The following is a 144179-nucleotide window of genomic DNA, read 5'->3' on the forward strand; positions in this document are numbered from 1 at the left end:
AGTGCTCACTCATCAAACCACACATTCTTCCTTGACTCCAGTCTCTTTGAGTGCTCACTCATCAACCCACACAGCATTCCGTGACTCCAGTCTGTCTCTCTGAGTACTCAATCATCCACCCACACTGCCTCCCTTGCCTCCACTATCTCACTCATCAACCTACACAGCCTTCTTTGACTTCACTCACTCTTAGTACTCACTCATCAACACATACAGCCTTCCTTGACTCCAGTCTCTCACTCATCAACCCACACAGCATTTCCTGACTCCACTCTCTCACTCATCAACCCACACTGCCTTCCTTGACTCAACTCTCTCTAAGTACTCACTCATCAACCCACACAGCCTTCCTTGATTCCACTGTCACCGATTACTCATTCATCAACCCACACAGCCTTCCTTGACTGCAGTCTCTCACTCATAAACCCACACAGCCTTCCTTGACTCCATTCTCTCTGAGTATTCACTCATCAATCCACACAACCTTCTTTGACTATGGTCTCTCTGAGTACTCACTCATCAACCCACACAGCTTTCCATGATTCCAGTCTCTCTGATTACTCACTCAACAACCCACACAGCCTTCCATGATTCCGGTCTCTCACTCATCAACCCACACAGCCTTCCTTGACTCCAATTTCTCTGAGTACTCACTCATCAACCCACACAGGCTTCCTTGATTTCACTTACTCTGAGTACTTACTCATCAGCCCACACAGCCTTCCTTCACTCCAGTCTCTCTGAGTACTCACTCATCAACCCACACAGCCTTCTGTGACTTCAGTCTGTCTCTCTGAGTGCTCACTCATCAACCCACACTGCCTTCTTTGACTCTGGTCTCTCTGAGTACTCACTCATCAACCCACACAGGCTTCCTTGATTCCACTTTCTCTGAGTGCTCACTCATCAACCCACTCATCCTTCTTTGACTCCAGTCTCACTGCGTACTCACTCATCAACCCAAACAGCCTGCCTTGACTCCAGTCTCTCACTCATCAACCAACACTGCCTTCCTTGACTCCACTCTCTCACTCATCAACCCACAGAGCCTTCCTTGACACCACTTTCTCTGAGTACTCTCTCATCAACCCATACAGCCTTCCTTGACTTCAGTCTCTCACTAATCAACCAACACAGCCTTCCTTGACTCCAGTCGCTCACTCATCAACCCACACTGCCTTCCTTGCCTCCACTCTCTCACTCATCAACCCACATAGCCTTCCTTGACTTCACTCACTCTTAGTACTCACTCATCAAAGCACACAGCCTTCCTTGACTCCAGTCTTTTTGAGTGCTCACTCATCAACCCACACAGCATTCCGTGACTCCAGTCTGTCTCTCTCAGTACTCACTCATCAACCCACACTGCCTTCTTTGACTCTGGTCTCTCTGAGTACTCACTCATCAACCCATACAGGCTTCCTTGATTCCACTTTCTCTGAGTGCTCATTCATCAACCCACACAGCCTTCCTTGATTCCAGTCTCCCTGAGTACTCCCTCATCAACCTACACAGCCTTCCTTGACTCCACTCCCTCAATCATCAACCCACACAGTCCTCCTTGACTTTTTTTCACTCTTAGTACTCACTCATCAAAGCACACAGCCTTCCTTGACTCCAGTCTCTTTGAGTGCTCACTCATCAACCCACACAGCCTTCCGTGACTCCAGTCTGTCTCTCTGAGTACTCACTCATCAACCCACACAGGCTTCCTTGATTCCACTTTCTCTGAGTGCTCACTCATCAACCCACACAGCCTTCCTTGATTCCAGTCTCACTGAGTACACACTCATCAACCCACACAGGCTTCCTTGATTCCACTTTCTCTGAGTGCTCACTCATCAACCTACACAATTGTCCTTGACTCCACTCCCTCACTCATCAACCCACACAGCCTTCCTTGACTTCACTCACTCTTAGTACTCACTCATCAACACATACAGCCTTCCTTGACTCCAGTCTCTTTGAGTGCTCACTCATCAACCCACACAGCCTTCCTTGACTCCAGTCTGTCACTCATCAACCCACACAGCCTTCCTTGACTCAACTCTCTCTAAGTACTCACTCATCAACCCACACAGCCTTCCTTGACTTCACTCACTCTTAGTACTCACTCATCAAACAACACTGCCTTCCTTGACTTCACTCACACTTAGTACTCACTCATCAGCCAACACAGGCTTCATTGACTCCAGTCTCTCACTCATCAACCCATACAGCCTTCCTTGACGTAACTCTCTCTAAGTACTCACTCATCAACCCACACAGCCTTCCTTGACTCCATGTCATGATCTCTGCTTCCAAAAGATCAGGACTTGCCCGACTCCCTTGGAAGCAGACCCATAACCCCGGTTCCGAGTGCCAGCCAGTCCCAATTGGGACCTTTTGGACCCTGTCCTGGCGCCAGTGGCACCAGGCTCATAAAGATGCCCGGTCCCAGCGCTGGAAGCGCCGGGCTCATAATGCTTGGGTGGACTTACCTGCAGCAGACCATGCTGCTTACTTACCTGGCAGTTGAACCCCTGATCCTCTTCTGTTTGGGACTACTTTTCCTGTTGGGTGGGGCAGGAGCCACTCCCTAGGTTCAGAACATTGGAACTCTTCCGGAAAGCAGGAACTCTTTTCTTACCTAGGCGTGGCTGTGGAAGGAGACACTTAAGCACTACAGGAGGCTATTTAAACCACACCCGATGGATGAATCTTGCTTTGCGTTATTCTGCATTCTCTGCAGCAGAACGCTCATCGTGTCTTCTGCTTCTGATCCTGGGCCTAAGGGAACAAAGGCTTACCATCCTGGAATCCAGTCTTCAGCAGCACCTGTAAAGACAAAGAAAGAACAGGTTAGCACTACGGTCTTCAGTGGCAGCGCATCTCTTACCTGGTCCATCGGCTGTCACCAACGCCTCGCGCTGCATTCCGGCATCTGAAAGACAAAGGCTTACCTACTCTTCGCATGCTCCGGAGGTCTTCGCACTGCATTCCGGCATCTGAAAGACAAAAGCTTACCAGCTCTTCGCACGCTCCGGAGGCCGTCGGCACTGCATCCCGCATCTGAAAGACAAAAGAAGGTGCGTTTAAAGACATTGGGCAACTTTATTACTCACGTGCCATTACTCCTTCCCACGCCGAATCCAGTGGGTATTCCAGCACCCTTCAGCTTCTCTAAAGCTCCGAACTTGTACCTGCAAGATAAAAGGGACAGTTAGTGCGCATCGTGAAGCAGGCTACAAGCGCTTACTTACGTGCTTCCAGGCGCTTCTATTCCTCACGCGGGTTCGATCCTCAACTCTCATCAGCCCGCCATCCGCCATCGCCGGAACCCTGCAAAACAAGAGATATCATTACAAAAGACTTTTAAGACATTTGAAGTGCCCAGAACTTACCGTTCGTGCAGTTAACGACGGACAGCAGTCCTCAGAGGTCAAGAGGCCTGCACCCTTATCCAGTGAAGAAACTGGTTACGGCACCCTGCCCCGAGGCAGATGGAGAGCTCGGCGTTCACTTACCTAAGGTGAGGGTGTTAACCTTTGGGGTTCTACAGGAGAAAAGAAAGGGAAGAGGAGAGAGGCACCCAATAACCCCAGTTCATTAATCCCATATTTTCTATCTGCAGACATCTTACTCTTCGAGTCAGACATACAGTGCACAGAGGTCCAGCCCAAAGAGCCAACCGTGTGTTACACATCACCTTTGAAGATACGGCATTCACCCAGTCAAGACCGGCGCCTCTGCGGGAATCAGGTGAGCGTTACAGAACGCAAAGCCTACCGCAAAACTCCCACCCAGGCGCTATGGAAACCTCGGATACCGACCAGCTAGCCCAGTTACTTGGGGAACTAAGAGCAGAAGTGCATGCAGCCCGTCAGGAAACGAATGCTCTAAGAAGGGAACTGATTATTTCCAAGGAGCGAACAGACGATCTCGCTAGACAATTGCTACAGTCACAAGCCGGACAAACTCAGTTACCCGCATAAGGGGCAAATCTTCCTTCAACATCCTCTACGAACCCAGTGCAGATCAACCTACCTGGGAATGTACCTCTGGCTCCGCCCGAACCATTTTCTGGTGACCCAAAGAGGTTTGCAGTATTTATTAATCAGTGCCGGTTGCACTTCTTATGCCGGCCAGCAGCCTTTCCAACTGATCAAGCTAAGGTAGCTTTCGTGCTTTCGTACCTTAGTGGCAATGCGGCAGACTGGTCGATCCCTCTAGTTAATCAAGATGATCCGGTTATCCATGATTTTCAAGCTTTTCAGCTCAGTATGGAAAAACTGTTTGCAAGACATTCACAGGGGCAGGCCTTGGACAATGAGCTCCTTTCATTGCGACAGGGTAATCAAGACCTTTTGGCTTATATTGCGTCTTTCAACAGACTGATAGTGGAAACTCGATGGCCTGAGGACAAAAGGATTACGCTGTTTTATAGAGGTCTACGTGGAGAGCTCAAAGATGTGTTAGCCCAAGTAGTGAATCCCCCGCAAGACTGTTCGGACTATATTGACTTAGTCGTTCAAATTGACCACAGACTGCAGAACAGGAAGGCCGATCGTTCCAAGTTTGATGCTCGAGTATTTTCCAAACCACCAACTCCTACCAAAGGAGTAGACTCCGGGGAACCCATGCAAATAGGGGGCCTGAAAGGACCACTAACACAAAAGGAGCGGGAAAGGAGAAAACAGCTGCAATTATGCCTCTATTGCGGAAACTCGGGGCACTTTCTTCGAGACTGTCCGGTGAAACCAGCCAAGAAGGCAGTAGGAGCTGCAGTTACCAGGGTCACAAACTCTGAGCAGGGAAACGACCTCGCCCAACAAGAATAGAGGTCCTCTTGCCGAGCGTTAAAACCAGTTCCGTGACCTCGCATTTCGTGATACCTATGGTCCTCATTAGCCCTGAACATCCGGATCGATTACATGCGATTGAAGCTTACGTCGACAGCGGTGCCATCGGCAATTATGTGGATCATGAAATGGTTTTGAGGATGAATCTGACTCTTTGTCCAAAGGCTGTAAAGGACGTCATTACTACGGTGGATGGTACGGAGATAGCCTCCGGACCAGTAACGCATACCACCCAAGAAGTGACGCTAGTAAGTCAAGATGGACACCATGAGAAGATCGTGTTCGATGTGATCAAGGCCCCTCAGTTCCAGATTATTCTAGGAATTCCTTGGTTAGAGAAGCACAATCCTCAGATCGATTGGCGAGCAAGAACGGTTCACTTTCCAGAATGTGTCTCTACTTGTCACCCTCGACCTGGTGTTGCACTGGCAGCAATTTCCTCGGAGGCTCCCCAGTTACCTCCTGAATACCTAGAATTCCAAGATGTTTTCCGGAAGGATCAGGCTAACTCTCTACCTCCTCATAGGTCTTATGACTGCCAGATAGACCTGATACCTGGATCTACTCCTCCTTGTAGTAGAATTTATGCCCTCACCGAGCCTGAGAATCTTCACCTCCGACAATACCTGGATCAATACCTAGCGAATGGGTTTATTCGTCCTTCCAAGTCCCCTGCTTCCTCAGCTTTGTTCTTCGTTCCAAAAAAAGAAGGGGACCTTAGAACTTGTATAGATTATCGCGCCCTGAACCAGATCACCGTTAAGAATAGATATCTGTTACCCTTGATCCCTGAACTCCTGGACCAAGTCAGAAAAGCATGCATATATACAAAGCTGGATCTTAGAGGAGCCTACCACTTGGTACGAGTAAAAGAGGGCGATGAATGGAAGACAGCCTTCCGCACCAAGTATGGGCTATTTGAATATCAGGTCATGCCCTTCGGACTTTGCAATGCCCTGGCCGCCTTTCAATATTTTATGAACGATGTCCTCAGAGAGCTCATAGATGTGTGTGTTGTTGTTTACATTGACGACATCCTCGTTTATTCTTCATCGGAAACTGAACATCGGAAACACGTGAAAATGGTCCTCGAGAGATTGCGTCAACACAAACTTTTCGCTAAGTTGGAAAAATGTGTTTTCAACGTGACTGAAGTTGAATTCTTGGGATTCATATTATCACCTAGCGGAGTGCGTATGGATTCAAAGAAGGTCGATGCAATTCTCAAATGGCAATCGCCATCCTCCGTAAAAGGTGTTCAAAGCATGTTAGGCTTCGCTAACTTTTACCGCAGGTTTATCCCCGAATTCTCTCGGATAGTCCAGCCCATCACCGCCTTGTTAAAGAAAAACAAACGTTTTGAATGGTCTACCGAGGCGGAACAAGCTTTCCAGAATTTGAAGACTAGATTTATCTCTGCACCGATCTTAAAACATCCTCGCCCAGAACTCCCCTACATCGTTGAAACTGATGCTTCGAGCCTTGCCATGGGGGCAGTTCTATCACAAAAGGACCCAGTAACCAATCAGTTGCATCCTGTGGCATTTTGGTCCCGCAAATTCTCGCCTCCTGAAATCAATTACACTATTACTGATAAGGAACTTCTAGCTATCAAGTCCGCCTTTAAGGCTTGGCGGCATTATCTTCTGGGGGCCCGACACACCGTTACTGTGATTACAGATCACCGAAACCTGCAATATTTGAAAACCGCAAAAGCTCAATCCTCTAGGCAACTCCGTTGGGCACTATTCTTTGCCGAGTTTGACTTCATAATTACCTATCGACCTGGTACGAAAAACGGTAAAGCTGATGCCCTTTCTCGGATGGGAGTGGAAGAACATTTGATCAATCCTAAACCTGTACCTATCATTCCCGAACAAAGAATTCTAGGTGTAATCGCCACACAATCCATAGAGGAAGTTAAGGATAAAGCCAGGCTACTGGTAACTCCAGCAGACATACAGAATTGGCTATTGCAAGGAAAGGACTTTATGGTGAAGGACAACCTATTATATTTCCAAGAACGGTTATACCTGCCCAGCACAGATTTACAGAAAAAGGTAATCTCTTGTTATCACGATTCTTTAATGGAAGGACATCCCGGTATGACCAAGACCTCGGAAAAGATCAAGCGCTACTTCTGGTGGCCGTCTTGGAAAAAAGATATCAGAGACTTTATAATGTCCTGTGGAGTATGCGCCCAAAACAAGAGTCAAAAGGAAAAACCAGCCGGCCTCTTACGCCCTATTGACATCCCGCCTCGCCCTTGGCATACGCTTTCTATGGACTTCATCACCGATCTACCTCCATGCTCCGGATACAATACGATCCTAGTAATCGTGGATCTATTCTCCAAGATGGCGCATTTCATTCCACTCAAAGGCTTACCAACAGCAGCAACTCTGGCCCGAGAATTTCTCGAAAACATCGTCCGACTGCAAGGTTTTCCTTCAGTTCTAATTTCGGATCGAGGTAGTCAATTTATTTCTCATTTTTGGCGAAGTTGCTGTCGGTCGGCTCAAATTGATGTGAGACTTTCGACCAGCCACCACCCTCAAACCGACGGACAAACCGAGAGGACCAATCAAACTCTGGAACAGTATTTGCGCTGCATGCTACAACAAACTGAAAAAACTTGGAAAGATATCCTTTGGATAGCCGAATATGCCTACAATAACTCTGTCCACTCGGGAGCTGGGAAGACCCCGTTTTTTCTTTTATACGGTAGTCACCCTCGAACCTCGGAGTTGGATCCACTCCAAGATCTTGGAACACCAGCAGTAGACCACCTGCATTCTACAATCACCCAAGCCTTTAAGGAAGCCGTTTCTCACCTTCAAAGGGCCAAAGAACAATACAAGAAAGGAGCAGACCAACATCGGAAGGAAGCCCCCCAATATCAAGTAGGAGATCAAGTCTGGTTATCCACCAAATATCTACCTCTAAAAGGCCCACGCACATTCAACCCAAGATACCTTGGTCCCTATTCCATCACTACCATAGTAAATCCAGTAGCGGTCAAGTTGGACTTGCCCCCTCACATGAAGATACATCCGGTCTTCCACGTCTCTCTATTAAAACCCGTGCAACCTCAAACCCGACTAACTACATCTCCAAAACCTATTCTAGTTGATGGAGAACTCGAGTTTGAAGTCAAAAGCATCCTGGATTCCAAGATCTCCAAATCTAAACTATTTTACCTGATTGACTGGAAAGGCTACGGTCCCCAAGAAAGATCCTGGGAACCTGCAGAATATGTCCACGCGCCTCGTCTAATCAAAAGATTTCATCGAACATTTCCTAACAAGCCCAAACCCCCGGAGAAGCCCGGTTTGGGAGGGGCCTTGAGGGGGGTGCTGTCATGATCTCTGCTTCCAAAAGATCAGGACTTGCCCGACTCCCTTGGAAGCAGACCCATAACCCCGGTTCCGAGTGCCAGCCAGTCCCAATTGGGGCCTTTTGGACCCTGTCCTGGCGCCAGTGGCACCAGGCTCATAAAGATGCCCAGTCCCAGCGCTGGAAGCGCCGGGCTCATAATGCTTGGGTGGACTTACCTGCAGCAGACCATGCTGCTTACTTACCTGCCAGTTGAACCCCTGATCCTCTTCTGTTTGGGACTACTTTTCCTGTTGGGTGGGGCAGGAGCCACTCCCTAGGTTCAGAACACTGGAACTCTTCCGGAAAGCAGGAACTCTTTTCTTACCTAGGCGTGGCTGTGGAAGGAGACACCTAAGCACTACAGGAGGCTATTTAAACCACACCCGATGGATGAATCTTGCTTTGCGTTATTCTGCATTCTCTGCAGCAGAACGCTCATCGTGTCTTCTGGTTCTGATCCTGGGCCTAAGGGAACAAAGGCTTACCATCCTGGAATCCAGTCTTCAGCAGCACCTGTAAAGACAAAGAAAGAACAGGTTAGCACTACGGTCTTCAGTGGCAGCGCATCTCTTACCTGGTCCATCGGCTGTCACCAACGCCTCGCGCTGCATTCCGGCATCTGAAAGACAAAGGCTTACCTACTCTTCGCATGCTCCGGAGGTCTTCGCACTGCATTCCGGCATCTGAAAGACAAAAGCTTACCAGCTCTTCGCACGCTCCGGAGGCCTTCGGCGCTGCATCCCGCATCTGAAAGACAAAAGAAGGTGCGTTTAAAGACATTGGGCAACTTTATTACTCACGTGCCATTACTCCTTCCCACGCCGAATCCAGTGGGTATTCCAGCACCCTTCAGCTTCTCTAAAGCTCCGAACTTGTACCTGCAAGATAAAAGGGACAGTTAGTGCGCATCGTGAAGCAGGCTACAAGCGCTTACTTACGTGCTTCCAGGCGCTTCTATTCCTCACGCGGGTTCGATCCTCAACTCTCATCAGCCCGCCATCCGCCATCGCCGGAACCCTGCAAAACAAGAGATATCATTACAAAAGACTTTTAAGACATTTGAAGTGCCCAGAACTTACCGTTCGTGCAGTTAACGACGGACAGCAGTCCTCAGAGGTCAAGAGGCCTGCACCCTTATCCAGTGAAGAAACTGGTTATGGCACCCTGCCCCGAGGCAGATGGAGAGCTCGGCGTTCACTTACCTAAGGTGAGGGTGTTAACCTTTGGGGTTCTACAGGAGAAGAGAAAGGGAAGAGGAGAGAGGCACCCAATAACCCCAGTTCATTAATCCCATATTTTCTATCTGCAGACATCTTACTCTTCGAGTCAGACATACAGTGCACAGAGGTCCAGCCCAAAGAGCCAACCGTGTGTTACACATCACCTTTGAAGATACGGCATTCACCCAGTCAAGACCGGCGCCTCTGCGGGAATCAGGTGAGCGTTACACCTACAAAGTCTTCCTTGACTCCACTCACTCTTAGTACTCACTCATCAACCCACACAGCCTTCCTTGACTCCAGTCTCTCACTCATCAAACACAGACAGACTTCGTGGACTCAAATCTAAGTGCTCACTCATCAACCTACACAGTCTTCCTTGACTCCACTCACTCTTAGTACTCACTCATCAACCCACATAGCCTTCCTTGACTCCAGTCTCTCACTCTTCAAACCCACACAGATTTCCTTGACTCCACTCACTCTTAGTACTTACTCATCAACCCACATAGCCTTTCTTGACTCCAGTCACTCTTAGTACTCACTCATTAACACACACAGCCTTCCTTGACACCACTCTCTCACTCATCAACCCACACTGCCTTCCTTGACTCAACTCTCTCTAAGTACTCAATCATCAACCCACACAGCCTTCCTTGACTTCACTCACTCTTAGTACTCACTCATCAGCCCACACAGGCTTCCTTGATTCCACTTTCTCTGAGTGCTCACTCATCAACCCACACAGCCTCCTGGACTCCACTCACTCTTAGTACTCACTCGTCAACACACACAGCCTTCCTTGACTCCAGTCTGTTTGCGTACTCACTCACCAACCCACAAAGGCTTCCTTGATTCTACTTTCTCTGAGTGCTCACTCATCAACACACACAGCCTTGCTTGACTCAGTCTCTCTGAGCACTCACTCATCAACCTACACAGCCTTCCTTGACTCCACTCACTCTTAGTACTCACTCATCAACCCACACAGCCTTCCGTGACTCAACTCTTTCTAAGTACTCACTCATCAAACCCACACAGCCTTCCTTGACTTCACTCACTCTTAGTACTCACTCGTCAACACACACAGCCTTCGGTGACTCCAGTCTCTTTGAGTGCTCACTCATCAACCCACACAGCCTTCCATGACTCCACTCACTCTTAGTACTCACTCATCAACACACACAGCTTTCCTTGACTCGAATCTCTCACTCATCAAAACCAGACAGACTTCCTGGACTCAAATCTAAGTGCTAACTCATCAACCTACACAGTCTTCCTTGACTCCACTCACTCTTAGTACTCACTCATCAACCCACACAGCCTTCCTTGACTCCAGTCTCTCACTCATCAAACCCACACAGCCTTCCTTCACTGAAGTCTCTCACTCAACAACCCACACAGCCTTCCTTCACTCCAGTCTCTCTGAGTACTCACACATCAACCCACACAGCCTTCCTTGACTCCACGCTCTCACTCATCAACCCACACTGCCTTCCTTGACTCAACTCTCTCTAATTACTCACTCATCACCCCACACAGCCTTTCCTGACTCCACTCTCTCACTCATCAACCCACACAGCCTTACTTGACTCAACTCTCTCTAAGTACTCACTAATCAACCCACACAGCCTTCCTTGACTCCAGTCTCTCTGAGTACTCACTCATCAACCCACAAAGCCTTCCTTAACTCCACGCTCTCAATCATCAACCCACACTGCCTTCCTTGACTCAACTCTCTCTAAGTACTCACCCATCAACCCACACAGCCTTTCCTGACTCCACTCTCTCACTCATCAACCCACACTGCCTTCCTTGACTCCAGTCTCTCTGAGTATTCACTCATCAACCCAGACATCCTTCTTTGACTACGGTCTCTCTGAGTACTCACTCGTCAACCCACACAGCCTTCCATGACTCCAGTCTCTCTGATTACTCACTCAACAACCCACACAGCCTTCCATGATTCCAGTCTCTCACTCATCAACCCACACAACCTTCCTTGACTCCAATTTCTCTGAGTACTCACTCATCAACCCACACAGGCTTCCTTGATTCCACTTTCTCTGAGTACTTACTCATCAGCCCACACAGCCTTCCTTCACTCCAGTCTCTCTGAGTACTCACTCATCAACCCACACAGCCTTCCTTGACTCCAATTTCTCTGAGTACTCACTCATCAACCCACACAGGCTTCCTTGATTCCACTTTCTCTGAGTACTTACTCATCAGCCCACACAGCCTTCCTTCACTCCAGTCTCTCTGAGTACTCACTCATCAACCCACACAGCCTTCCGTGACTTCAGTCTGTCTCTCTGAGTGCTCACTCATCAACCCACACTGCCTTCTTTGACTCCGGTCTCTCTGAGTACTCACTCATCAACCCACACAGGCTTCCTTGATTCCACTTTCTCTGAGTGCTCACTCATCAACCCACTCATCCTTCTTTGACTCCAGTCTCACTGAGTACTCACTCATCAACCCAAACAGCCTGCCTTGACTCCAGTCTCTCACTCATCAACTAACACTGCCTTCCTTGACTGCAGTCTCTCACTCATAAACCCACACAGCCTTCCTTGACTCCATTCTCTCTGAGTATTCACTCATCAACCCACACAACCTTCTTTGACTACGGTCTCTCTGAGTACTCACTCGTCAACCCACACAGCCTTCCATGACTCCAGTCTCTCTGATTACTCACTCAACAACCCACACAGCCTTCCATGATTCCAGTCTCTCACTCATCAACCCACACAGCCTTCCTTGACTCCAATTTCTCTGAGTACTCACTCATCAACCCACACAGGCTTCCTTGATTCCACTTTCTCTGAGTACTTACTCATCAGCCCACACAGCCTTCCTTCACTCCAGTCTCTCTGAGTACTCACTCATCAACCCACACAGCCTTCCGTGACTTCAGTCTGTCTCTCTGAGTGCTCACTCATCAACCCACACTGCCTTCTTTGACACCGGTCTCTCTGAGTACTCACTCATCAAGGAATCAAGGAAGGCTGTGTGGGTTGATGAGTTAGTACTAAGAGTGAGTGGAGTCAAGGAAGACTGTGTAGGTTGATGAGTTAGCACTTAGATTTGAGTCCAGGAAGTCTGTCTGGGTTTGATGAGTGAGAGATTCGAGTCAAGGAAAGCTGTGTGTGTTGATGAGTGAGTACTAAGAGTGAGTGGAGTCAAGGAAGGCTCTGTGGGTTGATGAGTGAACACTCAAACAGACTGGAGTCAAGGAAGGCTGTGTGTATTGATGAGTGAGTACTCAGAGAGACCGGAGTCAAAGAAGGCAGTGTGGGTTGATGAGTGAGCACTCAGAGAGACAGACTGAAGTCACGGAAGGCTGTGTGGGTTGATGAGTGAGTACTCAGAGAGACTGGAGTCAAAGAAGGCAGTGTGGGTTGATGAGTGAGCACTCAGAGAGACAGACTGAAGTCACGGAAGGCTGTGTGGGCTGATGAGTAAGTACTCAGAGAGAGTGGAATCAAGGAAGCCTGTGTGGGTTGAAGAGTGAGTACTCTGAGAAATTGGAGTCAAGGAAGCCTGTGTGGGGTGATGAGTGAGTACTCAGAGAGACTGGAGTGAAGGAAGGCTGTGTGGGCTGATGAGTAAGTACTCAGAGAAAGTGGAATCAAGGAAGCCTGTGTGGGTTGATGAGTGAGTACTCAGAGAAATTGGAGTCAAGGAAGGCTGTGCGGGTTGATGAGTGAGAGACTGGAATCATGGAAGGCTGTGTGGGTTGTTGAGTGAGTAATCAGAGAGACTGGAGTCATGGAAGGCTGTGTGGGTTGACGAGTGAGTACTCAGAGAGACTGTAGTCAAAGAAGGTTGTGTGGGGTGATGAGTGAATACTCAGAGAGACTGGAGTCAAGGAAGGCAGTGTGGGTTGATGAGTGAGAGAGTGGAGTCAGGAAAGGCTGTGTGGGTTGATGGGTGAGTACTTAGAGAGAGTTGAGACAAGGAAGGCAGTGTGGGTTGATGATTGAGAGCGTGGAGTCAAGGAAGGCTTTGTGGGTTGATGAGTGAGTACTCAGAGAGACTGGAGTCAAGGAAGGCTGTGTGGGTTGATTAGTGAGTACTTAGAGAGAGTTGAGTCAAGTAAGGCTGTGTGGGTTGATGAGTGAGAGAGTGGAGTCAGGAAAGGCTGTGTGGGTGTGATGAGTGAGTAATTAGGGAGAGTTGAGTCAAGGAAGGCAGTGTGGGTTGATGAGTGAGAGCGTGGAGTCGAGGAAGGCTGTGTGGGTTGATGTGTGAGTACTCAGAGAGACTGGAGTGAAGGAAGGCTGTGTGGGTTGTTGAGTGAGAGACTGGAGTGAAGGAAGGCTGTGTGGGTTTGATGAGTGAGAGACTGGAGTCAAGGAAGGCTGTGTGGGTTGATGAGTGAGTACTAAGAGTGAGTGGAGTCAAGGAAGACTGTGTAGGTTGATGAGTTAGCACTTAGATTTGAGTCCAGGAAGTCTGTCTGGGTTTGATGAGTGAGAGATTCGAGTCAAGGAAAGCTGTGTGTGTTGATGAGTGAGTACTAAGAGTGAGTGGAGTCAAGGAAGGCTCTGTGGGTTGATGAGTGAATACTCAAACAGACTGGAGTCAAGGAAGGCTGTGTGTATTGATGAGTGAGTACTAAGAGTGAGTGGAGTCATGGAAGGCTGTGTGGGTTGATGAGTGAGCACTCAAAGAGACTGGAGTCACCAAAGGCTGTGTGTGTTGACGAGTGAGTACTAAGAGTGAGTGAAGTCAAGGAAGGCTGTGTGGGTTTGATGAGTGAGTACTTAGAAAGAGTTGAGTCACGGAAGGCTGTGTGGGTTGATGAGTGAGAGACTGAAGTCAAGGAAGGCTGTGTGGGTTGATGAGTGAGTACTAAGAGTGAGTGGAGTCATGGAAGGCTGTGTGGGTTGATGAGTGAGTGCTCAGAGAGACTGAGTCAAGCAAGGCTGTGTGTGTTGATGAGTGAGCACTCAGAGAAAGTGGAATCAAGGAAGCCTCTGTGGGTTGGTGAGTGAATACGCAAACAGACTGGCGTCAAGGAAGGCTGTGTGTGTTGATGAGTGAGTACTAAGAGTGAGTGGAGTCCAGGAGGCTGTGTGGGTTGATGAGTGAGCACTCAGAGAAAGTGGAATCAAGGAAGCCTGTGTGGGTTGATGAGTGAGTACTAAGAGTGAGTGAAGTCAAGGAAGGCTGTGTGGGTTGATGATTGAGTACTTAGAGAGAGTTGAGTCAAGGAAGGCAGTGTGGGTTGATGAGTGAGAGAGTGGAGTCAAGGAAGGCTGTGTGTTAATGAGTGAGTACTAAGAGTGACTGGAGTCAAGGAACGCTGTGTGGGTTGATGAGTGAGTACTAAGAGTGAGTGGAGTCAAGGAAATCTGTGTGGGTTTGAAGAGTGAGAGACTGGAGTCAAGGGAGGCTATGTGGGTTGATGAGTGAGTACTAAGAGTGAGTGGAGTCAAGGAAGACTGTGTAGGTTGATGAGTGAGCACTTAGATTTGAGTCCAGGAAGTCTGTCTGGGTTTGATGAGTGAGAGATTCGAGTCAAGGAAAGCTGTGTGTGTTGATGAGTGAGTACTAAGAGTGAGTGGAGTAAAGGAAGGCTCTGTGGGTTGATGAGTGAGTACTCAAACAGACTGGAGTCAAGGACGGCTGTGTGTGTTGATGAGTGAGTACTAAGAGTGAGTGGAGTCATGGAAGGCTGTGTGGGTTGATGAGTGAGCAATCAAAGAGACTGGAGTCACGGAAGGCTGTGTGTGTTGACGAGTGTGTACTAAGAGTGATTGAAGTCAAGGAAGGCTGTGTGGGTTTGATGAGTGAGTACTAAGAGTGGGTGGAGTCAAGGAAGGCTGTGTGGGTTGATGAGTGAGTACTCAGAGAGACTGAGTCAAGCAAGGCTGTGTGAGTTGATGAGTGAGCACTCATGGAAAGTAGAATCAAGGAAGCCTCTGTGGGTAGGTGAGTGAGTACGCAAACAGACTGGAGTCAAGGAAGGCTGTATGTGTTGATGAGTGAGTACTAAGAGTGAGTGGAGTCAAGGAAGGCTGTGTGGGTTTGATGAGTGAGCACTCAAAGAGACTGGAGTCACGGAAGGCTGTATGTGTAGATGAGTGAGTACTAAGAGTGAGTGGAGTCAAGGAAGGCTGTGTGGGTTTGATGAGTGAGAGACTGGAGTGAAGGAAGGCTGTGTGTGTTGATGGGTGAGTACTAAGAGTGAGTGGAGTCAAGGAAGGCTGTGTGGATTTGATGAGTGAGCACTCAAAGAGACTGGAGTCACGGAAGGCTGTATGTGTACATGAGTGAGTACTAAGAGTGAGTGGAGTCAAGGAAGGCTGTGTGGGTTTGATGAGTGAGAGACTGGAGTGAAGGAAGGCTGTGTGTGTTGATGAGTGAGTAGTAAGAGTGAGTGAAGTCAAGGAAGGCTGTGTGGGTTGATGAGTGAGTACTTAGATTTGAGCCAAGGAATTGTGTGTGGGTTGATGAGTGAGTACTTAGAGAGAGTTACGTCAAGGAAGGCTGTGAGGGTTGATGAGTGAGAGAGTGGAGTCAAGGAAGGCTGTGTGGGGTGATGAGTGAGTACTTAGAGAGAGTTACGTCAAGGAAGGCTGTATGGGTTGATGAGTGAGAGACTGGAGTCAAGGAAGCCTGTGTTGGCTGATGAGTGAGTACTAAGAGTGAGTGAAGTCAAGGAAGGCTGTGTGGTTTGATGAGTGAGTACTAAGAGTGAGTGAAGTCAAGGAAGGCTGTGTGGGTTGATGAGTGAGTACTTAGAGAGAGTTGAGTCAAGGAAGGCTGTGTGGGTTGATGAGTGAGAGACAGGGGTCAAGGAAGGTTGCGTGGGTTGATGAGTGAGCACTCAAAGAGACTGGAGTCAAGGAAGGCTGTATGTGTTGATGAGTGAGTACTAAGAGTGAGTGAAGTCAAGGAAGGCTGTGTGGGTTGATGAGTGAGGGAGTGGAGTCAAGGACAATTGTGTAGGTTGATGAGTGAGCACTCAGAGAAAGTGGAATCAAGGAAGCCTGTGTGGGTTGATGAGTGAGTACTCAGTGAGACTGGAATCAAGGAAGGCTGTGTGGGTTGATGAGTGAGCACTCAGAGAAAGTGGAATCAAGGAAGCCTGTGTGGGTTGATGAGTGAGCACTCAAAGAGACTGGAGTCAAGGAAGGCTGTGTGCTTTGATGAGTGAGTACTAAGAGTGAGTGAAGTCAAGGAAGGCTGTGTGGGTTGATGAGTGAGGGAGTGGAGTCAAGGACAATTGTGTAGGTTGATGAGTGAGCACTCAGAGAAAGTGGAATCAAGGAAGCCTGTGTGGGTTGATGAGTGAGTACTCAGAGAGACCAGAGTCAAAGAAGGCAGTGTGGGTTGATGAGTGAGTACTGAGAGAGACAGACTGGAGTCACGAAATGCTGTGTCGGTTGATGAGTGAGCACTCAAAAAGACTGGAGTCAAGGAAGGCTGTGTGCTTTGATGAGTGAGTACTAAGAGTGAGTGAAGTCAAGGAAGGCTATGTGGGTTGATGAGTGAGTACTCAGAGAGACTGAGTCAAGCAAGGCTGTGTGAGTTGATGAGTGAGCACTCATGGAAAGTAGAATCAAGGAAGCCTCTGTGGGTAGGTGAGTGAGTACGCAAACAGACTGGAGTCAAGGAAGGCTGTATGTGTTGATGAGTGAGTACTAAGAGTGAGTGGAGTCAAGGAAGGCTGTGTGGGTTTGATGAGTGAGCACTCAAAGAGACTGGAGTCACGGAAGGCTGTATGTGTAGATGAGTGAGTACTAAGAGTGAGTGGAGTCAAGGAAGGCTGTGTGGGTTTGATGAGTGAGAGACTGGAGTGAAGGAAGGCTGTGTGTGTTGATGGGTGAGTACTAAGAGTGAGTGGAGTCAAGGAAGGCTGTGTGGATTTGATGAGTGAGCACTCAAAGAGACTGGAGTCACGGAAGGCTGTATGTGTACATGAGTGAGTACTAAGAGTGAGTGGAGTCAAGGAAGGCTGTGTGGGTTTGATGAGTGAGAGACTGGAGTGAAGGAAGGCTGTGTGTGTTGATGAGTGAGTAGTAAGAGTGAGTGAAGTCAAGGAAGGCTGTGTGGGTTGATGAGTGAGTACTTAGATTTGAGCCAAGGAATTGTGTGTGGGTTGATGAGTGAGTACTTAGAGAGAGTTACGTCAAGGAAGGCTGTGAGGGTTGATGAGTGAGAGAGTGGAGTCAAGGAAGGCTGTGTGGGGTGATGAGTGAGTACTTAGAGAGAGTTACGTCAAGGAAGGCTGTATGGGTTGATGAGTGAGAGACTGGAGTCAAGGAAGCCTGTGTTGGCTGATGAGTGAGTACTAAGAGTGAGTGAAGTCAAGGAAGGCTGTGTGGTTTGATGAGTGAGTACTAAGAGTGAGTGAAGTCAAGGAAGGCTGTGTGGGTTGATGAGTGAGTACTTAGAGAGAGTTGAGTCAAGGAAGGCTGTGTGGGTTGATGAGTGAGAGACAGGAGTCAAGGAAGGTTGCGTGGGTTGATGAGTGAGCACTCAAAGAGACTGGAGTCAAGGAAGGCTGTATGTGTTGATGAGTGAGTACTAAGAGTGAGTGAAGTCAAGGAAGGCTGTGTGGGTTGATGAGTGAGGGAGTGGAGTCAAGGACAATTGTGTAGGTTGATGAGTGAGCACTCAGAGAAAGTGGAATCAAGGAAGCCTGTGTGGGTTGATGAGTGAGTACTCAGTGAGACTGGAATCAAGGAAGGCTGTGTGGGTTGATGAGTGAGCACTCAGAGAAAGTGGAATCAAGGAAGCCTGTGTGGGTTGATGAGTGAGTACTCAGAGAGACAGACTGGAGTCACGGAAGGCTGTGTGGGTTGATGAGTGAGCACTCAAAGAGACTGGAGTCAAGGAAGGCTGTGTGCTTTGATGAGTGAGTACTAAGAGTGAGTGAAGTCAAGGAAGGCTGTGTGGGTTGATGAGTGAGGGAGTGGAGTCAAGGACAATTGTGTAGGTTGATGAGTGAGCACTCAGAGAAAGTGGAATCAAGGAAGCCTGTGTGGGTTGATGAGTGAGTACTCAGAGAGACCAGAGTCAAAGAAGGCAGTGTGGGTTGATGAGTGAGTACTGAGAGAGACAGACTGGAGTCACGAAATGCTGTGTCGGTTGATGAGTGAGCACTCAAAAAGACTGGAGTCAAGGAAGGCTGTGTGCTTTGATGAGTGAGTACTAAGAGTGAGTGAAGTCAAGGAAGGCTATGTGGGTTGATGAGTGAGAGAGTGGAGGCAAGGAAGGCAGTGTGGGTTGATGAGTGAGCGACTGGAGTCAAGGAAGGCTGTGTTGGTTGATTAGTGAGAGACTGAAGTCAAGGAAGGCTGTATGGGTTGATGAGTGAGCACTCAAAGAGACTGGAGTCACGGAAGGCTGTGTGTGTTGACGAGTGTGTACTAAGAGTGAGTGAAGTCAAGGAAGGCTGTGTGGGATTGATGAGTGAGTACTAAGAGTGGGTGGAGTCAAGGAAGGCTGTGTGGGTTGATGAGTGAGTACTCAGAGAGACTGAGTCAAGCAAGGCTGTGTGAGTTGATGAGTGAGCACTCATGGAAAGTAGAATCAAGGAAGCCTCTGTGGGTAGGTGAGTGAGTACGCAAACAGACTGGAGTCAAGGAAGGCTGTATGTGTTGATGAGTGAGTACTAAGAGTGAGTGGAGTCAAGGAAGGCTGTGTGGGTTTGATGAGTGAGCACTCAAAGAGACTGGAGTCACGGAAGGCTGTATGTGTAGATGAGTGAGTACTAAGAGTGAGTGGAGTCAAGGAAGGCTGTGTGGGTTTGATGAGTGAGAGACTGGAGTGAAGGAAGGCTGTGTGTGTTGATGGGTGAGTACTAAGAGTGAGTGGAGTCAAGGAAGGCTGTGTGGATTTGATGAGTGAGCACTCAAAGAGACTGGAGTCACGGAAGGCTGTATGTGTACATGAGTGAGTACTAAGAGTGAGTGGAGTCAAGGAAGGCTGTGTGGGTTTGATGAGTGAGAGACTGGAGTGAAGGAAGGCTGTGTGTGTTGATGAGTGAGTAGTAAGAGTGAGTGAAGTCAAGAAAGGCTGTGTGGGTTGATGAGTGAGTACTTAGATTTGAGCCAAGGAATTGTGTGTGGGTTGATGAGTGAGTACTTAGAGAGAGTTACGTCAAGGAAGGCTGTGAGGGTTGATGAGTGAGAGAGTGAGTCAAGGAAGGCTGTGTGGGGTGATGAGAGAGTACTTAGAGAGAGTTACGTCAAGGAAGGCTGTATGGGTTGATGAGTGAGAGACTGGAGTCAAGGAAGCCTGTGTTGGCTGATGAGTGAGTACTAAGAGTGAGTGAAGTCAAGGAAGGCTGTGTGGTTTGATGAGTGAGTACTAAGAGTGAGTGAAGTCAAGGAAGGCTGTGTGGGTTGATGAGTGAGTACTTAGAGAGAGTTGAGTCAAGGAAGGCTGTGTGGGTTGATGAGTGAGAGACAGGAGTCAAGGAAGGCTGCGTGGGTTGATGAGTGTGCACTCAAAGAGACTGGAGTCAAGGAAGGCTGTATGTGTTGATGACTGAGTACTAAGAGTGAGTGAAGTCAAGGAAGGCTGTGTGGGTTGATGAGTGAGGGAGTGGAGTCAAGGACAATTGTGTAGGTTGATGAGTGAGCACTCAGAGAAAGTGGAATCAAGGAAGCCTGTGTGGGTTGATGAGTGAGTACTCAGTGAGACTGAAATCAAGGAAGGCTGTGTGGGTTGATGAGTGAGGACTCAGAGAAAGTGGAATCAAGGAAGCCTGTGTGGGTTGATGAGTGAGTACTCAGAGAGACAGACTGGAGTCACGGAAGGCTGTGTGGGTTGATGAGTGAGCACTCAAAGAGACTGGAGTCAAGGGAGGCTGTGTGCTTTGATGAGTGAGTACTAAGAGTGAAAAAAAGTCAAGGAAGGCTGTGTGGGTTGATGATTGAGGGAGTGGAGTCAAGGAAGGCTGTGTAGGTTGATGAGTGAGTATTCAGGGAGACTGGAATGAAGGAAGGCTGTGTGGGTTGATGAGTGAGCACTCAGAGAAAGTGGAATCAAGGAAGCCTGTGTGGGTTGATGAGTGAGTACTCAGAAAGACCAGAGTCAAAGAAGGCTGTGTCGGTTGATGAGTGAGCACTCAAAAAGACTGGAGTCAAGGAAGGCTGTGTGCTTTGATGAGTGAGTACTAAGAGTGAGTGAAGTCAAGGAAGGCTATGTGGGTTGATGAGTGAGAGAGTGGAGGCAAGGAAGGCAGTGTGGGTTGATGAGTGAGCGACTGGAGTCAAGGAAGGCTGTGTTGGTTGATTAGTGAGAGACTGAAGTCAAGGAAGGCTGTATGGGTTGATGAGAGAGTACTCAGAGAGACTGGAGTGAGGGAAGGCTGTGTGGGTTGATGAGTGAGTACTCAGGGAAAGTGGAATCAAGGAAGCCTGTGTGGGTTGATGAGTGAGTACTCAGAGAAAGTGGTATCAAGGAAGGCTGTGTGGGTTGATGAGTGAGAGAGTGGAGTCAAGGAAGGCAGTGTTGGTTGATGAGTGAGAGACTGGAGTCAAGGCAGGCTGTTTGGGTTGATGAGTGAGCACTCAGAGATAGTGGAATATAGAAAGCCTGTGTGGGTTGATGAGTGAGTACTCAGAGAGACCCACACAGCCTTCCTTCACTCCAGTCTCTCACTCAACAACCCACACAGCCTTCCTTCACTCCAGTCTCTCTGAGTACTCACACATCAACCCACACAGCCTTCCTTGGCTCCACGCTCTCACTCATCAACCCACACTGCCTTCCTTGACTCAACTCTCTCTAATTACTCGCTCATCACCCCACACAGCCTTCCTTGACTCCAGTCTCTCACTCATCAACCCACACAGCCTTCCTTGACTTTATTCACTCTTAGTACTCACTCATCAAAGCACACAGCCTTCCTTGACTCCAGTCTCTTTGAGTGCTCACTCATCAACCCACACAGCCCTCCGTGACTCCAGTCTGTCTCTCTGAGTGCTCACTCATCAACCCACACTACCTTCTTTGACTCTGGTCTCTCTGAGTACTCACTCATCAACCCACACAGGCTTCCTTGATTCCACATTCTCTGAGTGCTCACTCATCAATCCACACAGCCTTCCGTGACTCCAGTCTGTCTCTCTGAGTGCTCACTCATCAACCCACACAGCCTTCCGTGACTCCAGTCTGTCTCTTTGAGTACTCACTCATCAACCCACACAGGCTTCCTTGATTCCACTTTCTCTGAGTGCTCACTCATCAATCCACACAGCCTTCCTTGATTCCAGTCTCACTGAGTACTCACTCATCAACCCACACAGGCTTCACTGATTCCACTTTCTCTGAGTGCTCACTCATCAACCTACACAATTGTCCTTGACTCCACTCCCTCACTCATCAACCCACACAGGCTTCCTTGACTTCACTCACTCTTAGTACTCACTCATCAACACATACAGCCTTCCTTGACTCCAGTCTCTTTGAGTGCTCACTCATCAACCCACACAGCCTTCCTTGACTCCAGTCTCTCACTCATCAACCCACACAGCCTTCCTTGACTCAACTCTCTCTAAGTACTCACTCATCAACCCACACAGCCTTCCTTGACTTCACTCACTCTTAGTACTCACTCATCAGCCAACACAGGCTTCCTTGACTCCAGTCTCTCTTACTACTCACTCATCAACACACACAGCCTTCCTTCACTCCAGCCTCTCACTCATCAAACCCACACAGCCTTCCTTGACTCCACTCACTCTTAGTACTCACTCATCTACACATACAGCCTTACGTGACTCCAGTCTCTTTGAGTGCTCACTCATCAAATCCACAGAGCCTTCCTTGACTCCACTAACTCTTAGTACTCACCCATCAACACACACAGCCTTCCTTAACTCCAGTCTCTCACTCATCAAACCCACACAGCCTTCCTTCACTCCACTCACTCTTAGTACTCACTCATCTACACATACAGCCTTCCGTGACTCCAGTCTCTTTGAGTGCTCACTCATCAAACCCACACAGCCTTCCTTGACTCCACTCACTCTTAGTACTCACTCATCAACACATACAGCCTTCCTTGAGTCCAGTCTGTTTGCGTACTCACTCACCTACCCACAGAGGCTTCCTTGATTCCACTTTCCATGAATGCTCACTCATCAACTCACACAGCCTTGCTTGACTCAGTCTCTCTGAGTACTCACTCATCAACCCACACAGCCTTCCTTGACTCCACTCACTCTTAGTACTCACTCATCAAACCCACACAGCCTTCCTTGACTTCACTCACTCTTAGTACACACTCGTCAACACACACAGCCTTCCGTGACTCCAGTCTCTTTGAGTGCTCACTCATCAACCCACACAGCCTTCCATGACTCCACTCACTCTTAATACTCACTCATCAACACACACAGCCGTCCTTGACTCCAGTCTGTTTGAGTACTCACTCATCAACCCACAGAGCCTTCCTTGACTGCACTCAATCTTAGTACTCACTCATCAACACACACAGCTTTCCTTGACTCGAATCTTTCACTCATCAACCCACGCACATTTCCTTGACTCGAATCTAAGTACTCACTCATCAACCTACAAAGTCTTTCTTGACTCCACTCACTCTTAGTACTCACTCATCAACCCACACAGCCTTCCTTGACTCCAGTCTCTCACTCATCAAACCCAGACAGACTTCCTGGACTCAAATCTAAGTGCTCACTCATCAACCTACACAGTCTTCCTTGACTCCACTCACTCTTAGTACTCACTCATCAACCCACATAGCTTTCCTTGACTCCAGTCTCTCACTCTTCAAACCCACACAGATTTCCTTGACTCCACTCACTCTTAGTACTCACTCATCAACCCACACAGGCTTCCTTGATTCCACTTTCTCTGAGTGCTCACTCATCAACCCACACAGCCTTCCTTCATTCCAGTCTCCCTGAGTACTCACTCATCAACCTACATAGCCTTCCTTGACTCCACTCCCTCAATCATCAACCCACACAGCCTTCCTTGACTTTTTTCACTCTTAGTACTCACTCATCAAAGCACACAGCCTTCCTTGACTCCAGTCTCTTTGAGTGCTCACTCATCAACCCACACAGCCTTCCGTGACTCCAGTCGGTCTCTCTGAGTACTCACTCATCAACCCACACAGGCTTCCTTGATTCCACTTTCTCTGAGTGCTCACTCATCAACCCACACAGCCTTCCTTGATTCCAGTCTCACTGAGTACTCACTCATCAACCCACACAGGCTTTCCTTGATTCCACTTTCTCTGAGTGCTCACTCATCCACCTACACAATTGTCCTTGACTCCACTCACTCACTCATCAACCCACACAGCCTTCCTTGACTTCACTCACTCTTAGTACTCACTCATCAACACATACAGCCTTCCTTGACTCCAGTCTCTTTGAGTGCTCACTCATCAACCCACACAGCCTTCCTTGACTCCAGTCTCTCACTCATCAACCCACACAGCCTTCCTTGACTCAACTCTCTCTAAGTACTCACTCATCAACCCACACAGCCTTCCTTGACTTCACTCACTCTTAGTACTCACTCATCAAACCACACAGCCTTCCTTGACTTCACTCACTCTTAGTACTCACTCATCAGCCAACACAGGCTTCCTTGACTCCAGTCTCTCACTCATCAACCCATACAGCCTTCCTTGACGTAACTCTCTCTAAGTACTCACTCATCAACCCACACAGCCCTCCTTGACTCCACTCTCTCACTCATCAACCCTCACAGCCTTCCTTGACGTAACTCTCTCTAAGTACTCACTCATCAACCCACACACAATTCCTTGGCTCAAATCTAAGTACTCACTCATCAACCCACACAGCCTTCCTTGACTTCACTCACTCTTACTACTCACTCATCAACACACACAGCCTTCCTTCACTCCAGTCTCTCACTCATCAAACCCACACAGCCTTCCTTGACTCCACTCACTCTTAGTACTCACTCATCTACACATACAGCCTTCCGTGACTCCAGGCTCTTTGAGTGCTCACTCATCAAATCCACACAGCCTTCCATGACTCCACTCACTCTTAGTACTCACTCATCAACACACACAGCCGTCCTTGACTCCAGTCTGTTTGAGTACTCACTCATCAACCCACAGAGCCTTCCTTTATTCCACTCACTCTTAGTACTCACTCATCAACACACACAGCTTTCCTTGACTCGAATCTCTCACTCATCAACCCACGCACATTTCCTTGACTCAAATCTAAGTACTCACTCATCAACCTACAAAGTCTTCCTTGACTCCACTCACTCTTAGTACTCACTCATCAACCCACAGAGCCTTCCCTGACTCCAGTCTCTCACTCATCAAACCCAGACAGACTTCCTGGACTCAAATCTAAGTGCTCACTCATCAACCTACACAGTCTTCCTTGACTCCACTCACTCTTAGTACTCACTCATCAACCCACATAGCCTCCCTTGACTCCAGTCTCTCACTCTTCAAACCCACACAGATTTCCTTGACTCCACTCACTCTTAGTACTCACTCATCAACCCACACAGCCTTCCTTGACTCCAGTCACTCTTAGTACTCACTCATTAACACACAGCCTTCCTTGACTCCACTCTCTCACTCATCAACCCACACTGCCTTCCTTGACTCAACTCTCTCTAAGTACTCAATCATCAACCCACACAGCCTTCCTTGACTTCACTCACTCTTAGTACTCACTCATCAACCCACACAGGCTTCCTTGATTCCACTTTCTCTGAGTGCTCACTCATCAACCCACACAGCCTCCTGGACTCCACTCACTCTTAGTACTCACTCATCAACACACACAGCCTTCCTTGACGCCAGTCTGTTTGCGTATTCACTCACCAACCCACAGAGGCTTCCTTGATTCCACTTTCTCTGAGTGCTCACTCATCAACACACACAGCCTTGCTTGACTCAGTCTCTCTGAGCACTCACTCATCAACCCACACAGCCTTCCATGACTCCACTCACTCTTAGTACTCACTCATCAACCCACACAGCCTTCCTTGACTTCAGTCTCTCACTCATCAACCCACACAGCCTTCCGTGACTCAACTCTTTCTAAGTACTCACTCATCAAACCCACACAGCCTTCCTTGACTTCACTCACTCTTAGTACTCACTCGTCAACACACACAGCCTTCGGTGACTCCAGTCTCTTTGAGTGCTCACTCATCAACCCACACAGCCTTCCATGACTCCACTCACTCTTAGTACTCACTCATCAATACACACAGCCTTCCTTGACTCCAGTCTGTTTGAGTATTCACTCATCAACCCACAGAGCCTTCCTTGACTCCACTCACTCTTAGTACTCACTCATCAACACACACAGCTTTCCTTGACTCGAATCTCTCACTCATCAAACCCAGACAGACTTCCTGGACTCAAATCTAAGTGCTAACTCATCAACCTACACAGTCTTCCTTGACTCCACTCACTCTTAGTACTCACTCATCAACCCACACAGCCTTCCTTGACTCCAGTCTCTCACTCATCAAACCCACACAGCCTTCCATCACTCCAGTCTCTCACTCAACAACCCACACGGCCTTCCTTCACTCCAGTCTCTCTGAGTACTCACACATCAACCCACACAGCCTTCCTTGATTCCATGCTCTCACTCATCAACCCACACTGCCTTCCTTGACTCAACTCTCTCTAATTACTCGCTCATCACCCCACACAGCCTTCCTTGACTCCAGTCTCTGACTCATCAACCCACACAGCCTTCCTTGACTTTATTCACTCTTAGTACTCACTCATCAAAGCACACAGCCTTCCTTGACTCCAGTCTCTTTGAGTGCTCACTCATCAACCCACACAGCCTTCCGTGACTCCAGTCTGTCTCTCTGAGTGCTCACTCATCAACCCACACTACCTTCTTTGACTCTGGTCTCTCTGAGTACTCACTCATCAACCCACACAGGCTTCCTTGTTTCCACTTTCTCTGAGTGCTCACTCATCAACCCACACAGCCTTCCTTGACTCTAGTCTCTCACTCATCAACCTACACAGCCTTCCTTGACTCCACTCCCTCACTCATCAACCCACACAGGCTTCCTTGATTCCACTTTCTCTGAGTGCTCACTCATCAACCTACACAACCTTCCTTGACTCCACTCCCTCACTCATCAAACCACACAGCCTTCCTTGACTTTATTCACTCTTCGTACTCACTCATCAAAGCACACAGCCTTCCTTGACTCCAGTCTCTTTGAGTGCTCACTCATCGACCCACACAGCATTCCGTGACTCCAGTCTGTCTTTCCGAGTACTCACTCATCAACCCACACTGCCTTCTGTGACTCTGGTCTCTCTGAGTACTCACTCATCAACCCACACAGACTTCCTTGATTCCACATTCTCTGAGTGCTCACTCATCAACCCACACAGCCTTCCTTGATTCCAGTCTAACTGAGTACTCACTCATCAACCCACACAGCCTTCCTGGACTCCACTCCCTCAATCATCAACCCACACAGCCTTCCTTGACTGTATTCACTCTTAGTACTCACTCATCAAAGCACACAGCCTTCCTTGACTCCAGTCTCTTTGACTGCTCACTCATCAACCCACACAGCCTTCCGTGACTCCAGTCTGTCTCTCTGAGTACTCACTCATCAACCCACACAGGCTTCCTTGATTCCACTTTCTCTGAGTGCTCACTCATCAACCCACACAGCCTTCCTTGATTCCAGTCTCACTGAGTACTCACTCAGCAACCCACACAGGCGTCCTTGATTCCACTTTCTCAGAGTGCTCACTCATCAACCTACACAGCCTTCCTTGACTCCAGTCTCTTTGAGTTCTCACTCATCAACCCACACAGCATTCCGTGACTCCAGTCTGTCTCTCTGAGTACTCACTCATCCACCCACACTGCCTCCCTTGCCTCCACTATCTCACTCATCAACCTACACAGCCTTCCTTCACTCCAGTCTCTCTGAGTACTCACTCATCAACCCACACAGCATTTCCTGACTCCACTCTCTCACTCATCAACCCACACTGCCTTCCTTGACTCAACTCTCTCTAAGTACTCACTCATCAACCCACACAGCCTTCCTTGATTCCACTGTCTCCGAGTACTCACTCATCAACCCACACAGCCTTCCTTGACTGCAGTCTCTCACTCATAAACCCACACAGCCTTCCTAGACTCCATTCTCTCTGAGTATTCACTCATCAACCCACACAACCTTCTTTGACTACGGTCTCTCTGAGTACTCACTCGTCAACCCACACAGCCTTCCATGACTCCAGTCTCTCTGATTACTCACTCAACAACCCACACAGCCTTCCATGATTCCAGTCTCTCACTCATCAACCCACACAGCCTCCCTTGACTCCAATTTCTCTGAGTACTCACTCATCAACCCACACAGGCTTCCTTCACTCCAGTCTCTCTGAGTACTCACTCATCAACCCACACAGCCTTCTGTGACTTCAGTCTGTCTCTCTGAGTGCTCACTCATCAACCCACACTGCCTTCTTTGACTCTGGTCTCTCTGAGTACTCACTCATCAACCCACACAGGCTTCCTTGATTCCACTTTCTCTGAGTGCTCACTCATCAACCCACTCATCCTTCTTTGACTCCAGTCTCACTGAGTACTCACTCATCAACCCAAACAGCCTGCCTTGACTCCAGTCTCTCACTCATCAACCAACACTGCCTTCCTTGACTCCACTCTCTCACTCATCAACCCACACAGCCTTCCTTGACACCACTTTCTCTGAGTACTCACTCATCAACCCACACAGGCTTCCTTGATTCCACTTTCCCTGAGTACTCACTCATCAACCCACACAGCCTTCCTTCACTCCAGTCTCTCTGAGTACTCTCTCATCAACCCATACAGCCTTCCTTGACTTCAGTCTCTAACTAATCAACCAACACAGCCTTCCTTGACTCCAGTCGCTCACTCATCAACCCACACTGCCTTCTTTGCCTCCACTCTCTCACTCATCAACCCACATAGCCTTCCTTGACTTCACTCACCCTTAGTACTCACTCATCAAAGCACACAGCCTTCCTTGACTCCAGTCTTTTTGAGTGCTCACTCATCATCCCACACAGCATTCCGTGACTCCAGTCTGTCTCTCTCAGTACTCACTCATCAACCCACACTGCCTTCTTTGACTCTGGTCTCTCTGAGTACTCACTCATCAACCCACACAGGCTTCCTTGATTCCACTTTCTCTGAGTGCTCACTCATCAACTCACACAGCCTTCCTTGATTCCAGTCTCCCTGAGTACTCACTCATCAACCTACACAGCCTTCCTTGACTCCACTCCCTCAATCATCAACCCACACAGCCTTCCTTGACTTTTTTTCACTCTTAGTACTCACTCATCAAAGCACACAGCCTTCCTTGACTCCAGTCTCTTTGAGTGCTCACTCATCAACCCACACAGCCTTCCGTGACTCCAGTCTGTCTCTTTGAGTACTCACTCATCAACCCACACAGGCTTCCTTGATTCCACTTTCTCTGAGTGCTCACTCATCAATCCACACAGCCTTCCTTGATTCCAGTCTCACTGAGTACTCACTCATCAACCCACACAGGCTTCACTGATTCCACTTTCTCTGAGTGCTCACTCATCAACCTACACAATTGTCCTTGACTCCACTCCCTCACTCATCAACCCACACAGGCTTCCTTGACTTCACTCACTCTTAGTACTCACTCATCAACACATACAGCCTTCCTTGACTCCAGTCTCTTTGAGTGCTCACTCATCAACCCACACAGCCTTCCTTGACTCCAGTCTCTCACTCATCAACCCACACAGCCTTCCTTGGCTCAACTCTCTCTAAGTACTCACTCATCAACCCACACAGCCTTCCTTGACTTCACTCACTCTTAGTACTCACTCATCAAACCACACAGCCTTCCTTGACTTCACTCACTCTTAGTACTCACTCATCAGCCAACACAGGCTTCCTTGACTCCAGTCTCTCACTCATCAACCCATACAGCCTTCCTTGACGTAACTCTCTCTAAGTACTCACTCATCAACCCACACAGCCTTCCTTGACTCCACTCTCTCACTCATCAACCCTCACAGCCTTCCTTGACGTAACTCTCTCTAAGTACTCACTCATCAACCCATACACAATTCCTTGGCTCAAATCTAAGTACTCACTCATCAACCCACACAGCCTTCCTTGACTTCACTCACTCTTACTACTCACTCATCAACACACACAGCCTTCCTTCACTCCAGTCTCTCACTCATCAAACCCACACAGCCTTCCTTGACTCCACTCACTCTTAGTACTCACTCATCTACACATACAGCCTTACGTGACTCCAGTCTCTTTGAGTGCTCACTCATCAAATCCACAGAGCCTTCCTTGACTCCACTCACTCTTAGTACAAACCCATCAACACACACAGCCTTCCTTCACTCCAGTCTCTCACTCATCAAACCCACACAGCCTTCCTTCACTCCACTCACTCTTAGTACTCACTCATCTACAAATACAGCCTTCCGTGACTCCAGTCTCTTTGAGTGCTCACTCATCAAACCCACACAGCCTTCCTTGACTCCACTCACTCTTAGTACTCACTCATCAACACATACAGCCTTCCTTGACTCCAGTCTGTTTGCGTACTCACTCACCTACCCACAGAGGCTTCCTTGATTCCACTTTCCATGAATGCTCACTCATCAACTCACACAGCCTTGCTTGACTCAGTCTCTCTGAGTACTCACTCATCAACCCACACAGCCTTCCTTGACTCCACTCACTCTTAGTACTCACTCATCAAACCCACACAGCCTTCCTTGACTTCACTCACTCTTAGTACACACTCGTCAACACACACAGCCTTCCGTGACTCCAGTCTCTTTGAGTGCTCACTCATCAACCCACACAGCCTTCCATGACTCCACTCACTCTTAGTACTCACTCATCAACACACACAGCCGTCCTTGACTCCAGTCTGTTTGAGTACTCACTCATCAACCCACAGAGCCTTCCTTGACTGCACTCACTCTTAGTACTCACTCATCAACACACACAGCTTTCCTTGACTCGAATCTCTCACTCATCAACCCACGCACATTTCCTTGACTCGAATCTAAGTACTCACTCATCAACCTACAAAGTCTTTCTTGACTCCACTCACTCTTAGTACTCACTCATCAACCCACACAGCCTTCCTTGACTCCAGTCTCTCACTCATCAAACCCAGACAGACTTCCTGGACTCAAATCTAAGTGCTCACTCATCAACCTACACAGTCTTCCTTGACTCCACTCACTCTTAGTACTCACTCATCAACCCACATAGCTTTCCTTGACTCCAGTCTCTCACTCTTCAAACCCACACAGATTTCCTTGACTCCACTCACTCTTAGTACTCACTCATCAACCTACACAGGCTTCCTTGATTCCACTTTCTCTGAGTGCTCACTCATCAACCCACACAGCCTTCCTTGATTCCAGTCTCCCTGAGTACTCACTCATCAACCTACATAGCCTTCCTTGACTCCACTCCCTCAATCATCAACCCACACAGCCTTCCTTGACTTTTTTCACTCTTAGTACTCACTCATCAAAGCACACAGCCTTCCTTGACTCCAGTCTCTTTGAGTGCTCACTCATCAACCCACACAGCCTTCCGTGACTCCAGTCGGTCTCTCTGAGTACTCACTCATCAACCCACACAGGCTTCCTTGATTCCACTTTCTCTGAGTGCTCACTCATCAACCCACACAGCCTTCCTTGATTCCAGTCTCACTGAGTACTCACTCATCAACCCACACAGGCTTCCTTGATTCCACTTTCTCTGAGTGCTCACTCATCCACCTACACAATTGTCCTTGACTCCACTCACTCACTCATCAACCCACACAGCCTTCCTTGACTTCACTCACTCTTAGTACTCACTCATCAACACATACAGCCTTCCTTGACTCCAGTCTCTTTGAGTGCTCACTCATCAACCCACACAGCCTTCCTTGACTCCAGTCTCTCACTCATCAACCCACACAGCCTTCCTTGACTCAACTCTCTCTAAGTACTCACTCATCAACCCACACAGCCTTCCTTGACTTCACTCACTCTTAGTACTCACTCATCAAACCACACAGCCTTCCTTGACTTCACTCACTCTTAGCACTCACTCATCAGCCAACACAGGCTTCCTTGACTCCAGTCTCTCACTCATCAACCCATACAGCCTTCCTTGACGTAACTCTCTCTAAGTACTCACTCATCAACCAACACAGCCCTCCTTGACTCCACTCTCTCACTCATCAACCCTCACAGCCTTCCTTGACGTAACTCTCTCTAAGTACTCACTCATCAACCCACACACAATTCCTTGGCTCAAATCTAAGTACTCACTCTTCAACCCACACAGCCTTCCTTGACTTCACTCACTCTTACTACTCACTCATCAACACACACAGCCTTCCTTCACTCCAGTCTCTCACTCATCAAACCCACACAGCCTTCGTTGACTCCACTCACTCTTAGTACTCACTCATCTACACATACAGCCTTCCGTGACTCCAGTCTCTTTGAGTGCTCACTCATCAAATCCACACAGCCTTCCATGACTCCACTCACTCTTAGTACTCACTCATCAACACACACAGCCGTCCTTGACTCCAGTCTGTTTGAGTACTCACTCATCAACCCACAGAGCCTTCCTTTACTCCACTCACTCTTAGTACTCACTCATCAACACACACAGCTTTCCTTGACTCGAATCTCTCACTCATCAACCCACGCACATTTCCTTGACTCAAATCTAAGTACTCACTCATCAACCTACAAAGTCTTCCTTGACTCCACTCACTCTTAGTACTCACTCATCAACCCACACAGCCTTCCCTGACTCCAGTCTCTCACTCATCAAACCCAGACAGACTTCCTGGACTCAAATCTAAGTGCTCACTCATCAACCTACACAGTCTTCCTTGACTCCACTCACTCTTAGTACTCACTCCTCACTCTTAGTACTCACTCATCAACCCACATAGCCTCCCTTGACTCCAGTCTCTCACTCTTCAAACCCACACAGATTTCCTTGACTCCACTCACTCTTAGTACTCACTCATCAACCCACACAGCCTTCCTTGACTCCAGTCACTCTTAGTACTCACTCATTAACACACAGCCTTCCTTGACTCCACTCTCTCACTCATCAACCCACACTGCCTTCCTTGACTCAACTCTCTCTAAGTACTCAATCATCAACCCACACAGCGTTCCTTGACTTCACTCACTCTTAGTACTCACTCATCAACCCACACAGGCTTCCTTGATTCCACTTTCTCTGAGTGCTCACTCATCAACCCACACAGCCTCCTGGACTCCACTCACTCTTAGTACTCACTCATCAACACACACAGCCTTCCTTGACGCCAGTCTGTTTGCGTATTCACTCACCAACCCACAGAGGCTTCCTTGATTCCACTTTCTCTGAGTGCTCACTCATCAACACACACAGCCTTGCTTGACTCAGTCTCTCTGAGCACTCACTCATCAACCCACACAGCCTTCCATGACTCCACTCACTCTTAGTACTCACTCATCAACCCACACAGCCTTCCTTGACTTCAGTCTCTCACTCATCAACCCACACAGCCTTCCGTGACTCAACTCTTTCTAAGTACTCACTCATCAAACCCACACAGCCTTCCTTGACTTCACTCACTCTTAGTACTCACTCGTCAACACACACAGCCTTCGGTGACTCCAGTCTCTTTGAGTGCTCACTCATCAACCCACACAGGCTTCCATGACTCCACTCACTCTTAGTACTCACTCATCAATACACACAGCCTTCCTTGACTCCAGTCTGTTTGAGTATTCACTCATCAACCCACAGAGCCTTCCTTGACTCCACTCACTCTTAGTACTCACTCATCAACACACACAGCTTTCCTTGACTCGAATCTCTCACTCATCAAACCCAGGCAGACTTCCTGGACTCAAATCTAAGTGCTAACTCATCAACCTACACAGTCTTCCTTGACTCCACTCACTCTTAGTACTCACTCATCAACCCACACAGCCTTCCTTGACTCCAGTCTCTCACTCATCAAACCCACACAGCCTTCCTTCACTCCAGTCTCTCACTCAACAACCCACACGGCCTTCCTTCACTCCAGTCTCTCTGAGTACTCACACATCAACCCAGACAGCCTTCCTTGACTCCACGCTCTCACTCATCAACCCACACTGCCTTCCTTGACTCAACTCTCTCTAATTACTCGCTCATCACCCCACACAGCCTTCCTTGACTCCAGTCTCTGACTCATCAACCCACACAGCCTTCCTTGACTTTATTCACTCTTAGTACTCACTCATCAAAGCACACAGCCTTCCTTGACTCCAGTCTCTTTGAGTGCTCACTCATCAACCCACACAGCCTTCCGTGACTCCAGTCTGTCTCTCTGAGTGCTCACTCATCAACCCACACTACCTTCTTTGACTCTGGTCTCTCTGAGTACTCACTCATCAACCCACACAGGCTTCCTTGTTTCCACTTTCTCTGAGTGCTCACTCATCAACCCACACAGCCTTCCTTGACTCTAGTCTCTCACTCATCAACCTACACAGCCTTCCTTGACTCCACTCCCTCACTCATCAACCCACACAGGCTTCCTTGATTCCACTTTCTCTGAGTGCTCACTCATCAACCTACACAACCTTCCTTGACTCCACTCCCTCACTCATCAAACCACACAGCCTTCCTTGACTTTATTCACTCTTCGTACTCACTCATCAAAGCACACAGCCTTCCTTGACTCCAGTCTCTTTGAGTGCTCACTCATCGACCCACACAGCATTCCGTGACTCCAGTCTGTCTCTCCGAGTACTCACTCATCAACCCACACTGCCTTCTGTGACTCTGGTCTCTCTGAGTACTCACTCATCAACCCACACAGGCTTCCTTGATTCCACATTCTCTGAGTGCTCACTCATCAACCCACACAGCCTTCCTTGATTCCAGTCTAACTGAGTACTCACTCATCAACCCACACAGCCTTCCTGGACTCCACTCCCTCAATCATCAACCCACACAGCCTTCCTTGACTGTATTCACTCTTAGTACTCACTCATCAAAGCACACAGCCTTCCTTGACTCCAGTCTCTTTGACTGCTCACTCATCAACCCACACAGCCTTCCGTGACTCCAGTCTGTCTCTCTGAGTACTCACTCATCAACCCACACAGGCTTCCTTGATTCCACTTTCTCTGAGTGCTCACTCATCAACCCACACAGCCTTCCTTGATTCCAGTCTCACTGAGTACTCACTCATCAACCCACACAGGCGTCCTTGATTCCACTTTCTCAGAGTGCTCACTCATCAACCTACACAGCCTTCCTTGACTCCAGTCTCTTTGAGTTCTCACTCATCAACCCACACAGCATTCCGTGACTCCAGTCTGTCTCTCTGAGTACTCACTCATCCACCCACACTGCCTCCCTTGCCTCCACTATCTCACTCATCAACCTACACAGCCTTCCTTCACTCCAGTCTCTCTGAGTACTCACTCATCAACCCACACAGCATTTCCTGACTCCACTCTCTCACTCATCAACCCACACTGCCTTCCTTGACTCAACTCTCTCTAAGTACTCACTCATCAACCCACACAGCCTTCCTTGATTCCACTGTCTCCGAGTACTCACTCATCAACCCACACAGCCTTCCTTGACTGCAGTCTCTCACTCATAAACCCACACAGCCTTCCTAGACTCCATTCTCTCTGAGTATTCACTCATCAACCCACACAACCTTCTTTGACTACGGTCTCTCTGAGTACTCACTCGTCAACCCACACAGCCTTCCATGACTCCAGTCTCTCTGATTACTCACTCATCAACCCACACAGCCTCCCTTGACTCCAATTTCTCTGAGTACTCACTCATCAACCCACACAGGCTTCCTTCACTCCAGTCTCTCTGAGTACTCACTCATCAACCCACACAGCCTTCTGTGACTTCAGTCTGTCTCTCTGAGTGCTCACTCATCAACCCACACTGCCTTCTTTGACTCTGGTCTCTCTGAGTACTCACTCATCAACCCACACAGGCTTCCTTGATTCCACTTTCTCTGAGTGCTCACTCATCAACCCACTCATCCTTCTTTGACTCCAGTCTCACTGAGTACTCACTCATCAACCCAAACAGCCTGCCTTGACTCCAGTCTCTCACTCATCAACCAACACTGCCTTCCTTGACTCCACTCTCTCACTCATCAACCCACACAGCCTTCCTTGACACCACTTTCTCTGAGTACTCACTCATCAACCCACACAGGCTTCCTTGATTCCACTTTCCCTGAGTACTCACTCATCAACCCACACAGCCTTCCTTCACTCCAGTCTCTCTGAGTACTCTCTCATCAACCCATACAGCCTTCCTTGACTTCAGTCTCTAACTAATCAACCAACACAGCCTTCCTTGACTCCAGTCGCTCACTCATCAACCCACACTGCCTTCTTTGCCACCAGTCTCTCACTCATCAACCCACATAGCCTTCCTTGACTTCACTCACCCTTAGTACTCACTCATCAAAGCACACAGCCTTCCTTGACTCCAGTCTTTTTGAGTGCTCACTCATCATCCCACACAGCATTCCGTGACTCCAGTCTGTCTCTCTCAGTACTCACTCATCAACCCACACTGCCTTCTTTGACTCTGGTCTCTCTGAGTACTCACTCATCAACCCACACAGGCTTCCTTGATTCCACTTTCTCTGAGTGCTCACTCATCAACTCACACAGCCTTCCTTGATTCCAGTCTCCCTGAGTACTCACTCATCAACCTACACAGCCTTCCTTGACTCCACTCCCTCAATCATCAACCCACACAACCTTCCTTGACTTTTTTTCACTCTTAGTACTCACTCATCAAAGCACACAGCCTTCCTTGACTCCAGTCTCTTTGAGTGCTCACTCATCAACCCACACAGCCTTCCGTGACTCCAGTCTGTCTCTTTGAGTACTCACTCATCAACCCACACAGGCTTCCTTGATTCCACTTTCTCTGAGTGCTCACTCATCAATCCACACAGCCTTCCTTGATTCCAGTCTCACTGAGTACTCACTCATCAACCCACACAGGCTTCACTGATTCCACTTTCTCTGAGTGCTCACTCATCAACCTACACAATTGTCCTTGACTCCACTCCCTCACTCATCAACCCACACAGGCTTCCTTGACTTCACTCACTCTTAGTACTCACTCATCAACACATACAGCCTTCCTTGACTCCAGTCTCTTTGAGTGCTCACTCATCAACCCACACAGCCTTCCTTGACTCCAGTCTCTCACTCATCAACCCACACAGCCTTCCTTGACTCAACTCTCTCTAAGTACTCACTCATCAACCCACACAGCCTTCCTTGACTTCACTCACTCTTAGTACTCACTCATCAAACCACACAGCCTTCCTTGACTTCACTCACTCTTAGTACTCACTCATCAGCCAACACAGGCTTCCTTGACTCCAGTCTCTCACTCATCAACCCATACAGCCTTCCTTGACGTAACTCTCTCTAAGTACTCACTCATCAACCCACACAGCCTTCCTTGACTCCACTCTCTCACTCATCAACCCTCACAGCCTTCCTTGACGTAACTCTCTCTAAGTACTCACTCATCAACCCATACACAATTCCTTGGCTCAAATCTAAGTACTCACTCATCAACCCACACAGCCTTCCTTGACTTCACTCACTCTTACTACTCACTCATCAACACACACAGCCTTCCTTCACTCCAGTCTCTCACTCATCAAACCCACACAGCCTTCCTTGACTCCACTCACTCTTAGTACTCACTCATCTACACATACAGCCTTACGTGACTCCAGTCTCTTTGAGTGCTCACTCATCAAATCCACAGAGCCTTCCTTGACTCCACTCACTCTTAGTACAAACCCATCAACACACACAGCCTTCCTTCACTCCAGTCTCTCACTCATCAAACCCACACAGCCTTCCTTCACTCCACTCACTCTTAGTACTCACTCATCTACAAATACAGCCTTCCGTGACTCCAGTCTCTTTGAGTGCTCACTCATCAAACCCACACAGCCTTCCTTGACTCCACTCACTCTTAGTACTCACTCATCAACACATACAGCCTTCCTTGACTCCAGTCTGTTTGCGTACTCACTCACCTACCCACAGAGGCTTCCTTGATTCCACTTTCCATGAATGCTCACTCATCAACTCACACAGCCTTGCTTGACTCAGTCTCTCTGAGTACTCACTCATCAACCCACACAGCCTTCCTTGACTCCACTCACTCTTAGTACTCACTCATCAAACCCACACAGCCTTCCTTGACTTCACTCACTCTTAGTACACACTCGTCAACACACACAGCCTTCCGTGACTCCAGTCTCTTTGAGTGCTCACTCATCAACCCACACAGCCTTCCATGACTCCACTCACTCTTAGTACTCACTCATCAACACACACAGCCGTCCTTGACTCCAGTCTGTTTGAGTACTCACTCATCAACCCACAGAGCCTTCCTTGACTGCACTCACTCTTAGTACTCACTCATCAACACACACAGCTTTCCTTGACTCGAATCTCTCACTCATCAACCCACGCACATTTCCTTGACTCGAATCTAAGTACTCACTCATCAACCTACAAAGTCTTTCTTGACTCCACTCACTCTTAGTACTCACTCATCAACCCACACAGCCTTCCTTGACTCCAGTCTCTCACTCATCAAACCCAGACAGACTTCCTGGACTCAAATCTAAGTGCTCACTCATCAACCTACACAGTCTTCCTTGACTCCACTCACTCTTAGTACTCACTCATCAACCCACATAGCTTTCCTTGACTCCAGTCTCTCACTCTTCAAACCCACACAGATTTCCTTGACTCCACTCACTCTTAGTACTCACTCATCAACCCACACAGGCTTCCTTGATTCCACTTTCTCTGAGTGCTCACTCATCAACCCACACAGCCTTCCTTGATTCCAGTCTCCCTGAGTACTCACTCATCAACCTACATAGCCTTCCTTGACTCCACTCCCTCAATCATCAACCCACACAGCCTTCCTTGACTTTTTTCACTCTTAGTACTCACTCATCAAAGCACACAGCCTTCCTTGACTCCAGTCTCTTTGAGTGCTCACTCATCAACCCACACAGCCTTCCGTGACTCCAGTCGGTCTCTCTGAGTACTCACTCATCAACCCACACAGGCTTCCTTGATTCCACTTTCTCTGAGTGCTCACTCATCAACCCACACAGCCTTCCTTGATTCCAGTCTCACTGAGTACTCACTCATCAACCCACACAGGCTTCCTTGATTCCACTTTCTCTGAGTGCTCACTCATCCACCTACACAATTGTCCTTGACTCCACTCACTCACTCATCAACCCACACAGCCTTCCTTGACTTCACTCACTCTTAGTACTCACTCATCAACACATACAGCCTTCCTTGACTCCAGTCTCTTTGAGTGCTCACTCATCAACCCACACAGCCTTCCTTGACTCCAGTCTCTCACTCATCAACCCACACAGCCTTCCTTGACTCAACTCTCTCTAAGTACTCACTCATCAACCCACACAGCCTTCCTTGACTTCACTCACTCTTAGTACTCACTCATCAAACCACACAGCCTTCCTTGACTTCACTCACTCTTAGTACTCACTCATCAGCCAACACAGGCTTCCTTGACTCCAGTCTCTCACTCATCAACCCATACAGCCTTCCTTGACGTAACTCTCTCTAAGTACTCACTCATCAACCCACACAGCCTTCCTTGACTCCACTCTCTCACTCATCAACCCTCACAGCCTTCCTTGACGTAACTCTCTCTAAGTACTCACTCATCAACCCATACACAATTCCTTGGCTCAAATCTAAGTACTCACTCATCAACCCACACAGCCTTCCTTGACTTCACTCACTCTTACTACTCACTCATCAACACACACAGCCTTCCTTCACTCCAGTCTCTCACTCATCAAACCCACACAGCCTTCCTTGACTCCACTCACTCTTAGTACTCACTCATCTACACATACAGCCTTACGTGACTCCAGTCTCTTTGAGTGCTCACTCATCAAATCCACAGAGCCTTCCTTGACTCCACTCACTCTTAGTACAAACCCATCAACACACACAGCCTTCCTTCACTCCAGTCTCTCACTCATCAAACCCACACAGCCTTCCTTCACTCCACTCACTCTTAGTACTCACTCATCTACAAATACAGCCTTCCGTGACTCCAGTCTCTTTGAGTGCTCACTCATCAAACCCACACAGCCTTCCTTGACTCCACTCACTCTTAGTACTCACTCATCAACACATACAGCCTTCCTTGACTCCAGTCTGTTTGCGTACTCACTCACCTACCCACAGAGGCTTCCTTGATTCCACTTTCCATGAATGCTCACTCATCAACTCACACAGCCTTGCTTGACTCAGTCTCTCTGAGTACTCACTCATCAACCCACACAGCCTTCCTTGACTCCACTCACTCTTAGTACTCACTCATCAAACCCACACAGCCTTCCTTGACTTCACTCACTCTTAGTACACACTCGTCAACACACACAGCCTTCCGTGACTCCAGTCTCTTTGAGTGCTCACTCATCAACCCACACAGCCTTCCATGACTCCACTCACTCTTAGTACTCACTCATCAACACACACAGCCGTCCTTGACTCCAGTCTGTTTGAGTACTCACTCATCAACCCAAAGAGCCTTCCTTGACTGCACTCACTCTTAGTACTCACTCATCAACACACACAGCTTTCCTTGACTCGAATCTCTCACTCATCAACCCACGCACATTTCCTTGACTCGAATCTAAGTACTCACTCATCAACCTACAAAGTCTTTCTTGACTCCACTCACTCTTAGTACTCACTCATCAACCCACACAGCCTTCCTTGACTCCAGTCTCTCACTCATCAAACCCAGACAGACTTCCTGGACTCAAATCTAAGTGCTCACTCATCAACCTACACAGTCTTCCTTGACTCCACTCACTCTTAGTACTCACTCATCAACCCACATAGCTTTCCTTGACTCCAGTCTCTCACTCTTCAAACCCACACAGATTTCCTTGACTCCACTCACTCTTAGTACTCACTCATCAACCCACACAGGCTTCCTTGATTCCACTTTCTCTGAGTGCTCACTCATCAACCCACACAGCCTTCCTTGATTCCAGTCTCCCTGAGTACTCACTCATCAACCTACATAGCCTTCCTTGACTCCACTCCCTCAATCATCAACCCACACAGCCTTCCTTGACTTTTTTCACTCTTAGTACTCACTCATCAAAGCACACAGCCTTCCTTGACTCCAGTCTCTTTGAGTGCTCACTCATCAACCCACACAGCCTTCCGTGACTCCAGTCGGTCTCTCTGAGTACTCACTCATCAACCCACACAGGCTTCCTTGATTCCACTTTCTCTGAGTGCTCACTCATCAACCCACACAGCCTTCCTTGATTCCAGTCTCACTGAGTACTCACTCATCAACCCACACAGGCTTCCTTGATTCCACTTTCTCTGAGTGCTCACTCATCCACCTACACAATTGTCCTTGACTCCACTCACTCACTCATCAACCCACACAGCCTTCCTTGACTTCACTCACTCTTAGTACTCACTCATCAACACATACAGCCTTCCTTGACTCCAGTCTCTTTGAGTGCTCACTCATCAACCCACACAGCCTTCCTTGACTCCAGTCTCTCACTCATCAACCCACACAGCCTTCCTTGACTCAACTCTCTCTAAGTACTCACTCATCAACCCACACAGCCTTCCTTGACTTCACTCACTCTTAGTACTCACTCATCAAACCACACAGCCTTCCTTGACTTCACTCACTCTTAGCACTCACTCATCAGCCAACACAGGCTTCCTTGACTCCAGTCTCTCACTCATCAACCCATACAGCCTTCCTTGACGTAACTCTCTCTAAGTACTCACTCATCAACCAACACAGCCCTCCTTGACTCCACTCTCTCACTCATCAACCCTCACAGCCTTCCTTGACGTAACTCTCTCTAAGTACTCACTCATCAACCCACACACAATTCCTTGGCTCAAATCTAAGTACTCACTCATCAACCCACACAGCCTTCCTTGACTTCACTCACTCTTACTACTCACTCATCAACACACACAGCCTTCCTTCACTCCAGTCTCTCACTCATCAAACCCACACAGCCTTCCTTGACTCCACTCACTCTTAGTACTCACTCATCTACACATACAGCCTTCCGTGACTCCAGTCTCTTTGAGTGCTCACTCATCAAATCCACACAGCCTTCCATGACTCCACTCACTCTTAGTACTCACTCATCAACACACACAGCCGTCCTTGACTCCAGTCTGTTTGAGTACTCACTCATCAACCCACAGAGCCTTCCTTTACTCCACTCACTCTTAGTACTCACTCATCAACACACACAGCTTTCCTTGACTCGAATCTCTCACTCATCAACCCACGCACATTTCCTTGACTCAAATCTAAGTACTCACTCATCAACCTACAAAGTCTTCCTTGACTCCACTCACTCTTAGTACTCACTCATCAACCCACACAGCCTTCCCTGACTCCAGTCTCTCACTCATCAAACCCAGACAGACTTCCTGGACTCAAATCTAAGTGCTCACTCATCAACCTACACAGTCTTCCTTGACTCCACTCGCTCTTAGTACTCACTCCTCACTCTTAGTACTCACTCATCAACCCACATAGCCTCCCTTGACTCCAGTCTCTCACTCTTCAAACCCACACAGATTTCCTTGACTCCACTCACTCTTAGTACTCACTCATCAACCCACACAGCCTTCCTTGACTCCAGTCACTCTTAGTACTCACTCATTAACACACAGCCTTCCTTGACTCCACTCTCTCACTCATCAACCCACACTGCCTTCCTTGACTCAACTCTCTCTAAGTACTCAATCATCAACCCACACAGCGTTCCTTGACTTCACTCACTCTTAGTACTCACTCATCAACCCACACAGGCTTCCTTGATTCCACTTTCTCTGAGTGCTCACTCATCAACCCACACAGCCTCCTGGACTCCACTCACTCTTAGTACTCACTCATCAACACACACAGCCTTCCTTGACGCCAGTCTGTTTGCGTATTCACTCACCAACCCACAGAGGCTTCCTTGATTCCACTTTCTCTGAGTGCTCACTCATCAACACACACAGCCTTGCTTGACTCAGTCTCTCTGAGCACTCACTCATCAACCCACACAGCCTTCCATGACTCCACTCACTCTTAGTACTCACTCATCAACCCACACAGCCTTCCTTGACTTCAGTCTCTCACTCATCAACCCACACAGCCTTCCGTGACTCAACTCTTTCTAAGTACTCACTCATCAAACCCACACAGCCTTCCTTGACTTCACTCACTCTTAGTACTCACTCGTCAACACACACAGCCTTCGGTGACTCCAGTCTCTTTGAGTGCTCACTCATCAACCCACACAGGCTTCCATGACTCCACTCACTCTTAGTACTCACTCATCAATACACACAGCCTTCCTTGACTCCAGTCTGTTTGAGTATTCACTCATCAACCCACAGAGCCTTCCTTGACTCCACTCACTCTTAGTACTCACTCATCAACACACACAGCTTTCCTTGACTCGAATCTCTCACTCATCAAACCCAGACAGACTTCCTGGACTCAAATCTAAGTGCTAACTCATCAACCTACACAGTCTTCCTTGACTCCACTCACTCTTAGTACTCACTCATCAACCCACACAGCCTTCCTTGACTCCAGTCTCTCACTCATCAAACCCACACAGCCTTCCTTCACTCCAGTCCCTCACTCAACAACCCACACGGCCTTCCTTCACTCCAGTCTCTCTGAGTACTCACACATCAACCCAGACAGCCTTCCTTGACTCCACGCTCTCACTCATCAACCCACACTGCCTTCCATGACTCAACTCTCTCTAATTACTCGCTCATCACCCCACACAGCCTTCCTTGACTCCAGTCTCTGACTCATCAACCCACACAGCCTTCCTTGACTTTATTCACTCTTAGTACTCACTCATCAAAGCACACAGCCTTCCTTGACTCCAGTCTCTTTGAGTGCTCACTCATCAACCCACACAGCCTTCCGTGACTCCAGTCTGTCTCTCTGAGTGCTCACTCATCAACCCACACTACCTTCTTTGACTCTGGTCTCTCTGAGTACTCACTCATCAACCCACACAGGCTTCCTTGTTTCCACTTTCTCTGAGTGCTCACTCATCAACCCACACAGCCTTCCTTGACTCTAGTCTCTCACTCATCAACCTACACAGCCTTCCTTGACTCCACTCCCTCACTCATCAACCCACACAGGCTTCCTTGATTCCACTTTCTCTGAGTGCTCACTCATCAACCTACACAACCTTCCTTGACTCCACTCCCTCACTCATCAAACCACACAGCCTTCCTTGACTTTATTCACTCTTCGTACTCACTCATCAAAGCACACAGCCTTCCTTGACTCCAGTCTCTTTGAGTGCTCACTCATCGACCCACACAGCATTCCGTGACTCCAGTCTGTCTCTCCGAGTACTCACTCATCAACCCACACTGCCTTCTGTGACTCTGGTCTCTCTGAGTACTCACTCATCAACCCACACAGGCTTCCTTGATTCCACATTCTCTGAGTGCTCACTCATCAACCCACACAGCCTTCCTTGATTCCAGTCTAACTGAGTACTCACTCATCAACCCACACAGCCTTCCTGGACTCCACTCCCTCAATCATCAACCCACACAGCCTTCCTTGACTGTATTCACTCTTAGTACTCACTCATCAAAGCACACAGCCTTCCTTGACTCCAGTCTCTTTGACTGCTCACTCATCAACCCACACAGCCTTCCGTGACTCCAGTCTGTCTCTCTGAGTACTCACTCATCAACCCACACAGGCTTCCTTGATTCCACTTTCTCTGAGTGCTCACTCATCAACCCACACAGCCTTCCTTGATTCCAGTCTCACTGAGTACTCACTCATCAACCCACACAGGCGTCCTTGATTCCACTTTCTCTGAGTGCTCACTCATCAACCTACACAGCCTTCCTTGACTCCAGTCTCTTTGAGTTCTCACTCATCAACCCACACAGCATTCCGTGACTCCAGTCTGTCTCTCTGAGTACTCACTCATCCACCCACACTGCCTCCCTTGCCTCCACTATCTCACTCATCAACCTACACAGCCTTCCTTGACTTCACTCACTCTTAGTACTCACTCATCAACACATACAGCCTTCCTTGACTCCAGTCTCTCACTCAACAACCCACACAGCCTTCCTTCACTCCAGTCTCTCTGAGTACTCACTCATCAACCCACACAGCATTTCCTGACTCCACTCTCTCACTCATCAACCCACACTGCCTTCCTTGACTCAACTCTCTCTAAGTACTCACTCATCAACCCACACAGCCTTCCTTGATTCCACTGTCTCCGAGTACTCACTCATCAACCCACACAGCCTTCCTTGACTGCAGTCTCTCACTCATAAACCCACACAGCCTTCCTAGACTCCATTCTCTCTGAGTATTCACTCATCAACCCACACAACCTTCTTTGACTACGGTCTCTCTGAGTACTCACTCGTCAACCCATACAGCCTTCCATGACTCCAGTCTCTCTGATTACTCACTCAACAACCCACACAGCCTTCCATGATTCCAGTCTCTCACTCATCAACCCACACAGCCTTCCTTGACTCCAATTTCTCTGAGTACTCACTCATCAACCCACACAGGCTTCCTTCACTCCAGTCTCTCTGAGTACTCACTCATCAACCCACACAGCCTTCTGTGACTTCAGTCTGTCTCTCTGAGTGCTCACTCATCAACCCACACTGCCTTCTTTGACTCTGGTCTCTCTGAGTACTCACTCATCAACCCACACAGGCTTCCTTGATTCCACTTTCTCTGAGTGCTCACTCATCAACCCACTCATCCTTCTTTGACTCCAGTCTCACTGAGTACTCACTCATCAACCCAAACAGCCTGCCTTGACTCCAGTCTCTCACTCATTAACCAACACTGCCTTCCTTGACTCCACTCTCTCACTCATCAACCCACACAGCCTTCCTTGACACCACTTTCTCTGAGTACTCACTCATCAACCCACACAGGCTTCCTTGATTCCACTTTCCCTGAGTACTCACTCATCAACCCACACAGCCTTCCTTCACTCCAGTCTCTCTGAGTACTCTCTCATCAACCCATACAGCCTTCCTTGACTTCAGTCTCTAACTAATCAACCAACACAGCCTTCCTTGACTCCAGTCGCTCACTCATCAACCCACACTGCCTTCTTTGCCTCCACTCTCTCACTCATCAACCCACATAGCCTTCCTTGACTTCACTCACCCTTAGTACTCACTCATCAAAGCACACAGCCTTCCTTGACTCCAGTCTTTTTGAGTGCTCACTCATCAACCCACACAGCATTCCGTGACTCCAGTCTGTCTCTCTCAGTACTCACTCATCAACCCACACTGCCTTCTTTGACTCTGGTCTCTCTGAGTACTCACTCATCAACCCACACAGGCTTCCTTGATTCCACTTTCTCTGAGTGCTCACTCATCAACTCACACAGCCTTCCTTGATTCCAGTCTCCCTGAGTACTCACTCATCAACCTACACAGCCTTCCTTGACTCCACTCGCTCAATCATCAACCCACACAGCCTTCCTTGACTTTTTTTCACTCTTAGTACTCACTCATCAAAGCACACAGCCTTCCTTGACTCCAGTCTCTTTGAGTGCTCACTCATCAACCCACACAGCCTTCCGTGACTCCAGTCTGTCTCTTTGAGTACTCACTCATCAACCCACACAGGCTTCCTTGATTCCACTTTCTCTGTGTGCTCACTCATCAATCCACACAGCCTTCCTTGATTCCAGTCTCACTGAGTACTCACTCATCAACCCACACAGGCTTCACTGATTCCACTTTCTCTGAGTGCTCACTCATCAACCTACACAATTGTCCTTGACTCCACTCCCTCACTCATCAACCCACACAGCCTTCCTTGACTTCACTCACTCTTAGTACTCACTCATCAACACATACAGCCTTCCTTGACTCCAGTCTCTTTGAGTGCTCACTCATCAACCCACACAGCCTTCCTTGACTCCAGTCTCTCACTCATCAACCCACACAGCCTTCCTTGACTCAACTCTCTCTAAGTACTCACTCATCAACCCACACAGCCTTCCTTGACTTCACTCACTCTTAGTACTCACTCATCCAACCACACAGCCTTCCTTGACTTCACTCACTCTTAGTACTCACTCATCAGCCAACACAGGCTTCCTTGACTCCAGTCTCTCAATCATCAACCCATACAGCCTTCCTTGACGTAACTCTCTCTAAGTACTCACTCATCAACCCACACAGCCTTCCTTGACTCCACTCTCTCACTCATCAACCCTCACAGCCTTCCTTGACGTAACTCTCTCTAAGTACTCACTCATCAACCCACACACAATTCCTTGGCTCAAATCTAAGTACTCACTCATCAATCCACACAGCCTTCCTTGACTTCACTCACTCTTACTACTCACTCATCAACACACACAGCCTTCCTTCACTCCAGTCTCTCACTCATCAAACCCAGACAGCCTTCCTTGACTCCACTCACTCTTAGTACTCACTCATCTACACATACAGCCTTCCGTGACTCCAGTCTCTTTGAGTGCTCACTCATCAAATCCACAGAGCCTTCCTTGACTCCACTCACTCTTAGTACTCACCCATCAACACACACAGCCTTCCTTCACTCCAGTCTCTCACTCATCAAACCCACACAGCCTTCCTTGACTCCACTCACTCTTAGTACTCACTCATCTACACATACAGCCTTCCGTGACTCCAGTCTCTTTGAGTGCTCACTCATCAAACCCACACAGCCTTCCTTGACTCCACTCACTCTTAGTACTCACTCATCAACACATACAGCCTTCCTTGACTCCAGTCTGTTTGCGTACTCACTCACCTACCCACAGAGGCTTCCTTGATTCCACTTTCCATGAATGCTCACTCATCAACTCACACAGCCTTGCTTGACTCAGTCTCTCCGAGTACTCACTCATCAACCCACACAGCCTTCCTTGACTCCACTCACTCTTAGTACTCACTCATCAAACCCACACAGCCTTCCTTGACTTCACTCACTCTTAGTACACACTCGTCAACACACACAGCCTTCCGTGACTCCAGTCTCTTTGAGTGCTCACTCATCAACCCACACAGCCTTCCATGACTCCACTCACTCTTAGTACTCACTCATCAACACACACAGCCGTCCTTGACTCCAGTCTGTTTGAGTACTCACTCATCAACCCACAGAGTCTTCCTTGACTGCACTCACTCTTAGTACTCACTCATCAACACACACAGCTTTCCTTGACTCGAATCTCTCACTCATCAACCCACGCACATTTCCTTGACTCGAATCTAAGTACTCACTCATCAACCTACAAAGTCTTCCTTGACTCCACTCACTCTTAGTACTCACTCATCAACCCACACAGCCTTCCTTGATTCCAGTCTCTCACTCATCAAACCCAGACAGACTTCCTGGACTCAAATCTAAGTGCTCACTCATCAACCTACACAGTCTTCCTTGACTCCACTCACTCTTAGTACTCACTCATCAACCCACATGGCTTTCCTTGACTCCAGTCTCTCACTCTTCAAACCCACACAGATTTCCTTGACTCCACTCACTCTTAGTACTCACTCATCAACCCACACAGGCTTCCTTGATTCCACTTTCTCTGAGTGCTCACTCATCAACCCACACAGCCTTCCTTGATTCCAGTCTCCCTGAGTACTCACTCATCAAAGCACACAGCCTTCCTTGACTCCAGTCTCTTTGAGTGCTCACTCATCAACCCACACAGCCTTCCGTGACTCCAGTCGGTCTCTCTGAGTATTCACTCATCAACCCACACAGGCTTCCTTGATTCCACTTTCTCTGAGGGCTCACTCATCAACCCACACAGCCTTCCTTGATTCCAGTCTCACTGAGTACTCACTCATCAACCCACACAGGCTTCCTTGATTCCACTTTCTCTGAGTGCTCACTCATCCACCTACACAATTGTCCTTGACTCCACTCCCTCACTCATCAACCCACACAGCCTTCCTTGACTTCACTCACTCTTAGGACTCACTCATCAACACATACAGCCTTCCTTGACTCCAGTCTCTTTGAGTGCTCACTCATCAACCCACACAGCCTTCCTTGACTCCAGTCTCTCACTCATCAACCCACACAGCCTTCCTTGACTCAACTCTCTCTAAGTACTCACTCATCAACCCACACAGCCTTCCTTGACTTCACTCACTCTTAGTACTCACTCATCAAACCACACAGCCTTCCTTGACTTCACTCACTCTTAGTATTCACTCATCAGCCAACACAGGCTTCCTTGACTCCAGTCTCTCACTCATCAACCCATACAGCCTTCCTTGACGTAACTCTCTCTAAGTACTCACTCATCAACCCACACAGCCCTCCTTGACTCCACTCTCTCACTCATCAACCCTCACAGCCTTCCTTGACGTAACTCTCTCTAAGTACTCACTCATCAACCCACACACAATTCCTTGGCTCAAATCTAAGTACTCACTCATCAACCCACACAGCCTTCCTTGACTTCACTCACTCTTACTACTCACTCATCAACACACACAGCCTTCCTTCACTCCAGTCTCTCACTCATCAAACCCACACAGCCTTCCTTGACTCCATTCACTCTTAGTACTCACTCATCTACACATACAGCCTTCCGTGACTCCAGTCTCTTTGAGTGCTCACTCATCAAATCCACACAGCCTTCCTTGACTCCATTCACTCTTAGTACTCACTCATCAACACACACAGCCTTCCTTCACTCCAGTCTCTCACTCATCAAACCCACACAGCCTTCCTTGACTCCACTCACTCTTAGTACTCACTCATCTACACATACAGCCTTCCGTGACTCGAGTCTCTTTGAGTGCTCACTCATCAAACCCACACAGCCTTCCTTGACTCCACTCACTCTTAGTACTCACTCATCAACACATACAGCCTTCCTTGACTCCAGTCTGTTTGCGTATTCACTCACCTACCCACAGAGGCTTCCTTGATTCCACTTTCCATGAGTGCTCACTCATCAACTCACACAGCCTTGCATGACTCAGTCTCTCTGAGTACTCACTCATCAGCCCACACAGCCTTCCTTGACTCCACTCACTCTTAGTACTCACTCATCAAACCCACACAGCCTTCCTTGACTTCATTCACTCTTAGTACACACTCGTCAACACACACAGCCTTCCGTGACTCCAGTCTCTTTGAGTGCTCACTCATCAACCCACACAGCCTTCCATGACTCCACTCACTCTTAGTACTCACTCATCAACACACACAGCCGTCCTTGACTCCAGTCTGTTTGAGTACGCACTCATCAACCCACAGAGCCTTCCTTGACTCCACTAACGCTTAGTACTCAGTTATCAACACACACAGCTTTCCTTGACTCGAATCTCTCACTCATCAACCCACGCGCATTTCCTTGACTCGAATCTAAGTACTCACTCATCAACCTACAAAGTCTTCCTTGACTCCACTCACTCTTAGTACTCACTCATCAACCCACACAGCCTTCCTTGACTCCAGTCTCTCACTCATCAAACCCAGACAGACTTCCTGGACTCAAATCTAAGTGCTCACTCATCAACCTACACAGTCTTCCTTGACTCCACTCACTCTTAGTACTCACTCATCAACCCACATATCCTTCCTTGACTCCAGTCTCCCACTCTTCAAACCCACACAGATTTCCTTGACTCCACTCACTCTTAGTACTCACTCATCAACCCACACAGCCTTCCTTGACTCCAGTCACTCTTAGTACTCACTCATTAACACACACAGCCTTCCTTGACTCCACTCTCTCACTCATCAACCCACACTGCCTTCCTTGACTCAACTCTCTCTAAGTACTCAATCATCAAAGCACACAGCCTTCCTTGACTCCAGTCTCTTTGAGTGGTCACTCATCAACCCACACAGCCTTCCGTGACTCCAGTCGGTCTCTCTGAGTACTCACTCATCAACCCACACAGGCTTCCTTGATTCCACTTTCTCTGAGTGCTCACCCCTCAACCCACACAGCCTTCCTTGATTCCAGTCTCACTGAGTACTCACTCATCAACCCACACAGGCTTCCTTGATTCCACTTTCTCTGAGTGCTCACTCATCCACCTACACAATTGTCCTTGACTCCACTCCCTCACTCATCAACCCACACAGCCTTCCTTGACTTCACTCACTCTTAGTACTCACTCATCAACACATACAGCCTTCCTTGACTCCAGTCTCTTTGAGTGCTCACTCATCAACCCACACAGCCTTCCTTGACTCCAGTCTCTCACTCATCAACCCACACAGCCTTCCTTGACTCAACTCTCTCTAAGTACTCACTCATCAACCCACACAGCCTTCCTTGACTTCACTCACTCTTAGTACTCACTCATCAAACCACACAGCCTTCCTTGACTTCACTCACTCTTAGTACTCACTCATCAGCCAACACAGGCTTCCTTGACTCCAGTCTCTCACTCATCAACCCATACAGCCTTCCTTGACGTAACTCTCTCTAAGTACTCACTCATCAACCCACACAGCCCTCCTTGACTCCACTCTCTCACTCATCAACCCTCACAGCCTTCCTTGACGTAACTCTCTCTAAGTACTCACTCATCAACCCACACACAATTCCTTGGCTCAAATCTAAGTACTCACTCATCAACCCACACAGCCTTCCTTGACTTCACTCACTCTTACTACTCACTCATCAACACACACAGCCTTCCTTCACTCCAGTCTCTCACTCATCAAACCCACACAGCCTTCCTTGACTCCACTCACTCTTAGTACTCACTCATCTACACATACAGCCTTCCGTGACTCCAGTCTCTTTGAGTGCTCACTCATCAAATCCACACAGCCTTCCTTGACTCCACTCACTCTTAGTACTCACTCATCAACACACACAGCCTTCCTTCACTCCAGTCTCTCACTCATCAAACCCACAAGCCTTCCTTGACTCCACTCACTCTTAGTACTCACTCATCTACACATACAGCCTTCCGTGACTCCAGTCTCTTTGAGTGCTCACTCATCAAACCCACACAGCCTTCCTTGACTCCACTCACTCTTAGTACTCACTCATCAACACATACAGCCTTCCTTGACTCCAGTCTGTTTGCGTATTCACTCACCTACCCACAGAGGCTTCCTTGATTCCACTTTCCATGAGTGCTCACTCATCAACTCACACAGCCTTGCTTGACTCAGTCTCTCTGAGTACTCACTCATCAGCCCACACAGCCTTCCTTGACTCCACTCACTCTTAGTACTCACTCATCAAACCCACACAGCCTTCCTTGTCTTCACTCACTCTTAGTACACACTCGTCAACACACACAGCCTTCCGTGACTCCAGTCTCTTTGAGTGCTCACTCATCAACCCACACAGCCTTCCATGACTCCAATCACTCTTAGTACTCACTCATCAACACACACAGCCGTCCTTGACTCCAGTCTGTTTGAGTACTCACTCATCAACCCACAGAGCCTTCCTTGACTCCACTCACTCTTAGTACTCAGTCATCAACACACACAGCTTTCCTTGACTCGAATCTCTCACTCATCAACCCACGTGCATTTCCTTGACTCGAATCTAAGTACTCACTCATCAACCTACAAAGTCTTCCTTGACTCCACTCACTCTTAGTACTCACTCATCAACCCACACAGCCTTCCTTGACTCCAGTCTCTCACTCATCAAACCCAGACAGACTTCCTGGGCTCAAATCTAAGTGCTCACTCATCAACCTACACAGTCTTCCTTGACTCCACTCACTCTTAGTACTCACTCATCAACCCACATAGCCTTCCTTGACTCCAGTCTCCCACTCTTCAAACCCACACAGATTTCCTTGACTCCACTCACTCTTAGTACTCACTCATCAACCCACACAGCCTTCCTTGACTCCAGTCACTCTTAGTACTCACTCATTAACACACACAGCCTTCCTTGACTCCACTCTCTCACTCATCAACCCACACTGCCTTCCTTGACTCAACTCTCTCTAAGTACTCAATCATCAACCAACACAGCCTTCCTTGACTTCACTCACTCTTAGTACTCACTCATCAGCCCACACAGGCTTCCTTGATTCCACTTTCTCTGAGTTCTCACTCATCAACCCACACAGCCTCCTGGACTCCACTCACTCTTAGTACTCACTCATCAACACACACAGCCTTCCTTGACTCCAGTCTGTTTGCGTACTCACTCACCAACCCACAGAGGCTTCCTTGATTCCACTTTCTCTGAGTGCTCACTCATCAACACACACAGCCTTGCTTGACCCAGTCTCTCTGAGCACTCACTCATCAACCCACACAGCCTTCCATGACTCCACTCACTCTTAGTACTCACTCATCAACCCACACAGCCTTCCTTGACTCCAGTCTCTCACTCATCAAACCCACACAGCCTTCCTTCACTCCAGTGTCTCACTCAACAACCCACACAGCCTTCCTTCACTCCAGTCTCTCTGAGTACTCACACATCAACCCACACAGCCTTCCTTGACTCCACGCTCTCACTCATCAACCCACACTGCCTTCCTTGACTCAACTCTCTCTAATTACTCACTCATCACCCCACACAGCCTTCCTTGACTTCACTCACTCTTAGTACTCACTCGTCAACACACACAGCCTTCGGTGACTCCAGTTTCTTTGAGTGCTCACTCATCAACATGACTCCACTCACTCTTAGTACTCACTCATCAATACACACAGCCTTCCTTGACTCCAGTCTGTTTGAGTATTCACTCATCAACCCACAGAGCCTTCCTTGACTCCACTCACTCTTAGTACTCACTCATCAACACACACAGCTTTCCTTGACTCGAATCTCTCACTCATCAACCCCAGACAGACTTCCTGGACTCAAATCTAAGTGCTAACTCATCAACCTACACAGTCTTCCTTGACTCCACTCACTCTTAGTACTCACTCATCAACCCACACAGCCTTCCTTGACTCCAGTCTCTCACTCATCAAACCCACACAGCCTTCCTTCACTCCAGTGTCTCACTCAACAACCCACACAGCCTTCCTTCACTCCAGTCTCTCTGAGTACTCACACATCAACCCACACAGCCTTCCTTGACTCCACGCTCTCACTCATCAACCCACACTGCCTTCCTTGACTCAACTCTCTCTAATTACTCACTCATCACCCCACACAGCCTTTCCTGACTCCACTCTCTCACTCATCAACCCACACAGCCTTACTTGACTCAACTCTCTCTAAGTACTCAATAATCAACCCACACAACCTTCCTTGACTCCAGTCTCTCTGAGTACTCACTCATCAACCCACAAAGCCTTCCTTGACTCCACACTCTCAATCATCAACCCACACTGCCTTCCTTGACTCAACTCTCTCTAAGTACTCACCCATCAACCCACACAGCCTTTCCTGACTCCACTCTCTCACTCATCAACCCACGCTGCCTTCCTTGACTCCAGTCTCTCACTCAACAACCCACACAGCCTTCCTTCACTCCAGTCTCTCTGAGTACTCACTCATCAACACACCCAGCCTACCTTGACTCCACGCTCTCACTCATCAACCCACACTGCCTTCCTTGACTCAACTCTCTCTAAGTACTCACCCATCAACCCACACAGCCTTTCCTGACTCCACTCTCTCACTCATCAACCCACACTGCCTTCCTTGACTCAACTCTCTCTAAGTACTCACTCATCAACCTACACAGCCTTCCTTGACTCCAGTCTCTCACTCAACAACCCACACAGCCTTCCTTCACTCCATTCTCTCTGAGTGCTCACTCATCAACCCACACAGCCTTCCTTGATTCCACTCTGAGTACTCACTCATCAACCCACACAGCATTCCTTGACTGCAGTGTGTCTGAGCGATCACTTATCAACCCACACTGCCTTCCTTGACTCCATTCTCTCTGAGTATTCACTCATCAACCCACACAGCCTTCCGTGACTCTAGTCTGTCTCTCTGAGTACTCACTCATCAACCCACACTGTCTTCTTTGACTCCGGTCTCTCTGAGTACTCACTCATCAACCCACACAGCCTTCCCTGACTCCAGTCTCTCATTCATCAACCCACACAGCCTTCCTTGACTCAACTCTCCCTAAGTACTCACTCATCAACCCACACAGCCTTATGTGACTCCAGTCTCTTTGAGTGCTCACTCATCCTTGATTCCACTTCCTCTTAGTACTCACTCATCAACCCACACAGCCTTCCTTGACTCAACTCTCACTGAGTACTCACTCATCAACCCACACATCCTTCCTTCACTGCAGTGTGCCTGAGTGCTCACTCATCAACCCACACAGCCTTCCTTGACTCCATTTTCTCTGATTATTCACTCATCAACCCACACAGCCTTCCTTGACTTCACTCACTCTTAGTACTCACTCATCAACCCACACAGCCTTCCGTCACTCCAGTATCTCTTAGTACTCACTCATCAACCCACACAGCCTTCCTTGACTCCAGTCTATTTCAGTACTCACTCATCGACCCACAGAGCCTTCCTTGACTCCAGTCTCTCTGAGTACTCACTCATCAACCCAAACAGCCTGCCTTGACTCCAGTCTCTCACTCATCAACCAACACTGCCTTCCTTGACTCCACTCTCTCACTCATCAACCCACACAGCCTTCCTTGACAGCACTTTCTCTGAGTACTCACTCATCAACCCACACAGGCTTCCTTGATTCCACTTTCCCTGAGTACTCACTCATCAACCCACACAGCCTTCCTTCACTCCAGTCTCTCTGAGTACTCTCTCATCAACCCATACAGCCTTCCTTGACTTCAGTCTCTCACTAATCAACCAACACAGCCTTCCTTGACTCCAGTCGCTCACTCATCAACCCACACTGCCTTCCTTGCCTCCACTCTCTCACTCATCAACCCACATAGCCTTCCTTCACTTCACTCACTCTTAGTACTCACTCATCAAAGCACACAGCCTTCCTGGACTCCAGTCTTTTTGAGTGCTCACTCATCAACCCACACAGCATTCCGTGACTCCAGTCTGTTTCTCTCGGTACTCACTCATCAACCCACACTGCCTTCTTTGACTCTGGTCTCTCTGAGTGCTTACTCATCAACCCACACAGGCTTCCTTGATTCCACTTTCTCTGAGTGCTCACTCATCAACCCACACAGCCTTCCTTGATTCCAGTCTCCCTGAGTACTCACTCATCAACCTACACAGCCTTCCTTGACTCCACTCCCTCAATCATCAACCCACACAGCCTTCCTTGACTTTTTTTCACTCTTAGTACTCACTCATCAAAGCACACAGCCTTCCTTGACTCCAGTCTCTTTGAGTGCTCACTCATCAACCCACACAGCCTTCCGTGACTCCAGTCTGTCTCTCTGAGTACTCACTCATCAACCCACACAGGCTTCCTTGATTCCACTTTCTCTGAGTGCTCACTCATCAACCCACACAGCCTTCCTTGATTCCAGTCTCACTGAGTACTCACTCATCAACCCACACAGGCTTCCTTGATTCCACTTTCTCTGAGTGCTCACTCATCAACTTACACAATTGTCCTTGACTCCACTCCCTCACTCATCAACCCACACAGCCTTCCTTGACTTCACTCACTCTTAGTACTCACTCATCAACCCATACAGCCTTCCTTGACTTCACTCACTCTTAGTACTCACTCATCAAACCACACAGCCTTCCTTAACTTCACTCACTCTTAGTACTCACTCATCAGCCAACACAGGCTTCCTTGACTCCAGTCTCTCACTCATCAACCCATACAGCCTTCCTTGACGTAACTCTCTCTAAGTACTCACTCATCAACCCACACAGCCCTCCTTGACTCCACTCTCTCACTCATCAACCCTCACAGCCTTCCTTGACGTAACTCTCTCTAAGTACTCACTCATCAACCCACACACAATTCCTTGGCTCAAATCTAAGTACTCACTCATCAACCCACACAGCCTTCCTTGACTTCACTCACTCTTACTACTCACTCATCAACACACACAGCCTTCCTTCACTCCAGTCTCTCACTCATCAAACCCACACAGCCTTCCTTGACTCCACTCACTCTTAGTACTCACTCATCTACACATACAGCCTTCCGTGACTCCAGTCTCTTTGAGTGCTCACTCATCAAATCCACACAGCCTTCCTTGACTCCACTCACTCTTAGTACTCACTCATCAACACACACAGCCTTCCTTCACTCCAGTCTCTCACTCATCAAACCCACACAGCCTTCCTTGACTCCACTCACTCTTAGTACTCACTCATCTACACATACAGCCTTCCGTGACTCCAGTCTCTTTGAGTGCTCACTCATCAAACCCACACAGCCTTCCTTGACTCCACTCACTCTTAGTACTCACTCATCAACACATACAGCCTTCCTTGACTCCAGTCTGTTTGTGTACTCACTCACCTACCCACAGAGGCTTCCTTGATTCCACTTTCCATGAGTGCTCACTCATCAACTCACACAGCCTTGCTTGACTCAGTCTCTCTGAGTACTCACTCATCAACCCACACAGCCTTCCTTGACTCCACTCACTCTTAGTACTCACTCATCAAACCCACACAGCCTTCCTTGACTTCACTCACTCTTAGTACACACTCGTCAACACACACAGCCTTCCGTGACTCCAGTCTCTTTGAGTGCTCACTCATCAACCCACACAGCCTTCCATGACTCCACTCACTCTTAGTACTCACTCATCAACACACACAGCCGTCCTTGACTCCAGTCTGTTTGAGTACTCACTTATCAACCCACAGAGCCTTCCTTGACTCCACTCACTCTTAGTACTCACTCATCAACACACACAGCTTTCCTTGACTCGAATCTCTCACTCATCAACCCACGCACATTTCCTTGACTCGAATCTAAGTACTCACTCATCAACCTACAAAGTCTTCCTTGACTCCACTCACTCTTAGTACTCACTCATCAACCCACACAGCCTTCCTTGACTCCAGTCTCTCACTCATCAAACCCAGACAGACTTCCTGGCCTCAAATCTAAGTGCTCACTCATCAACCTACACAGTCTTCCTTGACTCCACTCACTCTTAGTACTCACTCATCAACCCACATAGCCTTCCTTGACTCCAGTCTCTCACTCTTCAAACCCACACAGATTTCCTTGAGTCCACTCACTCTTAGTACTCACTCATCAACCCACACAGCCTTCCTTGACTCCAGTCACTCTTAGTACTCACTCATTAACACACACAGCCTTCCTTGACTCCACTCTCTCACTCATCAACCCACACTGCCTTCCTTGACTCAACTCTCTCTAAGTACTCAATCATCAACCCACACAGCCTTCCTTGACTTCACTCACTCTTAGTACTCACTCATCAGCCCACACAGGCTTCCTTGATTCCACTTTCTCTGAGTGCTCACTCATCAACCCACACAGCCTCCTGGACTCCACTCACTCTTAGTACTCACTCATCAACACACACAGCCTTCCTTGACTCCAGTCTGTTTGCATACTCACTCACCAACCCACAGAGGCTTCCTTGATTCCACTTTCTCTGAGTGCTCACTCATCAACACACACAGCCTTGCTTGACTCAGTCTCTCTGAGCACTCACTCATCAACCCACACAGCCTTCCATGACTCCACTCACTCTTAGTACTCACTCATCAACCTACACAGTCTTCCTTGACTCCACTCACTCTTAGTACTCACTCATCAACCCACATAGCCTTCCTTGACTCCAGTCTCTCACTCTTCAAACCCACACAGATTTCCTTGACTCCACTCACTCTTAGTACTCACTCATCAACCCACACAGCCTTCCTTGACTCCAGTCACTCTTAGTACTCACTCATTAACACACACAGCCTTCCTTGACTCCACTCTCTCACTCATCAACCCACACAGCCTTCCTTGACTTCACTCACTCTTAGTACTCACTCATCAGCCCACACAGGCTTCCTTGATTCCACTTTCTCTGAGTGCTCACTCATCAACCCACACAGCCTCCTGGACTCCACTCACTCTTAGAACTCACTCATCAACACACACAGCCTTCCTTGACTCCAGTCTGTTTGCGTACTCACTCACCAACCCACAGAGGCTTCCTTGATTCCACTTTCTCTGAGTGCTCACTCATCAACACACACAGCCTTGCTTGACTCAGTCTCTCTGAGCACTCACTCATCAACCCACACAGCCTTCCATGACTCCACTCACTCTTAGTACTTACTCATTAACCCACACAGCCTTCCGTGACTCAACTCTTTCTAAGTACTCACTCATCAAACCCACTGTCATGATCTCTGCTTCCAAAAGATCAGGACTTGCCCGACTCCCTTGGAAGCAGACCCATAACCCCGGTTCCGAGTGCCAGCCAGTCCCAATTGGGACCTTTTGGACTCTGTCCTGGCGCCAGTGGCACCAGGCTCATAAAGATGCCCAGTCCCAGCGCTGGAAGCGCCGGGCTCATAATGCTTGGGTGGACTTACCTGCAGCAGACCATGCTGCTTACTTACCTGCCAGTTGAACCCCTGATCCTCTTCTGTTTGGGACTACTTTTCCTGTTGGGTGGGGCAGGAGCCACTCCCTAGGTTCAGAACACTGGAACTCTTCTGGAAAGCAGGAACTCTTTTCTTACCTAGGCGTGGCTGTGGAAGGAGACACCTAAGCACTACAGGAGGCTATTTAAACCACACCCCATGGATGAATCTTGCTTTGCGTTATTCTGCATTCTCTGCAGCAGAACGCTCATCGTGTCTTCTGCTTCTGATCCTGGGCCTAAGGGAACAAAGGCTTACCATCCTGGAATCCAGTCTTCAGCAGCACCTGTAAAGACAAAGAAAGAACAGGTTAGCACTACGGTCTTCAGTGGCAGCGCATCTCTTACCTGGTCCATCGGCTGTCACCAACGCCTCGCGCTGCATTCCGGCATCTGAAAGACAAAGGCTTACCTACTCTTCGCATGCTCCGGAGGTCTTCACACTGCATTCCGGCATCTGAAAGACAAAAGCTTACCAGCTCTTCGCACGCTCCGGAGGCCTTCGGCACTGCATCCCGCATCTGAAAGACAAAAGAAGGTGCGTTTAAAGACATTGGGCAACTTTATTACTCACGTGCCATTACTCCTTCCCACGCCGAATCCAGTGGGTATTCCAGCACCCTTCAGCTTCTCTAAAGCTCCGAACTTGTACCTGCAAGATAAAAGGGACAGTTAGTGCGCATCGTGAAGCAGGCTACAAGCGCTTACTTACGTGCTTCCAGGCGCTTCTAGTCCTCACGCGGGTTCGATCCTCAACTCTCATCAGCCCGCCATCCGCCATCGCCGGAACCCTGCAAAACAAGAGATATCATTACAAAAGACTTTTAAGACATTTGAAGTGCCCAGAACTTACCGTTCGTGCAGTTAACGACGGACAGCAGTCCTCTGAGGTCAAGAGGCCTGCACCCTTATCCAGTGAAGAAACTGGTTACGGCACCCTGCCCCGAGGCAGATGGAGAGCTCGGCATTCACTTACCTAAGGTGAGGGCGTTAACCTTTGGGGTTCTACAGGAGAAGAGAAAGGGAGGAGGAGAGAGGCACCCAATAACCCCAGTTCATTAATCCCATATTTTCTATCTGCAGACATCTTACTCTTCGAGTCAGACATACAGTGCACAGAGGTCCAGCCCAAAGAGCCAACCGTGTGTTACACATCACCTTTGAAGGTACGGCATTCACCCAGTCAAGACCGGCGCCTCTGCGGGAATCAGGTGAGCGTTACACCCACACAGCCTTCCTTGACTTCACTCACTCTTAGTACTCACTCGTCAACACACACAGCCTTCGGTGACTCCAGTCTCTTTGAGTGCTCACTCATCAACCCACACAGCTTTCCATGACTCCACTCACTCTTAGTACTCACTCATCAATACACACAGCCTTCCTTGACTCCAGTCTGTTTGAGTATTCGCTCATCAACCCACAGAGCCTTCCTTGACTCCACTCGCTCTTAGTACTCACTCATCAACACACACAGCTTTCCTTGACTCGAATCTCTCACTCATCAAACCCAGACAGACTTCCTGGACTCAAATATAAGTGCTAACTCATCAACCTGCACAGTCTTCCTTGACTCCACTCACTCTTAGTACTCACTCATCAACCCACACAGCCTTCCTTGATTCCAGTCTCTCACTCATCAAACCCACACAGCCTTCCTTCACTCCAGTCTCTCACTCAACAACCCACACAGCCTTCCTTCACTCCAGTCTCTCTGAGTACTCACACATCAACCCACACAGCCTTCCTTGACTCCACGCTCTCACTCATCAACCCACACTGCCTTCCTTGACTCAACTCTCTCTAATTACTCACTCATCACCCCACACAGCCTTTCCTGACTCCACTCTCTCACTCATCAACCCACACAGCCTTACTTGACTCAACTCTCTCTAAGTACTCAATAATCAACCCACACAGCCTTCCTTGACTCCAGTCTCTTTGAGTACTCACTCATCAACCCACACTGCCTTCCTTGACTCAACTCTCTCTAAGTACTCACCCATCAACCCACACAGCCTTTCCTGACTCCACTCTCTCACTCATCAACCCACACTGCCTTCCTTCACTCCAGTCTCTCACTCAACAACCAACACAGCCTTCCTTCACTCCAGTCTCTCTGAGTACTCACTCATCAACCCACCCAGCCTACCTTGACTCCACGCTCTCACTCATCAACCCACACTGCCTTCCTTGACTCAACTCTCTCTAAGTACTCACCCATCAACCCACACAGCCTTTCCTGACTCCACTCTCTCACTCATCAACCCACACTGCCTTCCTTGACTCAACTCTCTCTAAGTACTCACTCATCAACCTACACAGCCTTCCTTGACTCCAGTCTCTCACTCAACAACCCACACAGCCTTCCTTCACTCCAGTCTCTCTGAGTGCTCACTCATCAACCCACACAGCATTCGTTGATTCCACTCTGAGTACTCACTCATCAACCCACACAGCATTCCTTGACTGCAGTGTGTCTGAGTGATCACTTATCAACCCACACTGCCTTCCTTGACTCCATTCTCTCTGAGTATTCACTCGTCAACCCACACAGCCTTCCATGACTCCAGTCTCTCTGATTACTCGCTCAACAACCCACACAGCCTTCCATGATTCCAGTCTCTACTCATCAACCCATACAGCCTTCCGTGCCTCCAGTCTCCCACTCATCAACCCACGCAGCCTTCCTTGACTCCAGTCGCTCGCTCATCAACCCACGCAGCCTTCCTTGACTTCACTCACTTTTAGTACTCACTCATCAAAGCACACAGCCTTCCTTTATTCCAGTCTCTTTGAGTGCTCACTCATCAACCCACACAGCCTTCCGTGACTCTAGTCTGTCTCTCTGAGTACTCACTCATCAACCCACACTGCCTTCTTTGACTCAACTCTCTCTAAGTACTCACTCATCAACCCACACAGCCTTATGTGACTCCAGTCTCTTTGAGTGCTCACTCATCCTTGATTCCACTTCCTCTTAGTACTCACTCATCAACCCACACAGCCTTCCTTGACTCAACTCTCACTGAGTACTCACTCATCAACCCACACATCCTTCCTTCACTGCAGTGTGCCTGAGTGCTCACTCATCAACCCACACAGCCTTCCTTGACTCCATTCTCTCTGATTACTCACTCATCAACCCACACAGCCTTCCTTGACTCCACTCACTCTTAGTACTCACTCATCAACCCACACAGCCTTCCGTGACTCCAGTATCTCTTAGTACTCACTCATCAACCCACACAGCCTTCCTTGACTCCAGTCTATTTGAGTACTCACTCATCGACCCACAGAGCCTTCCTTGACTCCAGTCGCTCTGAGTACTCACTCATCAACCCACAAAGCCTTCCTTGACTCCACGCTCTCACTCATCAACCCACACTGCCTTCCTTGACTCAACTCTCTTTGAGTGCTCACTCATCAACCCACACAGCCTTCCGTGACTCTAGTCTGTCTCTCTGAGTACTCACTCATCAACCCACACTGCCTTCTTTGACTCCGGTCTCTCTGAGTACTCACTCATCAACCCACACAGCCTTCCCTGACTCCAGTCTCTCACTCATCAACCCACACAGCCTTCCTTGACTCAACTCTCCCTAAGTACTCACTCATCAACCCACACAGCCTTATGTGACTCCAGTCTCTTTGAGTGCTCACTCATCCTTGATTCCACTTCCTCTTAGTACTCACTCATCAACCCACACAGCCTTCCTTGACTCAACTCTCACTGAGTACTCACTCATCAACCCACACATCCTTCCTTCACTGCAGTGTGCCTGAGTGTTCACTCATCAACCCACACAGCCTTCCTTGACTCCATTCTCTCTGATTACTCACTCATCAACCCACACAGCCTTCCTTGACTCCACTCACTCTTAGTACTCACTCATCAACCCACACAGCCTTCCGTGACTCCAGTATCTCTTAGTACTCACTCATCAACCCACAGAGCCTTCCTTGACTCCAGTCTCTCTGAGTACTCACTCATCAACCCACAAAGCCTTCCTTGACTCCACGCTCTCACTCATCAACCCACACTGCCTTCCTTGACTCAACTCTCTCTAAGTACTCACCCATCAACCCACACAGCCTTTCCTGACTCCACTCTCTCACTCATCAACCCACACTGCCTTCCTTGACTCCAGTCTCTCACTCAACAACCCATACAGCCTACCTTCACTCCAGTCTCTCTGAGTACTCACTCATCAACCCACACAGCCTACCTTGACTCCATGCTCTCACTCATCAACCCATACTGCCTTCCTTGACTCAACTCTCTCCAAGTACTCACTCATCAACCCACACAGCCTTCCTTCACTCCAGTCTCTCTGAGTACTCACTCATCAACCCACACAGCCTTCCTTGATTCCACTCTGAGTACTTACTCATCAACCCACACAGCCTTCCTTGACTGCAGTGTGTCTGAGTGATCACTTTTCAACCCACACTGCCTTCCTTGACTCCATTCTCTCTGAGTATTCACTCGTCAACCCACACAGCCTTCCATGACTCCAGTCTCTCTGATTACTCACTCAACAACCCACACAGCCTTCCATGATTCCAGTCTCTCACTCCTCAACCCACGCAGCCTTCCTTGACTCCACTTTCTCTGAGTACTCACTCATCAATCCACACAGCCTTCCTTCACTCCAGTCTCTCTGAGTACTCTCTCATCAACCCACACAGCCTTCATTGACTCAAATCTAAGTACCCATCAACCTACACAGCCTTCCTTGACTCCAGTCTCTCACTCATCAAACCCACACAGACATCCTTGACTCAAATCTAACTACACACTCATCAACCTACACAGTCTTCCTTGACTCCACTCACTCTTAGTAATCACTCATCAACCCACACAGCCTTACTTGACTGCAGTTTCTCACTCATCAAACCCACACAGACTTCCTTGACTCCACTCACTCTTAGTACTCACTCATCAACCCACACAGCCTTCCTTGACTCCAGTCTCTCACTCATTAACCCACACAGCCTTCCTTGCTCCAGTCTCTCACTCATCAACCCACACTGCCTTCCTTGACTTTATTCACTCTTAGTACTCACTCATCAAAGCACACAGCCTTCCTTGACTCAACTCTCTCTAAGTACTCACTCATCAACCCACACAGCCTTTTGTGACTCCAGTCTCTTTGAGTGCTCACTCATCAACCCACAGAGCCTTCCTTGATTCCACTTCCTTTTAGTACTCACTCATTAACCCACACAGCCTTGCTTGACTCAACTCTCTCTAAGTACTCACTCATCAACCCACACAGCCTTCCTTGACTCCAGTCTCTCTTAGTAGTCACTAATCAGCCCACACTGTCTTGCCACCATGGCCAAGGTAGCCCCCTGGATCTTGCATTGCTCTCTTCTACTCTAGTCCCCTCTGCTCTTACTCTTGACCCTCCCTCTTGCATCACTCACTCATTCACTTCACCATATCTGTTCCCACTCCAGCTGTCTCCCTCCTCCATCTCTCAGCTACCACTAAATGTTCCATGGTCCCCTACCTTGACCAAGTGAGCACTTGCTTATGAAAGAAAAGTAACCGAAACAATGCGTGGAACAATAACCCAAAGTGTCAAATAAGCACTGCACCTCTTTGCAAGGGAAAACACAGTTTATTGCATGTAATAAATGTCTCCGACGGTCCCGTATAACTCAACTGACCCAGAGCTTTCTGAATCTTTCAAAGGGTTACAACTTTCATTGACTGACAAGCTATACTTAACAATACTAACGTAATAATGAGATACAACATAATCCCTCCACCCTCATTGGCTACCGCCTATATAACATGCTACTATCCCCCTATAGTCCATGGACCATTGGCCACTTCGAATGGAAGCCCATTCCCCTATACACACGTGAACCCCTACATCGTCACCTGCAAATTCAGGTACAGGATTGGTGGCTTCCCCTTATTGATATATTCATAAGTTAAGACCCTCACGTGATGTACACCCCTCCGTTCCTGATGCAATCAAAGTAAACTGGCAAAGCCAACTTTGCATTAATAGATAATAGGTCTTCTCATTATACCAGAAATAGTGGCACACACAAGTTGCCTGCCCAGCCCTGTACTTAATGTGTTGGCATTGCCTCTGCTTCTCCTATCCCAAATCACGGAATATTTCAGACATGGCTCCCCACTTATCTCCTTTGAACGCCAGGTGCCTGTTAATGACTTGACTAGGGCACCGCTCTTGAGTCTGGATTTCGAGGATTTATTTGCTTTGGTTGTGTGTCTACTTGTAATTCATATGGGATGAACGCTCATGTTCTCATGACTTTGCCCTTCAAAGGCTGCATCCCTAGCAACCCTCCCCGCAGCTCACATTCTGTTCCCACCCTAGTCAGGCTCAACAGCTGGATACAATTAGCTTCTATCTGTGCACTGCAGGTGCCTGTGACCTCGGCTTCTCTGCGGGGGGAACGGGAAAGGGGTTTTGTTTTGGAGCCGAGCTACACAGAGCCACAGGTCCACATTGAGGCTTAGGGTACTAGGCCTTAACCTTCAATATGGCGACACTTCTGCCATGTTAACACACTGACCTTTCTTCTACCACGGTACCATTCTGACTCCATCTTTCACCTGCTTCAACTCTTTCAATACCTCGCTGCTGTTCGTAACTTCAAATATACCAACTAAACACTGGGCCTATAATACTGCCCTGCCTATAACCTCTGCACCGCAACAGTAGTACAAGTGTTGCTCTTTCTGTGTTGCTATATGTAAGCAGCTAATATGTGTGGGAAAACAGGCGGAATACAAACTGCCTCCTACTCCTTATTTTTAACTTTAAAAAGAAGAGAAGTATCACACTGGTTAACAACCACAGAAGCCCCCTAGACAATTTACTCCCCGTCCTGATGAAGGCCCGGCATCACTAAAGGAGAAGACCACGGATGGATGCAGTCTATCTTATGCCAGTAGGGCCGAAATGCACCACGTTGACACGATTATCTAGCAGCCTCACCCACTGTCCATTAGTACCCCTGAGAGGAGAGAGGTTAAGAGAAAACCCATAAAAACACCCATTCTGAAAACTGTCAGAACTTTGAGTGATTGAGAAGCACTTTATTCAATCTATGCTGTGATACATTTTTACATTGTGTATGTATATAAGTACATGTCCTGAATTAGATGTTACATTTTATAAATGTTGTGTTCTGTGAAATGGTGCCTCGAAGAATGAGTCACGTTGGGTTTTTTTGGATGAATTGGGAACTAAATTAAGACAGGTCAATAAAAATGTATGCAACCTGTAGGTTCTTACAACTCACAGAAGTGTTTGCCTTTCTTGCATGTTAAAAAGGCTAGGACTTTTTTGGTAAAGGAAGGTGTTTTGTGAACCCGCAATTTGGTGGGAGTTTCCTGACATGGTTTCTAATGACTGAATAATGGGTGTCTTGTTGCACACACGGCAGGAGTAGGAGGCAGTTTGTGTTCCCCCTGTTTTCCCATAGTTACATTAACCCAATTGCAACACACACCCCTTCTGAAACACAAAGTTTGGGATCACCTGTTGTATAAACAGCAGCTAATATGTGTCAAACCTAACTAAAAGCAATACACATGCCTTCTGCTGTGTCATCCTCGGTCTATTCCCACAATGTGTCCCGCAAACACGTTTTTCTCAATCTGAACTTTTTTGCCTGGCTGGGACACTGTACGTGCATCCCAACACTTACTCCATTGAGCTCACATTTAACCAATTGACCTCTGTGCTCCCTTCCCCCTTTAATGATCTCTGCCACCCCTTCACCCCTCCACAACCATGCCCTCAACCTTGGATCTCCACACCTATCCAATTTCTGAGGGCAAACATGCATCACTGCTTACATCGCTGGCCTAATATCAATCCCCACTCACCTCACAGCACATAGAAAACCTCTACTGACTCTAATAATGACTCCTGGCTCAGACACATCCTCCTATTACACAATTCTGATGTCCTGCCTGCGCACATACCCTCGCAAACCATCCATGACCCTCCAGGCCATGATGCCCAGCCCCGCAAGAAGCCCACTATATCCACTTCTCTTTCAGCTGTTGACTTTGCCCACCAAAATAAGTGACACCCTGTCCGTCCGTCCATCTCTCCCACCTCCTGCCTCCTTCCTTCCCAGCACCTACCCATCCCCCCACTCTCTCCTCAAGAGCCTAATCATTTCCCACCTCCCCTATTGTACTCCTACTCATCCATTGCTATGCAAACCATCTTGTGCAACTACATATCCCATAGCACACCAAACTATGAAAGATCTTGCACCTGTCACCTCCACTCACCTGTTCATCCTCTTCAACTTCCCACTGATGACCTGCATGTCCTAGCTTCCTGCGAAAGAGCCACTTTCATTCCTCTACTAAAGCAGCACTGCTGACACCAACAACCCGTCTACAGGTCCGTCTCCCGCCTTCCCCTACCCTCTAAAATCCTCAAAGGGGTTGTTTGAAACCACTAAGTCAACTATCTTCAGGCACACTCACTTGCTGACCCCTCCAATCTGGATTCTGGTTCAAACATGCCAAACATTCCACAGAGGCTGCTTTGACCCAAATATCCTACTTCTTATCCTCTCCCACCACTCTTGCCTCACCTTGAACCTCCTTCTGCTGGACCGCTCTGTGGCCTTTGATACAGGGGATCACCCTGCCTCCTACAAACTCTTCCCCCCCTCAGCTTCAAGGATACTGCACTTGGCTGAGTGACAGCGGCTCTCTCTAACCTTTTCCTCTTACCTCAAGGAATTCTGATTCCCTTGCGGTCATTCCCTAAATTCAGGCCTAGTGCCACTCCTCTTCACCCTCTCCACCTCCTCCCTTGGCAAACTCTTTTCATCTTTTGGCTTTAATTATCATCACTTTGTGGACAAAGATGAGAGATTCTTCTCCTTCTCCATCCCTGCTGCCATCAGAACAGATAACCACCTGCCTGATTGCCATCTCCCGCCGGTTGGCTCTACACTGCCCCATACTCAACTCCTCAAAGATGGAAGCAGTCTTTCTCCCAGCCTCTGGCGACAAACCCACTCTCCCTCACGTCCTTTTCCCTCACATCCTCGTCACTACCGCGCCATTGGCTCAAACCTTTGGGGTTCTTTTAAAACGCAACCTGAGACTCTTCCAGTTCATCATAGCCATTGCTACCACAGCCAGACACAACCTACTAAAGACTGCTCACAGCTGACGCAACACTCAATTTAAGCACGTACCTCTACTCTTCTGCTTGGTAAACTGGTCTACTGTGCAAGCCTACGCCTTGGTTCTCTCCTCTACTCCTTTGCATCCAGCAACAAAATGTTCACCCTGGCAACACGCACCCTTTGCAACCATCTGCGTCTCTCAACGCTGTTACCCACCACTACCATGGATGACTCGCCATGCAAAATTGCTCGTTAGACTTAATCTCTACCAGCTAGTGATCGACGCAAACTCACAAACCTACCCCTTTCCTTCCTATCCTAATGGTCTACCTAACCCACCTCCCCACCTTTCACGTTGCAGGATATTGCAATGTAAATTGTAATTATGGAAATCTTAGACCTAGGCCTATAGTATCAGAATACTTATCTTATGTTCCCTTCTCCAAGGTCCTTGACTATGTCCAAGCTTTCCCCTTCACCGCCCTGTCTGCCTCATCCAGCAAATCAATGCAGATTGTAAAGGTCCCCTACCACAAGGGTAGCCTCCACTCACTGTGACACTTTACTCTATACGTTAATTTATTTTACCAAATCACATCTTGATCAAGTGTCCTGGTGCCAATGAACAAAACACCCTGCAAGAAGTCTAGAATGGACTTCATTCCTGAATCCAGGTCCAGATCTTGCAAAGTCAGAATGGTGCATTGTGGTCCTTGCCTTTATAAAACCTCTGACAAGCCACATATGCAAGGGCTGTGCTTGGGTTTGGCTTCAGCGTATCGGGCCCAGGAACTGTGCAGGACTCCTGGCACTTCTCATCATGCCTTCCTAAGAAATGACAGAATCAAACTCCAGGTCCAGTCACACCATGCAGAGATCATGGACAGGAGGCAGAGGCAGAAGTGGCCAGGTCTTTACAAACCCCCTGATTGTTGAGCTCATGTTCCCAGCAACTGCCAGTCCCCCAAACACCTGCTGCTCTAAATAATACCCTGAGATACTTTGGCTTGCCTGTTTCACTTTCCTCCTGCTTAGGAGAGTCATCTGCACTGCTTTCCAGCTCACAGCCTACGCTGTTTTTCAGACCATGCGGAACATGGTTTTACCCCAGTCCACGGTCACCACAGAGAAAGGCCATGGTTTGTACATTATTTTGATGATGTCTAATTATCGAGAGCCCTGGATGGTAAAAGGTTAAAGGCCAGACCATGACGAGCATGGTCTCAAAGGGTTTACCTTGGACTATGGACTCACGTGGGTGCCCCTGAACCTGTAGAGGTTGGATAATTAGAGCCCACCATTAACATTTACATGGCCTGCCACATTGGTGTGGTCCTTGTCCATGTCACGTGTGTGTCATCAAGGAATGATAGCATAAAGGTTCACCCATAGCTAGCAATATGGGCCCCAGAAGACCTGACATCTTTGAGCTAGCGCTGCGGGTGAAGCAGCCAATCCCGGTGGAGTATTCGCCTCTCAGCAACAGCAGAGGATTTCCAGCAGAAGGGAATCTGGAAAGAAAACACCACCATGCGGACACATAGCAAACTGACGTGCGATGACAGATCAGGCTTTTGTGTTGAGTAACAAGCAGCTGATTGGTGCAGAATCCAACCCATGACGAATCCTAAGAATATTAGGATGTCTTTAATAAATTGTAAAGCATAAAGATGTTCACAGTGCTAGATACGAAGCAACATGGATATGGTAACTGGGAACATATTCATATTTTAATTCATGTGGGAATGAAAACATAGCTCACCATAATTGTGCAGGGGATTGTGGGTATGGAAATTGACTCATTCCCACTTTGCCATGCATTGCATATGATGTATGCAACTTGCTCACATTTCATACTGCATATAGAAAATATATTTAGATCAACCAGAATTTTGTAGGGGGGTCAAGGGAAAATGCATCTATGGATAAAGAGCTTTGCAACATCAAAGATCTGTGTCCATGCAACATTATTTGTATTATTTTATTTTATTGTTTACAGCACGGACCTAGCGTGAGAGAAGTAGAGCACTGTACAAAGCGGGTATAGCTGGCATTTGGGCTGGCATCTTCTAACAGTAGCGCACTAATGCGTAGTCTGTGCTTCGTTATGTGCCTCCATTGGAATTAGTCCTTGGTCAGGTGTTGTTGGAAGAGCCAGGTTTTGAGAGATTTGTGAAACTGGAGAATTGTGGGGGCATTCCGAGTCGACACCGGGATCGAGTTGCAGAGGGTGGGTACATGACAAGAGAAGGATTGTTTGTGGGTCCTCTCTTTGGGATGAGTTGTGATTCAAGCCAGTTGGTCGATTTGCTGCACAAGGAGCGTGTGCCAGCAGATATGTGGACCTTAGCTGCCAGGTACACTAGTGTACTACCCGTGACTACATTGTAGATGATAAAAGCACTCTTGAGCAGTATTCTGTCTTGGAGTGGAAGCCAATGTAGTTCGCGTAGGATGGGGGTAATTCACTCAAATTTCTGTGCTACCATAATAAGACGTGCTGCAGCGTGGTGGGCTGCATTTAGGGGAACCAAGTGAGCAGCTGGGAGCCCTGTCAGGAGGGCATTTACCCCATGAATGTGCGAGACCACAAGGGCCTGCACTGCGGTCCGGAGGTCCTGCGGCGGGATGAATGGTTTGATTCTTTTAAGGGTAGAGATTCTGAGACAGACTATTTGGGTCTTCTTGGCTATGTGTTTCTCGAAGGGCAGATTGCTGGCAACAGTAAATCCCAAGGAATTTGCTGAGTCTGAGACTTGTGGATGAAATCCTTCTAGCCACATATCATTGATCCATTGTTGGACAAGTTGTTATTTAACGGGCAGACCGATGTGGACAAATGCAGTCTTGGATGGGTTTAATTTGAGGTAGACAGTCGACATCCAGGAATGGATGATAGCTAGGTAATTGCAGAGACGAATGATGTCCTGTGCGCTATTTACTCTCATTTACAACCGAGTATCGTCTGCGTATTGGTAGATGCCTATATTGGGATCTTTGAGGAGAGTGCCCAGAGGCTCCATGTAATGGTTAGAAAGGACTGGTGAGAGGATGGAGCCTTGGGGGACTCCCCAGGAGACCTGGAGTCGGTTAGAATGCAACAAGTTCATCTGGACAGCCTGGTGTCTGCCTGAGAGGTAGGAGGTAAACCAATTCAGGACAGTGCCAGAGAATCGCCGCATCCTGTCAGCAAGGAGGGAGAGAAGGATGCAGTGGTCGACAGTGTCAAATGCAGCTGAGAGTTCAAGGAGGCACAAGTAGACCCTGTCCAGGATTTATAGAGCATCATCCGCCACCTGGATGGTGGCTGTCGCAATGCTACACTTTCGGCAGAACCCTATATTAAGACGGCCCAGGTAGGTCCCAAATTACCCAGAGGACTTGTAGTCAGTCAAATCCAGACTCAAAGATGAAGCAGACAAAGTACAAAGCACAATCCAGCTTTATTATCATCCAAATAAAGCAGGGACAGCATGCAAGCATTAAAACCTTGTTACCCTCGGCGCATCCATTATAAACAACATTCTAAGTAGTAAAACATCATAAATGACATCTTCACATGTTAGCAGTTTACAAAAACCTACGGGGAATGGAGATTGGTTAGTGGTGGTGGCTACATATAATATCTATGGGGTTCAAACATTTAATTGGGTTTTGCATGTCTGATGGTGTTACGCTCACCTGGACCACACAGGGGTGTCGATCGGACCCGGACAGCTGCGGTCTCCTTCAATGTGATGCGTAGTGCAGAGATGACTGTCTAGACTGGCCCACCTAGTCTTGTCTGCTGGACCCGAAGAAGTATTTTCCCGCAAGTAGAGACAGGGATTAACCACCTGTGGGTTTTAGTGATGGCCTCCCAACTGTTCTCGCTCTCCCCCACTAATCACCTCCGATATCCTCTTAGTAACCTCACCTTATGTTCGTAAAAGATGAGCTCTCCATCCTGCGTGTCTTGCAGGGGCGCGTAGATACCAGTTACTTCACTGGTTTGAAGGCGTTGGGAGAGTTCCGGTAAGTATTGACTCTGAAGTCCCTGGCGGGATTGGTATCAAGTTCAAAGAGTTCAATGTGCCCGATGTTCACTCTTGTCCCCTTCCTTTCTTAAGTTGCAACTGAGTTTGTGAGAAGAAGGTCTCGAAGCTGCTGCTGGCGTTCAGGTAAGAGTCTGTGTTACCCAACGCTGTCCGGTAACTATTGCATGCGTTAACGTGTTGTTTTTCTCCCTCTTTACAGATGTGGCATATGAAAATGTGGAGAGTTATGGAATAATACTGCCGGTGGTAAATCAGGTAAGTCTATGGTGGTAAGAGGTTGTATTTGTTGATTCCCTTGGCTCACCTTGTTTTTTCTTGTGTCCGCTAGGTGCCGGATTACGGCGAAGAAATGATGGAGACAGTGCCGGATCGAAAGATGTTGTGAGAACTGGTGAGTATGGCGCCGTGCTGGAGCTGGCGAAGCGACACGTGCAGGACTGATGTACTTTCCGGTTCCGGAGATGAAATAGTTCCGGAATTAGGTGAGGAATTTGAAATAAGTTTGTTTTCTAACCTTGTCCTTTTCTTCTTCTTTATTCTAGGAGCTCCGGATTCGAGGCGGGCGTGGCAGAAGACTGGATGCTGGCTGCAGGCACGCGGGTGTGGCAGAAGACTGGATGCTGGCTGCAGGTACGGTGAGTGTCACGCTGCTGGATGCAGAATAACGCGAAGCATGTGCTGCTGTTCGGGTGTGGTTTAAATAGCCTCCAAAGTAGTTCCAGGTAAGAAGTTCCCTAGAGCCACACCCGAGTAAAAAATAGTCCCTGTAACAAAATAGTCCCATCCAGGCCTCATGTAGGCTTGGACTCTTTTGCAGCATGGTCTGCATCAGTTAAGTAAAGTCTATGAGCCTGGCGCCTAAGGCGCCAGGACTGAACCCAGACAGCCCCTAGCCGCGGCTGCTGAGGTTTAAACAAATGTCTGGATGCCTGCTCCCAGAGCTGAGGGCCTTGGTCCTGATGCCCGGGGGTAGGCATCATGACAGCACTCCCCCCCAAAGCCCCTCCTAAAGTTGTTCTTCCCCCTGGCCCCGATTTGTCTGGGAAGTTCCGATGGAATCTTTTCACCAACCGAGGTGCATGAACGTGGTCGCTAGGCTCCCATGATCATTCTTGTGGGCCGTAGCCCTTCCAATGGATCAAATAAAAAAGTTTTGATTTAATCATCTTGGAGTCCAGGATATTTTTTACCTCAAATTCAGGTTCTCCATCTATCAAGATGGGGTCAGGTGGTTTGGTTAATCTTGTCCATGGTTGAACTGGTTTTAGAAGTGAAACATGAAAGACAGGATGAATTTGCATATTAGAGGGTAATTCCAATTTGACGGCCACCCGGTTGATAATGGCCTTAATGGTGTAAGGTCCCAAATATCTAGGATTAAAAGTCAGAGTTCCCTTCAGAGGTATATGTTTTGTAGCCAGCCAAACTTGATCCCCAATCTGGTATTGTGGAGTTTCATTTCTATGTTGATCAGCATTTTTCTTGTATTTCTCTTTTGCTTGTTTCAAATGTTCTGTGGCTTCCTTAAAGGCTTGTGTAATAGTAGAGTGCAAATGACTAACTGCAGGCATTTCTAAGTGCTGAGGCGAATCGAGTTCTGAGGTTCGAGGGTGATGTCCATATATGGTATGAAAAGGGCTTTGTCCGGTTCCTGAATGTACAGAGTTATTGTATGCGTACTCGGAAATCCATAAAATATCTTTCCAATTGCTTTTGGTCTGGTGTAGCATGCAGCGTAGGTACTGTTCAAGGGTCTGGTTGGTCCTTTCCGTCAGACCATCGGTCTGGGGATGGTGAATTGTTGATAGCCTCACATCGATTTGTACCAGTTGACAACCTTTCTTCCGAAAATGCAAGATAAATTGACTACCTCGGTCAGAAACCAATACGGAAGGGAATCTGTGTAATCGAACAATGTTTTCGAGGAACTCCTTGGCCAGAATCAAAGCAGAAGGTAACCCCTTTAAAGGAATAAAGTGGGCCATCTTGGAAAAAAAGATCCACAATAACTAGGATGGTGTTAAATCCATTACATGGAGGTAGATCTGTAATAAAGTCTAAAGACAAGGTGTGCCATGGTGTAGGTGGAATATCCAAAGGTTGTAAAAGGCCAGCAGGCTTTTTCTTCTGGCTTTTGTTTTGGGCGCAAATGCCACAAGACATCACAAATGACTTTACATCTTTTCGCCAAGTGGGCCACCAGAACTGTCTCTTAATTTTCGCATCCGTTTTTGCGATACCTGGGTGCCCTTCTATCAGGGTGTCATGGAGATTAGTTCTTGTATTTCTTTGTGTGGTACAAATAGTCGTCCTGGATAGTAAGGTAGGTCGTTGACGACTGAGTAGTCCGGGCCTTTCTTTACCCAGTCCTGCAGGGCTGCTGGATCGAAGAGTTGTTGGATTTTTGAATGAATATCTTCTAGTGTCTGTAGAGTAGTTATGCCAAGAATTCTTTGCTCGGGAATTATTGGCACCGGTTCCGGGTTTGCATATGCTTCTCCCATCCCTATTCGGGATAAAGCATATGCTTTGCCATTTTTGCAGCCTGGTCGATAAGTGATCACGAAATCGAATTCAATGCCCATCAAAGTTGTCGCGATGATTGGGCTTTTGCTGTTTTTAAATACTGCAGGTTCCGGTGATCGGTGATTACGGTAATAGTATGCCTGGCACCAAGAAGATGCCGCCAAGCCTTAAAGGCGGATTTGATGGCTAATAGCTCTTTATCGGTAACTGCATAGTTTAACTCAGGTGCTGAGAACTTTCTGGACCAAAACCCTACTGGGTGAAGTTGACCGGTTTCAGGATCCTTCTGGGACAGGACAGCTCCCGTGGCTAAACTGTATGCATCAGTTTCTACTATGTATGGAAGCTCAGGGCGTGGATGCTTTAAGACAGGTGCTGATGTGAATTTCGCTTTCAGCTCTTGGAAGGCCTTTTCAGCCTCTTCAGTCCACAAGAAGCGTTTGTTTTTTTTGCAAAAGTGCTGTGATGGGGTGTAGAACATGGGAGAAGTCCGGAATGAATCTGCAGTAGAAATTAGCAAATCCGAGCATGCTTTGTACCCCTTTGACTGAACTGGGTGATGGCCACTTGAGAATTGCGTCCACCTTTCGAGAGTCCATTCGGACTCCTTTTGGAGTCAGGATAAATCCAAGAAATTCAACTTTCGTAGCATGAAAAACACATTTTTCCAATTTTGCATATAACTTGTGCTGCCGTTGTTTCTCAAGGACTGCACGCACGTGCTTAACATGGTCTGATTCTGAGGAAGAGTACACTAGAATATCATCTATGTAGACGACGACACAGACGTCAATGAGTTCACGAAGGACATTGTTCATAAAATACTGGAAGGCTGCTGGTGCATTGCACAACCCGAAGGGCATCACCTGATATTCGAATAATCCGTACTTGGTGCGAAAGGCAGTATTCCATTCGTCACCTTTCTTGACATGTACCAGATGATATGCCCCTCGGAGATCTAACTTAGTGTAGATACAAGCATCCTTTACTTGGTCTAGTAATTCGGGGATCAGAGGCAATGGGTATCGGTTTTTTACCGTAATCTGATTTAATGCGCGGTAATCTATGCACGTTCTAAGGTCACCATCCTTTTTTGGCACGAAGAATAAAACTGATGATGCAGGAGACTTGGAAGGACGAATAAAGCCATTAGCAAGGTATTGGTCCAAGTATTGCAATAGGTGACGATTTTCAGGTTCCGTGAGGGCGTAGATTCTACTGCATGGGGGTTGTGCACCGAGTAGCAGGTCGATTTGACAATCGTGTGATCTGTGAGGAGGTAATGTATTGGCCTGTTCTTTTTGAAAAACATCCTGAAATTCTTGGTATTCCTGAGGTAACTGCCTGATTGGGTTAACGACTGCAGCCAGGCCTTTGTTCAAAGTTTTCTCCGGGTAACAGGTGTGTGCACAATCCGGGAAGGTTATTCTCTTCTCTCGGCAATCTATACAAGGATTATGTGTTTCGAACCATGGCATCCCCAGTATTATCTGGAACTGTGGGGCTTTGATTAGATCAAACACAATAGTCTCTCGATGCCCAGCTTGACACAAAAGTGTCATCTCTGTAGTGGAATGAGTTACAGGCCCCGAGGCAATCTCAGTTCCATCAACTGTGGTGATGAAATCCGAAGTGGTCCTTTTGCAAAGAGGTAGATTCATCCTTGACACCAATTCGTGGTCCATATAGATCCTACGACCCCGCTATCTATGTATGCCCTTACTGCGTGCATACGTGATGGCTGCCTGGGATCAAGTAGGACCATTGGGATGATCAGATGCGAGGTCTGAGTGTCCTTCTATAAGCTCGGCAAGCGGTCCTCTACACTTGTCGGGCGTGGTCGTTTCCTGAATCAGGCTCTATGTGGCTTTTATCAGCAACTCCTACCACCTTCTTGGGTGGTTTTGTAGGGCAATCCTGTAGAAAATGTCCTGAGGTTCCACAGTACAGACACAACTGCATCTGTCGTCTTCTTTCTCTTTCCTTTTGAGTTAGGGGTCCTTTAACCCCGCAATCTGCATAGGTTCAGAGGCATCTGTTCCTTTGGGGGCAACGTTGGGTTTAACCAATACCCGGTTCTCGAACTTAGCTCGATCAGTCTTTCGGTTCTGAAGTCGGTGGTCTATCTGGACCACTAAGTCTATAAATTCTGTGCAATCCTGAGGTGGGTTCACAACTTGAGCCAAGACATCTTTGAGTTCTCCCCGAAGTCCACGATGAAACAATCTAATTTGTTTTTCCTCCGGCCACCCGGTTTCCAGCACCAACCTATTGAAGGTTGCAATGTAGGTTAGCAGATCCTGGTTGCCTTGTCGTAAGGATAAAAGTTTGTTGTCCAGGGCTTGACCCTGTGAGTGTCTGGCGAATAGTTTTTCCATGCTCCTTTGAAAACCCTGAAAATCCCGGAGAAGAGGATCATCCTGGTTGACTAATGGAATGGTCCAATCCGCTGCGCTGCCACTAAGATAGGACAATACAAAGGCTACTTTGGCTTGGTCACTTGGAAAGGCTCCCGGTCTGCATAAAAAGTGCAAGCAGCATTGGTTCATAAACACGGTAAACCTTTTGGGGTCCCCAGCAAAACGTTCGGTTGGAGCTAACGGAATATTTCCTGGTAAAACCACTTGCACAGGATTGCTTGATGAAACGGGGGTTGGGTTTCCCCCATATCCAGGTAGGGGAGTTTTCCCAGTTTGGTTTTGCAGTAGTTGCCTAGCCAGATCATCTGTGCGCTCCTTTGAGACAATCAGTTCTCGCCTGAGGGCATTAGTCTCTTGGCGAGCAGCATGTACTTCCGCCCTAAATTCCCCCAATAATTGGGCCAGTTGGTCAGTTTCCGAGGTTTCCATAACACCCGGGTGGGTATTTGTAGAGAGGCTTCGCGTTCTGTTGCGCTCACCTGGACCCCACAGGGGTGTCGATCGGACCCGGACAGCTGCGGTCTCCTTCAACGTAATGTGTAGTGCAGAGATGACTGTCTGGACTGGCCCGCCTAGTCTTATCTGCTGGACCCGAAGAAGTATTTTCCTGCAAGTGGAGACAGGGATTAACCATCTGTGGGTTTTAGTGATGGCCTCCCAACTGTTCTCGCTCTCCCCCACTAATCACCTCCGATATCCCCCTAGTAACGTCACCTTATGTTCGTAAAAGATGTGCTCTCCATCCTGCGTGTCTTGCAGGGGCGCGTAGATACCAGTTACTTCACTGGTTTGAATGCGTTGGGAGAGTTCCGGTAAGTATTGACTCTGAAGTCCCTGGCGGGATTGGTAAGTATCAAGTTCAAAGAGTTCAGTGTGCCCGATGTTCACTCTTGTCCCCTTCCTTCCTTAAGTTACAACTGAGTTTGTGAGAAGAAGGTCTCGTAGCTGCTGCTGGCGTTCAGGTAAGAGTCTGTGTTACCCAACGCTGTCCGGTAACTATTGCATGCGTTAACGTGTTGTTTTTCTCCCTGTTTACAGATGCGCCATATGAAAATGTGGAGAGTTATGGAATAATACCGCCGGTGGTAAATCAGGTAAGTCTATGGTGGTAAGAGGTTGTATTTGTTGATTCCCTTGGCTCACCTTGTCTTTACTTGAGTCCCCTAGGTGCCGGATTACGGCGAAGAAATGATGGAGACAGTGCCGGATCGAAAGATGCTGTGAGAACTGGTGAGTATGGCGCCGTGCTGGAGCTGGCGAAGCGACACGTGCAGGACTGATGTACTTTCTGGGTCCGGAGATGAAATGGTTCCGGAATTAGGTGAGGAATTTGAAATAAGTTTGTTTTCTAACCTTGTCCTTTTCTTCTTCTTTATTCTAGGAGCTCTGGATTCGAGGTGGGTGTGGCATAAGACTGGATGCTGGCTGCAGGCACGCGGGCCTGGCAGAAGACTGGATGCTGGCTGCAGGCACGGTGAGTGTCACGCTGCTGGATGCAGAATAACGCAAAGCATGTGCTGCAGTTCGGGTGTGGTTTAAATAGCCTCCAAAGTAGTTCCAGGTAAGAAGTTCCCTAGAGCCACGCCCGAGTAAAAAATAGTCCCTGTAACAAAATAGTCCCATCCAGGCCACATGTAGGCTTGGACTCTTTTGCAGCATGGTCTGCATCAGGTAAGTAAAGTCTATGAGCCTCGCGACTATGGCGCCAGGACTGATTTCTATGATGAGCCTGGCGCCTGAGGCGCCAGGACTGAACCCAGACAGCCCCTAGCCGGGGCTGCTGAGGTTTAAACAAATTTCTGGATGCCTGCTTCCGGGGCTGAGGGCCTTGGTCCTGATGCCTGGGGGTAGGCATCATGACAGATGGCTCCTTGTGAGACCACCCCTATATTGATAAAGGTTAAACTACGTCAACTCTACAACAGATAATTGGTTGGCCCCTTACTTCACGGGCGGCAGAACATTGGGGTTTCTAATTGGTTGGCTTCTTGCTAACCAACCTTGGATCGTTGACAGGCCGCCAAGACATGAGCCAGAAAAGAGATAGGGGAATAAAGCCCATGGACTTTTCATTGTTCATTGAAGAAGTTACTATCCCTCATTCCTAGGCCATGAGACCAGGAAATCTCTTTGTAGTTGACCGTGTGTGGCCCCTCGTATATGTGTGTACATGGAGGGATTACAGCAGGTGTTCCATTTGTGTTAGTTCCTAATGAATAGGCAGTGTTCTTCAATTATGGGTCACGTATGATGGGATCATGTAGGAAACGGTATTATCTCCTATTTATTGGGATTTCAGCTACTACTAATGCATGGAATATGTTTTCTGCTGCCACCGGACATCTCGAGTTATTCTTCAGGGTGTCCTTTGGCTTGCCGTGTTACTGCGCCTGGCCTACAAAGGCTGGTTGTGCTGTTATACAAGTTTTATTAAACTGGGAGTATCTGCCCGACATCATGGGAATGACTATCTTGTGCCTTTGTTCTTCTGCTATGACACTCCCCTATTTTCTCGTAACCTTGGCACTAGTTGCCAACTCCTATCTGAGCCCTGCACGGATATGTATTCTTGTGCATTGAGCATTATGAGTTCTCTCGGAGTCTTGAGACCTCTTGATTAAATAAAAGAATCCTGCGGCTTCCATTTTAAAAAAGATAACTGGCCCATTAGGCTCCTGTTTCTATGTTAGTGAGCTATATTCACGTCATTTATTTTTCATTTGCCTTATACATTGGGCATGCCAGTATTCTTCATGTCTTGTGAATGCTATGTTAATATTCTTAATGCATAAATTAATATTTTACTTAGGGTCTGTGTTTCTTCGTGTGGAGCGCATGTGTACTTTGTGTCTAATACGTGCACTTGTTACTGTTACACTGTTAGTTTCTGCTTTTTCCATCTTCAGCTGAAATGGTTTCTCAGCTGTGCGGTATTGTGGCAGGGGAGGGGCAGAATCCATAGATGACATATTCATCTGCCTCTCAATACCAGACTGTTAGTCATTTAGGAGGTGGAGTTTATTATTTTATTTATTTTTTACATTTGTATAGCGCGCTACAGCCCAAAGGCATTGAGGCGCTTGTTACAAGAAGGTGTACGTAAACAAGATTGCATAGGAGGCAGTAGTTACGTAGTTATAGCATATTGGCAAGTTACAGACAAGTAGCCGTTAAGACAAATAGCGTTGTTTTGATAGCTTTGCGGAACGCTAAGTGGGAGTCAATTCCCCTGATGTGCGATGGTACGGCATTCCAATGGGTAGCTGCAATAGCAGGGAAGCTGGAGCCGCCTGCGCGTACTCTGCGTGTTATGGGTTTGGTGATCATGTTGGTATAGGCAGGTTGTTCAATTCTGGCGAGTAGTTGTGTAGCAACTACTTTTTCCAAGATTTTGCCAATAAACAGGAGCTTCATAATGGGCCTGTAGTTGGCCAGGACATCTGAATGTAGGGTTGTTTTTTTAAAAAGAGGTCTTATGAGACCAGTCTTGAGGGTGTCTGGGAATGATCTTTGTGCGGGTGAGGCATTAATGATGCTGAGAAGCGCATTGAGCGCCGGAACCGTCAATTGTTTAATGATGGAGGCTGGAATTATATCCTCGGGGCAAGAAGTAGGTTTGAAGGAGGCAATCATTTTTAGGAGATCTGGGGGAAAGAGAGGAGATAATTGTGTCCAGAGGGGCAGTGTGCGTGCAGGGGATGCTAATGCTGTGAGAGGTTGATTTGATGGTCCCTCGGATTCTGTCTAGTTTTTTAAATAAAAAATGTGTTGATTTTGTTGTATTTTTCCTGAGTTGCTGGAACCTTAGGGTTGGGTGAGGGTTTGGTACAATGCTTTACTACTTCAAAGAGGGTACTTTCTCCTGTTAGAGGCTGCGGCAATGGTGGTGGAGTAGTAAGCAGCTTTGACCTTAGTAATCAGCATCCTACGGTTTGCGCACAGAGATTTGAGGTTGGTGAGGTCTGCCAAGTTATGGTTATTGCACTATCATTTCTCTAGAGCTCTTATTGAGTGTTATTTGGAGGTTAGCTCGGGGTGTACCATGGGGCGGATGGTTTGATGTTAGCCCAGCTGGATTTTAGGGGAGCATGAGTGTCCACCAGTTTCATACCCGAGTTGCTGCATAATTCCAGGAGGTCCGAGGCATTCCCTATGGTGAAAAGTCTGCAAAGTTTGCTTTCAGCTCATTGACCGGGAATGTTTTGAATGAGCAGTACTGAGTGAGGGCGCTTTTAGCCTGACCTTTGTGAGCCTTAGTCAAGTGTGTGACTGATAATGGGATGATGGCGTGGTCAGACCAGCCAAGTGGGATAGGGTCTTCACTGGTGATGCAGGGGGATAATGTGAAGACTACGTTTAGGGTGTTGCCTTTGTTCTGCATGGGGGAGAGCATAACTTGCTTAATTACCATGGAAGCGGTCAGTGCATAAAGCGTTCTTCGAGTGTGGTTGTGAGCCTATGACTCAGGGATATTAAAATAACAGAGAAAGACATTATTTGAATGTGCTAATTTGGCAGAGGAGAGTAAGTGGGAGATGTCAGCAAGGAAAGAGTCACTCCTGTGAGGTGGTCTATAGATGAGGTGGAAGATGATGGATTCCTTGTGCAATGGACAGAACCGGCAGGCGAGTGATTCAAATGAGCTTGTTCTGTGAGAGGGCATGTTGGATGCAGTAGCCATGGGGTAGGAAGAAGTCTAACACATGTTGGGAGGATGGGGTAAACCATGTTTCAGTGATGAACAGGGCTTTGAGGTTGTTGTACGAGATGAGGTCAGCGATCTCTGCAGCGTGACTGCTGAACGAGTATTCATCAACATGAGAGGTCGTGTGCATGTGGCCGTGGGTGTTGGATGGAGGCAAGGGCAATATTGATGAGCTTTGCTAGGGTAGCCTGCTGGTGCAGCCCAGGACACTTGGCTATTCAAACCCTAGTGAGAGTGGGGGTGGCCTGTAGAAGGAGGAGACACATGGGGATGTCATCTGGTGAGTAGCAGTATTAGTGACTAGTTTGTAGGTGAAATGCAGGCTAGCGGGTCAGGCCCTTGGCTCTATTGGGCCCAAACAGGCACAAACAGATGAAGTCCTTGCCTTTGCACGTCCTTTGCTGAGGACGCCGGCGATGAGGACGCCTAACGAGGAATGGAGCAACTGAGTGGTGGGGCCTGGTCACGTGACCAGCAGCCTACTCAATGTTGTCTCCCACCATAAACAAATGATATCCAACACAATAAAGTCTGACCACAAATGACATCTGAGAGCTGAGGTCTGTCTGTGTACCCCGTCACATGGAAAGAGACCATGACGTAATGATCATGATTCCTGGGAAGTCAAAATGCAATGAGCAAAATTCTGGGACAGAACAGGGATGACCGTTTTCATACATGCCCAAGTCTGGCATGGACAACCGAAGATCGGGGTAATTTGGTAACTACCTGTTTTTCAGTGTGAAGCCCAGCTTGCAAGCTTCTAGCTTCCTGCATCCACTGTGAAACCTAGCTTGCAAGCTCTCTGTTCCAGCTTGAGCCTGATTTACAAGCTCCCTGTTCCTGGTTGCAGTTTGTCTTGCAAGCTCCATGTTCCAGCTTGAAGCCTAGCTTGCAAACACCCAGCTTCTTGTTTCCAGTGTGAAGCCTAGCTCGCAGGCTTCCTGTTCCTACTTGAAGCCTGGCTTACACAATCCTTGTTCCAGATTGAAGCCTGGCTTGCAAGCTCCCTGTTCCTGGTTGCAGTTTGTCTTGCAAGCTCCATGTTCCAGCTTGAAGCCTAGCTTGCAAACACCCAGCTTCCTGTTTCCAGTGTGAAGCCTAGCTCGCAGGCTTCCTGTTCCTACTTGAAGCCTGGCTTACACAATCCTTGTTCCAGATTGAAGCCTAGCTTGCAAACACCCATCTTCCTGTTTCTAGTGTGCAGTCTGGCTTGCAAGCTCCCTATTCCAGGTTGAAGCCTGGCTTGCAAAGCTCCCATTTCCAGGTTGAAGCCTGGCTTGTAAGCGCTGGTAAAATAAAGGGTTGAACCACTGTCTGTAGCAATTACAGCACTATATTCACATTAATTGCTTTCTAAGATACTCTATCATTCTCAAACCGCTGTGCCAAGCTCCCGGTTCCAGGTTGAAACCTGGCTTGCCAGCTCCATGTTCAAGTTTGAAGCCTTGCTTCCAAGCTCCCAGTTCCAGCTTAAAGCCTAGAGCTTGCAAGCTCTCAGCTTCCTGTTTCCAGTGCAAAATCCTCGGTTGCAGGCTCCCTGTTTACGCTTGAACCCTAGCTTGCAAGCTCCCAGCTTCCTGTTTCGAGAGTGAAGCCTAACTCACAAGCTCCCTGTCAAACTTGAAGCCTGGTTTACAAGCTCCCCGTTCCAGATTGAAGCCTAGCTTGCAAGCTCCCAGCTTCCTGATTCCAGCGTGAAGTCTGGCTTGCAGGCTCCCTGTTCCAGCAGCTTGAATCCCAGCTTGCAAGCTCCCAGATTCCTGTTTCGAGTGTGAAGCCTAGCTCGCAAACTTCCTGTTCCTACTTGAAGCCTGTCTTACAAGCTTCCTGTTCAAGCTTGAAGCTTAGTTTGCAAGCTCTCAGCTCCCTGTTCCAGTCTGAAGTCTGGTTGCAAGCTCTGTTCAAGCTTGAAGCCTACCTTGCAAGCTCCCAGCTTCCTGTTTCTAGTGTGATGCCTGACTTGCAAAGCTCCCTGTTCCAGGTTGAAGCCTGGCTTGCAAGCTCCCAGTAAAATAAAGGGTTGAACCACTGTCTGTGGCAATTATGTGCCTATATTCACATTATTTGCTTTCGAAGTTACTCTTATCATCCTCAAACCGCTACACCACGCTCCCAGTTCCAGGTCGAAGCCTAGCTTGCATGCTCCCGGTTCCAGCTTGAATCCTAGAGCTCGCAAGCTCTCAGCTTCCTGTTTCCACTCTGAAGTCTGTCTTGCAAGCTCCCTGTTTCCAGCATGAACCCTTTGCTTGCAGATTTCTTGTGTGCTGCCTACCCAGTTTGTTGCCCAGCCTCCATGCAGCATCACTCCAGTGTCCAGCTGTTGTGATAGTGTATTTTTCCGTCCGCTGTTATGAATACCCTGAATTGCTGTCCGTTTTTAGGGCCATTTCTTGGATCTATGTAGTTCCCAGCGCTGGTGTAATTTTGCTATCTTATTAGTTTGAGAATGAGGGAGAGCTTTGCTGCCCAACCCCCAGTCCAGCTTATTCTGCCCTTTCCATTGCAGGCCTTTGAACTGCCTCTCCCCAGTATTTCCAGACTCTGATGTAGGTTCCACTGCCAGGTCGCTCACTCATAGATCCAGCCCGGCTTTTCCATGGAACCCTGTTTTAGATTCCCTGTCCTCCTTCTCCTGCTTTATGAGTCCTTTTCCATGAGTATTCTCTTGGGGTGTACCTGTTTTAGCGTGCTAATGATCTTTCAGCACAAGTGAGTACGCACTTTATGGCTCCTTGAGCACTCAGGCATCCTCAGCACTCTTTAGTCACAGAGATGCTGGGCCGCTGGCTGCAGTGTGATCTGGTGATCTTTCTGCAAGTTCAATGTCTGGGTACTTCCGTGCAGACAACAAACTCTCATTTCTTCTTGCATGCTGGTCTGCCGTGTGTGCTCGTCATAATTCTACCTTTCCCACGTCCTGCTGTCTCTTGCCGAGGCCCTTATCACCTGCTTGGTAAGTGATTAATTCATCTTTGATTACGCGTTTAATACCAGAGACCAGTATCTATGCACAGGACCATGATGGGAACCAGGGGCGCTGAGTATGCGGGCGCTCCGGGGCCCGGCATCCGCCGGCAGAATGATGTCGGGGCAGAGCCCCGCCACCTCCCCCTGGCCGGAGAGAAGAGACGCAGTATGGAGGGCCCTTTGTTCCATCCTGGTGCACGGATGTAGACGTACACCCAACCCAAAGCGATTTTTGAAAATGGAGGCACAGATGCAAAGCAAGTCTGTCCCTCAATTTCTAAAAATCGTTTTGGGTTGGGTGTATTTGTACATCTGTGCACCCCTCTTGGAAAGAGGGGTGCACGGATGTAGAGGTACACCCAACCCAAAGAGATTTTTAGAAATGGAGGCACAGATGCAAAGCAAGTCTGTCCCTCAATTTCTAAAAATCGTTTTGGGTTGGGTGTATTTGTACACGATTTTTAGAAATGGAGGCACAGATGAAAAGCAAGTCTGTCTCTCAATTTCTAAAAAAATCTTATTGGGTTGGGTGTATTTGTACATCTGTGCACCCCTCTTGGCAACAGGGCTTCTATAATTCTAATACTATGCTTTTGTTGAGACAATGCCAGTTCATCTTAGTGGGGCTGCTATGCTTTTGTTGAGGCAATGCTAGTTCATCTTAGCGGGGCTGCTATGTTTTTGATGGGACAACATCAGCACTTCTCAGTTGAGCTGCTACACTCTTATTGACAAGGCCCCAGCACTTCTCAGCAGATGTATTTATTTTAATTTTAACTGGTTATTTATAATGCACGTAATACCCAGAGGTTTCTAAGCGCGTACCAAGGGATTGAACCTGTGTTGCTCCATGTCGTCTTGCTTCCAAAGGGAGCACGTTGCCCCTGAGTTATCCTCCTGAGACTCTGAAGATCTGAAGTACATTTAATGATAGATAACCAGAACTATTGAGCAAGTCTGATATCATCATCATCATCATCATCATCATCATCATCAGAATAACTCAACACTGTTGTGGTTATACAAGAGCTAATATATTTAAAGGGATGGAATTACTCAGAATGTAGCAGCACTATTCAATAACCCAAAGTGCTTAAGCATAGTTAATGTGATAATATGACACTTCTCACCGTTGGGACAGTACTGCCACTTCTCACAGAGGCTTATACACCTTTTATGGGGCAGCACTGATCCAGCCTACTGCTCACATGCTCAGAATTGTCATTTCTCAGCAGGACTGCAACACTATACCATTGTGTTCTGTATGTTTAGTGCTCCTTCACCACCAATGTGGGTTTATGGTACTCTCCCAGTCTCTAAATAGTACATCTGGCTACATTCAATTGGCAACAGGCATGACCCGAGCTGCCTGCTGTCCATAAGGTGCCGCTCAGGATGTTGGAAGCCGTGATGGGGCAAGGGATAGAAGGCTCGAGCCTGTAGGATAGCAGAATCAGCAGGGTCTTAAAACCTGCTCACTCATTCTGGAGTGAGGGGCCATGGGGCAAAATGAGCCTGATCCCACATACAAGGGGTTGTTACCCCTTTATCTCTCCTGAATGAAAGAATGAGATCTCTCAGACACAAGTTATCATCCCTGCACACACAATGAATGAATATGGTATGGATCTATAGATCGAGAAAACTGGAGTGAGAATTCAGAGTGTTTTAACAGAAATATAATTGTCTTCCCAGATGGGAGACTGACTCCATTAATATACATGGGGTCAGTGAGATAACCAAGAGTGAAACTGTACATTCAGTTGTGAGATTACCAGCAACGGGTAAACTATGCTCCAAGGAGTGAGGGGCCCACTCGTTATATCACACTGTTTATGTGTGTGAGACCCATCCTGAATGCTTGCCCAAAGAGCCTTGGCCAGCGTTTAACACTGAAGAAGTGAGCATGTGATCCGGGGTCTGCAGCCCACACACACGCATGGAATTCCCATGCACCCACTTGCGAGATTTGCACCAAATTAGTGAGATTGTGCTCCAAGGTAGGAGGCATACGCACAGTCTTTGCTCTGAGGTTTGACGCACTCACAGGATGGGATGGCATTTTGTTCTCACAGCCTAGTTGTGTTGCTCTGCCTTTTGAGGGCTACTACTACCTGAATGATCATAGAGGCGTGGAGTAGGGGCAGTGTTGGCCTAGTGGAGTGCAACTGGGAGGTGTAAACAACCTTCTTACTTGACTTTAGAGTACATGCCAGCCAATGTTTCCCCTGTTTAGCGCCCCCCTACCCCCTCGCACCAAGTTGGCGACTACGTGCAAATGCAGTCATATAACCGCTGGTGATGTCACATGTCACTTCCTATATTTGTGCACCCCCCGGGAAATTCATAAGTCGGCTCCCCTGATGGGAACCTGTGTTGAACTGTGTTAGCTTGCTTCCAAGACAAATGCTTTGCCCCTCAGCTATCCTCCAGGTCCTATCTCTCTAATCACCCTTTCAGTTCTTATGTTAATCTCTTGCTGTCATAGAGACATCATATTTGCATAGATGTCTCCTCTCCTGTGCTCTTTAGACTGCAGCTTCCAGCCAGCTCCAGTCACATACTCCATTCCGGCTCTTATCTACACTGCAGGTTGCAGCCAGCTCCAGTCACATACTCCATTCCGGCTCTTATCTACACTGCAGGTTGCAGCCAGCTCCAGTCACATACTCCATTCCGGCTCTTATCTACACTGCAGGTTGCAGCCAGCTCCAGTCACATACTCCATTCCGGCTCTTATCTACACTGCAGGTTCCAGCCGGCTCCAGTCACATACTCCATTCCGGCTCTTATCTCTGTCCAGTATACAGGTTTTGGCGGGTCTTGCTACACCACCCTGTCCACTGACTTACTGCGCTGTCGTTAACGACCTTGGTGTAGGGCATTCCCTCATTCCATCACTGTGTGGGGGCCACTCTGACCTGCTTACACCTCTGGGTACTGACACGTGGTGATTGGGGTTTACACAAGAGGAGCGACACGCGAAGCTGGGGGAGAAAGAAATGGAGAATAAATTGAGGACATGAGAATAAATAATCACGGCGTCTCGTTTACTGCCAAATGCTGGACACAGTATAATAATGTTTAAAGCAGGATTAACAACTACCCAGCTTCCAGGACCATTATCACATTATCGTAAATCGAAAATAAAACAACTGTCTCTAATTCGCTGCTTTCGCAAACAGTGCCTGTGCGTTTCCAAATGACTCCCCCTCTTCGTGCTTCATTTCTTTTTTCTGGCATTAATTCAGTCTCTTCAAGCATCTTTGAAGAGCATTGCCTTTTCCGCTCTGTACAAGGCGTTTATCGTATTTGCGGCACCGTCTTCAACACGTACAAGATGGCTGCCTTCTCACTTCCGGGTGTTGTAACTCAACATGTACAAAATGGCTGCCTTCTCACTTCTGGGTGTTGTTACTCAACATGTACAAAATGGCTGCCTTCTCACTTCCGGGTGTTGTAACTGAACTTTGCTGTTCTGTTCATTGAAGCGTGGAAATCGGAGTGAGGATCATTTTCCCCAGTCGGAAAACGTGGCATTACTCTTTTACTGCCACTTTTTACCATCCTCTTTTACTGCCACTTTTTACCATCTCAGGATTTGTCTGGGGGCGGCAGGCAGATTTGTGGAGTTGAATGGCTTTAACACACCTGCCAGCTTTTGCAATAACCTGGGCATTTGTCCATTTGTTATGCCATTGACATCACCAATTACTCATTCGCTTATGCCCCTTTCTTTCCCCTCCAGTAAGGTGCAGAATGAGACATGTTTTTCTTTTTGGCATAAAAAGGCTGCAGATTTATTTTCACATATAATAACCACAGCAAACAAATAGTGAAAATAGCTCCAAGGTGCAGCGACTGCTGCATATCCTACTTCCCTCATTTTCTCCATGTCCATAAATAGGCCCAACTCCCCCAAGCCCTTCGTGTCTGAGAACCGGCTGCCCCTGCAGGTGTTTCTGGACTGGGGGCGTGCCGTTTGTTGGGGGGAAGCTGAGCCCTCATTGCTACCACCAGATGCCCCGCCGGTTTAGGCTCCCAGGAGGCGCTGGTCCGAACAAGCGAAGACCCTTCCGGCTTAGCAATGACTCATTCGGAGTCTGTCTCTTATCATTGGTCGCCAAAACACTGCCATGCCAAAGGTGGGTTACCGCCCACCGCAGCTCCCCCTTTTCCTCCTTCATAGCTCCAAAAGTTTAGTGCACACATTCCAGAAAAACAACTCCATTCCCAAGGCTGATAAATGCACTCCATCTTTTAAGTAGTACTCCGGGGATTTCAGGTTGATCAATCCATGTCTGATATGAGGGAAACCCCTGCCCTTGCAGAATTTCGCCATAGCACAATTCTACTTCCTCCTATAATTCTCCACCGCTGCATGACTTTCAGCACCCCTCCATTCCTGCCTTGGAATGATTTCAGACCATACCATCTCGGTCTCACCCAGCTCTGCTGACAATTCCTGCAAGGAAGACATAATTCCCCTCAACAGGCTCCCTCTCTCCAAACTCGGCAAATTGTTGCCACCGAGATGCACCACCAGAACCTCCGGTTTTTGCTGCTTACCCAGCAATTTGTGCACTTGCCCCCGCAGTTGTGCCCATCTCATACCTGGCACCCCATGCCACCATACCCAGTATTCACCAGCGGTCAACTCCTCCTGCTTGGCCGTCCAGCTTTCCCCAACCCTTGACACAAACGAATGACCCATCACCCAGACGCAGCGTCGCCTTCTTTTCCCGCCGCTACTATGGAGGAGATGAGAGGGAAGCAGTTAGCACTACATTTTTTCCGGCCTGGTGTACCTTTTAAAACACCCCGATTTCCATTCTCCTATCTGCTTGATTGCCTCTGCGCCTAACCCCATCCCTGCTGCTGAAGTGGCCGCCCCTGTCCTAAAGGAATGGGTCCCAAACACCCCTACTGAAAACCCGGCTTTCACCAGCGCCATGTCCATGACCCTCCTGAATTGGAACCGGCTCAACGCTGCTCCATCGCCGTGCACTAGAAATGGTGCCCCAAACCCTGTGAGAAGCCATATTTGAAGCTAAGCTGCCACACACCCAACCGGACAAACTGCGCTGCCCTGAGTGCCCCCCAGTGTGATCGTCCTGCCCTTGCCTTTCTGATCAGTTTTGGATTTTATAATCAAGATGCTCACCTGACCTCCCTCCATGCGCACATCGCTCATCCTAAGAAAAACAGAGCCCCTGCCCTCCTTATTCTCAGGCACCAACTCACTTACCCTTAGCGCCCCAAAGCACGCCAACAAGAATGCCACCGAAAACCAGACCCTCTCATACTCGTCTCGGCACACCCCCACCAAGCACCCGATCATATCGTGCAGCTTTCCTACATGGATAGGCCGCTGTTCATCGGGTTTGGTCTTAACCTGCTTGGCCCAACCCCTCATAGCCATGATGATGTAATATTCCTTTGTGGGATCAGCCTTGCCCCCCAACTTGTAGAAGTGTGCAATTGCCACCAGGTGGTATGCCACCCAATATCTGGACCTCCCCTGCTGCCAACAGCACCCCACAAAGGCACAGACTGGCAATGCCCTCTGCGCAGTCCCTTTGCATCTCCCCAATCATGCCCTTCCATCGTGCGTTGAAAGGTGTCATTGTCGCGCTTGCTTCCGGATGGCTTCCCCGAAACCTTGCCCACTGCAAACGAGAAAGAGCATCAGCCACCACATTTTTTACCCCTGGAATGTGCCGAGCCCTTACCTCAGTACTTAGCTGCAGCATGCTCCTTGTGAGCTCCCTAAGCAGTTTAAGCACTCTGCCTTCCTTGCACGTGCCCTGATAAATGATCTGCATCACCGCCAGGTTCTCTGACCAGATCATCACCTTCTTGTCCTGCAGCTGTCTGGGCCACAATTTAAATGCCACTATAATCAGAAACAGTTCTAACAGTGTAATATCCCTAGTGATCCCTTCCTCCTGCCACCTTCGCCATGGTTGCCCACACCATCTCCTCCCCAAAACGGCTCCAAAACCTTGTGCACCAGATAAATCAGTGAACAGCTTGAGGCCCTTGCTGCAACCCAACTCGTCTCTCCAGAGCAATACACCATTAACATTCTCCAAAAAGGCATCCCACATCCTGAGGTCCTCCTTGACCGCTTCCCCCAATCATACATGTTGCCCTGCATGCGGTTACTCCACCTTTTTCAGTTCAACCCTCCTTGCAAACACCTTACCCGCCGGGATGACCTTCCCTGCAAAAGCAAGTTGCCAGCCAGCGACTGAAGCTCCTTCAACGTGGCTTTCTCTTTTCCAAACAGTCCCTCAATTACCTGTTTCAGTTTCAATACTTTGTCCCTCGGCAGCCTGCATTCCCCTGCGATTGTGTCAAATTCGATCCCCAAAAAGGCCAATGTTGTGACCGGACCGACCGTCTTCCCCCTGGCCAGAGGTACCCCTAACTCCGCCATCAACTCTTGAAATATCCCTATGAGCACCTCACAATCGTTTGTCCCTTTTTTGCCGATAAACAAGAAGTCATCCAGGTAGTGTAGCACCCCTCCAGCCTTGGGCCTTTGCCATACTGCAAATTCCAAAAAGCGGCTGAATTTTTTCAAAATACACACATGAAATCGCAGAACCCATGGGTAAACATTTGTCATAGAAATATTACTGCAGTACCCTGAAACCCAGCAGGTGATAGCTGCCCCTGTGTATAGGCAACAGCCGGAATGCAGACTTTATGTCCCCTTCCCCATTAAGGCTCCCCCGTTGCTTTCACCATTTCCACTGCCTCATCAAATGATGCATAATGCACCCTGCATTGCTCCTCAGCAATGCCATCATTCACGGATTCCCCCTCAGGGAAGGAAAGGTGTTAAATCAATCTGTACTGCCCCAGCTCCTTCTTGGGCACCAAACACAGAGGCGATACCACAAAATTCTCCAGGAGAGGGGAGGGGAAAAGGCCCACCACCCTTCCCAATTGCAATTCCTTCCCCACTTTCTGTGGCAATACCTCCGGCATTGCCAACGCTGACTTCAAATTGCATGTCTCCCTTGATCCCCTGTTCCCGGTGAAAGGGATCCTAAACCCCCACCTAAAACCTTCCCAAATAATTTTTGCATCGCCCCAGTCATGGTATGCATTTAAAAAAAGGATCATGGCCTGCAATCATACCGTGTGGGTAAGTGATTTTTAATCATGCTTTGCTTTTTCTTTGGGTTTGACACTGCTCCTCTGTTTTCCTTCCCCGGCTGTGGAGCTGCACCCCCTTGAACAATTGCCCTTTGTGTGCCTGAACTTACACGCATTGCAGTAGGTGCACTTACCCTCGGCAAACAACCAGCATTCTGCTTGCTCCCCCTGGAAGCTGGAACGGTTGTTCCACGAGGAGTTCCCTCGAAGAGACCCTCTGCCTCTGTGCGAGTAGGACCCTCTGCTTTTCCTGTACTGTGGCCTTTCTCCTTGTACCTTCTCCCCCAATGCCCTGGCCAGTAGCATTTTATCTATGTACCCGCCCACATCCAATTCATCCCAGGTCATAGCTGGCCACACCTGCATCTTGAGTCTAAAACCCCTATCATAGTTAATCCAAGCATCTCCCCCATGTTTTAGATACTGCTCATTAATGTACTGCTCGTACGCGATCATTGCCACTCCATCCTGCGGGAACTTCTCTAACATGATGGTACCATCATATTCGAAAAGCCCTCAACCAATTATGAATAGTGGCCTCCACTTTAGGTCTCTCTCCTTCTTTTCCCTTTCCCTCTCGGTTAATTCCCTTAGACCTTCAGCCAGCAGTTCCATCCCCACTAGATCTAGGATTTCCAAGAACTCCTTTCAACATACCCTCTCCCTGTATGCTAATGGTATGTGCCAAACTAATGCGTTCACTGCCACTCTAGCTGGAGCAAAGCCAAGCATAGGCCTCCCATATACTGTGACATTGCTTGCCCCTTGTTCTTGCACCTGCCCTGGAGCTGGTGTCACAACTGTCGGCCTTCCCTGACCATCCGTCCCCATTGGAAGATTCCCACGCTTACCCCCTTCTATTGTGGACCCTTGCCCCCACCAAGGTGCTCCAAGGGCTACGTGCCTGTTGTAGTTGTCATCCCCTGTGGCAACTGCCCTGCTCCCACCCCCTGGCCTACCCCCAATGCCGGCACTGACCGGCCCTCGGATACTACCCCTTGACTTGTGGCCATGGTACCCCCATGGTGGTGGACCTCCTCAGCGTCCCTACCCAGCTGGTTGAATGCATTGATATTATTACATAGCATCTGTCCATTCGCCCCATTTCCCCATGCTTGCATACATTGCATGAACATACCTCTAACCATCTCCAAGGTGGTAGTGTGAAAACAAAGAGAAAATATTGAGGGTGAGTACCCCAAAAGGAAATACACCGAACACGGGTTACAAAGGAACATACAAAGATCTTTATCTTATACTGAACAGTTTCAAAAGACAAAACAACAGATAGCTATCGGCCCTCAGTACAACACAACGAACTCCAGCGTGGTTCGGTATGCTCAGTGAGTGCGACTGTACATTAGAATAGTAGCACTTTATATACCTTCGAAAACATGATGTTCAACCCATTTCCCAGTTAATAATAGTTAATGTATTACGGATCTAGGGTTCGTGCCGAGTTCACACATCTGTACACTTAGGGTTTGCCTTTAATACATTCGCCAACAAGCCTTACTGGCAATAGTGTACTTTAGGATTTCTTATAAAGACCTTCTCAAACATCTATACAATGTAGTTTAAACAAGTGTTCTCAGTTCAGTATTTGGATGCATTGTTCTTAACATATGCTCGCGGATTAGTTTCATTGCACGAGTAATCCTTTACACACAGGTCAATGAAGGACAAGAGGCCTCATTCCGAGTTTGGAGGTAACCACACCGCTATTTGCGGCATGGCTGCCTCCAAACTCGTTCCGATTCCGCCCTGGTGAATGGAGCAATTACCGGTCCATTCCAAGGTTGGTGGGACCGGTAATTCCCCATTCACCAGGGCCCTTCCCCATTCCCATTTGAGCCTGCATAGGGCTCAATGGGAATGGGGAAGGCGCTAATAACGGTACCGTAAATTACGGTACCGTTATTAGCTCCAAAGTCGCTTTGCGGGTCCCGTCCTTAACGCCTGCTAAAAGCAGGCGTTAAGGAAGGACCCGCAAAGGGAACTCGTAGTAGGGCGGTAAGGGTTGAACTGCACCGGTCTCGTTACCGGTGACCGTTAACCCTTACCGCCCTACTTGTAATGAGGCCCAAGGTCTCAGTTCATGACCCCAACATGTAGCCTGCAGGCAAGTTATACATTAGTTTGTACACAGAGGTCAAGACTGCCATGTTGCATTCGGAATGACATTGTCCACCATCTTAGAATACAGGGCGACTTAAGGAGCGAGAACCTAAAATGGCGGATAGATCTAAAATGGCAGTTTACACTGATCTAAGGTCAAGACCTTGCAACGTGGATTTCCTCGCAAGTGGCTTATAAGCAGCTTGGCGTAGGCCAATACACAAATATTCATACAGTATAGGAGGGACGATATAATTACCCGTTCGACAGTAGGACCCTCTGCTGCTACCCCCGATGTGACTACAGGTGCGTTAAGGGGGCCTCCCGGTTCCTCGGAGCCTCAGCAAGTACAGGTGCTGGTGCAGCTACAACCTCTTACGCCCTCCCCTTCCCCTTGGGGGTGACTGCCTTGAGTCTCCGAGCAGCTTCCGCTGTCGTTGGCTGCTTTTGTCTTTCGTAGTCATGATTCTCTTCCTCTTCCTATTGCTGACTGGCTCCTCTTCCTCAATGTGCTTCTCTATCTCCTCTTCCTTTTCTTCCTGGTAATGTACCTCAACCCATATCTCCTCCAGTGGCGTGGGTGGAAACAAAAGTGGAGATTCCGCCCTTTGGCTGCATCCCGCAACCTCGGCCCCCATTTGGGCTGCCATCTGCTCCATCCATCTCGTGCCCTATCTGTCCACTGCCATCCGGGCCATGGCGAGGAAGGCCTCCAGGTCCTTCTGTTGGCCTTCCAGCCCCTTTCCTTGGCCTCGTTGATCCATCCTTCTTTTTAACCCCGCTTAGCGCAACTCAACTGGGGACACAGTGATCCTTGCCTGCGTTGTGCTGTGTCAGCCTCTGGCCTTAGCAGGACTGAAAAGTGCCCATGCTAGCATAGCAGAGCCCATCAAATGCGTAAATGTAGAAAACCCCAGAGCCCGCTTAGCGCAGCTCTCTCCCTTTGTGCCCCCTTGTGTTGTCTCAGTCCGTTTCGCGCCACTGTTCCTGCTCAAATTGGCATGCCGGGATCACCTTTTGCACTCCCCTACAATGCTCTGGATTCTTCACTGAGTCCGTTCGTTAATCCTTTTTCACCCCGGCAGTCCTGTTATAAATGATGTGGTAAAGAGTCTTAAAATATTCCTTCCCCTGTGCCTCGGCATCCCGTTAAACCTTCCTTTTCACCCAGGCGGTCCCGCTACCACTTGCAGGCTTCCTTACCCGATAGCGTCCTTCCGGGACTGCCCCTTGCTTTGCTTCCTCCAACACAGCTGACCGGCACTTCCTGCTCCTCTTCTGGTCCGCGCCTCCTGGTCCTCTGCGATGTGCCGCAGCCCAACCGCAACGCCTCACTGCTTAGCAGCACCTTCTCGCAGCCCTGCGGAACCTCTCCTGCATGTGCTGCTCTTCTTCGGCGTCCTGCCCTGCGATGGATCCCCTCGGCTTCTGCGACGTCTCTGGTGCCAGTACTCCTTGCACAACGGTGTCCGATCCACCACACGACCCTCCGTCGATGAGAGCACAGCGGGATGAAGAAAGCAGGCAACAAAATCCTTTTTCTTCCTGAAAACAAACTCCTTCCTGCTGTCAAAAAGCTGAAAAACGAAATCCTCTCCTCGTTGGCGGGTGTCCGGCTGCTGAAAAACTGCAAGTGCTTTCTAGCCGGACGCTCCTCGCTTATATTGGGCTTGCCCCACCCCTTCCTTTTGTTCGCCCTATGCAGGCTTTCTGTGCGCTTTGGCACCCTTTGGGGCTTCACGACCTCTCCCCCTGACCCTGAGGGGGGGAGGAGGAAAGAGAAGAGGAGAGAGGCCCCTACCCCAGTTATTGGGGTGCCTCCTCCATTTTTGGCATATCCTTCCGTCGTCACCTTCATACTCATTGTTGAAGCTTGCCGCAGACCTCACAGGACACCGGGATCACCCGGTGGGACAATAGAGCTGCGTTCACACAGCAGGTGGACCGCAGTGGACACCCTGCAGCGTCCAGATCACCGGACTCCAATACAGGAGCTGGGGCACCCGGCTGACAGCAGCCTCGACTCTGGGGGTACTCAGTCCGGGGTTGCAAGACAGGCCGTGGTCACACGGCAGGACTCAAACAAAGAAGGACACAGAGTCAGAGTTTCCACTTTCAGGGGCTCTGCTGCACTGCCTCTCATGGGCCAGCAGAGCCCCTTTTATTGGAACGAGTCATGACAAGGTCATAACTCGTTTTCTTAAAGGGCCAATACGCCCACAGTTAAATGGGCAATACACCACACTCCTCCTTTATTATTACTGGGACGACAACTATGGTTCATTCCAGTCCGCACACCACTCCTATTACCCATAAAATCACAGCACACTGTGGTGAATTCCAGTCCGCACACCAATCAAGGTCCAGTGATCCATGTTGGAATCAAAATATGCCCGGATCAAACTGTCCTTCCTGGGGAGTCCCACTCCGGTCCCCCGGCTTCTGCTCAAAGCATTTGTGGCAACTTGCATCGCTGCAGGACAGAAAGAACACATTCTTGTCTTCCTCATCCTCTGCATATTCATATGTCCTCCTGCGGTCCTCTGCCACCTGGACCGCAGCTGTTTTGGGGGGCTTCCTCCCCATAGAATGCTTCAGCGCACTCCCTGCCGTTGGCCCGACCATGCTGGCAGGTGTTGGGGCTGGGCCCACCTATGCGAAGAGATCTACTTTTCCGCACCTCCTTGTCATTTGACCACAGCGATACCTCCTCCAACTTCACCCGTTGCATGGGGGCTTCCACCTTGAGCTGCTGCCTGGAGAAGTCAATGACCGAGGCACGCACCTCTGCCAGCTCCTGGGCGCGGCCCAATTCTAGGTTTCGGGCAAGGCCCAACCCTGGCTCCCTGAGGACCTATTTCCGCAGTTTAGCAGAACTACAGTCGTAAATTATCTGAGCCCTGATCTCGTCATCCTCGAAGTTGCCCAGAGCGCAGGACAACGCGATGCCGCAAAGCTTGCCATGAAATGAATCGAGGCTCTTCCCTTTCACATCTCATTCTGAACCGTTCGTAACCCGGGTTGTTCATGGGCATAAAGCACTTGTTCAATGCTGATATGGCTGCTTCATACGATTGGTCTCTGGGTCACAAGGTCTTGAACAGTCTCTGGACAGCCGGGCCAGCTGAATACAGGAGGGTTGGGCATTTCGTCTGGTCCTTGATCTCGACAGCCTCGAAGTATAGCTCAAGGTTTTACACCCTCGCTGTCCACCGGGGTCCCAAACTGGCCGGTGCTCCTACGACATCGAAGGAATACAGGGGCACTAGCTGTCCATTCTGTCGATACGCCCCTTCATTTTCTTCATCCCCCATAATGGGTACTTGATGTCACCCAGTTCCTTACCACCAGGGCGCACAAGCACTCAGTTGGGGCTACCCTGTGCCGTCTCTGCGTGTGGTTCCTGTTGCTTGATGCAGGTGTTTTTCTGGCCGCACCCCCCACCCGGAAAGACAGGTCAGGGAAGAAAGGGCGGGCTCCTCTCCCCCTCCGGCGTTGCCCCACCTCAGAGAGTCACGCACTCACCGCCAGGCAGCCCTGCTCTAGGCTGAATTTTGTGTCCTCTTTTGTTTTAATACTCTTCTACCCTCTCTCCAGGGTGATTAGTGGGCTTTCAGGGGCTGTCCTTATGCCCCTGTGCCACGCCGACCAACTGATGGTTGGAGAAGGGAAATATAGGCCTTCACTTCTGGGGCCTGCTGGCAGTGTACGCGCCCATTCTGGTGCGGCCTGGGGCCCTATTTAGGGATGGGTGCATCAACCATGGCCTACCCGCTTTCTTGATAGACTGGGCAGCGTACACAGCCCCTTGTGTTAGAGACACCAGGCGCAGCCAGCCAGGCCACAGCATTCCTTTGATGTACCACCGTGGTCCGGTCGGTCCTAGGCCATGCCCCCTCATCTCGCATCGGCCACAGGCCTCAGCATTCCTTTTGTTCCCTCGCTGCGTGGCCACCACAAGCCTCAGCATTCCTCTTCTCCCTCATTGCACAGTGGCCGCCGCCTCCTCTTCCTCCATAAACGGCCGACTTCGCCTCTCACCACGGGACACCCTGCAGCCTGCACCCTGATGGGCACGGAGCTCACACCTCCCCTGAGAAATGGCAGATGACGCCACTAAATGGCACGGGGTACCGACAGCCTCATCGCCAATGTTGAGGCCTGCCCCGGATCACCGGAACAGACCTCACAGGACACCGGGATCACCCGGTGGGACAATAGAGCTGCGTTCACGCAGCGGGCGGACCTCAGGGTGCTCCCTGCAGCGTCCAGATCACTGGACTCCGAAACAGGAGCTGGGGGCACCCCGCTGACCGCAACCTCGGCTCTGGGGGCACCCAGTCCGGGACTGCAACACAGGCCGGGGTCACACTGCAGGGAGTTGCCACTTCCTGGGGCTCTGCTGCACTGCCTCTCACATGCCGGCACAGCCCCTTTTATTGGGACGAGTCGGTCAGGACCCGTTTTATTAAAGGGGCAATACACCCACAGTTAAATGGGCAATACACAACACTCATCGGATTTGCAGCCAGAATGAAATATTCGTGCCTGGCACTAAAGCGACGGATTCCAGTGAAATTCGTCTATTTATTTGCACCTGGTGAAAAGCAGATGGATTTTATTTGAATCCGCTGCAACACAGTAATTACAGGAGGAGCGTATAATTTGTTTTAACGGAATGTAAAAAAAATGGTTAGCCTGTAACCAGCCCGTTTTACAAGTTCTTTTTTTAACAAGTCTCGGAAATAATCAATATCGCATGAAAAGGAACCTTTCTGCAGAAAAATGCAGCGAAGTAGGCTCGTGCACTTAAGAGTTTTATAATGTGCAAAAATGGCAGAACGACTGCAGAAGAAAATGATTTAACTCATTGTGAAGTTTAGTAAACATTACTTTTGCCGCCTGAAAGTCTGGATGGAAATGATTGTGAAATGATTGGAAATAATTGGCCGTCATTATTGAAGCCCGCTGCTCTGTGATTGGTGGCTCGTGAGCTGAGAGGACCTGCGTGTGTGTCATTAGAGGCTCAGGGTGCTGTTGCCTGACGTAAACAAGTAAGTGGGAGTAAACTCTAGAAGACGAAATGAAAATAAAAGATGTAGACCTACGATAAAGACACAAGGTTCCCAACAAGGCCCAAACCATGGGGTGTAATCCTGCACACCGCCTTCTGTGGTGGCTGCCCCTTTGAGGACTGTGTACCGCCTTCTACTGACCACTGCATCCACCAATCGTGTGCCATTTAAGTGATGCACACCTCACTTGTTTCTTGGTGCTTGCATAACGGGTGTTATTGGTACCCAACTCAATCCTACTGGAACCCATGATCTGTAGGTTGCACACAATGTTGCTGCAGCGTGGTCCTAACCCACTGAGCTATCTTAGCAGCTCATTTATCGGCGAAGAGCTACTTCGGATATTTTAATTCAAGCATGTAAATGTAACATAAGGGAATGACATGTCCTAAATTAAAGTGCTCTGCTGACGTCACAGGCAATGCTGTTGCCATATAGATTGGAAGTCCTAAAAGAGTTATGTTATTTTACATGGTTTTTATACTCCATTAAGCCACCACCCTAGTGGTTTCTGAGAACCTGACTTCTCTGAAGGTTGGGGGAGTGTACTCCTGCCCGGGGTGTCCTGACCTTAGTCTTTGGAGGAAAAGGAGTAGGGACAAGATAAAAGGATGGTAAGCGGGTGAAATGATACAGAGTAATGAAGATTACTAGTAAGTAATCAGGGCATTCCCCCCGCATCCCTTTTGCTGGTCCACTCCTTACTCTTGAAATATACCTAAGAAACGTGATAGATTCGAACATCAGACCACACAAGAAGGCAAAGTTGAGCGGCAAAGTGTGGCAAAGTGACTGGACAGTTTGCCAGAGAGGAGTGCATGCTCTCTGCAGTGAACTGCTTGGGTTTGACTGAATCGACCAGCAACTCTGTGGCCTAACGTTTATTTCTACCAGAGCGCCGTGTGCCTCTCTGGTGCATTGAGCGGCAAAGTGTCGCATACTCTGGCAATGAGCAGTGCAAAGAGCAATGCTCTCTGCGTTGAACTACTCTGCTCTGACTGATTCGACCAGCAACTCTGTGGCCTGCTGTTTACTACTACCTGAGCGCTTCACGTAGCGTGGCTGCATTGAGTGGGGAAGTGCATCAAAAGGACTGCACAGTCTGCCAGTGAGGAGGGCATGCTCTCTGCTGTGAACTTCTCTGGTCTGATTGACTCGACCAGCAACTGTGTGGCCTGATGTTTACTACTATCTGAGCGCCGTGCGTAGCGTGGGCGCATTGAGCGACGGTGTGCGACAAAGTGACTGCACAGTCTGGCAGTGAGGAGTGCATGCTCTCTTCTGTGAACTTCCCTGGTCTGACTGACTCGACCAGCAACTCTGTGGCCTGCTGTTTACTACTACCTGCAGCACTTCGTAGCATGGGCGCATTGAGTGGCGAAGTGTTAATGTTAATGTTAATGTTAAAGGATATTTGTACGGCTCTGAAAGAGGGAGAGGGCGGGATGAGTTAGTGGGAATAAGTGGAAAAGTGCAAGAGAGCAGTGATTTGCTGATGGCAGCCTCAGCCCGGTGGGTCCATTGGCTGGGCTTGGGGTGTTTTACGGTCAGTAGTCGTCGTGTGCTGTTGTGCAAGTCTATGTGTGGTTTGTTTTGTTGTTGCAGTGTAGTGAAGTTTGTGCGGATTGCTGCATTTTAGGCTTGTAGTTGTGTTTGGTTAGAGTTTGAGAGGTGTAGGCAGAGAGATGAAATTGTTAGTGGATTGGTTAGTTGGCCTTTCTGTCCTTGCAATTATGTCTAGGTGTGATGCTTGCTATCATTCAATATTCTATCTGAGTGTGTGGCGCTTGCTAATTTCAAAATTCTGTCTTGATGTGTCTGGCAGTGAGGAATGCATGCTCTCTTCTGTGAACTTCCCTGGTCTGACTGATTTGACGAGCAACTCTGTGGCCTGTTGTTTAAGACTACCTGAACACAGCACGTTGCGGAGGCGCATTCAGTGGTGAAGTGCGGCAAAGTGACTGCGCAGTCTGGCAGTGAGAAGTGCATGCTCTCTGCTCTGAACGTCTCTGCTCTGAACTTCTCTGGTCTGACTGACTCGACCAGCAACTCTGTGGCCTGCTGTTTAGCAGCATGTAGCGCATGCGCATTGAGCCGCGCAGTGACTGAACTGTCTGGCAGCCTCTGAGAGCGGGGGAGCATATGCTATTGAAATGCTGAACCCTAGGATACAACGTGCAACAGTGAATCGCGGCAGACACACTAAAAAGTAAGTGACCCGCTGTTTATGACTGTATTGCCTGGGAGAACAGGAAATTAACCTCACGCTCACACATTTGGTAATTGCCTGTATTATCCCACAATAGGCCCTTTAGAAGTAAGTTGGAAAAACAAGAGTATAATTTATGCTCATGTAACATTATGCACTAAAATGGACCTGCAACAGCACCAGCTAATAGAATTATATATAACTGAATGAGGATCGTGAGGCTATAGGGCAGGGGAGTGAAAATCGAAGCAAGCCCAGAGGGAAAATAACTGCATACATCCCCCTGGGGGAGTGGGGGTCAGACTACAGATACTGTTAATCCCACTATGAAAGCCTCTATTATGGAAGCTAACGCCTCTAAATTGATACCGATTGACACGTTCTGTTGAACTTAAGTTACTCTTTACAGATGCTAATAGAAAATAATCAGGAGGTTGAAAGTATATGACCAAGTGAACTCCCACTAACCCAGGCAAACACACAGAGTGTACAATCTAAGGAGGGGCAGCTGACAAACAACAGCCTCTCCGCTACCCTGTGTTGTTTGCAGAAAAAAATACTGAGACTACTCTCGAAACATCTGCAGCAATCACATTATCCGGTTTTACAACTGCAGGAACGCTGCATTTCACTTTTAACATATTGCTTAAAATGTGCAATTAACTACAGGAGTACATTGCCCATCAAACACACACATTGTAGCGCATAGAGGCTACATAAATGGCCACATCTGAAGATAACACAAAAGAACAGGTGCAACCTTCATTGGGTCAAACAGCGGCTCCCGGAAATTCTATAGAGATTTACAGTCTGCCTTGCCTCCCAGGACATAGCGATGAAGTGGCAGTAGTATAGGGGGACACCTTCCATCAAACGTTTCAGTTGACAGGTGGTCCTGCCCCTTTGCACGTACCCTGACTCATATAAATTTGATTGCCCTCCCACATTTCTTATATACATTCTATTGACTCCCTAAATGTTTGATATAAATTTGAGATGAGCCCCCGATATGGGGTATAAATAGATGATATATTGACCCACTATACATTTAATAAAATGGATAAGGCCACCATTGCAGTAAATAGATGACGTCATGACATCCCATAGGTTTGATTGCATCCATAAACAACAGCCATACATTTGAGTTAGCTTTTTCAAGCAGTAACATAAAACCTGCATATAAACTTGATATAAAATGGATAAGACTGTGCTATGTTGTATAAATAGATGGCCTGAGGACCGCCCATACTTTTGATCTCATCCAAAGATAAACCTATACATTTGAGTTAGTTTCATCACCCAGCAACATCAACATTTGCCTTTACCATGCCCACACAAAAACCCAAACTGGACCACCTGCCTAATAATTCTTATCTCACTCTTATTTGTAACCCCATTGCTGTTGTCTGACATGTTTCCCTTTGTCCTTTAAACATCCATTTAAAAAAAAGAAATGTCATAAATTCTTCAAATTCTTCGATTTTGTAAAGGTTTATTACATCGTCAAACACAACTCAGCGAGTTCTTTTCCCCCAATGAATGTGGCACACAACAAATTACTATGATTTTTATTCAGGTTCTGTTTGGTAATGCCTCCAACCCATCTCGCACCCAGCCCCAACAAACACCCGGTGCCACAGTGGACTAGGAACCAGGCCACTGTCTATTAAGAATATAGATTTATTAATTAATTTAAACCAAATTTTATAATTAGATTAACATCAGCCACCAATGCTATGGCAACACAAGAACAAAATGACTTCTGTAAAGGCACCACCAATACAGAAAAAGAACAATTCAGGACACACAGTGATTGCTGATTTGGATATAATACTTTTCTCCCAGCAACCCCCACCCTCCAAACATCAATTAGACTTGACCCCTCTGAATTTAAAGCCAGTGGCAGAGTGGGAACACATGGGAACATCGTTTTGGGGATTCTAATCACAGATGCAGTATGTGGGAAAGAAAAGCAATGGGAAATTTGTTTTGCCACATCTAAAAATAACAGGCAGGGCTTTGTGGTTTTGGTCAGAGCACAATGGGAACAAGGGGGCAGTTTCGCTTTGCGCCGTGCACATGCAATGGTACTACCAGGCTTCATACTTCTGATTTAAAATGAAAGGGATAAATGGAGAATTTCACTTTGCACCCAGCACACTAATGTGGAAACAGGGTTTTGGGATTCATTCTTTTGGCAAATCTTAAGTCTATAACGGCTCAAAACACACTGGGAAGAGCTTGATGGTTTCAAATGCCAACAAAATACATCCTGTGGTTTCTATAGGGGAATTAATTGATTTACTTTAATTAAATATGCTAAGGATCTACACAGACAAACAGGATATTTTGCTATGGGGAAATAACTAAAACAATACTTGAAAAATGCAGGGCCTACACAAGCTATGGTTTTGGGGATAGTTCTATTTAGAAGAGAGGCACTTAAAATGAGCATCAGGGAACAGCAGGGCACCGCTGGGGCAGCAAGGAGGTCAGTCAAGGATCTACGCTAAATCCGCCAAGGGGTGCCCGGCAGCTTCTATTTCTCCTGGTTCCTGTCTCCAATGCAAGATTTAGGCCTCTCTACTGGGATTTTTCTCACCAGATTTCAGCAGGAGGTTGCCTCTCGGAATGAGTGACAAGACTAGTTCTAATGCAAACTGGTCTACTTATAGGGCAAATGACATCAAAAACCTGTCATGGTTCCTGCAAAAGGGATTGGCTGATTTTCTCTACCCACCTCACACCTGTGTGCTAATAGGACAAGGAGATATGGGAGTGAGTCAAGACAGCTGTGGGAGGAGTAAGCTTCATCATCCCAATTTGACAGTGGGCTCGGCATGTTTTAAAACTCCCAAAATCTCTCAATTTTCAAATTTTTACATGTATGAATAAATTTTTGAGAACTAGATTTTTAGGCAAATTAGATGAGGTTAGTCTGAAGTCGGCATGCCCTTCCTATGCAGGGATACGGTTTTTCTTCAGGAGCTGTATCAGTGAAAAATGCCACTTCATATTTTTCATGTTAATTATTACCTGCACGCTCACACCAACTTTCAAATCTCTGGAAATAAAGGGAAGGCCAAAATCAAATGTTCCTTAATAACTTTAGTTATGCTTATCACACCAAATTTGTTTTAGCGTGGTTCCAAGGGGGTGACTGTCACCTTTATTAAATGATTGGAATTACCGTTGTGGCATCTTCACTCCCCTTTTTATGCAATAAAATGTGTTTTTCCATTCACTTAAACTCCAGCTCCACAGGCCTCACTCTAGCCCCAACCCTTTTTCCTCTTATCCTTACACATGTGATCAGCCAGATGCGGGATCAGGTTTATCTTAGCCTATCCTTCTTCAAGGCCTGAGAGCAACTCTAATGGACTTTTTATGGGAATTGTGACTCAAGGTCACTTCTGCTGCGAGAATAGCCATGGGTTTATCAGTCCTTATCGTGGTTTACATCTAAGTATTTTATTTCTTTCTTATGTTTTTAAGTAATGGCCCTGATTGGTGATGACAACCAGGCCTGTGTCTTCAGGGCAGCAGAGGAAAGGTCTTGGAGGTTAGGAAATGACCGGCACATGTACCCTGCATTCTATGACCCTTTAAACCCGCACAGAATTGCATTATACATAACATCTTATAAGGCTTTCACAGTTTCAAAATACATGAGTATCACTTCTGGATTGTCCATATGTATAAGGCAGTTATATGATAAAACCATATTCAAACTTTGAAAGTCTACAGAGCATTTTCTATGCATACTGTCATTTGGATGCGGGAAAAACAAACCGGAAAATCTTTTATTTATTGTAATTTTTAATTAACTCTGTTTCACTTTAGCTGCTAAGAGCACAATCTGGTATTCCATTGAAGATAATGGGCCTCATCACGAGTCTGGCGGTAACCCTTAAATGCGGCGGTAGCGCTATTAGCCCCACATTTAAGGGTCCACCAGATCATGGCCTTGGCGGATTTCCCCCCAGCTGTGGAAATCCGCCGGCGGTAATAGTGCGAATTTTCCACATTGGGCCCAATGGGGAATGAGGAATTCCCAAATGGGCCAAATGGGGAATGGGCAATAACCCTTCTGCCAAACCCATGATCCGCCGCTAATAGCGCCGGGGGGTTTGGCGGTAGGGCTATTAGCGCCGGCGCTAATAGCGCCGGCGTTACCGCCCAACTCGTGATGAGGCCCAATGTCTGCACTTCTCTTTCTTTCTGTATAAGCGCAGCTCTCCACAGATTGAGTGAAATGACCTGAAGGAACAAGAGGCTCCTGTTCAGGAAGCTTGAGCAAAACAAAATAGGTCAGAGGACTATTAATAATAATATTAAATACACGAAAAGCTCAATTTCATGGTGACCAATCACGTGTAGGGAAGAAGTTGGATGATCAAGGTGGTCCCACCTATGCACGAGGGCAGGCTGTGCCTTGACTCCTTAAAAATTCTCAGAGCACAGTACAAACTCAAGGCCAAACTTCAAAGCATTAATTGACATTGGACCATTGAGGTGATGATGGATTGATATATTAATTGGTGGGAAGCTAGTGTTATAACGAGCCCACCAGCTCCTAGATCGCCAGTCTGCATGCTGCTAAACGTAGGTGGAAATGTACTTATGGGGGTTAGAAGCCAACCAATTGTAGAGGACCATGTAGTCAAGGGTCCTATAGTTTGTGTAGCCAATGGAACGTCGTGTATTTAGTGACGTTCATAGTGGCCATTTTGAGGGGAGGGCTTAATTGCCCCACCTGATGTTAAGCACCCTATCACTTTCTTTCACTGTTCTATACTGATATGAAACTTATACTTAGCTATTCACTTCTATTACTTTCCTCAATAGGTTTTTGTAGTTTTCCACATAGGTAGTGACGCAGGTCAACGTCAATGATGACGATTTTATGCAATGTAACCTCCGTTTCTACTAAAATGTGTCGAGTAAGAGGATTAAACAACTGCTGATGTTCGTTGTACTCCCTGTTTATATACTTGTTGATAAAAACGCACTCCCCCTTTGTCAAACTACCTGAGTTGTTTTGATTATTGATCCCCGTCCATCTCCAGGGTATTGCTACTCATCTTAAAGGGCTGGGAAACCCAGTTCAGACCCATGCATTTTGCCCTATTTGAGGGTCTCATTGAGGGGCTGTGGGCTATTGTGCTATGGTGCAAGGTTACTATAAATAGGCTATGAAAAGCAGTTCAGTGTGCATGACAAATGTACAGTACACATGCGCATACCACGGTTATGCCCGCTGTGCGCAGGTTCCTCTGAAATGCCTGCACCGGACATAAGGGTGCAGAGTCAAGTCTGGTTTCCAGCTTCACATGATCATGTTTCCGATGGATACTCTTTGCAGTAAATACCCATCATCACCCGGTGGATGCCTTTGCTCATGTAGATTGAAAGGACCAACCTGAAATCCCTCCGTAAAGATTCCTCAAAAGAGGCATTGCACGGATTATTCCTTTTCTAGCCAAACTCATCCTTGAAGCACAAGGAGTGGAGAGGAATCTTTAAAAATATATCAAAGGGAAGAGAACGGCTGCAAGAGGGGCTTAAATACAAGCACCTGATGGCATTTCACATGTGTGCTATCTTTGCAGGAATGCCCCTGTTTCCTTGGCCTTACCAGTGCTGCAGAAATGTGACCACAGATCTTTAAAGAACGCCCTGCCTGGCTGAGCGTGGATGTGAGCAGGGGCGGTTCATAGTTTTCCACCTTGATAGCACATGTAGAAGTGGGCCTGGTGGTTTCTTCGCTCCCAGCCAGCGCATCGTTCTCCGCGCCTCTTCCACTGACAGCCTAATCGCCCTACCGCTCCTGACAGCCTTGGGACGCCCCTGCAGGCATACCCGAGATGTCACAATGGCGGCAGCTTGGTAATATTCATTGCCAGCTTTGCAAAGTAAAGCCGGGGGAACACATACAGAGGAGGGCCTGCTTATCTCCTGCTTCGGACGGCATATGCTCTGTTATTTCCTGGGTCTTTGACACAAGGCAATGGCTCAGGATGCCAGATGTTTCATAATGCATGTTATATTGGGGATTCTCCTGTGTTAGCAGAAAACACACGTTGGTGCTGATGAAATGTCAGGTGGAGGGTTTGTATGTTGAAGAAGAAAGCATAGCGCACTTAGCCGTCATGCTAAGTTAGCCCGGGATGATGTGACAGTTGCTCTGCGATGATCAAGAGCAGCTGTGTAAAAAAAGGCACAGTAAAATACATGCACAGGGTCTTATTATCTTTAATCGCCTGGGGTGATCTGCTATTTTCAGCTTTTTATACAATGACTCCTGGGGAAATGAAGGAAAAGGAAACAGGTGTTTCATAATGTATGTTGATATATTGTGCATTTTGCAGCGTTAGCAGAACATGCATGGGGTTCAGATGTCTGGGGTTTGCAGATAAAACCTCAGAGGAAGTGATTGTATTTTGATCCAAAAAAAAGAATGGATGCCAGGACTGGCATGAATCAGGGGTATTAACAGGAAGCAGACTTGTCTAGGGAGGGCTGCCAGGGTGCCTGTCTTTACCCTTAAAAGTGGCAGTTTGGCCTGGGATGGTAGATCGTCAGACCCATTTTGGATGTTGCTAGTCTGAAGCTGGTAGTTGGATTTTTTGGCACCTGAGACCGTGGATGGTTTTGACCTTGGAAAGCTGGTTTGGAGTCTCATGCTGGGTGATTGACTAAAGCTGTTTGCAGGACAGCGGCAAAGCTCTGCTCAGATGCCCCGGTGGTAATTGGATAATTCGGAGCTCCAGGTCATCCTGCAGAGGTCTGCCCACTGGGGGGTCCTGATTGCAGTCCATCGCTATGATTTCTGACAGGATTATTGGCTGCAGACTGCAAGCACATTAAACGTGAGTGCTTATTTAATTTATATTAAACATGTATATGGCTTGGGGTGGCTATTTAAAGAGATATGTTTTAATATCATGTATAAAATATATATAATTAATGATTGCTTTCTACAGAAAACCATGCTGCCCACTGCCTGTACTCATAGAACGTGCTTTATGATAGAAAACAACGCTGCTGGCTGATTGTTGTTCATGTGAGCTTTAATACATGCAATCATCAACAGGTGTGGTTTATGACATGACCCATAGCAGAATCCGGCTAATTGAATGGCTGTTGTTCATCAAGTACTTTATAAAGCTGTTTTAGTCACAGGTTGATATCCTCACAATGGTTCACTGAAGACAGCTGTGGTGTGCAATAATTACTAGTAGCAGCAAGGATTCTAGGCTCATCCATTCTATTCATTCGAGTTGATTTTTCTTCAAAGTGCTTGATGTTGGGAAGCCATTGTTTGAAAAATATGCGTTAAATCTTGGTTATTCTGAAAGTTCATGCCCGTTTGGACTTTTAATTCGGAACACACTTCATGATCCATTGATAACGCTGCACATGTTAGTTATTAAATAGATTAATTCCCTAATACTGTATGATAAATATGTTTTCATGGTTCTTAAGGACCAAGGCTGCGTGTTAGTACATCTTCCAATGCTAATTAGGATGATATACTGAGGCCTTTTACTGAATCCAACACGATTTAATCAGCAAAAGCCAATGGGCCTGAATCACAGCGTTTTTAATGGGATGCGCCCATTCGGAAACGGGTTGTGCATCAGGCCCTATTAGTTAATCATGCCACCCCCTTAATAGCAATAGGCAAAGTGCTTAACGCGGTTAGATTGCATTTTTTATTCACCAAGCGCTACAAGACGCAGACCCAAAAGTGGCTTAATTTGCAAAGGAGCACGGGGGTTTGCCCAAATATACACATTCGTTGACTAATGGGGGTGCCGTATCTTGCCTCAAATTGAAAGTGTCCAGGACTAGCACACAGGGGGTGGCAAGAACCCGAGTAAACATCAGCCCGTTAAGTATCAATTGCCTGAACAGATCGGGGGTGCGGGCACATCACACTGCACCCCTTTCTGTTCTCAGAGGACGGCTAGTGTTCCAGGGAGGATTTCAGTGAAAGGTCAATACTGCACGAGCATCACCCCGTAATCAGTAGACAATATAGCAGACCTCAGCTCCCCGATGTAGCATGGGGGCCCTGCTCAATATAGCAGCCCTCTGAGCTGCGGGTGCTCCGGGGATGGTGGACAGTGGCGCATTAAGACTAGACAATTGTGACATTGTGGAACGGGGAGAGTGCTCCACAAACACACACCAGTTCTAGAGGTGGCATGGCTTTGCCTGCCAACCACTCTAGCCCCTCGCCATGTGTCTCTGTCATTAACGCCACTGTCTGTGCAGTGTTTACTTTGCAATCTCATGGCTGCAATTATCCCCACGACGTTCTGGCAAATGATTTATGCAAATTGGGACTTCTATTGAAGGTCAAGGGCATTTCCCTATGTATACACCATTGCCTTAAAATACAAAATAAATGCTTTAGGAAGCCCCGTAGCAGCACACATTGTAGGTAACGTTTGCGGCCATTATCTAACGTTTAAAGAAGCAGACCCCGTCACAGCTAGCAAACACTTGAACAGTTTTGTACATTTCAAAAGTCCCCCAGTAATTTAAAAACCGTGATGAAAATTCTGCTATCTAGCCTTTCAAATACTATTAATGAAACCACCTCCCAGTTTTAATACGAGGTAACCACCCCGTTACTCTTTATTGAAATGCTACACATTATTTAAATATGTTTAAATAGAATCCAGGGAAAGGGTTTTCTGAACCCGAAGGAGATGTATTGCTGAATTGTGTATATCATTTCCTGTGGGACTCTGCATCAGAGCACAGGCGGCCGTTCTCACCCCCGCAGTTTACAGAATGCAGCCAATGTCGGTGCCCTCTGTACTGCCTTTTATTATTTTTATTCATTCTGGAGCCCCTTCCAAAGCACTATTAAAATAATGCCTGGTTTTGCAATTGTAGAAAGTTGCAAAGCGGTGGTGGCGGGCTCTAAAAACATCACACAATGCTAGGCATTGTGCCTGTGCTGCTCATTATTGCTAATATCTGTGCACCGTGCTTTAGAACGGACATAGGCGCCCATCTATGCTGACCTTGGATAACCCCCACCAGGCCAGTCTTCTTTGCCCATTTCTTTGTTTGCTTGGTGCTAGAAGCAAGGCTTAATTCCAAACCTTACAGCCATCACCTCTTTTGTTTTGCGAAAGTGTTCACCCAAAAACTTGGTGGTACACACATGCTTAGATGTTGGATTAATGAACCTACATCCAAGTGCCCAGTAACAACCACTTCCCTAAATTTGAAGGCAGAAAATACGTTATTTTTTTGAAAAACTTTCTATTTACATTTTCAACACAAAACATTACAAATAACCATGTAGCCAACAACACAACTACTGGCACTTTCTTGGAGTTCTTCTTGTTCTCCTCATCACTGGGGCATTTATTAAGCGCAGACCTAGCTTCGGCAAGCAACAGAGCGCTTTACAAACATCGGGGGAAGAGCACAGTGAGGAAAGCTTCATTGGGATTTCTACTGCGCACTGCGCTCTATCTCTTAACTGAGAGGTAGAAGTGACATACCGCATGATCATGATTTAAAATACAACTTTACCTCCCGGAGTGCCACTAACTCGGGGGCAGGAGCAACAGAGGGCAAGACAAACACCCAGAAACACCCAGCCTCAATCGAGGTCTAACTAAAACCTTCCTGCGAAAGACAATTACCCAAAACAGTTCCCTCCAAGGACTACAGCACCCCGATCGTTTCTCCCCCGATGTCTCCTTTTCCCCCCATCCCCACCTAATTATGTTTTGGTTATGTTTTTGTTTGCCATGCTCATCTCAAAACCAACTATGCAATAAGTGAATTAATGCACCTCAGATATTATGTTCACTGATGTTTACTGTGTGGCTGGATGTCGCTTAGTTTTTTCCGCGCTTGCAAGGGTGAAAACTCATTTCAACCCCTCGAAAATCACATTTACTCGCAAAGTTTAAAACAAGGTGTAAAATACTTCCACCTCCAAACTAATCCGGAGCTCCGGGTGCAGGGAACCCCTCCAAATTGAACGGTAGCCCCAGATCATAGATAAAGGAAGGCAAGTTGGGGTAAATAGCTGCAGGTCGTTAGGTTTATATTTGATAAAGAGTAAGCAGGTTTTATGGGAGGATTGTTCAGAGGCAAAGCGCTTGCCTGGGAAGCAAGAGGATGCGGTGCAACACAGGTTCGATCCCCGGCTCCGTGCTTAGAAACCTCTTGGTATTAAGCGTGTTATAAATAACCTATCAAATAAATCAAAAAATTGCATGTTTATTGCGTGCTCTATCTTTATCAGAATGGTCTGGAAAAGGAGACATGTAGATATTTAAAAAAAAATTAAGCAATATTTAGTTTATGTGTGACAGGGCCTATAGCCAATGATAAATCAAATATTTAGGCGTTATATGTGGCAAGCATATTTTGAATTCCATATTCTGACTCTATATCCTTTTTGTATTTATTTAGAGACACCATGTATTCTAAATGTGGGATTGCGCAACCATCAGACACTGTGGATGTGGAATGTGGAACCTGGCAACCATCAGGCGCTGTGGATGTGGAATGTGGAACCTGGCAACCATCTGACGCTGTGGATGTGGAATGTGGAACCTGGCAACCATCAGACGCTGTGGATGTGGAATGTGGAACCTGGCAACCATCAGACGCTGAATTTCTGGAATTTTCTGCATCTGATTCAACAAGTTCTGGCACTTTGGGGGGCCACCAAAACCCATTGGATTTGGGGGGCCGAGGATGGGGCCAAATGAGTTTTTGATCAAACCCTTGGACTCTTCTTTACCAAGAAGTATCTGGAGTAGACTCTGGAATCAGCTCTATCGCCCCTTTTCCTAACATGGCCCATATTTCCTGCAGGAGCTGAGGGATGTGCTGCTCCTGCCAGGGCACCGGCGGTATCCGCTGACACTTCTGCTGGAATTCAAGAGTGTATCCATCAGCGAGATCGTCCAGAACCCCATCTGCCAAAAACCTGTGTCCGCGACATACAGAGCAACCATGATGGCATGTTCCGATGCCACCTCCCCCTCCTGGAGGATGGAAAGATCCTCGATCCACTTGTCATTGGGTAGGAACTCCAGCAATGGGGCCATTTTATACCACAGCTCCCTGTCGTATCTGACCAGGATTGCAAGGGCATTGGCCGCCTTGACTGTTAAAGCTACCGACTAGATTACTTTTCTTATCATGGCATCTAACTTCTTCCCCTCGCTATCCAGGGAGGAGAAGGACAAAGATGAGGGGTTAGACAACTTCTTTCTCGCTGCCGCCGAGACCACTGAGTCTGGGAAAGGCAGTGAACGTAGGCACTTGGGGGCGGACACCGGCACCCAGTATTTTTTCTCCAGCCGATCTCCTTCTTGGCCGGGGCTGGGTTTTTCATCAAACCCAGGCCTTCCTCCCAAACGTCGTCCAGGAGAGGCACCACCAAAATGGTCTTCCTCTTGGCCTTGCGTGGGTGATATAGGAAAACTTCTTTCTTGGCCTCCTCTGGCATCATTTGGAAGAGTTCCGACACTCTGGCGACCATGGCATGGAACGACTCCACCTCGTCCAGGGGGAGAAAACCTTGCTGCAGTGAACCACCCGCCGTGGCCATGTTGTCATCAGATCCATAGTCGCTGTGTTTGTCCTGTGTTTCTGGGGGAGAGGGCGCTTGTGGAGGTTTATGCAGCGGCGTAGGGTGCTGCTTCCTCTTTTTCGCCAGAGGTTGGTCCGGGCCGACGGGGCCAGTGGTGTCGCCGGCATCTGTTTCTGAATCTCCGACACCAGGGTGTGCAGGCTGGAATGTACAGCGATACATACCTCGGAGGGGTCGGGTAGTAGGCTTACTGGGCCCCGCGCCATCGTCGTTCTCCTGGATCGTGTGTATGGACGCCTGGTCCTCCTCGTCCGAGGAATAAATATCATGCCCTGGAGTACCGTTGAGGCCTCCTCCCCACCTTTTTTGCATCCGAAGGGGTTGGGTTCGGGCTCTGGGATGGCATCCTCTTGTCCAGTGTCCTCTCCACCGGCTTGGCCGATGTCTCCCGTCTTGGGGGCAGGGATACTCAGGGCACTGCTGGGGATACCTTGAACGGTTCAGCCCCCTTAGCCTTCGAGAGTGCAACCGCTATCAACTCGATCATCGATGACGCCTTCACCTGGGCCACCTGGGCCTCCTGGGGTAGGTTGGTCACCTTCTCCTGCGACTTCGTCTTCTCTGGCTTTTCCGGCAGCTTCGCTTTCGCTGGGTTAGCCGATTTCCTCTTCGAGGAGGAGCTGGAGCGATGGCTGGAGATGGAGGCAGATGGTGAGGATGAGCGCCCCCTGCTCATCGTGGGACCCGCTTGCACGGTGACCCCGATGGAAACAGACTCGCTGCACTTGGCCTCGTCTTGTGCCCCCACTTGGGCCCCCCTGCTCTTCGGACCGGCCAGTCCTGGGTGAGGCATGCCCCTGCTTGCTGCACGCCGAGCCACAGCAACAGCATACTGTGACAATCCTTCACCGTTCGTTTGGAGAACGCGAGGCAGGTTTCACAATCCACTTCTCTGTGATGCAGATGGAGACAGTAGAGTCACTGGAGGTGTTTGTCCTCTACAAATACATTCCACAGAAAAGGGAGCTTCCCTCCTTCTTCTCCTCGGACATGGTTGGGATTTCGGAGTAGGCCCGATGGCCTTCTGGAACCTTCAATGAAACTTTGATGATTCTTGCCCTTGAGGGGCATTGAAATTCACTGACAAACGGATTCCCGCTTGTCAGCTGATGTAGAGAAAGAGCATATGGGCTCTGCTTGACAAAGATTGAACTTTTTACCGAAAAAGCATGAAAAACATAGATCAGCTAACAGAGCAAAACACAAGGACTCCCAACACTTGAACAAGCCATAAAAATCTGAAGATGGCTGCCAGAGGAGGGGCTTAGGTAGAGGGCAGTCATTGGATGGGGCAGTATAACCCAGAGCTCGGTGATTGGTTTAGAGGAGAAATACAGTTTGTAAGTGAAAGTTAAACGTTTTTTTCTTTTACTGAGGATTACCGGCCTGACGACGGGGAATATTCATGAGCATGTGAATCCATGCCAGACCCCATGCTGGAGAAGGTGATGATAGTGCTGCACTAGTAACTCATTGCAAGAAGGTAGCGTGTGCTAGTTCTGAAGAAAATAATACGTTCAACAGTGCCGCTGTTAATATTTTAGATAGCATTGTTAATGCTCCGTTGACCCCAATCAACAATGTCATCAGGCCCCAGGATGATCCCATGCCTGTACATGTAACAGCTATTCAATAGGGTGAGCTTGCACCACCTCAGTATCAATGCATTAGCATGGCAGCAAATAAGGGTGAGAGGGTGTGGGCTATGGGGAACCATGTGTTACCCCTGTTAATCATATTGACACTGTGAATTAATTAGATGTGCTGATGGCCACTCTGCAGGCTTCTGGGTTACAGTCTAGTGCCAGGACATTCCCTGAGGAGCTTTCAGACACTGCACACACTAACTGCTACACAATCCCTTGAGGCCTTTCTTGATGACACCATTACAGATGTACATAACAATGACAATGTTGCAAGTGAAGGTATTCCAGTGTAGGTGTTTGAGGTTCCCCAGGCAGCTGGTGTTGATGATCAAGATGCTGGCATCATTAAAATTATCAGTGCCAGTGAAACAGTTGTATGCATTGATACCGCTGCTGACACTCAGAAGGGCGGCTTGAATGGTGTGGGGGAGGGGTATAATAATAGTTAGTTGGACACTGCTAACATTTCAAAAACTCTCATGACCAATTGTATTACTATGCCTGCATGTGAGGATGCATCAGTTATTAAAAAGAAAAGAAAATAACCCAATAAAGTGTGAAAAAGTAGCAGAAAAGAGACAAACACCCCCACTTTAAAAGAAAAGTTATAAATAATTGTTGGGCATGATCATAACTCTAAATCCTTACTGTAAGAAGAACATGGGTGCTTTTGGAAGAGAGGGTGTCCACATTAATAAAAACAACTGCTTGAGGGAACTACAGACTTAACGACAGGGTCTTGTGAAACAATCACGGCTGTGCAGCCCAATACAAAGGTAGACAATGTCCCAAATGTTGACCACAACATACTAACCACCGAGACACCTTGTGCTGAGCCTTTTCAAATGTCGATGGTGGTGCAGCCCGATACCACAATAGACACTCCCCAAATGTTGAACATAACACACTAGCCCCCAAAATGCCCTGGCATTTGGAAAAACACAACACCACCACTACCCACAGATACCCAAGGGTCCCAGTACATCAATAGCTGGTCCTGGTACAGCCAGTCCCAGTCAATACCCGTCCCAGAAATATTACAATTATCAGATATAGCCGGGGCAGTAAAGGCTTCTGACTAGCTACTAGCAAACCCCAGAGAAACAGCCCTATTACAAAACAGCAAACCGCTCAAGCACAAGCTACGTGCGCCCGATGTAACGGGGGAGCAGGAAAAATGTAAAACACAGGCGTTGTTACAGACAGTGTACCTGTCGAGAGCAGTGTGGGTATTCGTTTTGGTGGGGCCCTAAAGACACTGAGCGAAACTTACAATGGGGCAGGCCTCAAGCTATTCAAAATCTTGAAAAAAAGCCAAGCTGGCTATATCCAGATGCGATCGACCTAGTATGTGACAACTCCAGACCCCATGGCCCCCTGATGTTCCGGTTTATTTGGAGAGGGTAAATACCTATCAAAGAATTTATGAAACATTTGCAGCTGTGCAACATTATGAGGAGTTTAGATTTATGAACTTGGCCCAATTGCACTCCTTGAGCCATGGACTAGTGGTTAAAATGGATGCTGTGGAATCACTGGTCCGCCATCTACTGGAAACTGTTGGGCCCAACTATTTTGTCTAACTACATCTGGATGCAGAGGGTTTAACCATACCCTTGTTTACCAGGAGAATCCTGCATTTTACAATTTTTTGAGTATCTGCTGAGGCTCCCACGGATTAAAACTGAGATCATGTGTTTTGTGCCGCTAAGAATCGTAGTGCTAGTTGTCGGAACACGCTCCGGTATTGCCATAAAACTTTAAGCAAAGTTATACACAGCCGTATCATAAAATCGAGAAGCAGATAGTTGTTAAATTTCAATCACTGCTCCTGAAATCTGTAGCTATTGTATAGTTTGATAGGTTTAATCGAGCCACAGAGTATAACGAACGTTGATATACATGCAAAAGCTTTGAAAGCCCACAAAGATCTGGTTATTCTATCGGACACACCTGTAGGATTTGGACAGTTGACTCTCTTTGAGAGACCCATCAAAATACTCTACTTTAACAATGGGGTGTGGCGGTATTTCCTGCTAACGGTTAAAACAGCAAGAAACACTTGATATGTTTTACACCACGATGACCATTTCTACGCTATAACCCAACTAAAAATCTTCCTGGGGGCTTAACGTCTTTAAGCTTTGTCACCACATTTTCAATACCAAACATACATACAACTGTCAGTATCACTGTTGCATGTGTTTAAGAAAAGTGTGTCAAACACTTGATAGAGAAACCTTCAAAATGTTCACGGTGTCACACCTTTGTGAGGTCGCAGTCATGTCTAGACACGCACAATCAGAAAGCGCCCGTGGGGGGGGTATTGTGTGTGAACCACAATTGACTGCCTCACATGCAGGACATTTCTCCCGAGAGTCACAAGTGTAATGGGGTAATCTGCCGGGGTAGTAAGGTGCCCGTTATCAACTCATATGAACACCTTTGTTATATGATGGTGGTAGACCTCAACATAAAAGCAAGGATTATACTGTGTATGACATGGAGGCCCGCCATGAGAATATAACCCATCAGCCAAACTATATTTATGGTCGCCATCTAACAGGCAACAGTTTTTGTCCGTTTGAGGGTTATTCATGCATGAGTGATTTTGTTAGCACCTTTGTAATAAGCAAATTCATGGGCTACACCTATTTAGCTCATAATGCCAAATGCTACGATAGATACTTTATACTACAACAACTGAAGAAGGAGAAAATTAAAGTGAAACTTATCACACAGGTTGCTAATCTAATGGCTGTGTTTGTGGTTGCTTTACAGATACGATTTATCAACTTTTTGGACCTTTTGCCCATAAAGCTCAGCAAGCTTCCAAACACATTTAGTTTCCCTGGTTCAAAGGGCTTCTTTCCACATCCTTTCAACACTGCGGCTAACCAGAAGTACATAGGCCCACTCCCACCCCTGGATCAATACGACATTCAGTACTTGATAACCAGCAAGAAAGACCAGTTCATGACATGGTATAAGGCGAATGAGCGCTGCATGTTTGAGTTTCGCCAGGAGGTAGGGGCTTACTGCAGGAACATAACAACCTTTTAAGACACGGGACCCAGAGCAATGCCAAAGGTTAGGATGAATTCCAAACCTTCCAGCCATCACCTCTTTTGTTTTGCGCAAGTTTCCCCAGGTGGGACAGGTGCCTGCTGGGTCAACAAGGCCGAAACATGTTTGGTGATGCTTGTGGTCTCGTGCAGATGGGATGTGACCAAGCAGTTTAGGCGGGACTGCCCCTTTTGGGGTGGGACCAGGACAGATTTGCATATGTCCTTTACCCTTTTGTAATGGCTTGGCAGGCGAAGTACGATGGTGTGGAGGGTTGCCCAGAGTAATGCCAGAGGTTAGGATTAATTCTAAACCCTCCAGCCATCACTTCTTTTGTTTTGCATAAAACATTTTAAAACAAAATACGTCGATCCTTTTAAAATTATGATGCTGGATAGTTGTATGCAAATCTACAGACAACTGTATCTAAAACCTGAAACAATTGCGATGTAGCCCCAGGATTCATACCACGGATGGCAAAAATGTAATTTCACAGCATCTATTCAGTGGCTCTTATACGTCACAGAATCTGAAAACATTGCTATACAGCACACTCAAACTGGCTGTAGTGAGAAGGCTACGGTAAATATTGGCTGGACGGTTATGCTCTGGTTCAGAGGGTGGAAACAGGCTAGGAATTCAACAGCTGCTTTTATCATGGATGTCCCAAATGTTATCAACCGGGGGTTTCAATACTTTGACAGGTACTGCTTATTGGCAGCTGTATAGAGGCACACTGTTTAAATAGACTTTCCTAGCCAGTCGGGGTATTTGCGTCATCACTATCTGGGAACATGAGTGACACGTGATGCTACAAAACAATTAGAGAGTGGACTGTTTTATTAAAGAGCAGAAACTGCCTGACCAACTACACCCCTGAGATGCACTGTATGGCGGTCATACGAATGTTTTAAAGGTACACCATCACATCTCAGATGGTGAGCAAATACACTAGTTTGATGTTACCAATCTATACCCCTCTCTGAATAAAGACACCCCATATCCTGTGGGGCATCCCAAGATCATCTCTAACAAATTTGGGGCTATAGACCAGTATTTTGATCTGATAAGGTGCAATGCCTACCCAACCCATGGTCTTTACTTACCCATGCTGCCCTAGAGAAATGACGGCAAGCAGGTGTTTCCGCTTTGTCGTACATGTTATGTTGATTTATACTATGCACCACTACAACCCGAGGGCAACCTCCAGGCATGCATCGAGACAAAGCAGGCAGGGTGAGGGCACACGGATGAAGAGCATAGGCTGACAGGTACTTGCTGTACAATGGAGATACAGGCAGCTTTGAAACAGGGCTACCGTCTGGGGCCCATTCATGAGATATGGCATTTTAAAACAATCACCCTTCTGTGGTTATGTGCGGGTGTTCCTACCGGAGAAACACAAAGCCTCTGGCTTCCCGGCATGGTGTGTGGACAATGCCACTAAACAGGCCTACATAGATGATTATTATAAACATCAGGGCATACGCTTGTGTAAGGAACACATCGAAGATAACCCCACCCAGCAACTGTTGGCAAAACTGTGCCTTCATTCGTTGTGGGGCATGTTTGAGCAAAGAGTCAATATGCCAAACATGACCATTGTCACAGATCTGACATGATTCATGCCTATCTAATTGATCATTCTTATGACATGAGCAGTTGTGTGTTTATAGACGATGAAACGGCTTGTTTATGTTGGCGATATGTCGTGGAATATGCAACAACTTCAGACAATACCAATATATTCATAGCTGTGTTCACAACCACCCACGCTCACTTAAAGCTGTATAATGTGATGGAGCAATCGCAAGAGCGAGTTCTGTATCATGACACTGATAGCAGTATATTGCCGCACCCTGGATGTCAACCAGCTCCCCAGAGATTACCTAGAGGATCTAACTCCAGAGCTAGCCCCCGGCGAATACATTGTGGAGTTCTATCTGCGGGTGCCAAACCATACGCCTATCACACATCTCTGGGCACGGTCAATATGAAAGTGTGTGATAAGGAGACTTCATGAGACAGGCGGATGCTGAAATAATATTTATTTCTAACGGGTAAAGGGTCCTTAGCAAAACAAAGAATATAGTCCTCTGGTTTCCTTCACCAGTGTTCGGCCCTTCCAGAGTAGATTGAGGCAATCCCCAACCTTGTCCTATCTCGTGGTGTCCGGATAGGCCCACACTCCGGTCTTCCTTCCTCTTCCTCTTCCCTTTCCTGTAAAATGAGAGAACCTCGTTAGTTTTATTTGGCGCGCTTTTATAGGCTTCTTTAGTTTCAAGTCCCCACCAATCGGCATCAGCCTTGCCTGGCTTAAGCCTCATTGGCTGCCGAGGGGTTGTCCCGCCTCCCATAAAGACTGCCGTGCCAGCGCGCACTGTTCCCTGCTTCCGGAGTCCAGAGAAACGTTTGAGGCGATCACGTGATCGTGATTGCGCTGGATATGGGCGGGTTCTGGGTGCCTTCCAGCCGCGACCCGCTCCGGGGCCACCGCAGGGCACGCCATGCTGACGGACCGGTCGCCCCCATCCCACGGCGTCATGGAGTGCCTGCGCCGTCGTCCCACCCCCTTCGGGGTCGGGTTTCCCCACGGGTGAGTGCAGCCGTGATCCGCCGCGTCTCTGAGCAGCGGCTCACGTTCCCTCACCCTCGGCACCTATGACAGCCGAGAGCGAAGGAACCGACCCGCCGCCTCGGCTCTCAGGCCCCCCGACCACCGGTGCGCCCAACACCCCCTGTGGGCGCCGAGGCGCATCCCCACACGTCCCCACCCCAGTCCCAGGCCGTTCGGGCCGGGAAGCACACCTAGACAGGTAGTCGGGCACCAGCTGAAACCTGGCCGGTTTGTGTAACGTGAGGAAGTCATAAGGCTGGAGGGAGAGGAACCAGCGGAGCACTCTCTGGTTGATGTCCTTATGTCGCGCAAGCCATTGCAAGGGAGCGGGGTCAGTGTACAAGGTGAACCGGCGGCCCAACAGGTAGTATTTGAGGTAGTCGATGGCCCATCGGATGGCCAGACATTCTTTCTCTATGGTGGAATAGGCAGCCTCATGAGGCAGTAGCTTCCGGCTGACAAAGCATACAGGACGCAGGTCGCCCCCCCGGTCTTGTGAGAGTACAGCCCCCAAACCCTCGTTCGAGGCGTCTGTTTGTAGATAGAAATGTTCTTGGAAGTCCGGGCAACAAAGTACAGGATTCGATGAAATCCTATGTTTCAGGAGTTCTATGGCGTTCAGAGCGCTCTGGTTGTTGGTCAGGTTTGGAACACCTTTGAGCCTCAAAGCATCGGTCAAGGGGGCGGCCACCGAGGAGAAATCGGGTATGAACCTCCTGTAATACACAACGAGCCCCAGGAACGCTCGGATCTGTTTTCTGTTGGTGGGAGTCGGGATATCGTGTATAGCCTGAGTTTTGGATAGTTGCGGTTTCAGGACACCCCCACCCACTACGTGCCCCAGATATTTGGTTTCATGGGTTCCGATCGTGCTCTTTTTCGGGTTTATATGCAAACCAGCCCTATGCAGATCGGCCAGCACCAGTTCCAAATGGTTCAGATGGGCTTCCCAGTACTTGCTATACACCACAATGTCATCCAGATAAGCGGCTGCATATCCGTCATGTGGTCGTAAAATGATATCCATTAGTCTTTGGAACGTGGCAGGGGCGCCGTGTAGTCCAAAGGGTAGAACCTTGTATTGACAGAGTCCCCTTGGTGTGGAAAAGGTGGTTTTTTCCTTGTCCCGGGAACGCAAGGGGATTTGCCAATATCCCTTGGTTAAATCTAGGGTGCTTAGAAAGAGGGCTGCTCCGAGGCCTTCCAAGAGTTCGTCCATCCGCGGCATAGGATACGCTTCATATTGGGAAATCGTGTTTAGTTGTCTGTAGTCCATACAGAAGCGGACGGACCCGTCCGGCTTGAGAACCAGCACTATGGGAGATGACCATACACTGTTGGATGGCTCAATGATATCCATCCGCAGCATTTCGTCGACTTCCGAACTGATAACTCTTCGCCTGGCTTCGGGGATTCGATATGGTCTGAGCCTTATGGTTTATCCTGGCTCTGTGTTGATCTCGTGTTCCAGTATACTGGTCCGACCGGGTAACGTAGAAAAGGCATCGGCGTAGGGGAATAACTTGTCCACGACATCTGATTTCATTCTCAGGGAGAGGACGTCACCCCAATTGATGGCTTCGAGGGTATCGGGAACGGTGTTCACGGTTTCCTCTGATTCTGGTTCCACGGGTTCTGCGAAGGCGCCCAGACTCGGCACATTCCACTGCTTCAGAAGGTTGATGTGATATACCTTGTTGGTCGTGGTCCTATCAGGTTGATGCACCCGATAAGTCACCGGGCTGAGCACGTCCGTGATTTTGTACGGCCCCCTCTATCTGGCCAATAGTTTGTTTGCAGATGTAGGTAGGAGTACTAGTACTTGGTCTCCAGATTTGAAGGTCCTCATTCGGCTACCCTTATTATAGTTCTTCTCTTGGGTCGTTTGAGCCTGGCTGAGGTTGGCTTCGGCCAAGGTACGCAGAGCCGTCAGATGGGTCTTTAGCTCTTCTGTATATTCAGTGAGTGATACTTCCTCGCTGGCTTCCCATTCTTCCTTAACCAGATCCAATATCGTCCGGGGTTGTCTTCCGAATAGAAGTTCGAAGGGGGAGAAACCAGTGGATGATTGGGGTGTATCCCTTAATACCATCAACACCAGAGGCAACACCCGATCCCAGTTCTTAGCGTCCGGCCCAGTCACCCTTCTCAGCATTTTCTTTATGGTCTGGTTATACCGTTCCACCAGTCCATCTGTCTGGGGATGGTATACTGAGGTTCTCATTTGTTTAATCTGGAGACGCTCACACACTTGCCGTAGAAGGACGGACATGAAATTCGTACCCTGGTCTGTAATTATTTCCGAAGGCAACCCCACTCGTGCAAAAAACGTGATAAGCTGATCACACAGGACTCTGGCGGATGTTCCCTTTAGGGGAAACGCTTCCAGGTATCGGGTGGCATAGTCGACGATCACTAACAGATATCTATACCCCCTGCTAGCAGGTTCCAAAGGACCGACGATATCCATGCCGATTCTCTGGAAGGGAACCGCTATGAGAGGCATTTTCTGTAGGGGCGCCTTTGCTGGTAGGATACCGCTGGTCAATTGGCATGTAGGGCAGTTTTTACAGAACTGCGCCTCTTCCCCGTAGATACCCGGCCAGTAAAATCGCTTCAATAGGTTCTGCTGAGTCTTGAGGGAAGCCATATGACCGCCACAAGGATGGTTGTGTGCCAGTTGTACAACTATGGCACGATGTTTCCTTGGTAGCACCAATTGCTCTTTAGCAACCTCATCCTCGCCCTTATATCTTCGATATAGCAGACCCCGGCGTAGTAGGAACCCTGGTCCCTAACTTATATCGGGTTCCCCTTCTTGTGTTGCCCTTTCTCGTGCTACCCGTAGAGTCGGGTCAGTTAGGGTCTCCCCCCTAATGGTGTCTTCATTTTTCTCCAGACTCCAGTCGATGGGTCTGGTCATGTAACTAGCCTGACACCATTCCATCCTGGTTCGTCTTTTCCTTCCTGGCAAAGGGGTCAGGGAAGCAGAGTCCGACGTTGGGGTGTCGGAACCGCGCGGAATCTTTTTCTTTTCCTCCAGGGCATTCATGGCCTGTTCAAATCCAGGCAGGTCGGTCCCTATAACTACCGGGGCAGGCAGACACGGCAGGACGGCAGCCCTTAAGGGAGTGGTTGTGTCATTTAGTTCTACCACCACATTCTTCATGGGATAACACTTCACATCCCCATGGATACATCTAATGGGTACTGTTATATTAGATAAATAGGGAGTGTTACTCACGGTTGGTGAAATGGCGGTCTGTCGGCTGCCGCTGTCAAGTAGAGCGCGCGATGGTCTGCCGTCCACCCGGATGTCCACCACATAGGGACCTGGGATGCTTTCCTCCGATCCAGGGCTCAGGTATCCGATGTCCATCGGTTCGGCTGGTCTCCTTCTGGGGCAGAACCTGTCTATATGGCCCCATTTGTTGCACTCGTAGCACTGCGGTTGCATATATCCTGGTGCTGCCAATGGGTGTTTTTCCTCGCCTCCCGGTTTCTTGTCTTCTGGTTTCCGGGAGATGTCGTCGACGTGTCTCCATCTCGTGGGTAGGGTTCTGCCACCCCTGAATGCAAGGGGGTCAGATATCGGGATAGCAATCTGGGCTGTTACTCCAGTTGGCTGCATCTTGTGGTGACCCGCCTTCTGGTATGCTGAGGCGATATCTACTGCCTCGGTCAAGGTGGGCCGGTGGTGCTGTCTAACCCACCTCTGCATCTGTCCCGGTAGGGCTTCGATAAATTGCTCCAGGATGATCTTGTCGAGGATGGGTTGATTCGCTGGGGTGGGAGGTAGCAGCCATTTCTCGACCAAATCTTTTATACGATAGTACAACTGGCGCGGGCTTTCTCCCATCCTGAGTCGGGCCTCTCTCAGCTGTATCCAGTAACGCTCTTCGTCTAGGCCTAGACGGTCCAGGACTGCGGCCTTGATTTCTCTGTAAGGAGTGCTACCGTTGGGGTTTACCGCCTGATAGGCACCCTGCATCACCCCGGATAGCAGGGGGGCGACATATTGTCACCAGCGGTCCGGAGGCCATTGCGCATTCCTGGCGATCCTCTCGAAACTAGTGAAAAAGAAGGCAGGGTCTTCCCCTCCTTATATTTCTGGAGTAGAGCTGATGGCACCAATGGTTGGTTCCTGGTGTTGGCCACCACATCAGTGAGACGGGCTATGGTCTCATGTTGTTTATCCTGGGCCGTGGTTTGTATGGTACCCTGCAGCTGGATGGCCTGCTGGAAAGCTTGCCTATCGGCAGCCGCCTGTTGGGTTTGCAGCTGTATTAATTGTTGCAGCTGCTGCTGCCCCTCTGATAGTGTTTTGATCAGTGCCTCCATGACGTTGTCGCGATCCCACCTTCGTCGCCAGTGTAATAAGGAGACTTCAGGAGACAGGCGGATGCTGAAATAATATTTATTTCTAACGGGTAAAGGGTCCTTAGCAAAACAAAGAATATAGTCCTCTGGTTTCCTTCACCAGTGTTTGGCCCTTCCAGAGTAGATTGAGGCAATCCCCAACCTTGTCCTATCTCGTGGTGTCCGGATAGGCCCACCACTCCGGTCTTCCTTCCTCTTCCTCTTCCCTTTCCTGTAAAATGAGAGAACCTTGTTAGTTTTATTTGGCGCGCTTTTATAGGCTTCTTTAGTTTCAAGTCCCCACCAATCGGCATCAGCCTTGCCTGGCTTAAGCCTTATTGGCTGCCGAGGGGTTGTCCCGCCTCCCATAAAGGCTGCCGTGCCAGCGTGCACTGTTCCCTGCTTCCGGAGTCCAGAGAAATGTTTGAGGCGATCACGTGATCGTGATTGCGCTGGATATGGGCGGGTTCTGGGTGCCTACCAGCCGCGACCCGCTCCGGGGCCGCCGCGGGGCACGCCATGCTGACGGACCGGTCGCCCCCATCCCACGGTGTCATGGAGTGCCTGCGCCGTCGTCCCACCCCCTTCGGGGTCGGGTTTCCCCACGGGTGAGTGCAGCCGTGATCCGCCGCGTCTCTGAGCAGCGGCTCGCGTTCCCTCACCCTCAGCGCCTATGACAGCCGAGAGCGAAGGAACCGACCCGCCGCCTCGGCTCTCAGGGCCCCCGACCACCGGTGCACCCAATACCCCCTGTGGGCGCCGAGGCGCATCCCCACAAAGTGAAAGGAATAACTCTGAATATTAACAATGCAGCCAAAATAAATGTTAACAGTTTGAAAGAGCTGGTACAGTCCTTTGTTCAGGGAGATGCGTGTAACACTCTAGGGTCAGCATCATGTTTGATAAAAGAACACTCGCACCAGGCAGCTTGATGCACCGCTATGGCTATTAAGTAATTGGTGTTCATCTTTACCCACTCCCTCACAATTCTATGCTGACCCAGCCACCTATATCGCTGGATTATCTAGGCCACACAGGTGGAGCGACCCTTCTAGTTGGCTGTCTGAAAGTTGGTTGTCTGGATGTATATATTTATTTTTCCTTTTTGCATTAAAATGCTCATGGTATAACCTTTTTTCTTTTTTTCTGTAGTAAATATGTAGTTTTTTCCTTTCTGTATTGAACTGTTTGTGCAAGTGTAAGCCTTTTTCCTTTCTATATTAGATATATATTTTATTATAAATAAATATTGTTTCAATTCATAAAACGGACTATCTCTTTTAATATATGTGGTCCTATTTACTATGTATGATAACACACGCCGCTTGTTGAATTTTCTAAAAGTTATTGTATTCATATGTGTAACACTAGTCTGTGGTGGGGACAACTCAATTTGAAACAGTTTCTAATCACACTGTGTAAGTTAAGACACAAAGTAGACTCACCACTCTAACTTTGGTTTTTTGTCATTTATGCTACAAGCTCTTAACCCCTCCATAACTACCACCTCCCCCCTTTGTCGTAATATATTTTGGACAGCTTTACCCTATAACCGCTGAACATAAGACAAAACTAAGTTTTATAAACAACAGCTTTTAGTAGCATTTAGATCATCCATTTTAATTCAGATTGTATTCACATTAAATAGTTTTGGTTATCAGATGTTCCATGGTGATCCTTTTGCCTACAAATTCAGCAGTATCAGCAATGACTTCATAGGCAGACTATCATTCACCACGTCGATAAGCAAACATGCGCAGCCTACAGGTGGCTGACAGAAATTCATAAAGCGCACTGTCATACAGCCAATGTCCTTTAATGCATCGGAAACTCTGCTGCGTGTTGTCTACCTTCAGTCTCAATGAGGGGCCCACTGGTGGCTTTAATCACCAAAACCCCCTTTGTAGTGATTTTGCCAGTAGTTGTCCATTAGTGGGTGGCTGCTGTTGGAGGATATGTTTATGATAATTAAAAGATGGTTACATTCCCATCTGTATACCTCTGGTGGTGTTTCCAGATAACACAACATCCTTGGACATATAGTACTTAGATGCTATTTAAGTAAATCCAGCAATAATTGTTGTATATATCCAATGGTGTGTTTCACATTAAATTGATCACTTTCCATCAGGTGTTCATTTTTTATTTCTAGCAAATAAGCGCAAGTACATTTAAAAACATCTACATTCTCAATCCTCATAGGTCCGTTTATGGGGCCACCTGCACGTTGCTCTACCATACTGTCTTTGATATACTTTATCCCCCCACTTGCAAACTGTTTTCTCAATGATGCTTCAAACACACATCGGACACCCCCGTCTAAACTGCTTCATTTTCAAAAGGAGGTTATTCACCAATTAGATAGCCCACAATGTTTAGACACACATTGTTCTGCCCCTTCCCAAACCCTTAGCTGTGTTAGCGGCTGTATAAGTATCATTTTTACTAAAAGGCTTTAAAGGCTCAACATGTGGCATATTTTACGTGTCGCATTATCTGTGTAAGATATTTCCAAACATTCGTGAACATCCTGTTGGGGATCATCAATTTTATGTCCGCAGCACCATCTGTGAAAGTGTTGTTTTAAACACGTTTTCATCACTGTGGCTGTAAAACCCTAAATAGTCAGGATATCAATCCAGGTCACAGCCGATGTGTCCACATTGTCTTTCATGCTATTGGTTGCCATTCACAAAGCACATTCCTTACATAGTCTATTATCGCGATCCCCGGGTCTTCAATTTGGTTTGAACAGCAAAACTACAAACATGATACATTTTGATAGTCTCTGCTACAGCTTGGCTCTCCTGACTGCCTTGCACTTTACCTGCAGAGTTGAATGGTTTTAACTACGGCTAGTTCTCACGCCCCTGGAAAATACAAACATTCACTTTAAAATATACCCACAGGTCATCCGATATCCAGTCCATATGGACCCCCCGTTTTTTCAAAGTGCCAGTTTGGCATGGTCACTCTCCGTCGTCATGACTTCATAATTCTGTATAACCATAGATTCATACCCAATGTCTTCAGAGCCCACTTCGCCTGCAGATGGGTACCCGGGCTCACGGGCAGTGGCTGCTCCAGAACCAAAGCATTGTCCTCGGTCACCATTTCCAGATTAGTCGTGGTTATGGGTACATCCACCTTATTGTTTTGAATGAAATCTCCAATAGACTGTCCCATAAACATGATAATGAGTGGCGGCTCACTTGTTACAGCGAGTGTAGCCATGTTCTCGCAGAGATCACATGTTTCTCAGCCCACCATCAAATCCTGAGCGTCTTCCATCTTATTATGTCCCATAAAAACATAAATGGTATAGCTATTGATGGAATCGCCGGAACATCCAGTTGTTGTCGTCCCTTTGTTGTAACTGTAATGGTTCATAATTGCAATGTCCTCCACACCATGCTGAATAGCCCATGGGAAGTGCGCACATGTTTTCCATAGCATAAAAAAAAAGCTATATAGCCGTTTTGTAAACCCCTCCCCTGTACCATCATAGCCTTGGAGCCATCATTAGACCTATTTATAGCCCATCCATTAAAGTTCTTATCTAATTTACATCAAATTTATATTAAACATTCTTGTGATTCTTATCCATTTTCTATCCAATTTATATCAAATCTATATTAAACTATCTTGGTGTTCTTATCGAAATTATAACACATTTATATCACATTTATCAGAATTTATATCAAAATTATATCAAAATTCTATATAATTTATATTGAATTTATAGCATATTTATATTACAATTATATCAAATTCATATTGAATTTATATAAAATGCATATCAAATTCATATAAAAAATGTCGGGGGTCAATAGAATGTATATAAGAAATGTTGGGGGCAAAAATGCATATCAAAGGGTTTGGGGGAAAATTAAATGCATAGAGTTACAGGGGGCGTGGAACAGCGGATCGGTGATTATGTATTCTCGCATGCTGTTCCAGCTACCTGATTGGCTGATTAAGGGATGTGGCCTAATGGCAGGGGGGTCACCTGCTGGCTTATTAGGCCATGCCTTTTATGGCCCCCAGGTCAATGGGCTACCGCCAGGCAGCCTTTTGTAGAGATCAGCGCCCTCTCTCCACTAGAGGGGGGAGAGGGTGCTGATCTCTGCATTTATTTTATATAGGCTTGCCTGGCAGGGGACAGCCATATCCTTTTTTGCCTTAATGGTGGCGCTGCCCCTCGCCAGCTGGGAAGGAGCAGTGTCACCATTAAGGCTGAAAGGGTGAGGCCACTGGAAGCAGAGGCCTTTTTCCTAAAGACAAACTCCCACGAATGCGCAGGAGCGTCAGAATTTAGAAAGCAAGGCCTCTGCTTCCAGCGGCCTCACGTTTCTCTCCATAATGGTGGCGCTGGCCCACGGGCATCTCTTGCTTGAAGGGATGCCTCGCAGGTGCCGCCAGATTTCTTGCCTTCTAATAGACCATGAATGGTCATGGACACTTCACATGCAGCTGTGGCGGGCATCATTTATAGAATAAATCAGATGTACCTGTGTTTCAGGAGCGCTGGTTAACTGATTCATTCATACTTTATAGATGGACATAAAATCTACCAGAAATTAGCCAAGAAAGGCCCAGTGCCACTGGGGCGACCGATGGGTGGGTTACTATGTTGGCTGCAGATATCGGTTACTAAGATGCCGGGTGCAAGAAATGACTGCTAGTGAGCAGGTATATAGGAGCTATTGCTAAATTGCTACGATGTTGACAGGAAAGATTTGATCACCGTTGGTGGTGACTTAAGTGCCAAGGACGAGTATGCTCGTCCTTTTTGCATAGACTTGCATAATAGCCTGGCACTTTTTATGCCTACTGTCTAGATAGACATGAAACAAGTCCCAACAAAAATGTGTTAGCTAAAAGTCCCATGACACAGCTACACTAGATTATGAGTTTGGGAACCCAGAAGTGGCATCTCTCTGAGTAGAGAATTTAATGTTTTTAGCTATCGTGCATTGGTGACTTTGTGTTTCATTTTGGATTGGCTTTCTGTAGACGCTGGTCCAAATCAAATAGTTGACTGGATGACATCATTGCCATCTCCTCGGCCGCTCCCATGGCAACATGAAACGTAATACGCATAATGAGCCTTATGACAAAGAAATGTGTGGTGCCAAGAGGACCTGAAGGTAAAATCTGAGATACATACAGAAAAAGTGAAACAATAGCTATGTACAGTCATGCCACAAAATACTCACTCGCTGCTAGCCATTGCTGAGTGATTATTCATGCGTGCTGAGTAAGACACAGGGCCTGATCCAAGGAAAGGAGCGCAGAAATCCTGCAATGCTTGCGCGCCGAGAACGTCACTGCACGAGCCTGTGCGTAGATGGTTTTCTACGTGCTCCACATATTCATGGAATTGTTCGTGCAAAGTAACCGTATACACAAGTTGTGTCCACACCACCGACACGCCCTCACTCAAATCAAAAAGAGACAGAAACAGCCACCTTTGCGTGCTCCCCGGGCACGAATACATGCACCATCAGAACAGTGCGTGGGGTCCTCGTAACTCGGGTAAAATTTGGAAAGCGCGAACCCCCGTAAACCTGTACTACACCCCAAGCACCCCTAAGTTAGATCAGAAACCAAGCTATGTGTAGCATCACTAAATCCGACACCCGTTTCAATCTCTGCACAGTGATTCCTATGCTCAAGTGTCTGTATGCCTGTCTTCGGGTGGCGGATAGCATGAGGGCTTTGTGTGGCCCTTTCCCTGCCGGGAGGTTGTGTGGTCGGATCCCTGAATACGTATTGTTCTGCACAATAGTGGGCGTGCGATGGACTGCCTGTTGGTCGCCCCTCGTAACGCCCATTTCTTTTGCATGTTCTTCCCCATTTTTGGTGTTCCGCCCTCTGCGCAAGCCACGCCCATCGACAAACAGGATTACACACGCAGTTTGGCGCGCAAGTTCCCTATTTTCCACGACAATAATTCCATGAATCAGGCCCACGGTGTACTGTGTGTAGGGAACTGGCACTTATGCCACAGGTTGTGGGATTTCTAGCCCAAGCTAGTAGTTTGCAGTTATCCAGTTTTATTTTGGAATACATATTTAATAACCTGCAGAGACCCAATTTATTTATGTAGATGTTCTCTATGTCTATGCTGTAATATGGGCCCGCCCGTGCTGCCTGATGGTGATTCAGCTTTGCCACCAAAAGGTAAACCAGGTGGTTTCATACAAGATATGCTGGGCAATCACTGAGCTTGCAGACCCAACTCCTAATCTCATGCATGTTGAGTACATTGTGTCATGTGTGTTAATTTCCATAGCGGTGCAGCAATCGTTGACTAATGGATGAAGCAATGGCCATGTTACAGTCCTGCAAAGCCTCTCACCGTGGACACTGACATGCCTGCATACATTGCCCTCCCCCAATCTCCCCCCTTCTTCCTGCTGATGTTTCCATGTTAAAATGTAATGTAGCGCTTAGCATGTAAAGTGCGCAAATCTGCATGACATGTGCAAGTAATGTCATGGAAACAAAGTGCATGCAATGTGCATGTAACATGGAAGCAAAGTGCATGCAATGTGCATGTAACATGGAAGAAACGTGCATTCAATGTGCATGAAAAGTATTGCAGACCCTCAACTGCCAACAGTTGCTCGCTTCACCTTTGGTGCAGCGCCCCATAATAAACAGCAGAGGCCTGCGCCAAATGCGGCCCAGCCGGGGCACAGTCACTGGTGCAGCAAACCACACAGCACCACTACGCGGCACCGGAAACTGCTCATATAACGCTGCTGTACTGGCCTCCTCTACCACAAATTGCCATTTGGCAATAGCCCAAAAGGTGTAGTTGCATGTGTGATGCTGGAAATGCATCGGAGGGACAGGGCCTCCGTATCCTTGTCCTTTACTGCCTTTTATCGTGTGTTCTGTCGTGTTTTCTGCGCAGGAGTTCATGTGGGACTCCTGGCGGTGCAGCTCTCTCTCTTTTGGTTTGGTGAACGGACCCGTGGGACACCCTTATGGCACCCATGGGTGGGCGGTACAACCCTGTGCCCCTAGTGTATGTTTTTGGGCACCTGTGGGTGGCCCGCAGAGCGGGGTATGGGCTGGTGGCAGCTCCAGGCTGAATTTGACAGGTGCGCAGAGTATCCTCCAATTTGGGATACCCCGGCCCTGCCCTTGGGATCAGTTGATTCCTGATGGAAAACAAAATGGCCCCTGTGGCCTCTTGCTTTCTATTACCTATTACCTTGTTTTCCCAAAGTCACAGGAAACCCTGACTCTGTCCCTTCCCCCTGACTGGCTGTTGGGTGGAAGTCCCATGTATAGTGTTGTTGTGAAGGCCCGGCCAGACTAGCTGGAGCCTTCCCAGTGACTGTATGTTGTGGGTACCTCCTGTGGGTGGGACCCAGGTGAATAGAGTGTGTGACGAATATGCATTCTGTGTTGTGGATGTCTAGTATCTGGTGGTTGACACAATGACTGAAACAGCCCGGCCCGAAACCGGTATGAATGCAGTTTGGAGTGTTGAATGGCTCGGTACTTGTCCCAATATACATACCTTGTTGTGAGTGTCTGGAGAGAAGTGAATTGCCTGAAGACCTTGTGTGCCTGATTGGCTGCCTGCCTGCATGAATGCCCTTAGTCGTGATTGGATGTTTGAGTATGATGACCCAGCGGAATTAATGGGAGATCAACAGTATATCTGGGGACCTCTTACTGCTAGGAATCGTGTTCAGAAGCTGAAGTCCACTACGACGAGTAACTGGAGTAACTGAAGCTTGACCTTGAAGCCCTGCTGGACGAGAAGAATTGCTGTTGCTCTCCTTCACAATCTGAAAGCTGCTGTGTCTCCAAGGACTGACCCAGAGAGGACCTGGTAAGGCGCTCTCTTCCCGAGCTATGAGGGACCATCGTGCACCAGCTGATCTTTGCCAAAGCTCCCTGGTAAACAGACCTTCGACAGGCTGCCGACCCGAGACGGAGACTGCCGCGGAATCTCAAAGAGAAGCACCCGGACTGTTGTCCGCCACTGTCGACGACCGCCGTCGCCGACCCGAGCCGCCGTGCTCCCGTTTGCCTAAGAACTTCAATTGATCATCGGACGCTCTCGTCTGCATCGTCGCCCGCTTTATTCCGCTGGAGAAGGCCCGACTGTCGTCGCGCTGAGGAGCATCTGCCGTTGGGTTTCCCGCCACCTAAATACCACAGAGACGCCGACGACTCGACACCCTTGCTGGACCACAGTTCTTCATCTTCTCTTTGCGGTCCAGAACTATTGTCACCGAGGTGCCCCGCACACCTCTTCCTTGCAGGATGCCAACACTCTGTCGTCGACGAGCACCGCTAGGAACAAAGCTGCCACTTCCCTGCCGTAGTTCAACCTGTTCGCCGTCGGACGTTCCACGACCCGTGACTCCTGCCTTAAAGGGAGGGCACTCAAGAAGGGCCGTTGATTCCCCGACACTGAACGCCGAGTTCCTCGACGCCTCTCGACGATCCGTGGCTCCTGCTTTAAAGGGAGTCACTCAAGAAGGATCGGTCGACGCATCTTCGGAGAACTCTACTCCACCAGGTACATTGGGGGGGTAAAACCTTAATAGGATGAAATAAGACTATTGAGCAATATATGGACTGGGCTTGTGCTATATATCTTTATTTTACAGGTTGCCCAGGTGGGGGGATCTCCACACAGAACTGTGCCTAGCGGTAGGGGTTAGCATTCTGCCTATTGTTTCAACCATCTTGCGTTCCTTCCTATCTCTATTGCTGGTTTCCTCGTTATTGATCTGTGTGACATTTTAACCGTACAGTTCATGCACTTTAATGAGATTTGGTAACATTGGTGGTACCCCTTTAGAATTGTATATATTTATCATTGTTGACTTCCGAGTACAAAGTGCGTTATTGTGATCGTGTACATACCTTTTGAATATTAATTATATAAAGACTGTGTTTTCAGTAATACAGTGTGTGGACATTCCTTTGTGGGGGTTCAGGGACTACACTGTACTTAAGAACCAGCCCGCATCACCTCCCGAAAACCTAGGCCTTGATTGCTCGTCCATTGCTACCTATTGCGAATCTTTTTCTGGGGTCCTCTGTGCCTCTCCTCTACCATGTAGAGAGTGGAAGTACAGGCACCCCCCACCAGTATCTTCACAGCATGTAATGTCCCTCGCATACAATGCATTCAGACAGCGATCGACCGAACTGCTAGAACATTGAAAGCTCCTCGAGGATAAGACAATGGCAGTTAGCTGCTATACAGTCATCACATAACATGAGCACTCCCCAGTTTCCTACGATATTACATCTATTCAGACTTGACTACGTTGAGATCAGAATCCTTAACACGTTTCTTACCAAGATGCTGCAAGTACTTAATGTACGCATGCAGCACAACAAGACACACACCTCTTTTTTCTCATGTATGGACCGTAGAACACACTGGGTGCTTCAACGCCAACTCTGGTGTTTCAATACAAGAGTGTGGCCCCTACATCACAAATAGACGAATGGAGTGCATTTTCCTACAACTCTAATTCAGTTCCGGCTCCAGGAACTCTCATCTGGGTGGGCCAAGGTTGTGTTCGGGGGGTGGGGGCAAATTCCATTGGGTGTGGATCTAGGAGTACCCTAAACAAAGTGCTGGCGTTCATCCAGATTTCCCAGATCTGTTATCCAGCAAAAATTGTTTTCCCAGATCTGGAAACATACATTTGCAACCCTCTATAAAAAGAAAACAGAGCAGAGCAAAAGAAGCAAGGAAGAAATTCTTGCAACATCAATTTACCTATGTTCCCTTCCCATCTGCTCTCCCCTTTCTGCTATATCCGATCCTCCTTCACCTTTCACCCCCAGTCACCTTCCTTCAGCTCCCCTAATTGCCATTCCCATTTACCTCCACTCCCACCTGCCACCAGGGTGCCTTTTTCTTGGCCTGGCTGGGGTGAATCGAGGGTGATCCCTCTGCCTCCTTTGAGAGTGCTGAGCAGTGAGGCCCCCAGTCTTTGTACCATCTCAGATGGCATCCCCCAACAATGCCTTACTGAACACTGTGGCTACTCCCAGCAGACCCCGGAGGAGGTGCTTGTGGTCCCTCCATCTTGTTGTGAAAGATGGATCCCCCATCCCCCAGAATACTGAAGCAAGGAATCGCAGAGATTGTCTTTTTTACAAAATTACATTTTAAACACTTTTTTGGTTGCATTTTTACAGCACATTTTAATTTAGTTGAGGGTGCGAGGGAGCGCTAGCATGTAGGAGAGAGTGCTAGGGCTGGGAGAGCTGCATCATGAGGCAGACTATGCAGGTTGAGTGGTTTACAGCTTTTTGGTATCGCTCTTGGTGGGGCGTGGCAGGGAGGAGAGGGCCTTGCTCCCCTGCCATGTCCCTGTACATCATTGTCTGGTACATACTGCTTACATACTGGTTAGAATATACAACTGTCCATGAAGACTCGTTGTTTGATGTGCTTACTTTGATTTGCTATTGAATGACACAATTTTGTTCAATAAATGTGGCCTGATACTTTCAAAGAAAGATGTGTGTGTGTTCTTGGCTGGTCATAATGTCTGTGCTTCCCATCTATTAAACCATGAGGGAGGCTTTTTGGAATAGCTTATAATGCGAACTGAATCACTTCTAGGGGCACCTCATTTTAGCAGATAAGGAACAGTGTGATTGAATTATTTGCCCAGGATCACACACTTTGTTTAAGTGGTAAAACCAGAATTTGAGCCTATCCTGAAATTTAGATACTTGACCCTGCATCTTCCAAGCTCACGTCTGTACAAATTTGTGCTGAATACCTAAAAGAATACTACATTTTATACAATTTACTTTAAAAACGTACAAGTCACACAGATAAACCAACCTGACAGTGTAGTCTTCATTGTAGAAATGTGTTAATGAAAAGAGTAAGTGGGGAAAGGTTGTTTTGAATCCTAAATTGCACTGAGGGGACCACTCCTGTTTGCACCTTTTTGCAAAAAGGGTCATTCATTAATTTTAATTGTTTCCACCAATTATTGCAAAAATGAAGCATCTTTGCTCTTCACTTTTCCACTACGTGTCTGGAAAAGTGTACATCACTTCCATAATTAACGATTGTGGGAGTCATCCACAATGGATTCCTTTGGAATCTGCCTGTTTTTACTAGGTGTAAAAGTCAGGCAGATCCCATAGGAATCCATTGATTTTCCACCAACAAAATTAAATCTGCTTTACAACTTCACCTGCCAAATCATACAAATCCTGCAACTCATATGAAGTGGCGATAAATGCATTTTGCGCCACTTATTCTACTCCGCTTGATTTGGAAAATTACCCCCTGCGATTGTAGTTTTATTTTCCCCATCCTGAATGGAAGCCTACAAGCACCAGCACAGAAATTAATGGGAACTTACAAAAAATCTCATACAGACACAAAGTCAAATGAAATGCATGACAAGGTTGTTGTTTTACACAGCGTGTTCTGTATCCCCTTCATTTCTAATCACTCAACAGTTAAATAGCTTATTAAAATCCTAAATAATTTAAAGAAGAAAGTACCACACCAATGCTCACTGCCTGTTACCTTTTATCATCTCTAAACACTTTCTGTTGTAAATAGTATGACTCTGAGACACTTAAAAAAAAATAAGACCTCACTGACAGGGCCTCTGCAGCTCACGGGGGGCCTGTACAGCTCAAGGAGGGCCTGTGCAGCTTTCGGAGGGCCTGTCCAGCTCTGGGAGGGTCTGAGCAGCCCTGGCTGACATTGAGGGTAGAGAGGCCTCACTGAAATGGCCTGTGCAGCCCTGGCTGTTTGTATTTGAAGAGGGAGAGGTAGAACAGCGTCACATGGGCACTTGTCCCTTGTCCAAATGTTAAAACCAACTCTGATTGCACTGTTTACGAAATGTTTAAATACTGCTTTTTATTTTGAAGAGATGTACACCTTTTATACTTTGCCCGCTACATTATAGTGTAAAGAAAATGGCACTGGAAACAGCTACCCGCCTACACACGTGCTGGGTGTGTCTAGTTGCAACAAGTGCTATCATTCATGTCAGTCAATAGATCAAGACAGGAAAAATAGAGATAAACATATTTTTATTCACCACTTTGTATTTATTGAAACTTTTTCATTGACAACAGAAGTATCATAAGAACAATGGATCAAAACATCCAAGTCAATTTAAAATAAGAAAAACCCACACCCCCCAGCCTACCCAACCCACCCCCACTTCCCCCCGAACCATAGAGCTACAGATGAATCAACAGACCACTAGAAGAAAGGTTTCAAAATTAACCCAGTGCACAAAAGGAAGAGCCACAGCATCATACCAAAAAAGGTGCAACAGAAATCCCTTTCAGTCGGCGAAGTCCCCAGAAACTGCGGAAACCCGTAGTACAGCCACATACTCAACCCCTTCTTTGCATTTATACACTTCGGACAAAGCCCAAAATCAGCTAGAGCGTTAATGTTGCAAAGTCCTCATTCAATAATACAATTGTCCAGTCCTGCAAGAAGGAAGCCATGTTATCGTTGGCAATAGCGGTTAGTTTCTCATATGTAAAAATAGTTAAGAGCTTATTACACCATTCCGCTTTCGTGGGGGTCTGAGGGCACTTCCATTTCTGAATAACAAGGGGGGTGGTTCCCGCCGTTCAAATTTAAACAATTCTTAGAGTATAGAATGTTATATTTAGAGGGAACTGTAGTGGTGTTTAGAAGTAATCACCCTATTCCAAACCTGCAAGAACTTGAACATGAACTCTCATTTATCTAGAAAATAGCAAAGCAGATTAAATCATTACAATTCTTTGTGCGCCCTTTTTAAGCAGGGAACATGTGTTTATTTACATGTGGTCTAAAAGAAAATCATATACACATCTTCAGGCAAAGCGAACTCATTATGCTACATTTTACCATGGTGTATGAATCAACGAAAGGGTAGACAATGTTAAACACTAGGATTGTCCATTTTTAAAGCAAAGCAAAGATTCTGTATTTACGACTGCAACCAACATTTGTATTTTAGTAAGAAGGATATTTCCTATACATAAACCTGTCTGCAGAAGAGGGTTGGTTCTTAATACATGAACCGTAAATTTTTTCAGCGTAAATCTATGCATTTGTATTGCTACTGTAATCTGCTGACAGAGCTAAAATATTCTCTAATACAATCAGTGTGTATGGCATCAGAATGTATTTCAATTAACCCAAACAGAAAATGCTCACACAAAGTTAAGTAGATTGTGTTCTGTGGGCGCCATTATGTACACGACATTGTGGTCAGGAGAAGAAGAACACACATCACAAATGTGGCATTATTTAGAAAGTGCAGAGTCTGGCTTCATGCAATTTGGTTAGACAAGCCAAGTTCTGGTGTTTTGTAGTGAAGTCTTTCACATTAGTGGAGTAGTGGCCAATCCTTGGTCAACGTCGGGAAATGAAAAATCCCTGATGTTTAACTGGAGGCAGGCAGGAGCCTGCTGCAGTGACGTTTCGGCCTTAGAATTATCAGCCTTCTTCTGGGCCAAAAGGATGGTGGAGGCCTACAATAATGTGTAAAGAAAGGGGATGGAATTTAGATGAAGGACAAGCACGGGAGAATGCATCCGCGGCAAGTACAGTCTAGGCAACAGTTACAACAATGGAATACACATGCAAAGGTGGATTCTGGTCTAAAAAAGGGATTAAAACAACTGACCTGGGATATGTCCGGGCTGGGGAGTGGAGGAGGTCGAGGACCAAGCTTGAGCCAAGGCCATTCTCCCAGCCCTCAACATTTGCCCCCTCCACCCTTGAAAAAGGCAAGTCATCACTCTCCGGTAAGGGCGTACCCAAAAGGATCTCCAGAGGGTGGAGGGAGGGACATGTTCCCAGGATGCCCTTAATCCAACTAAGTACCTCTAACCAATAGACCTGTATGACCGGGCACTCCCACCACATATGGAACCATGTTCCTCTACTAGCACATGCTCTGGGTCATATCGGAGACACGTTGGGATACATCCTGGACAGTGTGACAGGAGAGTGATGCCATGAGTGGAGAATTTTAAAGTTATGTTCCATTGCTGCTGTGTAGAGCCCTCCCTTAAAGACAGACCCACAAACAGAGCCCCACGTAGACTCCTCAATGGACATCCCCATTCTCTCCTCCCACACCTGTCTAAATGATTGTCTGCCCCCAGGATTGGCTGCAACCAGCACCCCGTAGATCTTAGCGAGAGACCTCCTCCTAGACTCTGCCTCCACAAACACCGATTCAAACAGAGTCAGAGGACGTGAGAGGGACATTTCCCGGTCAGCCTTAGTGAGTATGCCCTTAATCCACAAATAATCAAAAATGGAAGTGGGATTTTCCAGGAGCATTTCCACCAGTTGATAAACTCAATAAACTTCCCCTGGGGAAAGAATTGGGTGGCCCTCTCAATCCCCTGATCCGACCACGACTGTGTCCCTCTAAAACCCTTGTTACCTAAGCTAAGCGGAGGACCCCACAAGGAGGATAGGGGAGAAGGCCAGGATGAAAGCATGTTGTTCTCCCTACCCGGCTTCCACAAAGCCCAAAGAACCGATAGAATCGGATGGGTTCATACAGCTGCTGGACGAGAACACGGAAGGGACCAGAGCAAGTCCCTGACCTTATAAGGGTGTACCTGTACATCCTCTATATAGGACCAATATGTCCGAAGGTCCTCTCATAAATGCTCTAACATAATCCGCAACTGGGCAGCCTTATAATACAACTTAAAGTCAGGGAAGCCGAACCCTCCGAGCGCCTTAGGAAGGGTTAAGGTACCCAACTTGACTCTAGCTCTCTTAAAACCACATACAAAGCGGAGAATCCGCATTCGAAGGGACCCAAAAAAGGAATCTGGAAGGAGATAAGGGAGAGAGGTGAAAAGATAGAGAAGCCTGGGGAGAACATTCATCTTGATAGAGACCATACGTCCAAACCAAGACAGAGTGAGGGGCGCCCATCTCTCCAGATCTTCAAAAATCTTAGCCTGCAGGGGAAGAAAGTTAAATTCATAAATCTTCCTCAAATCTCTCGGCAAGTTAGTGCCCAGATAATTAATACTGACATTCTCAACTCGCATACCAAGTACTTCCTTCTCACCCCTAATATTTAGGTCCCTCTCACCCATAGGCATAATGCAAGACTTGAATACGTTAACTTTAAGGCCAGAGAACTTCCCAAAACTGTGAATCAATTTCAACAACTGCGGAAGGGAAGCGTAGACGTCAGTCAAGTAGACCAGAATATCATCCGCAAAGAGGGATAATTTAAACTCATAGTCCCCACAGTACACCCCCGACACTCCCTCATCCACCCTGACAGCCGTGGCAAAAGGTTCCATAGCCAGTGCATACAGTAGGGGGGAGAGTGGGCACCCCTGACGCGTTCCTCTGAATAGAGAACAACTCGATGACATGCAGCCATTCACAGACACCCGAGCTGTAGGACCGTTGTATAGAGCTGACACCCAACCACAGAATGTATCCCCAAAACCCAACCTCCGGAGCACCTTCACCATATATAACCACTCAACGCGGTCAAAAGCTTTCTCGGAGTCCAGAGAGAGGAGGTAAGCCTCTGGCTCTCGCTTGGACACCTCAAACATCAAGCCCAGTGTTTTCTGATATTATCGGAACCCTGTCGTCCTGGGAGAAACCCTACCTGGTCCCCATGAATCAAAGTGGGAAGAAAACCAGATACTCTGTTCGCCAGAAGTTTAGCAAGAATTTTTACATCTACGTTCAATAGAGAGATGGGCCTGTACGATGGACAAAGTGACAGGTCTTTCCCTTCCTTAGGGATAACTACAATGAGGGCCGACATCATAGATGGAGGGAGACAGCCGGAATCCAACGCATTGTTGTGCACCCTAGCTAGAAACGGGGCTAAAGTGGACAAAAACGTTTTATAAAAACAAACAGTAAACCCATCATCCCCCGGAGCAGTGCCATTCTTCAGAGAAGCGATGGCGTCCACCACCTCCTGCGGAGTAATGAGCGACTCTAGGGAGGCAGCGTTCTCTCGGGAGAGACCTGGAAGGGGGAGAGAGCGCAGAAATCGGTCCACATCTGAGCCATCACCCGAATACTCAGAAGCATAAAGCTCTGCATAGAACATTTTAAACTGCTCTGCAATTTGACCATCTTCCAGCCATTTTACCCCTTGCTGATCAACAATGCGGGAGACTCTCCTACTTTTGCGAAGTTCCCTCAATTTCCATGCCAAAATCTTGTCTGCCCTTTCCCCCTTTTCCATGTAACGTTGTTTCAAAAACACAAATTTTTTCTCTGTCTGACCAATGAGAAGCGCAGACAGTTTCTCCCTAAGTTTTTGGAGGCGTTCACGCTGAACTGGGCTTATCTGCGATTTTAACTTCCCTCCCGGCTGAATGGCAAGTATTTGTTCCCTCAATTTACACTCCTCAGTAGACCGGACCCTCTTTCTTCTGGCCCCCATTTCCATTAAAACCCCTCTGATGGTAGCCTTAAAAGCGTCCCACACCCCTCTAACATCAACCTCACCAGAATCGTTTAAAGTGAAGTATTCATCAATGGAAGCTAGAAGAGATTTCCGCAGCTCTTTGTCCAGTAACAAAGAGGCATTGCATACCCATCGGGGCGCTCTATGAGCATTCAACGGAACTCCCAAAGTGACTCTAACTAAGTCATGGTCGGACCATGGGACTGTCTCTACCGCAAAGTCTGTGATGTACTCCGTGACTGAGGAATCCACTAGCACATAATCAATCCTGGAGAAGGACTGATGCACAGAGGAGTAATAAGTGTAGAGGGGGTCCAAAGAACCCTCAACAGGATGAGCGTCTACCAACCCCAACTCCTCATTCACCTGGGAGAACGCATCCGCTAACCTCTGTTGAGCTCTAAGGTCTGGGCAGGGCCTAGTCGATTTCCTGTCCCTGTCTGGGGATAACACCATGTTAAAATCTCCTCCCACTATTATCGTTCCCTCGGCAAAATCTCTGCCACAACCCCCGCCAGAACACATCTTGGCCCTCATCAGGAGCATAGACTCCCACAAAAGTGTACAAACAACCCTTCACCTCCCCTTTAAGCATGATGAAACGTCCCTCTGGGTCCGACCTGTGCGCCTTGAGAATGAAATGTGCATCTCGGGAAACCAAAAGAAGCACCCCTCTCCTCTTAGTTTCGTAGGAAGCTCAGAACATATACTGAATTGCCCTAGCTTTGAAGACAGGTTCCCTCCCCTTAATCCAGTGTGACTCCTGAATAAAGAAAAAGTGCAGCTTGAGCCTGGTAAATTCCCTCAAAATCAATGATCTCTTTGTTGGGGAGTTCAAACCTCAACCGTTTAGGGACCCCACCGACAGGGAGTACAAAGAATCACCCATAAACGCAGCCATATACTTCACCCACCTCCTGTTGGAGGCCGAAATGCCTGCCTGGCTCTGAAACCCTTGTGCACAACATCCAAACCAAATGAAACCGGATCAACTGCATAACCTCAGTAGCTCGAACATTTCCCTTTTCCACCCACCCCATCCCCCAACCCCAACACCCCAACCTATGAGCGCCTGAAAGGGCTGCGACATCCCCTTGTCGAGCCTTCAGGCCACATCTGACCGCCCCCCACCAGGGCGCAAAAACCTCATCGAAGAACCATCATGTCCAGAGCCCCCCAGCCTGAGAGAAGAGAAAAAAAAAAAAAAACAATGCTTCAATCCACACTCAAGATCCGTATGACAACCACGGACCTATCAGCACGGCCCTCCAAAGAGGGACGAAAAAACAGAAAAATAGCAGGACCCCCCCCAATCAAGTTCCCTGAAGTCCCGGAGAGGGAGGTGTCATTTTTCTGTATTTCCTGGGTCCCCGAACCCGTCTCCGCCCCTGGAATCCCGATGATTCTTTCCGAAGACTTTCGCTGGATCCTCCCCCGACTGCCCCCTGCTCCACGGGGGGTCACCCAACAACTCACTCATCCCCCCCCGGATGTCTGCTTCTGATACAAGAGCATATTTCTCGCCATTAAACTCGAAGGAGAGTGAAAAGGGGTGCCCCCACCTATAACGCACCCCCTTACCCTGCAACCATTTCATTAAGGGGCCACACAGCCTCTGACGTGCCAAAGTGAAAGCAGACAGATCCTGATATATGGAAATCTTGGCACCCTTCCAGTTAATCGGTCCCCCCCCTTACGAGCCAGCTCCAGTATTTTGGATTTCTCAACAAAGTAATGGAACTTCACCAGAATCGAGCGGGGGTCGCCCCTGCGGCCCCCAGCTCTGTGAGCTCTATCGATAGTAGGTACATCAAAATTTTCACCCCCAAATAAAGAGCTTATTATGTCCTTGACCTTTTGTTGGATGTCGGCCTGTGTCTCCCCCTCCTGTTCCAGCACCCCAAAGAATCTGAGATGGGAGCGCCGCTCTCGATTTTCTAGGTCATCCAGTTTCAGCAGAATCTTTTCCTCCTTTCTCTCCAAATCAACAAGACGTAGGTCAAATTGCGTCTCAAAAAGGTCGGCAGCAGATTGATTAGCTTCGAGTGCTTGAACGCGGTCCTCAACATCGTCCACTTTCTTATCAAGGGTGTCCAGTCTCTTACTTATATCTGCGCGAAAACCCCGGATCTCCTCCAACAAAGCCACCATGTTACGACTCACGTCTGCAGTGTCCATTGCTCCAGGTTGGCTAGCCTCCTGCATGGTGGGAATATTATCTTGGGGAGGGGAACGCCTAAACCTCCGCAGAGCTTGCACCCCAAGCATCCAACCCCAATACAGCCTTCAGTCTAACAGGTATTAGGTCCTGGGGTTCCCTGCAGAAGCGAGTCTAGGGTCAGTCACTCTCCCTCCGCACCTCTGATCACAAGGCCCACCTCGAGCCACCACACTCCAAGGCTTAGCACTCAATACTTTGCAAGGGCCCCCACAGTTTACAGAGGGCGAGTGAACACACAGTTACAGCCCCTGGATGCGCCGTCCCAGGGGGGCCAAGGAGGAGTCCCGGGCCCCCCCCCCAACCCGCAGGGAGCACGAAGCTGTGCCAACAATGCACACACAGCCAGGAAGGACACCGGCCCGGCCAGCCCCTGCGATCTCCCCAAGGGCGTAGTGTATTAATGGGGGGGGCGCTGCAGACGCTACCTTCAGTATGTATCCAGTGTCCAATTAACTAAGGGTCTCAGGACACCCTACAGACCCATGTGGCAATCACCCGCAGAAGGCGACGCCGGCTCGCTCCACTCGGCCCGGGACCTTTAAAATAAATGGACGAGCACCTCAAGGAAGAAGCAACACTTGTTCACCACTAAGCAGCCACTACAGAAGTCTCCTGGT

The sequence above is a fragment of the Ambystoma mexicanum genome, chromosome 10 (assembly GCF_040938575.1).
Source record: "Ambystoma mexicanum isolate Mex_15411 chromosome 10, UKY_AmexF1_1, whole genome shotgun sequence".
NCBI classification, from domain to species: domain Eukaryota; kingdom Metazoa; phylum Chordata; class Amphibia; order Caudata; family Ambystomatidae; genus Ambystoma; species Ambystoma mexicanum.